Raw genomic sequence first — 138,242 nt, 5'->3', positions numbered from 1 at the left:
AATTTATAATTTATAATAAGATCTAGCTAATAACGAAAAGTGTGTTTAAATAATCTATTGCCAACCTTTCTCGTATTTAAATTATTGTCATAGATTAGGAAGAATAACAGCACGAAACAAACCAACACAACGACATTGACGAAATTGAATAGCGATTAAGAATTGTTTCATGACGTAATAGATGTTTAACTTTGGTCTTATCCAAAGCTTAAGAAATAAAATTAAAAAAAACGTGTCTCATACTGCCATACCCAACTAACACGCTTACGATCATGGCTTTATTGCTGGCCATTATATTTTACATTAATAAATATTTGCAGAAGATTTTCTTTTGTTTAATTAAGCACCACTACTCATGTGAGCAGGACATATGGGTTAAGGAACTCGATCGTACGATAAGCCACTGTAACAATTAACAGCAGTTATGAAATGATATTTTGTTGGTGGGATCGTCTTGCTTTTGTTTGTAAGAGTAAACTAATCATTTGATTTGATTACAGTGACGTTACTTGTATTGAGTTTGAGCATCACTTATACTCATACTTCATTAACAAATGACTTGTTATTTTAATTTTTCTTTCTTTTTTTGTGTCCCTATTAACATTTGAAGCTCAAAAAAACGAATTCCATCTTCATACACGCAGTTAAATGAGTGGTTATATTTCAATTGGTAGAGTATGATTATGATTAAAAACTTCCATTTACGTAATTTAAACCCTAGACCTAGTCAAATCGTAGTCTCTCAAACCTTAGTTAACAAAAAAAAATTCCATTTATCTTAGATAAGAATAAAATAAACGCAAAACTTGTTTTTACTTTAAGCGGAAGGACAAAGCATGCATTAAATTTTTTAGTTACGGATTGAAAACAACTTGTGTATATTTTGAGCATAAACAAGGCCACCATTAACTTTTTGTAAACTATCAACTTGTGGCTGTGAAGGGTTGGCCTTACAACCATGAACTTCCACTCCACCCAGCTTTCATCACAATGCTTCACGCAATGAAAAGGATATACCGTTGACAAACGATGTTATGTGAAATAGAAAAATTTAATGGTAATGTTCTATTCTAACTTCCATGAGGCATTGATTAAGGCCGAAAGGCGTATTGGAGATCAATTAATGACATTGCTTTGTTGATGCAGTGAGCGAAGGAGGTGGTCAATTAAAGAAATTCCAACACCCAAGTCAATAGATTAGCAGATTAACGACTAGTTATAATTTATAAAGTAGAGAACGTATCTGGAGAAGAAAAAATATATAAGTATAGCTATCATCAAGAGGGTTTTTACATTACATACGATTTCACATTGAATATTTCTTAATTTCATTCAATGTTCATGCATGTTGTCAGGGACACTAGATAGTGTTTTACAATGCCAAGAGCCACGAACATGCATGACCAAGTTCAAGGCAATACGATCAGGCATGAGCCACATCTAAAATAATAGCCATACTAATATTACATTAGCTCATTGAAAAATTTACATTATTTATACACTTTATTTACTTAGGAAAAATAAAATAAAGAATAATGTATTGAAACATATAATTTTCTTATTATCATGGTATAAAGAATAATGTATTTTTTTTTAGTACAAACATCATTATTCGAATAATAGCTGTAAACAAAAAAAAAATTCAAATAAATAGCATGACCAAAACTACATTTTTCTATATTTTGATGGATGCTCCCAGCGGTCCTTTGAGAAAAATCTTTTGCATATTATGTGTTGTTTGCTTTGAACATTAAAAAACGATTTATTTTAACAGCAAAAGAATAGATATATTTCAATTTGAATATTACATTATTTAGTAAGTTTAGATTTTACATAAAATACGATTAAATTTACCAAATAACGTATCAATTAAAATAAAGTAATAGTAATATGAAGAGTTTTCTGATAATGTATGAAAATCCAACTCCCTCAAATATCTTGTTGATTAAGCTGGTCAAGTCCACTTTGAAGGGCAGCTTGTGGTTCCACCTTCTTAGTTTTCTTGGTCTCTCCGGGCCGAAACAGAACACACCAAAGAAGAATGATGCGTTTCGGGAACCCATTACTATTCATGAAAATCAAATGACATTGAACGAGTCAGTGGAAGATCATATGAGAATGTTCCTGCTAATTAGGAAAAGTATTCAAGTAATTTTAGATAATTATAATTTTTTATTTTTTTAGATAAATTTAAATTTTTATTTTTTTCAAAGATAAATATTTAATTGATAATCAAAATAAATAATATAAACAATAAATATGACAAACAAACTCGTATTGATGGGTATCATTCCTTCCCCATTTCAACTTTGACAAATAATATCTATTTTAATCGAATATATATGGATAATATCCAATAATACCAGCTTTTTAAGAAGGGGATGAGAACAAGTATGGGAATGTACCTATACTTCTGATATCCTCATTCAAATTTTTAAACTTTGTTCATTTTTTTCAAAAATTAATTTTAGTTTTGTTCAATTTTTTAAAATTGTACTCCTTAAATAAATAATATATTTAATTTTATTTAATTTAAAAAAAAATACTTTTATACGTATTGTTTTTTTCAAAATACATACTTTTTAAAAAAAATTATAGAACGGGTGTATACCGGATATCCAACAAGATAGGAAATTTTTTTTATACCCATCATAAATGAAAACGGATACATGAATAATTTGAAGAACTAAAGATGAGACTGGAAAATCACATTCTCATTCCTGTCTGATTGTCATGTGTAATAATTAAGATAATAATAAAAACAAATAATATGACACTAACCCTAGTGAAAAACAACGTATATCAGAATTTTCAAATTTGACTAAATCCCATGCTTTGATAAGAAAATAAAGTACTTTTTTTATATATATATCACATACATTTTCTAAGACAATCTTATGCAAATTGAAAATGATTATATATGAAAAAGTTTTTTTATAAAAATTTAATACAATTATATTCCTAATGCTTAAAGTACTTAAGACTATTAATTATGTTAAAACAAGCTCATATTAGTACCCATGATTTACGCATAATGTGACGAAAAAAATAAGTATTTTATTAACATATATCTGTCTGTTTTTTTTAAAAAATAGTATACATTTAAATTTATTTGAAAAATTTAAAATCCCAACTTTTTAATTTTTTTGTTTTATAAAACAAATGAGTGTATATTAATAAATATTAATTATAATTAATATTCTCATCTATTTTGTTTCTTGTTGCACGTAAGAAATATAAGTAAATGTAATATGTCCTAAAATATCTAGATTTGTGTTTTCGGCTTGATATTCATTGAAAAGGGATCTATGAAGGAAGTTTTCCAATGAAATGAAATTGTGAGTGGGGGAAAATAGTTACATACTATGTCTTGGAATTCCTTGAGCTTAGTCCTACGAATTCAATGCCACGGTGAATTCCCACGTGGGTCCCACCGAGCTTTGACTTGAAACTTGAAAGTCGCTTCCGATGGTCCCACCACGCGAAGATTGATTTGTTTTCAAACGTGGCTCTCAAGAATAAAAAGTCTTTGGTCCCCACACTTTTTCTTTCTTTGTGGAGTCCAGTTATACAACACTTTTCTACTTTTCTTATTCCAGTACTCAACTTGTACACTAATACGTCTCTCAAACGTATATACATATAAAATGATAAATGATTACCAACATCATGTTTTTTAATTGGAAAATATTAATTATTAATTATTTTATTAGTGAAATATTTAAATCTACTACTTCTTCTCCCTTCTCTTATCATCAGGTTCATTCTTTGAATAAAATTGAATTATTCTTTTAAATTGCATTTGAGTTTTGTAAATAAAAAATATATACTTAAAAGAAAAAAATTCATTAAAAAGTGATCAGTTAATTAAATTATATGATGAAAATCAGTAATAAACGAAATTAGTAAATATTACGTAAAAATGTCATGATGAAAAAAAAGTATAAAGAATTTATATTTTATAATCAAATAAAGGTTATATTACTGGTATATGATTCTTATAAGTTCACAGTTTGTTTTATTTTTATAATAAAACGTAAGGTTAGTAGTTTTCTGAGAGTTTTTTTAAAAAAAATTAGGAAAAATTATTTTTTAAATTGAAATAGTTCTCATAATTTAAAATTATTTTCAACAGTTAATATAAATTTCAAGTTGTGAAAAATTGAGTAAATTAAGTTTATTTGTTATTTAGAGTGAATTTTTTATGGTTTAACCAGGATTCATTCATTTATTTATTTTAAACAATAGATCCAAAACTATAAATTATACAGTCGACCCGTTCTGCAAAAAAGTCACGCTAATTATATTCTTCAAAAATATTTAAATAAATTTGCAAAACTTTAGACCTTTTTAAGTAGACTCGCATACATGGATATATACAAGCATGTACAAGTAATCTTGTGGATTTTTTTTTTTTTGGTGGCATAAGTAAACTTTTATAGTATAATGTTTCTTTTTTTTTTTCTGGTCGCATAAGTAACTTTGTGTATAATGTTATTTTAATAATCAAGGTTAAATTTAAGTAACTAACTTCCTATTGGGTTTGATTGATGACCCGATCGGGTAACTATTTCAAACGAGTTAATAGGTTGGTTTTACATTTGACTGATACCAACTGGATTGAACTATAAACTAATTGAACTTTGTTTGAATCGATGCGTAAACAGAGGAATTCTGCTAAATATTCAGTGTAAATTTCATGGGCAATTTTGAACTTGTGACTTTAATTTATTATTAATTATTTTTTTTGTTAAAATATCAATAATAATATTTAAATCAATATTTCTTCCTTCTTTTTTTTCTTTAATTCTTAAATCTTAATTTTCAGTCACCAAGTTAATCTTGTTCTTACTACTACTTGTGACTTTAATTAAAGTAACATAAAAAATTACAAATTATATTATAATTATATATTTTTTTATTATTATTATAAAATATTTATCAACTTTTATTGATGATTAATCTTTCTAAAAAAATTTAAATAATTATCTTTAATGAAAATTTTTCTTTTCAACAGTTTTTTTTTCTTCAACAAGACTTGCATGACTTGAAGCTTGAGACATTATATAAGAAAACTAGACTCAATATCACTGAGACACGCCATAATTCTATATTAATTGCCATATTTATGTTACTATATATTTTACCTTTTTAAATTTATATATGAATTTAATCAGTTGTAATAATAAGCCAATGTCGATTAATAGTTAATTTATGTAATATATGTTTAATTTTATTTAATTAAGATGTCAGAAATACTTTTTTGCAAATGAAAAAACACTATACTGAAAATTTAATCCAAGAATACTGTAAATATTATGAACTCAAACAGAATTGTTTTATATATAAAAAAAAAACTGTGATTTTAATAGTACTTAATCCATCATATGATTCATATATCTATGAAACTACATGAATATCTGCACGTATCTATAAACTCTAATTAAACTAAACTCGAATAAGAAATACTGGTATGCCTATGAATATGGAACATATTTTTATAGGTGAAAGGGGCTAAGATGAATTCAGTTGTTTTAAGGTGAATAAGTATCCATTCACAAGTGAGAAATAGAAAAAGTGGTAGTCTGAGTTCTGTCGTAGATTTTTTTTTCATGGATAAATATTATTTATTAATTTTTGTTAACAAGACATTAAATTTGTGATATTTTTTTTATTTCCTTTCTTAACCATGTCTCTTCGTCATGGATATATTATGATTTACAGGTCATAGATGACTTAACTTATATGTCTAGCGTAGTTGTTTGAACTTCAAGAGTTGCGGCTGTGAGTGCTTTGGTTACAAGAATATTTTTATAGAAAAGGATTTTAATTGAAAAAGAAGAACACGTGGGAACTTGTAAACACGCACACCACTGTGCTGTGCTGTGCCGTGTGCGCGTGTGTGAAGGATCACTTCCTTATAGGCACGCGCCCTACATAGATTCCGCGCCGCCATCGCCATATATACTCCCCTCTTTCCCTTTTCTTCTTTCTAAAATCAAACTATTCCTTCACGTTGTTTTTTAATACTTCCTTTCTTTTATATTATTAAAAATTAAAAATCACTTAATTATGAAGGAGTGTATATTTTCTTGTGAAATGAAGGAAAGGAAAATATATTTTATGGTAAATAGTATCTTTCAACATTTGTTTTTTAATGATTCAAATAGTGTCATGTGAATTGCCCTCTCAGTTTTTTTTAGGCAGCCAACCTCACTCAATGCATAGGTTTTTTTTTTATATATTTTGTATTTTTTTTATTCAACAAGTCCAAAAGAAATTACACTATTATACATTTTCAATGTATATTATGTAAGTAAATAAATAAGAAACTTCTTATTCAAAGCTCATCACGATTTTGCTGATAAAGATTTTTTATTTATTTTAATATTAGTTAAAAAATGCCTATCTTAATAAGAAACTTCCTATTCAAAGCTCATCACGATTTCTGAGTTTTTCTTTTTTTTCTTTTCTTCCTTGGCACGTGGAGTGGAGGCCCCCCATTCAGCAAATATACAACACAACTATTTATTACATTAGAATAAAGTTTTGTGGTGAAACTATGATGTTACCGATGAAACACTCTTGATTATGGATTGGACTGAAAGTAAATGAGATTGGAGGCGAGTAAAAAAAATATATTGTCCGGATGAAACCCAACAAAGCGTGAGACTATTTTGGGTTCTTGGAGTCGTACTTAGGTGGCATATTTTAGAACTTTAGAAAAAATTTGTCCCTAATGGCCAACTTGAACATTGGAGCTAGCCCACCAATAATACAGTACCACGTCTAAAAAATTAGCCAATACTTGTTACCTTTTCTTTAAAAATCTAGAAACTTTCGAAGATATAGGGCCCTGGTTCAGGTCCCGTGGACAAGGTTTCAAGAGTGGGATTACTCATAATGTAATATAATAACAGTTGTAGGGAAGAAAATGAAAAAAGGCGTGTGTGTGGAGCCAAGTGTGCTTATCTTTAAATTATTATTATTTAATTGTGTACGATTCTGCATCTATAATGCACTCACTAGGTAGCTAGCTACTAATCAAAATCACCAAATAAGAAAGGGAATGAAAATGAGAATCGAATCAAAATAAACAAAGATAAAACAGAACATAGTTAATAATTTCAAAGAATGAAATCATCTATCAAAAAAGGATAAGTTACAATTCTTTTCACCACCTCCATTATAATAAATTAAAAAAAGCATTAATTAAATTTTTAATACCTCAAAATTTTCAGATTCTAATTTTTAACCGTTTAATTTTTTTTGATAATTTTTAGTCATTTATTAATTTTCTGTTGGTATTTTTTGTCCCTCTAAATCTTTTTATTCATTTTTAGTCTATTATTTATTTTTATTACTCAAAATTACTTAATGTTTTGTCTATTTTCCGTCCCTCATTTATTTTACGTTTAGAAATAATTTTAAACAATAAAAATAAATAAAGAATTAAAAATGAGCAAATTTTTTTAGAGAGATCGATTAAAAGTAATGACAAAAAATTAATAAAAACTTAATCATTAAAAAAACTACAAGCTGGAAAAAAAAAATCCTTCTCTTTATCCTTATAATAATCCACCGTTTCAGATATTTGTTGATCATAGATCCTAAATATCTAGGTGTGTGCTACACATGAATGATTTATTAATGTTGCTACTTTCTATACTTTCACCTGTATATTTCACAAACAACCCCTTCTGTCAATCTAATTCATAATTCATAAAAGAATAAAACTTAAATACAACTCTTGTTTTCAGTATTATTATTCAATTAAAATTAAAGTTTCACTTCAATAACTTGTGTTAACTTTAACTTTAATTAAAACACAATACTAAGAAGAACCGTATCTAAGTCTTATTTTCCTATTCCCAATGTTTTCACATGTTGTCATTCATGAGTTGCTGCTCTAAGAACAACATGCTTTCAACGTTCCAAAAACTGTCAGAGGAGTCCCCACTTTGCATGTTCCACGGGGTGTTTGGATCCATGGATTGAAAATCTAGCCCTTGAGGGAACAACCCAGATGGGCTTGTGATGCAACTATCCGAGTAACTAATTTGAGAGGGTTGATAATAATCCGCAGAATTAGTATTGTTATTGTTACCACTAACAGTGACAGTGTAATATTCAGTCAAATCAGAAATTGCTGAGACTTGAGTCCCAAACGAGTCTGATGATGACGCACCGGTGCTACTATTCTCAGGGGTGTAACTTTGCGTGACATGTGAACCCACTAAGTCATTGTTCATAACTGAAGGATCGGTTAACCCCATTTTGCCCTTGTGATCGTGAACCTCGAATTTGTTGTTATTAAGGTTGCTTCCGTAGGTGTATGCATTGTTGGTCGCGGTGGTAGCGGTAACGGTTGTGGTGGCGGAGGCGGCAGCGGTGGCTTGAATGCGTTCCACGAGCCTTGGCATCCAAATGTAACGCATGGTGTCCTTGAATTGCTTGCTATTCACGTCGCATTTGAGTTGCTTGGCATGCTTTTGGACACGGGTTCTCCAATAGTTCTTTATCTCATTGTCGGTTCTACCAGGCAAATATTGAGCAATTTTCGACCATCTGATCCAATCCATGAACGAATTCTAATTTAGTTAAAATATAATCCAAAATTAACAAAAGTCATACTAGGTATGGTTCTTAATATTACCACAATTTCTAATTAATAGACGGTATGATAAAAAGAAAAACACTTTGTGTATAAATATATTGTTTAATTTCTATTTTGGTAGCAATCTTTTTATCCCATATGAAGGGGTTAAATAAAAATTAAATATTTACTATATCAAAATTATAAAATGATTTATTATAATGAGATTCTTGATTTGAAAATTTAATAATTTATGCAATTGATGCATATATATAATAAGAAAATAATAAGAAGAATAAAGGAATGGGTATTTTAGAATGCATGCATATTTGGGTGAAGTAATTACCGGTTTCCCCAGCGAGAATGGAGCTCCAGAATCAAAAGTTGTTCTTCAAGCGTGATGTTTCCACGTCGAACATCAGGACGCAGATAATTCAGCCACCTCAATCTGCAACTCTTCCCCGTTCGTTTCAGCCCTATATAATTAACATAAGAAAGGTTATTAGTTATTTACCCAGATTGGTAAAGCACTGGGTATATCATAACACTGAAAACGAGGGAAAACGAAAGAGCATTTTTCCCACTCCTTTATATGGCACTTTCTTTTTCTGAAACATTAATGATTTGAGAGAGAGGAGGTATCAATTCATTTCCTGGCCTTTTCCCTTTTTTCACAAGTGGGTGCGGCCAAGCAATTGTCACCAACCAATATTCATGAATTTTATGCCATATGATATATCTTAAAATTTATCCATACAACACAAGTATGAACCTAGACTTATAAGTCACTAGAGTCAACAAAAAATTGGCTTTCCAAAAATTCATTGGATGCAATTAAAAGTGGGGGCTTCATACCACAATCACATAAGATAGAAAGCAGAAATTTGGAAAATAAAGTAGTAGTACTGTTTTTGTGGTGAATAAAATATTCTATAATAATAAAAACTTAGGAAAAGTAATAGTAACAAGTTACCAGCAGAGAGGGCGAGGGTATTCCAGCGACCTTCGCCATGAGTGGCAACGTAATTGATAAGAGTGAGGTCTTCATCGACGGTCCAAGGGCCTCTTCGAAGGTCCATCTCGTCCTCACTACTTAAAAGGGTGTTGCTACTTCTTGCTCCTTTTCCATCCATTGATTCTCTCAGAACAAAAGGGAGAACGTTTGTTTGTTGGATTGAAGAGGTTTTCAAATTGGTCTTGGTTGGAGAGGTATGAAAGAGAGAGAAAGAAAAGAGTGTTGGATTGTTACAAGGGAGATAAAGAAGGGAGGGGCTTCTTATAAATATGCAAGGACGGGGTTTTGAAAATGTGCAAGTAAAAGAAAGCGATAGTTGGGACTTGGGAAGAGAGAGACAAGTAAAGAAGAATTAAGGACTTCAAATTAATTAACTAACCCTTCTTAGTTCCTACCCCTTAAATGTGTATTATTTGGAAGCATAATTAAATTGTAGTAATATGACAGTTTGACTTTCTCGCCCCCCTTTGTTGTGTGCGCGTGCGTCCCAATGCCAATGCCAAGAGCCCAAGAGAGTTTCAATTTTAACTTAATCGCCTGTTGTCGCTGACATTTTTCTTGTGTACAGATTGTTAACACAAGTTTAAGGGATTCTAGGTTAGGCTATCAAAATTTAAGATATATATTTTGCTTATATTAATTTATTTTTTATTTTTAAGCACTTTAAAGATAGATTGTTTATATAAATTACTCAGATCAAAATTTAAAAAACTCATAATGTCAACTAGACTTGTTCCCATCATAAAAGAAAATAAGAAATTATTTTTTACCTCGATAAACTCATCATGTATCTTTCATTGAATACGGTCTTTCGAATGTTTGTAAGATTTACATGGTTTAACCTATTACTATTTTTATTTTTCTATTTTTTTTATCTGTGAAAATAAAAAAATATTAGGACTTGCAATAATTCACACATTTTTATTTAACCTATTACATTTTTATTTTTATATATAATACCCTTTCAATTACTCCAATTTTGAAAAAAAAATAGTTAATTTAGTTAATTAATCACATTAAATTTATTTATAATTTATATTTTCTTTCAAAATTATACTTCATTTTCCCTCCATTTAATTGTTTCTCACCAAAGAATAATTAATGTTTGAAGAGAGAATACTGTCATTAATTAAGGATATTATAGAAAAATAAAATAATGCTCTAGATCTTTATAAAAAGAAACAAGCAAAAAAGTAAAAAACAGTCTTATGTATTAGGACAAAGATAATATTAATTAGTACTCTCTCAATTCCAAAATATATGAAGTTTATTCTTCCTATGCACTACTCCCACTAAGTATTTAGTAAGGATATCCTTAAAAAAGGTATTTAATGTAGTATTGGTTTTATAAAATGACATATTTTAGAATAAATTTTTTCTCTAAAACATCTTATATTATGGAATGGAGGGAATATGATATGGTATAATAAGGTATATGGACTGTCTCACTCATTAAGTCCCATAAGGGACAAGTTTCACAATGAACAACTAAACATTTACACCAATAGACTTGATGTTTTGGTGGGTTATGTACCATCCAACTAGGCATGACAATTCTTTCCGCAACTTGGGGATCCCTGCTGGGACTACCACATACGGGACCCTACGGTCGGGAAAAAAATTTCCCGTGGGGACAGAGATGGGAATGAAAAATCCCCCACAGCTAATTCAGGGACGGGGACGGGGACGGGAGATGGGGATTATGCTTCTCACCTCGTAGGGTCCCCATATCCTCACGTATATAAAATTTTATTTATACACTCTCTATGTATAACATAAATATAAGGGTTAATATAGTATTTTACTAGTAAAAAAAATACAAAATAAAATTATCATATATATAAGTAATATCTCACAAGTCAGAACGACACAAACATTACCCAAACCCTAAAACGCCGCATCAAACATTCAGACTTCGTTTATTGACTTCCTTCTTCACCTTTGTTCCTTATTCACTGCTTCACCTTCGTTCCTTCTTCACTTCTTCACCGTTCGTTTCACCATTTCACACTATTTTCACCCTCTTCACTTCTTCACCATTCGTTTCACCGTTCCTTCTTCACTATTCGTTTCAGCCGTGAACTAGTGGAAGTCTTCGTTGCACCTTTTTTTTCTTTGAGTCGCACTTGACATTTCTGGGTTTCACAACAAATTGTTCTTTGTGTGTTGTATGTTCTTCCTTTGTTTTATTTATTTATTTCTGTTGTATTTTTTTTATAATTTTTGGCATTTTATAATGTAAAACGGGGTCCCCGCAGGTTTCCGCGGGGAGCCGGAAAACGGAAACCGGACAAAAAATATTCTCACCACAGGGAGCAGGGACAGGGAACAGGGTAAGGTTAGGGGATGAGGAGCGGGGAAGTACTCCCTGCCCCCGTCCCGCGCGGGTGCCATGCCCACATCCAACTGATTATGCGTGATAAGGGATGTCTTCTATAAGAAAAATAATCCATCTTACTTCATTTATCTCTAAAACATCGGCCACATGCATACACTAGCTCTTAAGAATATAAAGGTTTCACACGAATATAATACAATAAAGTGTCCTTTGAAATCGTTAGAATGTGAAGACAACACTATATAAGCAATACACCATGTCTCCAATATGTTAAAACGCACAACAACAAATTTATACTTGGTATCGAGCCAACAAAATCGTAGTATGCACACATATGCATAGCTCACATGGACCAATGCAGGTAACACATATAAAGACTTATGAAGATGCATCTTATATAAATAGAGGTGAGTTGAAGGTTCATGGTTAGATAAAAATTGAGGAAGCATCGGCAAAGGCATTGAACTTTGGGTGCTTCGTTCTCAATTTTTGATTTCCTTTGACAAGAAAAATATGATTCTCAAATATTTGTCTCGGGATGAATAAAAATCCATACATTTAAATGAATTTTTGTGTACACATCTGTAAATAGGACGGAGCAAATATCATTCTTCATGTAGCTTCGGGTATTTGCTATTCACTAACGTACATTTATTTAAATATTCTTTCATTGATATAAATACGTCTATAGATAATTTATATTTTGTAGTATAATTTCATTTGTATTTATGTTTTAGAAAGAGTAGTTTTTCGATAAATTGAATGATTTTATTTTTCTAAAAATATGACAAATCTTGTATGCTTATATTGTTACAATAGGTAAAAGTTTCCATATTTATGTATATATTTTTGTTTACTTTCCTTATATTGGGCTAGTTTATTTAAATTTAATTTTTTTAAAAAAATTATTTTTAATAAGCAAGGGGTTTTCTTATTATTAAAAGCAAAAAATTATTCTTTTAGAAAAAAATATTTTAGATAAACATATAAAAATAAAAAATTACTTATTTTTATCAAACAAACATTTTTTTAAAAATAAATTTAAACAAACAGATTAACTATCTACTCTATTGTTGTGTCTATTACACCCTTCTAGGGCTGATTAATTTTATATTTCTTTTAAGTTAAGACAATGGATTGTTAGATACATGAAGCAACATTGAGATACCTTGAGGTGTTGATGCTTCCTTATATGTCAAAGCATGTGACAGATAAAAATTGAGAGTAACATATAGAAATTTTGGTTAAGATTATCAGGTAACTCCTATTTTAGATGAACCATTCATAGTTTTATAATGCATAAAAAAATATAAGTTTTTATCAAATACATAATTTTAATCTTTTATCACGTTCACGTATAAAATAATGATCTATTTAATAAAAGAATTCATATTTAAATTTTTTGTGTGTAAAATTTTCGTGTTTAATTTTATTATGTAAGTGAGATTAAATAATTTACAACTAGTTTGAGTGTATATGTGATTCAAGTTATTTTTAAGAAATAATCACTTACTATTCATAGTGTCCGGAGAAAATTATTTTGAAAAATAAACAATTGTTATTCTTTTTCCTTTTTTTATAAAGTGAATTGCTATTTTGTCCTAGATTTAAGTTATACTGAACACACATTAACACTTATAATATATTGCATTTTGCTTATGCAATCAGTACATGTGTTACTATATATGTGTTACTTCAAATAAAAATATAATTTAAAATGGATGAAGCATTAAAAAAATATTTTTATACGATGAATATTTTTAGTTTTAACGTATCTTATATATTTGAGGGCATACTATAGAAAAATCCTAAATTTAAAAGGATAACAACTTGATTAATAATATATACATGATGACAAATTTAAAATGGCCATCATAAAAAAATACTGAAAAAAACACTTACTTATAAAAACTAATACAATTTTTTTAAATATATTTTTAAAAATTTAGTTATTATAATATATTTATTGCTTTCACATCATGAATTTATGGACATTAAATAAAAACCCCAAAATAAATAATGGAGTTATATATGTGTAGTATTTTCATGTGCACATACTAATTAGTGCGAAAATATTAAATATACTTTAAATACTTTTAGTCACTCAACAAAAAATATTAAATACTTTTATATCTTTTTCTGAGGCATATTTTTTATATCATAAATACTTCTTTTTCAATACTCAATAAAAAAAAATATTGTAACCCAAAAAAACTGGCCTTAGAAAGTAGTTAAATAGAATCTCACATTAAAAGATGTTACTTATTTGATAGAATGAACGTTCGTGCAAATTTCACGAATTAGCATTTCTCTTAAACAAACGATTTCTGGTTCACACCCAGTACTCATCTTTCTAGGTGAGTAAATACGTGATCTTTTAGCTTAAAGAGTTCCTTTGGTACTTCATCCTCTCCTCTTAAAAATTATTTTTCCACAAAAAAATATTTGCATTAATTAATTTAGTTTTATTTATATATATAAGAGGAGTATTTTATTAATTTACAACTTAACTCACCATATAATCATCAATAATACTATAAAAACACACTGAACAATCTTTATATAAAAATTAGTTGAAAGAGTCACTCGTGCCTCTATCTGTATTTTTATAAAAAGTAAAAAAGGAAATGTAGTTGAATAGTGACAGTAATTCTATTTTAAAGGTTAATAGAAGAAAGAGAAATAGTTATATATATTGAAAGATAATTTAGAAATAGAAAATATATATATCAAAAGAGATAATTACATTATTTGTTAGTGTATGTTTACTTTTTAGTTGCAAAAGAAGTTTGTAAGAACATTTAAACTCTTTTTTTACATATAAATTTGAATTTGTGGATCATTAGATTTATTTTAAAATTTGTGAATGGCATTTTAAACTGAAATCCAACCATTGTAATAGAAATATAGCAGTCGTTTTCGAATTGGCGTTTGATTACGTACGCACAAATCCTTTATGAATTGAAGGATGGATTGGCATAATAAATCTAAAATTAAAGCTGATATTACCGTGTTGCTAAGGCACTAATCTCAAGCATTGCATGTGCAGCACAACGCGGTCTGGATCTCCGCGTTTTGTAGCGAAAGTGGACTATAATTTGTAATTAAGCAATTCTGTAATGATGCTAATTAAGGCCAAGGTTTTTACCATGTGCCTCATCTAGGACGGCTGCAATAAAATTTTCATTTACCACACTTTGAATTTTGATGGAGTTTTGTGGACACCATTTTCCAAATTCCATTTTAATATAGGAGCTTTTAGTTTTATAGCAGAGTTCCTTAACTTTTCCTTGCAATATAGACTAGAGATAGATCAGCTATTGATTCACGATTTGACCCTTACATTGTTAAGTGGGGGAAATTAAATTCCAATATTAACATATAGTCTCAAAAGTAAACAGGATTTGATAACCCAGTTTTGACAAATATAATTGCATTAAAATAAATTTAGCAGAAATCATGATAAAAAAAAACAAGTATTTAGTTCTCACATTCCTATACATAAAAAGAAGTCCTATTATTAGATTTTGTAAAATCACATCATCAGGGATTAGTCCCATGTCTACGGCCTGTGGGCGCATAGCGTAGATGTATCCTAGATCTAAAAAAAGGAAGTATTAAACTTTGTAAAATCACGTTTTAATAACTTCATAATTTTTTTATTAACCTAGCTTTTAAATTTAAAAAATTCATAAAATACTCAAGATTATAAAAATTCTCACTCGTGCGTTTATATATATATATATATATATATATATATATATATATATATATATATATATATATAATGCTTACTTGACATTTAACTAATTCTCCTTTCATTAAATCAACTTATTTTTGTATAAAGTAATATCTTGAGTTACGACTTCATGCTTAAGTTGAAAATTAAACCTTACATCTTTATTAAAAATTTAAATGTCAAATCATTTAATTGGGCCAACAATTTTTTATATGATGCTAACATTGTATAGAACCTATATATATATATATATATATATATATATATATATATATAACAATCTCTCCCATAAGTGAATATAATGTAATGTTTTTTTAAAAATAATTAAGAGTGAATAGTATAATATATATAGGGTGTATGTGGAGTGCTTTTTTTTATTTATTAATGAAGATAGGAGTAAAAAAAAGGAGTATCCCAAAAAATTTAACAAAATCTCAGATGTTAGTATAATTTATTTTCAAAACTCAACTAATATTTTGTCTTATCATTTTAATGTAATATATATGTAAGTGATTATGGTATAAGTTACTTTTATAGTTGAAGAGGAAATGGGGTTAATTAAATTATTTCATATATGTAAGATGTTTTTATAAATTATTCTAAAAAATTTGTTGAAATAAGTTGAAAAAAATTTATATATTTATAAACTATTTTCATAAGTTCTTTTACATACTTGTATAAATGTTTATGCCATAAAATAAGTTCAAGTAATTTAATTTTTCTACAACCTAAACTAATGGTGATCACACAATATTGATATCGGGAGTGAGGCTTGAGATAAGGTCTTAACTAAAAACTCGGCCTCTAAACAAAAAGATAAGTTCAAATAATTAAATTATAAATTTATTTTTTCAAATGCTCCTATCATATGTTCTCATCATCATAATAGCATTATATAACTTAATATTTATCATATTTATAATTGTTTAAGTTGTGAAAAAAATATAAATTTAATCTACATAACTTTCAATGCAACAATTAAATTGATAACTTTTCATATTTGTCACGTAAAACATTTGTAAAAGAAGGTTCATGGAATATATATACACACGATCAAACACTATTAAGTAATGCCTTTAAAAAAAACTATTAAAACAAGTGACATGCATGATTAATTGATATTAGATGTCAAACTTAGTTTTTTTACATAATATCTTTTTTTCAAACATGGTGTAGACTATATATATATATATATATATATATATATCTTATGAAATAAATCACATTTATTAGATTTCATATAAATTAGAAACCAATTACTAATTATTTTGATAAATGTTGTATTTTTATAAGCTAAAAGAATTTATTAATAAGAAAAGATTGTGAAAGCGCAATATAGCAAAAGTCGGTATGCAAAATAAATGAATTGGAAAATAAGATGTTATTTAACATATAATTCTAAATGTCCATCATTAAATAACATACTAACAAATATTCAATTTGTATGAAAATTGGACATACAAAATTAGAAAGATAGGATCAATTGATTTAAACAGATTGATTAATTAATTTTGTATTATACGAAAATTTATTCAATAATACAAATATAAAATTTTAACACTTAACATGCATGATGCTATCACTTAAAACAAATATATCAAATATAACATGAGTTAGCCTTTCTCTTCATCTTCATATAATCGAAAAATAAATGGGGTGAGAGAGAAGTCGGGTTCCGTCGATCCAATGGCGACAAGGATTACACATTAGGAGAGTATGACACATCTCTTTAAATATTACCTCAGAATTTGTTTAGTGGGCTGCCTAATGATTTTTCTAATGGATCTTTAAAAATGTGTTTCGGAAAAGGAATGATATTTAACACCACGATTCGTCCATTATTTTTTTTAAGGAAAAAGGAAAGCAATTCCTTTGGATAAGATTGAAAATTAAACCAAGGTATGATTAACGAGTGGAATCTAAAACTTGGATCAACATGCTTATTCTTTTACATTATTAATTATTATGACGCTTATTATAATATATGCGATTATGATGTGTGCACAAGAAAGATGAAACATTGTTTTTTTTTTTTTGTTTCACATGAGAATCACGTGGCATGTAAAACTAAAACTTCTGTGCTTGATAGTGTCGACAGGGAAGTTGGCTTCTTTGTGACTTTTAGTATGAAAACATGTTTTTCCTTATCAAATTATTTCTGTTCGAGTCCCAGGTATTCTGGTCGGGAAGCTTTATAATTAATTAACATGAAGCTATAATTAGCTAGGACGGTGCAAAATGTTATACATTTGAAAGAGTATTAAATAAATGGCCCAAAATACAGGTTGCATCCTACAAAGCAGCATGGCCTGAACCTCCAAAAGAAAGGGCGAAATACCCTAAATGTGTGAGCATCTACAAAAGTACAAAAAATTGAGAGCACCACACAGCTTGGAGATCTGCCATGCTATTATATATATATATTCATATAGTGATCTGTATGTAGTTTGGAGGAATAACTAATATATATGGACTAATGACCTGTCGTTTAAATGTTTAAATTTGGAAACTGAAATCACTTTAAGGTATGTTTGGGGTGGTTGTCAATTTTACATTTTAAATTTTTTAAAAAACAAACCAGTTTTTTAAATTACTGTAGTAATTATTTTTTAATGTATTTTTAGCTTATCAAATTTTAATATTCTATTTTAATTTAAATCACATAGCATACTCATTTTCCTATTTGTAGCAGTATTATAAGTTAATAATAATGCATACAGCAAGTATGACAATGAAACGAATTGAAAACATACTATATTCTCATCGTTTCATTCTTCATTCTCGTAGAAGATGACACAAGTTTGAGTTTAAATTTAAAAGAGACAAATTTAAGATTTTGAAATCTATCTTTATTTCCGTTCAGTTTTGTTAGGTTTGAGGAAATTTATAGAAAAGTCGATACAAATTTTTAAAATTTTAATTTACTTGTACAAGTTTAAATAAATTATATATTAAATTATTCATTATATTTTGATTCATATAATATATAAAATTTAACAAAAAAATAACGAACTTAAAAATAAGAATTAAATTATAGTTTAAGTTAAATGATTAATTTTAATTTTTATGTTTTTTATTTCATTATTAGAATATTTGATGTACATTGTTATTAATTACAGAAAATTTTATATATATAAGTGTTGGCCTGATTTTTAACATGAAAGCCCTCAGTTAATATTAAAGGTAATTAAAAACTACAATATGTAGTTTGAAAAAATCTCTACTATAAAAGTAATTAGAATGTCAAATAAATTAATAAAAGAAAATCAAATAATAATTAATAAGAATATTTGCACGTGCTACTTGTGAGTGTGTATATATCATAATCTGGAAATTTTACTCAAAAAAAAAGATAAACAAAGCAAACATATAATCTGGCTATAATCAAGCAAGTAAGTCATATTTTAGTTTTGATATTTAGAAGATTAAAGCTACATTCAAGTTTCGTTGATTAAGGCTTTATTCATTTTCAAGAGCATGACATTAAGCCTATGGATCAGATAGGACGCGCTAGTTTAGTTAGGTATAAGGCTTTGTTTACGTTCTGTTGGTTGGTCTCAAAAGAGAAATGACATTGCATTAAGTTGATGGAACGCTTCTTAAGTTCTTATTCTGCTACAGCTATTCCTGTTCTTCAAGAATGTCTGTTTTGGAAATTTGCTATTCAATTTCTCTACATTTCCATCCACGTCAACAGATCTTATTTAATTTATTGATCCAGGAACCTTTTAGGGGAGTTTTCGGCATCATATAATACAACAGTTTGATGTGTTAAATTTTCACAATTTATATTTTATATATAACAGAATATTATATTACACATATTATTGGAAGGAAAGATGATTTTAAATGGCTTCCAGGGCCACTCCATTATTGATTTTGATGGAGAAAAATATTGTACGAACCCCTCATAACCTATGAAACTATCCCAATTATTGATCTAAACAGTTTAGAATTTGTCTTATAGTAACTGCAGATTAACTTTATCAACTGCATATTGATTGCTATATCACAAACAAAAAACGAGGGTAATGCAATGCTTTTGCATTCATCTCAAATTTCCATTTTTACTGATAATTTATATATATATATATATATATATATGTATATATATATATATAAATTACTTTGTCACTATTTTAAAGTTTTTTAGAGTTAAATAAGTTAGTTAATATTTTTTTATATAAATACTCTAGGAATCAAGAGCAATGAAAAGGAAGATTAACATGTATATTGGAATATATTCACACTATTATATAATAATTCCATATTATAAATTTATTTTATTATAGTGTTGGCACTAGTGTTGGATACAGTGTGAAATGGGGTTTCGGCGGCTAAAGAGACAAGCTTTGTAGTTGTAGGTATTCTGGAAGGATCACCCCACAAGGAAACTAGAATCAGAAGTTAAGTTGGATGACGGATTCCCATGGATCTATGTCACGTGCCAATATTAATTAGCCTCCATCATATATATCTATGCAACACTTTTTGAGGATACCATGTTGTCAACCCCCACCAACTCAACTATAGTAGTAATTTTATTTGTGTTTCGGTTTTCCTTATGATTGCTATCTTCTGGTTGGTTTTTATTTATGTTCGATAATAATAATAAACAGAAAAAAGAGTATGGAATTTAGGTCACTGGTTTTTCATTTTCATGGAAGTTCAGCAAACTGCTGAAGGGACATAAGGGACGGGAAGGAAGAACAGAGGAGTGCGAAAGATTGGCAGGGTGGAGAGGGGGAGAAACTATAATATGGTTTAAAATTATTATTGTATCAATCAATCTTCATATGATGTCTAATTGAGTTTTAATGTTAGTAGCTTAGGACATGTAATAATTTTAGGTAGAGTTGAGTTAGCATGACAAATATAAATTAAATTAATTAAATCTTATACAATTAGTTATTGTGTTTGGTTTAAAACTAAATATCTTTATTTTAACTATAAAACAATATTTTGTTTTTTCTTTCACTTTTTTATATAAGTATTAAAAATAAAAAAATCATAATTATCTACAAAAGGCGTCTTCTCTAATACTTTTATACAAGAATATATAGTTTTTGGCCTTTTGAGTTTTTAATATAAATTTTCTTTATACTTTTTCTTCAAAAGTATGAACTGTTTTAATATGTGTTTACTATAATTAGTGGTATACTTTTTTTTTTTTGTTGGTGCTGATATGATTTTAAGTAATATTGTCACTTGAAGATTATAATCTTTTGAAATATCGCTTGGCATTTATAAGCGAGTGTACCTCCTTCTAATTAGATTTTCTCCATAGACATGAGTTAATATTTAAATTCCTAATCACTTACTTAAAGGATCTGAGCCAATTAATGGCATACTTCAAAAATATAAACAATGATTGTTGTACTCAATTACCAAATTTAAGCACTAGTTGCAAGTGCAAACCTATAGTTCTTTGTTAGGCATAAATAGCATCGGTGCAAAGATATTTTTACAAGAAATAAGAACTTGTCAAACCAAGTGATAAAATTTCCTCATATAACATAGTGACCAGTGATTTTACCTTAAAAGGGCACCTAAGCCTACCCCAACTCTTTAAAATGATAAAATAATAGTTAAACTAATAATTAGTCAGTGAAAATTGTATTTAACAATAAGTCACTTTGTTGGGAACCATGCCACTATGAATATTTTGGGTTCAATGAGAGTGACACTGACAACATCCATAGTTTCCTGTTATTTGGTCAAAAGACTTGCCGGGTTTTCAGGATTTATGGCGTTGACATTTCTGTTATGGACGGCGTTCTCCATCAAAATGCAAACACTATCCTCTATGCCTTTGTGTAATATTTTGAAATTAAAAGGGACTATCTTTGTAGTTCATGTAGAATTCATTATCTTAATTTGGCCTCTGCATTATCGTCTGAAACGTCTTTGACCCAAATTGCCTACATGTGTTTGTTGATTGTTACTCCCTAATATTTGACCTCTTTCAATATTTGAGGCAAATCGTGTATTTCTCCCCTCCTAAGAAGTATACTTATGTTAGGTATAAAAGGTGTAGAACAGTAGAAAGAGTGCATGGAAACTCAAATCAAAGAAAAAAAAGACAGAAAAGAAAAGAAAATTGAACAATCCATTGTATTGACATAGCTTGCCATTTACTTGATGGATATAACAATTATTTGAAAAGGATGTCTTATGCGACGTCTTGTCTTAAACAATTAATAGATATTAATCTAATGGCAATGCACACTATATCGACTAGTTTCAAATGCAATCTAGGCTTAGATGAAGGAATTCATTATTATTGTTCACCAACTACATTTCGGCCAACTTTGTCTTTAACTAGTAATAAGTCACTAATACATAGGGCCATTAATTAAAGCACCCCAAGTTCCTGTCAGTTAATATAAATTTCAATGTAAAGTTACTATTGATAAAACTTTTATACCATATAACTGAAACATATTATATATGGTTGTCATATTATCAATATGTGGTTATTTGGAGTATAATTGAGTTTGGATATTAAGTTTCAATTTATGAATGAAAATATAGTTGAAAAGAGGTTAATGCCATAAAAAAAAAATAACCAACTGGATTCTATAGAGATTAGTTGTTGAAAGATCCTATGGATACTTCCCATTGATAATAGTGTGACAAAAAATATAGTTATCATACTATTGAGTGTAGAATCAAATTATATGAAATTATTTCATTTTAATTAATAGTTTCAAATTCGAGATTTAAATATATAATTATATTAAATATTTTAATAAAAAAAATTATCATCTATAATAATATTATCTAATTAGAGCAAAATTATATGAAATTAAGTGAAGTGAACTAAACTACATATTTCAACCCAAGAGAAGATGACAGTGTAATATATACTCATATCTTTGAGAGGAGAAAATTGCAACTTCCTCAGATTAAATTATGATGTGATAAAAATTGTTTAAATGAAATGCATACGTCCAAGTACCACGCCTCCTTAGCCATTATATTCAGTGTGAAACATGTTCTTTCTATATATTCTATCGAAAACGAGAACGCTCCCTCCTTCTATTGTGCGTCTTTTATTCCATTTATGTTATATTATTTCGTGAACTATCTTTAATTAAAGGCTAATTTATCTAAGTGCCCCTCAAAGTTCATTTGCAATTTTGTTGCTTCTCGTATAGTCGATTTTAATTAAAGCGTGAGTGCTCTTTTGGTTGAGAACACAGGCATGTACATTTCATGAAAAGTATGCTATAAACTTATACAAATCCAAACGTGCCTTAATAAAACGTGGTAAAAGAAGCCGCCAAAGCAAGACACAAAAGAAAAGGACGAGCACCATTGTCGTGTCCTTTCGACACACACTAGGGCTTCGGAACTAAATTATTAAGGTTGCAAAGCAATATTATAATCCCAAGCGTGAATCTGTGTTCCCTAGTCTTTGCCAGTTTTGTAATGACATACGTAACTATGTTGGTTTCAAACTCTACATTCGCAGCAATTATACAAAAAAATTAATAAGGAGTGCTTCGTTCACGATTCACAAGCAGCCCCTCTCGTGAGGTCTGCCAGAGCGTGTTGTATGGTTCATTGCACTCACTATACAAATTGAAAATGCCCACCACCATAGTCCATAATCATAATCATATATAGTAATAACTTATAAGCTTTGTCTTGATTAATTTAATATGATCATCAACTTGCATGTATATCTATATCCTCTTTCCAAACCCAACGTATTTGATTGTGCAAACGCCTCAAAATTAGAGGGGTTGCCATTATCTAGTTACCTTTACAAGTTAGAGTTCACACCATGGGTTATGGTTGTGGTCGTGGAGGAAATTAAAATCAGATTCGGGGCACGACGAGACACGCCACGTGCTCAGTAACAATGCCAATGCACGACACATGTCTATAGCTTAACTAGGGTCTATGTGGGGGACCATTCAACATGTGTTAGATCATTTTAGTTTAGTTAGTAAAACCCACTTTTGGGTTAGGTGGTGACCTTTTTTTTTTAGATCAAAGATATGTGTAATTATATTGATTTGATATGGGTTTTTTTCATAAAAGATTTGCAAGACGATCTTTGGGTGAAACTATTCGTATCTCGTGCATGGGTGATGTCGAGTTGTGATTGGTGTCACAAGGCTTGTGTTATAATAGGGTGTACATGTGTATTGTTTTGGAGAGATTCGAAGGTTAGGATCAAAGATTGAGAATATCATAATGAAGATTATTTAGATAACCGTCCGTGGTTGCGTTCTCAGGTGGAAAGTTGACCAGAATCAGTAGTAACTATCATATGCCATTTTAATTACTTGGATCCATACATAGCTTAGTCATCAAAGCGTACATTCCCACTCACGATAATAGATGCTAAAATGCCATTAAGAGATGATCCTATAAGAACGGTTCCGTTCTTCTTTTTTGTTTGTTCTAACGTTTCTATATATGGATAAAAAATAAATTAAAAATGCATCGTTCTTTTCTTTTCTTATTAGAGCAAATACATTAATAAAAAAATTGTCAACTTCCATCTCATATTCGGTGGATTTGATGGGTAAGAAGAGATTATTAGGCTGAAAATAATATATGTAACAAGCAATGTGATAGAAAAGACAAAAATGAGATAAAAAAGAGAAAGAAAAGAATAAATATTAGTAATTTATCATAACTCTAAATTAATATTAGGGAACTTCTATGTTTATTGGTTCAAATCTGTATTCTTCTTCTTCTTTTTTCCCTTTATTTTATGCTACCTAGTGTTTTTGTTTTCGGAAAATTATGAGTTACCTAGTATATTTTTACATTAAATTAAAGTAAGAACCTCATTTTTTAAAAATATCTGTATATGTATGTATGTTGTCCTCCTCATCCATTATGATCACTGCTGATTAGTAAGCCATAATGTTCCTTCATTATTTAAGCAATGTTATCGTGTGTGTGGGGGGGGTTTCTTTTTGTTTGAGGGGGACAATACGAAAAATGGAAAGGATGAAGATAGCCGATAAAGATAAAGAGGGAAAAGACGAAGATTATGACGAGCTGGCTATGGAGCAACACCAGTTGTGGCAAGAGAAAGCATGAGAAAGGGACGTATGAGTAGTTTTCAGATTTGTGGAGAAAATATGAATAAGATTTGAGAGGAAAGATAGCTAGTCCAGATTCAATGGCACTTATCGACTTAATTCCACGTTGTAAAAACGACATGTCTTTTGGAACACAATATTTTCTACTTCTACATTTATTCAATTATCTGGTTTACTTTCTTATAATGCTAATCTTTTCACCCATGTCACATATGATTGGTCTCCTTTTTAGTTTTTCTCTTTCCGTGGCTAACTCTAGGCTCAAACTTATTCTTCCCTGTTGCACGTACAATTCGTTTTTCCCACATTTAAGTTTAAATTTTTGGCAGCATCTTATTTTGTCATTTTGCATGATGTTACTCTTCTCATTGGTAGTTCTTCTTAATTGGTCCATCTGTTGTTATTGCTTGCTAATTTGAGAAATACTTAAGTGCATGCATTTTCAATGATCTTTTAAATTTGTAAGTCAATTGAATATTAGTAGGTGACCAAACACCATCATGATTCATTATATTTAGTGGTACATACTGTGCGGTAAATCAAAGGATTATCGGGCTTAATTCCACACATTTCTTTAATATTTTTGTTGAGCAGAAAAACTTATATATTTCACTTATCTAGAATGAGAGGTTCACTTCAAATAAAAAATAGATCAACAAAACATAGTTATTGTTAGAGTTTTTTTTAGCCATGTTAATATTTTTTTATTCAATAAATAAAGATTATATTATGATATGAACAAGCATAACATACCAAAAAGATCGCAAAAGAGAAGTTATAACTTATTTATAAAAAAATATTCAAAGATATGAAATATTTATTAATTTTATTAATAACTAATCTTTATTAAAAAACTTGATTGATCATATGAGAATATCTTCTCTCAAATTAAATTAAGATTTTATTTAAAAGATTGAATCCAGTAACATATTAATAATTATTGTTAGAGGTTAAGTGTAAATAATAAATTCTATATTAGCCAATTGAATATTATATATATATATATATATATATATATATAATTATGACTTGTGAGACCTATAAATTTAAATCATATAATTATATAATCAAACTTGTTTAGGGTCATCGCTCCCCTGTTAGACATTAGTCATAGCGAAAATTTCATGCATGCAACTAATAAATATTTCTTTAAAGAATTACGCTTCCGAATTTATATTAGTTAATGAAAAACCTTTAGAATTCAAGGCATATCGTAGAATTATTGTGATATATATGAAGTTTTTTTTTAATTATTTGTGTTTTGGATACAAGTAATGTCCATATGAAGTTTCAACGTCTTATAAGAACCTTATTTTTTATTTATTTTTTACTTAAAACATTGACAAGTGATATTGTTCGTGTTCGGTGTTGTTAATTTTATTTTAACACCAAGACGGCAAATATATTATTAATGAAGCCGTATTAGAGTTTCTACATTGTAGGTATGCAAAGACCATCAAGCCAAAGCACACCATTCGCGCGCTTGATTAGTGCCAGCAGTGGAAGGTTCTCAGATTAAAATATAATGTCCCAAATGATGATTTCAGTCAAATTAGGAATACATATGTTTTGTTGTGATGATATTATAAATTAAAATGTTAATAATGGAGGTATTTTTTTAGATGGAACTTTCATTTTTTTATTATTATGATATCGATGTAAAATATTCACTAATTTTATTTATTATTAATATTTATTGAAAAAACTGATCAATTATTTTTAATCATATCTTTTTTTTAATTATATTTTTTTCATTCATAAAATTTAAATTACTTAAACCAATGACTTATTGTTCGATAAAACTTTCATTTAATTTGGATCATTGTGGGAGAGTTATATGCAGTGATTTCATTTATTAATGACCAGATATTGCAATTAGGTATCTTAATTAAACCTGCCATATTTTCACATTCAACTTTGCCATTGCTGGCTAATCGATCTTTTCTAAACAACACAAATAAGGTTTAAAATAAGTCAAAAGCAGAAGTTTGCCTAGCCGAAAAGGGAGGGGGACATGGTCAAAACAAAAATGGTCAACTAAGAAAAGACGTTTTTACATGTTTAGTGAGTCAGCTGGATAAGCATTGTAGCTATAAATTATAATTTTCCGGTTAATGTTGTGTTGCTAATTGAATTAGAATGAAGCACCCATACTTAATTAATTTTCCTCTGTTATTTTGCAGTAACACCTAATACCCTTTTACATGAAATAGTTGACCTAGCAAATTTAATTTATTCAATGACATTGCTTTTCTGTCAACTTCTAGGGGGTCTGATAAGTTTGTTGGTCAACCTATCCATTTGTATAGGCGCAAATCACATGTTTGAGGATAAGAAGGATCTATTTTTGGGTTTTGCTCTTTTGGGTTAACATTCAACAGGTACACAATGAGAATGAATTGTAAAATCTACTATTTCGTTGAATTAAGTTTTTCAAGAGTTTCCTTTTTGTACCGGGCTAATTTGATGTGTATGCAATCCACATGAGTTTTTTTCCCACAAGAGAAATATGATCATCATGCCATTTCTAATACATTCTTTATTATTAATTAAAATTTAATAGAAATTACTAAATATATGAGTCTTATTCTTTATTTAGTAAATCACATTAATAAATTTATTATTTTCAACCACTTTTTACTAATTGAACCCAACATTAATATAATTTCAATCGAATTGGGCTTCGGGGCCCATTTAACTCTTATTAGTGTTTTTTTTGGCCCGTGTTCTTATCCGCAAACTAATCAATGCCATAAAATTTAGGGTGATGCTAGGTGCACCCAGCGTTATTACCGGTACACCCAGCATTTTAAGTGAATGAACGAAAATACCCTTCACTCAAGTTGATCCGTATGAGTTATACGAATCTAACTGATTTGTATGTTTAAATTATACTTAGGAATCAAGTTCATCCGTACAAATCATACGGATCAATCACGAATTCGCATACCTTCGATGTAGGGTAATTTTGAAATTAACGAAAAATACTGGGTACACAAGCAATAGAACTGGTGCACCTAACATCACCCTAAAATTTCCTGTATCATGTAAAGAAAGTCCACGAATTACTATTAAACACTAAAAGATTCAAACAAGTTTTTGTGCTCGTTAGATGTTGGAAATGGTTATTTGCATTCTTTCTTTTTTATTTATGCATATCTCTTTAATTTTTTTTCTTCACAAATTGGTACCCAGAAACTAATTTATGAACATGTTTAAATTTTCAAACGTACTAAAATTTTAAGGTGAAACATATAATTTAATCTTTATGTTGCATAATGAAGACTCTTGATTTGTGATTTGGTCCATATATGTAAAAAATTATTAAATTAGTCCTATGACAAATGCTATAGTTTAGTTCTTATTAATGATAATTTGATATATGTCATTGTGATACTTATCTCTAAGGGTACTGTATTGAACAATAACCATTAACCTTCTCATTCATTCTTGATTTGATTTCGTTATAGATAGGATGATCAAATTAAGAATGCATTACATACATAAATATCAAATTAAAGATGTGTAAGGTGTTAATGATTGTTAGTGATTGTGTCATTGTGATACAACCAAAACAATAATGCTTGCCCACGGAGAGTATAGAAACTTAATAAGTTTTTACATGTGAGTATGACAATGAGAATCCCTAACATGTTTTTCTTTTGATTGGCAATTTTTTTTAATATTAGGTACAAGGAATACCTTAGCCCACACCCAAAATACATGAGATCTATCTATCAAAGCTTGCTTGTATAGCCTTTTTCTTTCTATGCCATACCGTTCCCCATTTTTACAGTATAATTTCTATGATTGTGTTAGCCACTAAACTATCAACCCACATGGAATATTCCCCAACCCAACAGTTTCAGTGTTCCCTATACACAAACCCGTCACTCTGTATTGGTGACTCTTCCCACAGGACATCACCAAAGCCAACCTCATTGCTTCGTGCACTGTATACCGAATACTTCTGATGCAACAACCCTCCTATTTGCTCACTGCCCACCCTGTTTTCCTATACCAGAAATTTTCAATAACACATCCACCACATGTGATTCCTATTTGATGTATGAAAGCAACTTTGTATCAGAGAATCCGCAACATTTTGGGACTACCCCTATACAGAGACAATGCCAAGAAGACCTCCTTAGCTCATAATACAGACAATAACAAAACTACAAATGCTATACTAAAAATAATACTAAAAGTCTTAGCTCTAGCGCACTTTACTCCTTTCAAAATCCTACAATCATGTCTGTGAAAGTGCTCATAACACTTGAGACATACCCAACTTCAAACATTCCCCAAAAATATCAGACATAACTACATGAACAACTAGTAGCAACTGGACAATATAGGAATAAATGGTGACTAGTCTAAGAAACATTTGGAGGGAAACTTTTGTGTGGCGTGCAAAAGCTCCAAAAGTCACTTGTGTTGGTTCTAAAATATAATGGCAGTAACATAGTTCAACTTGAAGATTTAACATTGAATAGGCCTGGAAATCATTAGAGGGCATGCAAACGTTTTATCACATTTTTTCTTTTTTCTGCTTTGCAATATGATCCACCAAATGCACCAATTGTGCTTCCGGCTTCTCTATTGATGGTTATTTTCCTTTTCCTTTATTTTTTTGTAGTCTTATATATCAATACACAGTATAACTTGTGATTATATTGCTTCCAGGAATATATCCATAGGCTTGGTAGAACAGCTTGTGGGGAAGGCGGAAAAGGAAATGCTATACATTTCCTGATTCCTGAAGAGTTGCAATTTATTCACTATTTGAACCTTTGTTTCTCTATATTGCTGAAGGTAATAATAATTGTGGCTTCTAATTTATGTGCCCTTGCTTTATCTTCGAAAGTTTCAATATAGATTACTTAATGAAACCTTGAGCTTGTCACTCATGCCTTGTGCATAAGAGGAAGACAATTTTTCTTTGCTTGGATGTATTTTGCTACCTTGTTAGCTTTTTGTTATTTTGTAGATAATCTTTAGATGAGAATGTTTCAACACCATGTGCCTATATATGTAACTTCTGTGAATCACTTTAAAGACGAAAACAATTTTGTTCTTTACTTCCTTGTTACTTATATTAGTTTGTAAATTAGATTAACATAAGCAGACAGACAACAACAGGAAATGCTGGTTCTGACAAGCATGATGGCTTCTATGATGTTCGTACAAACTACAATTACACAGAGCCAACTCTTCCTGGAATTGTTGGTTTAGTTGCAGCATTGGTGGCATTGTCTTGCAACAAAAGCACATCCATTGACAAAAATACCATTTCCTCTGCTGCTCCCCTTATGTTTCCTAAACCGTCTGCCACCACCTCCAGCACCATGGAAACCATAAGGGCATGATGCCATTGCCTATTTCTTTCTAGCAAGTATCCTAGGTGATTTTTTTTGTTTAGATCATAGATATCCTTCACTGGAAGTAATCTTATTCTAGTTGGGTAAGACCATTATGGACAGCAAAGATTTTTTTCAAGTATTTAACATAGTTGCATATCCAGGATTAAATCCGAGACCTCTAATTAAGCTGGAACAATCTCACACCAGTTGGTCCACATGATTGGTGGTAAGTACCCCAGGCGATTTGAGTGCACAAGTAACTTTTGTTATTTTCATATTTTGTATCAATTGGAAAATCAAGGTAATATTGCAGGAAAAAGCTTGGAGAGCTGGAAGCAACAGAGATTGGCCTAACGAAATGATTGACTCAAAATTAGCATTAAGAATTGATAAAGTGGTACTTGAGAATGTGTCTCTTTAATTTTTTGTGATACACGTCACATAGTATATATATGTATTGTATTCATTAAACATGAAAACTGAATAGCTTGTAATTGTTTGACATCTGATGCCTTCACAAGTTTCTCTCCCTTGACTTTCCCCAATTTCATGTGAACTCTAGCATCTGTACTCTCTTGTCTGTTGTTTCTATTCAAAATAAGGGTAACATTGAGTTCTTACATAATATTTGGGGTAAATCATTCAACATTTAAGAGTTAAAGTTATCTAAGGCCCTAGTGTGTTTTGTAAGGGAAGCAAATAAAAGGTATTCGGTGAAATTTGAGGAAAATTTAAGCAGTATGATTGTAGTTTACTCTTTAAAATAAAATAAATTACTCTCTCAATTCAATCTTTCAACTTATTCACATTTCTTAAGAAAAATAATTAGTTTAATTAACCACATTAAATTTATCAATTATTTATACTATTATTTCAAAATTATCTTTTTTTTTATTTTTTTATTCACTTAATTGCTTTTCATAAATATATGGAGAGAGAATAATTAATTAAGACTATAGAAGGAAAAAAAATAATTAATGCATCTAGAAATTATAATTTTTTTTATAAAAACAAACAAACAAAATTCTAAAAAAGATTTTATAATTGGAAAAAAATGGACGGAGCATGTGAGAGTTATTTAATGAAGAAATACTCAAATTGAAAAGTTAGTATTTTTTTAAATAACATTTTAGGATGTGTTGATAGTTAAAGGGGAGAGTTGATAAATAAGCTCTTATAAGTAATAAAAAAGTTATCCGACCAACTTAATTAAAAAGTCAATATTTTTTCCAAGTTTTATTCTATGAAAAAAGATTACAAGTTTTTTTAAAAAAATATAAAAATTGTTTGGTTTAACTCCTCCTTTTAAGAGGAAGATAAACTTAAAAAAAAAAGCTGAACCAAACAGACTAATTTTAATTGAAAATAAAGGAATCTACCACAAAATTTATCCATTTTTTAATCTAACAGCATTATAAATTTTTAAAGCACACACATTCAATTTTAAAGGAGTTAGATCCAAGAATATAATTTGTCTTCTGCCAATTACAGAAAGTTGACGGAAGAGCATATCCTTCTCCTAAAAATATAGTAGCATCATCTGCGATGGTAAATAAAAGTTTAAATTTTATATATTATCAGCATAAAAGTTTTCATTCAATTAATTATAAATATAAATTTTAAGATAATTAAAATGAAAATAATTAATCTCATTCATATTAATAATGTAACCCATTGGATATAACTCAATTTTGACGGCACACTTAAGTTTATTGGCAGAGACTAGGGCGCGTAACCGAAACTCCTCACGCACCCCATGCAAGTTTCGGTGAATGTATTGCGTCCGTCCAATTTTAAAATTAGAAAATCAAACAGTGAAGATCAGTTATACTACGATAGAATTGTTTACACCAGATAAAATAAAAAATATGAATTTTTTTTTCTTTTTGCTCTCTCCTTCGAGCTTCTCCCTTTGATCTTCGCGAAGTTCATCTAGCATGACCCCTCCCACTCCTTTTCAAAATCTGAGGTTCGGTTCTTCGAGCTGAGATTCCACAAAAAGCATAGGGACATGGTCCTCTTGGAGTACCTCCCGCGCGTGATGGAGGAAGCCGAGGTGGTGCGTGAGCGGAGGAAGACGCTGAAGCTCTTCACGCCGGCGGACATGAGGATGGTGGGAATGAGAGGGTGCGAGATGTGGTAGGACGTGAATCTGGACCATCCTGCCAAGTTCGAGACGCTGGCGATGGATTTGGAGATGATAATGGAGGAAGTTTTTGTATAAGAATGTTGGAGAAGCTCGGAGGAAAGAGATGGTGTCGAAGAAAGAGGAGTGGTTGGAGACCAAAGGGAAAAGCTCGGAGGAGAGAGATGGTGTCAAAGAAGGAGGGGTGGTTGGAGACCAAAGGGAGAAGCTCGAATGAGAAAGAAGTTAGTAGGAGAGAGGGGTGGTCAGAGACGAAAGGCAGAAGTTCGAAAGAGAGAGAAGCTCAGAGGAGAGAGGGGTGATCAGAGATGAAAGGCAGAAGCTCGGAGGCAGAAGCTCAGAGGAGTGAGAAAAAAGAAAAAAAAATCTCATATTTTTTTATTTTATCTGGTGTAAATAATTCCGTCGTAGCATAATCAATCTTCACCGTTTGATTTTTTAATTTTAAAATCAGACAGATGCAATATATTCACCGAAATTTGTGTTGGATGCATAAGAAATTTCACTTACGCACCCTAGTCTCCACCAACTTTATTTATTAAACCTAGAACCTAAGATTATTTTATAGTTGACTGAAACTATCGAAGTTTGTGAGACACCAAAGAAGAAAAATTCTAATTAGGATGGCTAATTATTATTATTATTTTTGACCACACCATACATAGTAAAACCAGTATGTTTTATTTTGGACTGCTTTCTTTCTTAAAAACTTATTCCCAACACAGCGCTCCCGGGAAAGTGAGGGAAGCACGAGAAAGCTTGCGAAAATTTCACGTTCTTCTTCTATTTGCAAACACTGATTTTCCATTCCATTACTGCTATTGTTATCATTCTTATTTTGCTGTGATCAAATTGGTTTTTCGTATTAAGAATTCTCATTATTATTACTGTTGAGACTTTCCTATCGCCTTGCACCAAAGAACTCGGTTCCCACTTTTCTCTAATTCTAGGGCAACTTTTTCGGCCAAATCCTTTTCTTCCCATCGAAGCGAGCTCTCATTGCAAATTAAACGCGCTTTGCGTGGTGCGATCTTCGTTGTGATGGAAACTAGGGCATGAATTGGCCGTACAGAAGAAAAAAGCGATAAAAAATGTTCTTCAGCGGCGATCCTTCGACGCGGAAGCGTGTCGATTTGGGAGGTCGCAGTTCAAAGGAAAGGGACCGGAAGAACCTTCTAGAACAGACGCGAGTTGAACGCAACCGGCGCTTATGGTTGCGCCAGCAGAACTCTGCTGTACTCAAAATTCAGGTTTAAGTGCATCTGCTTGATTTTAGTTTTTAATCTTGCAATTTCGTTGTGCATCACTGTTTCTGTAATGCATTTGACAAGTTTTGTAGCAAGTGAAATTAGCTGAATTATTCTCATCGTAATGCTTGATGGTGTGATATTGTTGTTGTGTTTAGCTGCCTCCGGCAATTTACGTTGTTTTTGTCAAGTATTGCTCCACTGTTTCAAATTCCATCATGTTGGAAAATAGAAGTTTAGAAACCCAAATGTGTATAGATGCCCATATGTGTATATATTAATTAAATTCTTAGGTGATTTAAAGATTTTTTTTATGATAATTAATAGTTTTTAATTAAATTCTTATTAAATTAAATACTTTATTAGTCAAAATTATAATTAAAACACCCAATATTATAGTGTCACGTCTGCGATTTAGCAGTCTACTTATTAATGGTCAACCCCTGAAATTGACAGTTGAACCAAAATCCTTGATTTTGAAAAATAGGAAGACCAAATGTCTCTATTTTTTTTTATAGGATCCAAAATTGCTGTTTGAGTAAAATAAGAGGACCAAAATTGTATTTTAGCCAGGAAAGAAAGATTTTGCTTCACTAGTTTCTCTGTCACTCAAGTTTTTGAGGAAGACAAAGTTCGCATGAAAAATCAACACGCCAAACACAATATAAAAACATTTTTATGGGGAAATTATGCACAGAATTAGAGCTCTAGAGGATAGGAGAAACCTCTTAGCAGATGTTCTTATATCCTGATTCCCACTTTCACTCTGTACCTATCCTTATGCCTCCCTCTCCCCAAAACCCCAAAGAAAAGCCCGCTTCCAACTATTTCCCTCTGCCTCCTCACCACCAAGATGTTATGGTGAATTATTTGATGTTGTTTCATGGTTACAATTTAATGAGTAATATAAAACTGGCTGAATCCACTAACTATATACTGTTTGTTTGAGATTTCAATATTAAAAGGTTTTGATTCCAGTAATTTATCAACATACTACTTTCAATTGTTTCCCATCTGTAAATGAAATTTTAGTATTAAATTTTTTGTTGTATTATGCCATGCGTCATGGTAGTGTTTTAAATCTTAATGAAAGTTGCATTGCTTGTTTTGATTTTGGCCATGGTTGATGCTCCTCAATTTGCTTGGTTTCGTGATATTTTTGTTTTAAAATTGTAAGTATTTTGAATATTCACTGCTACATGATAAGTGAAAATAAGATTGCAGTGTCATTCAGTTCCTAAAGTTTAGCTGCCTAGATTGTAGTTTGATGCGTTGTGTATACTGTGTGGTGGGCACATTATGTTGATGGGAGTGAACATCATTCATGTGTCATGCAAATTGTTGACTGATTCTAGCTACAGAAATGCTTCAGAGGGAGAAAAGCTGTCAGAACTGAACAATCTAAGGTGCGAGAGCAGTTCTATAAAATCTATGGGAAGCATTGCCAGAACGTGGACAGGTGAAATTTGATAATCACAAATTATAATTGTTGAATACTGTTCATTTTCTTTTATTATAAGCTTTTGTATTAATTAATGATGCATCTTATTTTGGTATGATCTTACTTGAAAACTGCACCCTTACTAATCAAATTAATGTCATCTTGTGTGCATTCAGGAATTCTTTTGGTCCAGATTCTAATTTCCTCTACCAGTTCCTCTATTTCTTTAAGGCAGAAAATATTGATGATTTCTTAGTTCTTGTGCAAATATGCCGGTTGCTTTGGTGGTCTGTTCAGGATAATGGTAATTCTTAATCAACCTTCCATTTCCTATGGATTTTACAGTTCTTTATCTACTGTACTTGTATTTTAAGGCATTTGGGAAAAAAATTGCAAACTGGAACCTATATTTATTTTACATTTAATCTTTTCACCCACCAGAAAAGAGATTTCTAGTGCAATCAATTGACTTTATGGTGCTTGTTTCGCCTCTAGTTAGTTTGTATATTTTCTTTCAAAGTGACAATGTGGATGATCATTGAGTTATCATTTTCCTCCTTAATGTATTCATTTTATCATAATCATAAAAGAAAAAAAATGAAGGCTGTGTATTTCACAGAATTTAAATCCTATCTCATACTGCATTTGTTATTGGTCCCATGAATTGTACTTTCTGCCATTGAAAACTCTGACTCAGTCACAAGATTTTAAATATTTCTATAATCAATGACTTCTGCTGAAGATGTTAAGAATTTAGTTTTCTCTGTAACTTTTCTATTTATTATTTGTAATCTTCCTTCTCTTAATTCTTTTATACGGAAATCAGCTGTTTTATTTGAAACAATATGGTGAGCAGACTATGATTGAAGTTTTGGTCCCCTAGACTTCTTAAATTTAATTTTTTAATTTTTAAGTGACATTTGCAATCCTCTTTTTTTAATTTTATAAGTGTCTTTTGCAATCCTTATGGTTGTGTTATGTGACAAAGGTCGTATTCTAGTTTCTAGATACCTCTTTATAATCTCTTAAAGACATAGGTATTGAAGTGTTTGACAAAACCATGCTAAGGTTGTTACGTCTGGTGCTTGATAGAAGAAAAGCAATTTGAAATATTGTAGATTCTTGCTTTCCTGTATTTTCCCCCCAAAGTGTTTGTCACAAAACTTGTAAAGCTAAAATATTTGCAACAGGGGATGTTGTGAAACTTTTTGCAGGGGTGGATTATTCATCCACACGTGCTTTGGTGAACTTTAGAGTGAAGCGATTTGTACAAGCTTGTATTTGTGCTCTGCATCAGAATAGGTTGGTTTCATGAACATATTTTAATTCCTTTTCTGAGCTGACTCTTTAAAATCTCTAGCCTGTTTTTACCGGTCCTTTTTATGTTGGACACTAAAACTGACGCCCTTTTAAAATATTGGTTATGCTGTTAAGGGTTTTGTCCTGTTCATGTTGCATTGGTTCTATTGTATTTTGTTTTATGTCTTTTTTATATACTAAATCACATGCTATTTGTCTTTTTTTTATATACTAAATTGGTGTGAATTGACCAAGACTGATAAGGAGTGTTTGGCCATGTTCCTAGCCATTGTGGGGCATCTTAGCATTCTATTTCTATTTGTCGGTAATGATGAGAAATACAAGTGACCAAAAATGTCATATATGAAGGTCACTAGATAAATAGTGCTTCATCCCTCCTGTGCATATGTTGGCCATTGGATTGGATGACTTGCAAGTATTTCACAAGTTAACCGAGAAACTTGTAATCTTCATGGTATCATGCCTTTGGTCTTGATGTTTGTACTCTTTTTTTAATTATCCAAAAATGCCCTTGTATTTTTTCTGCTTTGTATTTTTGGGGTTTCTTTGCTAGCTTGCTTATTTAATTTTTAACTTGACAGAAATCAGTTAAAGGATCAGCTTTTATTGACTCCTGAGGAATTGAATGTGTCAGCTATTCCTTTATTGGAGGTTTTAGTATTGTTAATTGATCCCAAATTGCCATGGAGCTGTAAGATAGTTGAATATCTCATTCAAAACAATGCAGTTGGCCTACTCAGAGAGATAATTCTTACAGGAAAGGTAATATTTTTCAGAAACAAGTTATCTCATTATTTGATAGATTACATGTGTTTGAGAAATATGGGAGTGAGCAAGGGAAAATAATGATTTTAGTTTAACTCTTGCTAGTTGCTTCCTCCTTTTTTTTTTGTGGGTGAAAAAAATCCTTATTTTCTAAATGCGTGATGTGACAAAAATACATTTATCTTGAGATAAATTTCTTCAGAATGTCTGCTTCTCTGAGTTTTATTGCATTTACAGTAATGTGTTTTATTGAAGAAAGCATTATTAGAAAGCAAATAAAGCTGGGGGAGTCTGGGATATTCTAATGAAACAAAAGCAAGGAAAACACCCAGCCAAATGGCTAAAATATGAAGCAAAGCTGTCCTTTTTTTTGTGCATATATCACTATCAGTTACAATTTTTCTGTTCTTATTCCATTCTTGAGTTTGAAGAAAGTCTCATTCAAACTATACCAAAAGTCAGTGATTAACTTTTGAATCTATATTATTCTCTTATGTGTAATAATCAATTTAGTAAAGAAATACTAGCTCAATGGCTTTGTAGCCAAGTGGCACTTCCTGTTGTCACCAAGGAGCTGTAGTGTTTGAGGTGGGGGGTTGATGCACCCCCAATCAATTTCTGTCTTCCCTTACTAGATCTTAACAGGATGTCCTACCTAACCAGAAAAAGAAACTAGGCCAATGGATTAAATATGCACTATAAGTTGTTTACTCCATTCTTTCCTATTGTTTATATTATACTTTCTAGTTTTGTTATTTCAGATCATGTTCCTTTTATTTATTATATCATTCACCAGCCAAAGCTTAAACTACCCTGGTGATCCCCTGTAGGATAATGCAGAAAATTATTTTTCCATTGGCAAGGGATCATCATTGGAGCGTGTGCTTATTGCTGTAATATGTCATGTTGGTCAGAAGCCATGTATCTGTTCACAAATTAATCCAAGATATAGCTTTGCATCACAGATCATCACTATTCCTTTCTTGTGGCATCTTTTCCCAAATTTACAACAGGTATGTTTTCCACTTATTCTATTTTGGGGTTCCTTTTCTTTGTTATAAGTGGAAGCTTAAGAGATGTATTAGTCATCAAGGATGCCAATCTTTTTCATAAATGTTAAAGGAAAACTAAAAGTGGGAAAGGTCTCCGTCTCTATACATTTCTGAAATTTGAACGTTAACATAGGAACTTGGATTATAAAATACATGACAAACTATTGAAAGAATGTCTTTATGTACTGCATCTGCAATCTACTTTGTGAGCTTTAAGCTTGTTTGAAATTCTGTGTGCCTCTGTTGAGATAGACAAATTGAATATTCTGATGCTTAAATCAATTTTCTAATCTGTTTGCAATTGCATAGCATTTCTATGGTCATCAACTGTTATCACCTAGACCCAGTAAATTCCAACTGAATGAAAACAAAAAACCAACATGCAAAGCTTTACCCATAAGCAACTGGACTATGTGTACTTGATTATTTACTCCATCATTCGATGTGTTAAGGGCCCTGTTCTGGACTTAATAACTTTACTTACCGTTTAATTGGAATTTACATGGGGGAGGGGCTTGAGCTGATTAAGAGTGATTGATTATTTTTATTCCTTTTATTGGTTTTTGTAACAGTAATTTCTGACATCTTCAGTCTTAATGCTGGAGGATCCTTTGTATGTTTGCCAGCAATCCAGATCTTATATATATATATGAATTTTGGCAAGTTTTGTAGAATTTTGAACATATTTGCTTTGGTACTCAGATTTTTGCCGCAGACGACCTGAACCAATGCTACATTCATCAAATGGCAATGTTTGGGCAAAATCTGATCAATTTGCTACCTAAGGATATATCAACTGAATTTCCGAGCCATGCGTGTATGCTTGGAAATGTATTAGAAACTGCTGGAATTGCTTTGTCCCATCCTAACTGTTCATTTGACATGGTACGGAGCTTATTCACTGCAGTATGTCATCTGCTATAACTTGCCTCATTCATCTCACTTTATGACATAGATACTGAAGAGATTGATCTCATGATGGATATACATTTGATGCAGTAGGAATCTTGATTTTTACAGTTTGCTTTCAGTTCTTTTTTTACATAAAAGTGGTTTTATTATGGGGGAGAAGAGAGTTACCAGGGGTGGATTACATATCTTTTGTTTTTTTAGGTTCATATTACAATAATTACATACCTTCTATTAAAAAGTAGCCAAGAAAGAGTTGAATTGCTTTACTTTTTATTAGATAATGGAGGTATCCCTTCACTTGTCTCATGCAATAATGGGCCATTAACCTTCAGCTCTATGATTTTGGTTGGGTAAAATGAACAAAGTTTTTACAATTTATTGACGGTCAGTCACTGTTTATACCCTGTGGAGCCCACATCTTGTATTGCCTCATGCACAACTTCCAGATTCATAATTATTGCAAAAGCTGTCTTTTCATATCCCTGATAACATGATTTTCTTTTCTGGCATTTATACATATGGCCAACTGTCCATATATATAGGATAGAATACTTGTTCTTTTCGTTGCCATTTATAAATCTTCTTATGAATTTTGAGTCCTTGACTAGTATTCTGACACCTTCATCTCTAAATCATTTTACAAAAATCCTTTTCTTTAGATTTGACATTGAAAGTGAATCTTTTGTTTGCTGGGGATTGGGGTGGCCATTTAAATTATTTGATGCAGTCATGCAATTGAGTTTGAAACTTGTGCTTAACAACTCAACTCAATTTTACAGTTGATTAATGTTTGTTCCCTTTCAGGCCATAGACCTTGCAGCTGTCACTACATTTTTGCTGGAGGCACTCCCATCTGTGAAAACTTCCAATAGTAGAGAAAGTATGCTTTCCTATCATATGCTCAATTTTTTGAATTGAAGACTTCACTTCTTTCATTGAAGATTACTATCGTATTTTTCATTTTTGATAAAATAATATATTATTAAAAAGAAACACAGGGAAATACATATGGGGGAGGATGCGTAATCCTACTAACAACATTTTCAAAGAAACAGCAAGCATATGTTGCCCAGAAATGCAACAAAGAGTCCAGTCTCTCTTCATATCAGATATAAAAGCCCCATTGAGATTTGAGACAACCATGGGTAGAACATCAAATAGAAACCAAAAGCCCAATTCCAACAAAATACATTAGAGAACTGCTAAAATTGTGTCGTGCCATAATAATCTCCTTATTCTTGATAAAATTCTTAGTTGTATGATGAGAATCTGCTCCAATGGTCAATGTGGAAGAGATACCCATTGTTCACTAAGAACCTTAAAGACTTTAATTGTAGAAGTATTCACCTTTGAAAACTAGGCGAGCTATTGTTTCTGAATATACCTGCTCATAACACAGTAGCCTGCTTAGTTACTTCATCAGATCAAATTATGAAATATATTTCATTGGTTTCAAAATTCATCTTTCTTTATTTTTCAAGTAAGAGTGGTCACATTAGCTAGGTATGTGGTCAAAGTATTCCTTATAAGGACTTGGACAATCCTCTCCCTTGAGCTAGCTTTTGTGGTTATGTCAATTTTGTTCTCAATTCTAGTATTTTAGTAGACCCTATCCCAACTTCTTGTTGGGCTACTTGTAGATATTAAGTTTGACAAACTTGGTGCTCCAAATGTCTAGTCATAGGTGAGGGTTGTGTGTTAGGATCCCACATCAGCTTGGTATGTGGGCTAAGTACAGCTTATAATGAATTTGTAATCCTCCCCTCTTGAGTTAACTTTTAGGGAAGAGATAGGTCCAATCCATTCTCAATTCTAACAAGTTCTTGATTGGTAATGTCAGGTCCTATGATTGCTGAGGATGATATGACTGGAGACAATGAAGTCATGGAAATAGCTTTAGATAGGAAATTGGAGCAGCAAATTTATAATGCCATAAATCCTCGCTTCCTTCTGCAACTGGTATGCCATTTTTCAAATGACATTTGTATCTAGAATTTCATTTGATTGGAAATTTTCATTGACATTTATTTTGAAATTTGATCAAGATTTTTACTTTTTGGCATGTGCAGACAAATATACTATTTAAAGAGATTTCATCTGTCAATGGTTCAGATTATGGACCCAACGATAGAGATGTTACAGCTGTTGATGGGGTTTGTGGGTTTTTGAATGTTACCTTCAACAAACTGCCACTTGAACGGATTATGACAGTGCTAGCTTACAGAACTGAACTTGTTCCAACACTTTGGAATTTTATGAAGCGGTGTCATGAGAACCAAAAATGGTCATCACACTTCTCAAATGATGCACCTGGTTGGCTGTTACCTCTGGCTGTATTCTGTCCTGTCTACAAGTAAGACTTTTTGTACCATTTTCATTTTTAATATATGCGTGTATGGAGGCATGTAATGTTTTCTGTCTGCTCACCGTAGCTGGAGTTTTTTTTTAAAATTAATTTTTAATTCTGAATATCTTTCTTGGGAATGGGTTTTATGACTGGCATTTAAAGTCTGGGAGGTTATGTGATTGTTCAGATTCTTAAGTTTTGTATTTATTGCTCTTTATTGTACGTATATGTATGTATGAACTCTTAAATCAATATAAACTTATGGCCTGCTAGGTGCTTTTTCACTCTAGCAATTTACCAAATATTGTTATTCAACTATATTCTATGTGATCTTAGATCATTTAAGTATACCATAACCTATTTTTCTCTTATCAGGCACATGCTTATGATTGTCGATAATGAAGAATTTTATGAGCAGGAGAAACCGCTATCACTGAAGGACATTAGAAGCCTCATCATTATATTGAGACAGGTAAATGTTTTTTTATGAGTTTTTTTAGGAAAAATTCTTTACAATTTGTGGTTGAGTAGGACAAAATATTTCATTAATGGAACTAAAGCTACAAGATGGAAGTGTTGGTGGGCTGCTTTAACATGGACCATATGGCAGCACAGAAATGGAATAATTTTTGAAAACCAAACTTTCAACGGAAGTAAACTGCTGGATGATGCAGTACTCTTAATCTGGTCCTGGCTTAAAGTTATGGAAAAAGATTTTGACCTGCAATTTAACCATTGGTCCACTTATTTGAGAGATGCTTTTGGGTAATTAGGAAAGGATGGCAGCTGCAGGGATTTATATAATAGGTGCAGGACTTTTGTAATCCTTGTACTGGGTTAAGCTGGTCCCTATTATACACTGTTAGGCTAGTTCTTGGAACCAGCCATGTACCTAACTTCATTATGTATTTTCAGTACCTCTGGTACTCTCTCTATTTATATATACCTATTTTTGCTGAGCAAAAAAAAAAAAAGTAGTTGAGTGAAACCTAAATTATATCATGTTGAATCTTTGCAAGGTTGTATGCCCAAGTCCATAGAACTAGAGTATGATACATTTTTCATTAAATTGGTGTCATTGACCTAGAATATATTGCAAACATGGTTTCTGCAGAAGCTCTGAATACAAATGTGACCTTTACAATTACAATTAATTCTGGATAGTTCTGTTTCCACAGGTTCTGTGGCAGCTACTGTGGGGGAATCATATCACATCTGCTAATTCGGTAAAATCTGTTCCAGTTAGTTCAGCTAGTAAGGGGCAGTCTGTTCAGACCATTCAACAGAGGGTTAGCATTGTAGTGTCTGAGCTTCTCTCCCAGGTAGAAACAGTTTTTATATGTTGTATATCTTATTTCATGTTCCCTGTTATATTTCGCTTGGAAACAAAAAAATGATATTCTAAATTTTTTTATATCCCTCAGGGCGTCTCTTAGGGCATTGGTTTATATTGGGAAAAACCCCAAAAGCTAGCTTAAGGGGTGAGGGTTGTCCCTCACTTATATACTCTATCTTGGCTTTATCTTTAGTCGGGTATGCTCTGATACCATCTTAGAATCTGAGTTTAGACCTAACTCAACCCCAAAAGTTAGCTCATGGGATGAGGGTTGCCCCTCACTTATATACTCTATCTTGGCTTTATTTTTAGCTGATGTGGGACTTGGGTTTTTCCCAATAGTTTAGGATAGGTTTGTATTATGGCTTTTCTGTGCTATGCTCATGAGTGTTTGGGGGGATTTTTTTTGTCTAATTTGAAAACAGAGAGACTTGTCATTTTTATTTCATCCTTTTTTCTTTTTTGTTTCTTATTCTGTTTTGGGGGATATTTTATCATCTCTGTAGTTCTACTTTTACACATTTCTCACTAATAACATTTTTTTTCTCTCTATCAAATATTGAAAAAAATAGAGGTTTTCCAGTTTTCTTCAGGGTCTGTTGGTTTGAAAAAATATTTTGTTTTCATTTCTTGTTTTCACATACAGTTTAATATTTGAAAATAGGAAAACAAAATGAAAACAAGGTGACATTTTATGAAAATAAGAAATGGAAATGCAAAATGTTTTCTCAAACCAAATAAGCCTTTACTGTTCAACTCTCTGTATTAAAGATCCTTCTTATCTGTTCTTTTAAGAGGCATGCATATGATTTGCCACCAATAATCATATCATATGAATTATGTTTATTATATTTCTAATTCTGAAGTCTTCCCATAGCTGCAAGATTGGAACAATAGGCAGCAGTTTACATCCCCCAGTAACTTCCAGGCTGATGGGGTGAATGACTTATTTAGCTCTCAGGTATTCTCTCTTTCATTGATTTTTAAGGTTATAGGATGGAAACTTGAATTGTTATTTGTATAACCCTTATAATCCGTTTTCCACAGGCTGTAATAGAAAATACACGAGCAAATGAAATTTTGAAACAGGCCCCTTTCTTGATACCATTTACGAGCAGGGTTAAAATATTCTCTGTAAGAATCTCTTTTTTGACTTTGATTTTGTTTCTGGTTACCTTTGTATTATCTATTTACGATAGATAACTGCAACTGCAAGCAAGGTTCTGGAGTTTCTGCATATCATAACATGTCACTGGTCCATTAATATATTAGTTTACACTTCATAGTGACTATAATCTATTTATTGTTTCATCAGTCTCAACTAGCTGCTGTTAGGCAAAGGCATGGACCTCAAGCTGTATTTTCTAGAAATCGGTTCAGAATAAAACGAGATCGTATTTTGGAAGATGCTTATAATCAAATGAGCCAGTTGACAGAAGATAGTCTTCGAGGATCGGTAAAATCCTTTTCTTAGGCATATTTTCATATTTATTATTCATTCCCTATTTTCTAGTCTTTAAGGGAAGTGTAAGTCCTCCTTTTATTTGAGAGTGATTACCTTTTGCTGCTTTGCAGATTCGTGTGACTTTTGTCAATGAATTTGGAGTTGAAGAGGCTGGAATTGATGGTGGTGGAATATTCAAAGATTTCATGGAGAACATCACACGTGCTGCCTTTGATGTTCAATATGGATTATTTAAGGTCATAGTAATATTGTGCTATTGTTTATATTTTACATTTTTTTTTAATCAGCAAAAGTAAGTTTATATTTACATGAAGGTTATTTTCTACACTCTATATAGTTTCACCACATTAAAGAATCCAGGTTATAGAAATATTAGTGTGTGTGAATATGAACGCAATTGGATAGGTGGCGTGATCGAAAGTGACTTCATTTTATAATCCTGCCCTTGGTATCCTTATATTTGTTGCTTGAGATTTACTAATTCTCGGTATACTGAATGTTAATGCATTTAGGAAACAGCGGATCACCTGCTTTATGCTAATCCTGGATCTGGAATGATACATGAACAACATTTCCAATTTTTCCACTTCCTTGGTACTCTTCTTGCAAAGGTATCCCCTCTCCTCCGCCTTTCCCTTTCTAATCTCTTTTCTAATAAAGTGGGCCTTTGCATTGAATGACTGAATCTACTTCAAAATGCTATTCTATCTTTTTTGTCACGTGGTTTGAGTTAGTCTGCATCCTATTCCTCTACTGCTTGCACTTAATTGGAATTTTGCTTCACAGTTACTACTTACTTGCATGTGCAGGCTATGTTTGAAGGGATTCTGGTTGATATACCATTTGCTACATTCTTCTTGAGCAAATTGAAACAAAAGTAAGACTCAAGGAGTCTCTTGCTCTGCTTTAGGTAGTTGGTCCATATAAATTGAATTAGTTTAATGCTCAAATCTTGGATTTTCATGCATTATTTTTCTTGCTTACTACTGCTTTTTGCTAATGAGATTCACAAATGTGACTTCATAACATTTAGAGCTTGAGGTGGATAAATTGTATTTCTAGAATTCAATTAACCTTGTGCACTTCCGGCTAATAGAGGTGTATCACTGTATCTTATGTCTCAAAAATCGAAACCAACTTGCAAAAAGTTCAACTTTAATTTTTCACAGATTATAGCATATTAAATTATTTGTACGATATAGACTCTAGTAAGCAAGTTATTGTTCTTTTTCCCCTTTTATTGAAATATTTCTCTTGGATTAAATAGATATTTTAGGTCAAAGTATATATAAATTTTTTTGCCAAGGTGGTGTTAGTAGCAAATGAGTTGCCTCTGAATTTGCTTCTAATTATTTTACACATTTCTTATGAAATTAAAGAGAATAAATGACAGCGAAATAAGATTGATAAAGGGTATAATAGGAAATCAAATAAAAGTTTTAATATAAATGAGAACATTAATTATACTTCTTAATTCATGTTCCACAACCTTAAAAGACACTTAAAAAGGAGGAACAAATGTAGTATGTATTAAGTAGGGACTGGAATGCTATAATAGGATTCTGTATTTCTCGCTTTCTTAAACCTTTAGTTTCTCTTATACCAGGCACAACTATTTGAATGACTTGCCTTCCTTAGACCCAGAATTATATCGTCATCTCATTTTTCTTAAGGTAATGTCACTTCTATCTCTGGCTTTCATATACTTGTATCCGCCTTAGTCTTAAGGCAACTCTTATTGTTTTCAATATATACATCCGTGTAAGAACAACAAAATATACAACTTAAATGTCTCCTTAAACATTCTGACTTTATTTACTCATAACATTCCTTCTCTGAATATTGATTTCTTGTTTCTGTAATTTAGGCTCGTCAAAATCTAATATGAACTTGTTAGTTTATTTATTTATTTTTCATTTGTTTATTTCCTAGTTAGCATTTTTTGTTTGTACAACATATAAATGCTTTGGTAGTCATTTGAAATACGTACTGTGCTAGTTAAATAGTATTCTTGTATGGACTTTGGGTTTGGGCTGGAGGTGATATGTAGTTTGTAAAGATGATATATTTCAGTGGGATTCTGCTGTTTTCTTATTGACTCAATTTTTGGCCCACCAATCTGTTTTGACTAACAGCATTATAAGGGTGACATTTCGGAGTTGGAACTATACTTTGTTATAGTAAATAATGAATATGGAGAACAAACAGAGGAGGAACTGCTTCCTGGAGGAAGGAACCTGCGTGTCACCAATGAAAATGTCATTACTTTTATTCATCTTGTAGCCAATCACCGCTTGAATTTTCAGGTAAAGTTACTTTTTAAATAGAAATAAAATAAAATTGAATTGCATCTTGTACTTCCAATTCTTAGAATGTGGGTTTGGGCCTAACTCGTTCCAAAAGCTAGCTCATAGAGTGACATTTGTCCTCACTTATATATATTCTATCTTGGCACTATCTTAAGCCAATGTGGGACCTGGATTTTTTCCTATACACTCCCTTTCATCCAACATTTTTAAGGCTTGGTGCATGGATAATATGGTGGGTGTCCCTTTAATGAATATAAGATAGACTTTGATACCATTTTAAAATGTGAGTTTGGGTCTAACTCAATCCCAAAAGTTAGCTCATAGGGTGAGGGTTTTCCCCCACTTATATACTCTATCTCTATCTGATGTGACACTTGGGTTTTTCCAAATGCAAATCAACTCATGTTTCAATTACAATAATAATAATAATAATTATGTTTTCAGATACGCCAACAAAGTTCACATTTCTTGAGGGGATTTCAGCAACTTATTCAGAAGGATTGGATTGACATGTTTAATGAACATGAACTTCAGGTTTTTTTCCAATAATCTTATCCGCTTTTCAGTCTCGAAACCTATGTTCTCTTTTTTTTCAATTGTATTGTTGGTTTTGATATTTGCTCGTGTGGTGGTCTCAAGAACATATTGGACAACCAGACAAAATGTAATAATCTTTGCAAAACCTAGAAAGGCACATTACTGAATTTTATCTTTAGTTGTAAATTTCATTCCTAATGATCCTTAGTTATTAGAACATTAACCAAGTCCTATCTTATACTTTTGCATATATTTTTTTCAATTTTTTTTGGGTGTTATCTTCAAGTAGTTTTCTCCTAAAAAAATGTTAACACCTGCAATTATGTCTTTATGTGATATGTGATTCTGTATCCAACTTGCTTGACATTGTTTTCCACAGCTTCTGATATCAGGTTCACTTGACAGCTTGGATATTGATGATCTGCGGCTGCATACCAACTATGCAGGAGGCTATCATGGTGTAAGACCTTTGGCATTTATGTGCATTTAGTTAGTAAGGAACAACTGGATGTGTTTGTTGCCTCATTTTAAACTGCAACAAGATCCTCATGAGGATTTGTGGATCATGTAGCATACATTTTTTACCTTTTGCCATTCAGTTTAAATACTGTTACCTCTCAAATCTCAATCATTAATTTTCTGATGACAGGGCCACACCCCATTGGGCTTAAAAAAGCTTTATTCTTGTCCACACTATTGAATTCTAACTTAGTGATTTCTTCTGATAGGAGCATTATGTTATGGAGATGTTTTGGGAAGTTCTCAAAGGCTTTTCACTGGAAAACAGGAAGAAATTTCTGAAGTAAGAAATACGTAGATACAGGAATCAGTAGGCCTTTTATATGACAGATCTCGATATGGATAATAAATTTATCGTGTCTACAGGTTTGTGACAGGTTGCTCTCGTGGGCCATTGCTTGGTTTCCGATATCTTGAACCTATGTTTTGCATACAAAGGTGAATGCTGCTACAGAAATTATGTTCTGATATTTATTTAATGCTAGCATTAATTTTACACACTATTACTCAAGTGGTTTTCTTTTTCTTCTATGATTATGTATATCTGGAAGACAAGAATAACAGATTGGAATTGTCTGATGTTTCTTCTCATAGGGCTTCCGGTAATGCCGCTGAGGAATCACTTGACCGATTACCAACATCGGCTACTTGTATGAATCTACTAAAGCTTCCGCCTTATACAAGGTTTGTCCTAGGCTAGGTTAACCTTTGCAATAGTATTTGTTGTAGTAGTTTTTGCTCATTCTTTTAAACTATTTTCCCTGACAAATATGTTGCAGCAAGGAGCAATTGGAAACCAAATTACTGTATGCCATAAATGCCGATGCTGGCTTTGATTTAAGTTAAAAGGAGGCAGCGGAGTTTACGATATCTTTAGGTTTGAAGCCGGTAGAAAATGACTCACAGATGACCATTAATTGGAAACGACAAATAATATGGTGGATAGAATTGAATAAATTTATCCTGTGTGAGAGTTTATGTATATATATTCTTATTTTTATTCAATCTTCATTGTCAATTGGTATCTCTTTTCTAAATGTACATATCTAAATTATGAATTATTTTGTAAATTTCACTTTGGCAGGGATTTTCCTGATTATTTCTATGATCATTATAAAAAAACTTCACAGGGAGGTTGTATTTTGAATTCAGGGTGAGTTTGGAAATTGGGTTTTGAAGGGAAAGGGAAAGGACAAATTTCCCATTTTGATATTCTTTTGATAATTTTATAAAAATAAAGAAATAAAAATGATAAATTAACATACTGTTCTAATTTTTTGTTTGTCTTTATAAAAATTAGAAAAATCTCTTAATTTAAAATTTAAAAAATTCATTTTCTTTCTCTTTAAAACCTTAGTCCTAAATCCTAAGTTATGCCAATCCGACGTGACACAGTAAAAAAATTAGGATTTGATTTATGTGTTTAATCAGATTGAATTTGTATTTATTTGATTGATTTCAGTTGGACATTAAGTTCAACTACTCCAAACTTGATAATCTTAAAAAAAAAACTTGATGTAATTTCAAATAGGAAAAATAAAAGTGATTTAGTGGATGTGTTGATATGATGGGAAAAGAAAGAAAAATGAAAAAAAAAAATGACGTGCTTAAAAAGGAGAAAGCAAAAAAAAATAGAAGAAAAGATGGCTAGATGAGTCTGTTTATTTTTATTGGATTCAAAATAACCTAAAGTTTTTTCCCATTAAACTTTTCGGGGGCAAGGGACGGGATGTGAGTCCCCTTTGCATCAGGCTTACATCCACATGTTTCAACTTACAGTACGGGAACTATATTAACATGTTATGATGACGTAGGGGTGTTTGGGTAGTTTGCTCCTATAGATGCATAACTCTTTTAAATTGCTTGAACGATGAATATATTCCAGCGAAATAATCATTTAGAATGTAATGATAATATTAATTAGTTCTATTTATTTAACTCACAATAATACATGGCATCGTTGGGCAACAATATTTGATAGTTAGTTACAAACAATATTATAAAGATGTAAGCAAAAAAAAAAAGGGCACGATATTCTGAATCATGATTCTTCAGCTGGTGGTACCTCACTCAGATCCAGTCCCTCTTCAGGCAAGTCTGAAGTAAATGGTCCCAGGATCCCATCACCGCTGATAGTCAATCCACTCTGCAAAAAGAATAAGGTTGACAAATTAGGTCCATCAAATGAGTAAATAAATATCAAAACTGTTATAGGTGTTCAAATTATGGATGATATAGGTCCAAAATAAATTGCTAATCGCTGGAAGCAGAAATGTATTCTTATCTCAAAATGAGTCAGATATATAAAATACCAGTCTTTTTTTTGCAAATGCACTATGAAATTCCTTGTCTAATAAGGACCATTTAAATAATTGTATTCTTGTCATTTCAGAAGCTCCAATAATCTTCAGCAGCAGCAGAAATCTGACTTTGTTATATTCATTTTATCTCCTATAGTCTTACTTAATCCTTGCTGTTTCTTAATTTTTATTGGATTCAGAATTTAGGACAAATAATAAACCAATAAATACCTCAGACTGGAACCTAAGCATGTCTGCACGAGCCATAGCTTCTGCTTGGGCTATTCTCTGTCTGAATGTCTGAGCCATCTCCTCCGCCTATAACAAAAAAAGTTCAGAATTATGTGAGTGAATTCTCCTTCAAAAATGCCAAAGATAACGAAATAAGAAACTTGAGATTTTTATGTCCAAGAGTCTAGGCGTGAAGGAGGCCATTAATTCCACCAATGTCGATGAAGGCACCATATGGCTTCAGGCTTTGAACAGAGCCAGTGACCACTGATCCAATTCCTAGCTGCGCCTGGTTGCCAGCTACGGCCTTGCGGTTGCTCAGGACAAGTCTAGATTGTTCCTCATCCACCTCCACAAACTTAAGAGGAAGCTCCTTATCAAGAAGCTCTTCTACATTTGAGTTCTGAAAAGAAAATAACCAAAACGAGAAGAATTTGAGCTGTTTTGCTACAGGTATAAAAGAACTTAAACCCTGTGTCTTTGGAAGCTAGATGAAAGACAGAAATGATCTTGAGAATTCTTTTTTTTCCAGCAAAATGATCCAATGCATATAACTTGTAGAAGCATACAAGTTCTGTTAAGAAAATTGCATGAATCAATTTTAACTTCAATGAGAATATAAGAAGATATTTTTGAACTGTTACATGGTATGTTGGTAAATGTCACACCAATAATTTGCAGCTATTGATTGGTAAAACACAGAATTAGCTCCCCACCCCATAATATGAAACTCTTGACATACAGAAAGTTAAAAGTTTAAACCTGATGCAGAGTCCATAAATGTCAATACTGCTCAAGTCAAGAGCTAACCGTTGATATTTGTGACAATGGAACAAATCCTCTAAGCCCTTCCAACTCAGCCACCACTCCGCCTTTGTTCACCCCCACAATCTGTTAACACAATAAATAAATCAATAATCTTAAGATCAAATTAACCTTATTGCTGATTGGTAATAGGAGTAACTGAATCCAGCACAGCTTCATAGTAGGACGAAACCCACCTTACCCTTGACAGTAACATCTTCTGCTTGAAGCTGTCTACATCGTTCCCATGCAAGGTCAAACTGAAGAGCCCTTAAACTCAAGACCAAGCTATCATCCACTGAGTTCTCACCAACGATCAAAAACTCCTCTTTGAACCCAGACTAAGCCCGCTTCTTCTACATGCTTAACCCTGTGAATGCACGCCTCTTGCAGTGGCAAATATGCCGAAGACTTGGCAGTGATATCAACAACTGCTCCATTGGCATCTGTGTAGTGCCTTTAATCTGAGTGAAAAATGCACCCATCATTAATTAGGCCCTGTTTAGATATACACCAATAAGACAAGAGGATAAGGTCCTGATTGAATAAACTTTTCCATAAGTAAAGCAGAAGAAAATAAGAAGATAGTATAATATAATGAATTGAACTTTTATAAACTAAAATCAATTATGCACCTTAACTTTTACACGAGAGAACTTCTATAAAAGTCTTTTATATGCATGAGTTGATTTCAGATCATAGAAGTTAAATTTATTTTACCTTCTTATTTAGGTTATGAAGAAGTTTATCCAAGTAGATCTTTAGAAGATAAAATGAATTGAGCCTTTGGCAAATTAAAAAATCAATTTATAGTTTTAGGATCGGTTTGGATAAACTTGAAAGAAAAAAATAAAATAAATTTTTTCATAAGTTAAAATTAACTTATGCACAAGCTAATTTGTAAAAACTCACTTGTATAAATTATTTAAAAACTGATTTTTAACTTATACGTAGGCATTAACGAATGGAAAAACTCATTTTTTTTTTTAATTTACTTTTCCAAAAAGGTAAAATGTGAGGGACCCATACTAGAGAAGCTTAATTCTATTGATATTTTTTTATTTTGTTCTGTTATAAGTGTTTAAAGAGAAGTGTATCTTAGTTGAATGAAGAATTGATTGCAAAAGAAGGAAGAATGACCTTGCCGCCAACTTCAGAATCGAAGTCGTACTTGGCAAGAGCTGCAGTGAAGCATCGAGGGTGAAGGAAACACCTTCCATGGGAGCAGTGCGGCATCTCTCGTAGGCTTCTTGGAAGAGTTTCTTAAGCCTCGTTCTCTCTTTGTTCTGTGCATTGGCTATTGCTATTGAGTTCACTATGGTAATTGAAACGCGCTTTTGGGATTGTTGGGTCCAAAAGGAAGGTTTGGAGAAAAGAGAAGAAGATGAGAGTGGGGAGCATTTGAGCCCGCTAAATTGCAGAGGCAGAGATGCCATGGCAATGGCAATGATCCCACTCACCCCTTTCACTTTGCAAAAAGGATAACTGTTTTTTTTAAAACCATGCTATTCTTTAAAAATTATTAGCGTCAGGCTAAAAAAGTACTACTAATTATTATCAAAAAAATAATGTACTAATATAGTAATATTATTAGAAATTTCAATATCTTTATAAAACAATTTATGAGAGGTGTTTTTAATTTTGATGATTGATATAGTGATATAAGAATTTATTACGATCACTTATGATATAAAAAATTATATATTTAACCACAATTATGTATCACACAAGAAAAAAAAGTGTTATTAAGTCATGTATATTTTTTATCAACAGTTGATTTAGTTTTTGTACTCTCAAATTATGCATCAGGCAAGAAAAAGAAAAAAAAATGTTATTAGTTCATGTATATATATATATATATATATATATATATATATATATATATATATATATATATATATTGTCAATAGTTGATTTAGTTTTTGTATTTTCAAATTGATGTTTTCACCCTTGTATTTATTTTCTAAAAAAAATGATCACATTTAGTCTTAGACACAATCGTGATTTTATGACTATTTAAATACAATTTATTTTAAAAGTGTAATATTGTCATAAAATAAAAAATAAGATACAAATATTAAAAAATAACTTATATATTATAATAATGTAAAATAATTTTATATTATTTAATCATTGATTCATCAAATATAATAAGTTATTTATTCTATAATATTTATTTTAAAAATTATATCAATTTATGATCGAATGAAATGTGAAATTATTTTAATATGTTAATACATAATCATTAAATTGTAAAAATGTAATAATAATAGTATTATACAAAATATATTCACATAAAATATATTAAATAAATAAAAAACTTGAAAAGAAGTAAAAATCAATTATTCAATATGAGAGGTACTGAGTTCAATTTCTTAAAACAAAATTGATATATATTTTCTTAAAGATCAACAATCAAATTTTTTGAGATAAAAATCAGTGATAAGATACTTTGGCACCATTGTCATGCTGGAAAAAAAAAAAGTAAGAATAATTTTTTTTATAAGAATTAAAAAGACGAAAAGGATAGAGGAATTGAGAGGGCGATTCTGGAAAATAAGATGGAAGGATTACAAAGAGTATAGAGGGAAGGGAGGGCAAAGCCAAAGGGGATTTCGTTGTGTTGTGTTCCTCCGCCAGCGTTAGAGATGAGTTCCGCCGGTAAAATCTTTTGTTTTCTTTTAGATTCCTTTCATTCTTTATTCTCTTTTTCACCTTTCAATCTCAATGCCCAGCTATAATTCGATTTGCCTCAAATCTCATTTACGCACTTCATTATGCATGTCTTAAAAAATTATATTCTTGTTTCCACACACTCTCACTCTTTTACTAGATTTTTATGCTCGTGGTTACTGTGCAAACCCTAATTCACTATATTTTCCCCTTTCTTGATTTATTTTAACGTTTGATATCCTGGTAGTTGCTCTTTTTTTTTTCTTCTTTCTGTGTTTTTTCTTCTTCTTCTTTTTAGTTTTTTGCATTGCCTATTGTTGGAGACTCCCCTTTCATTTTGTATAAGGTAATCTGGATTTAGGTCCAAGCTAGTTTGCATGCTACACTTACACATGGAGGAAAGGTAATGGTAAATAAAGCTTCATTTTTTCGTCATGGGTCTTCATGGTTGAGTACACTTTATTTTATTTTTTAATCCTAGATATGGAGTCCAGCAAATATTGCCAGTGGTCATATGTTTTTGAAGTGGTTTTTTTTATCATTATATACTGTCCAATTCTTTCTTTTGTGGATATAAAATGGAGTTGCTGCTTTGAATCACAATTCAGGTTTTATGTTTCAGATACCGTCAATGCGAGTTCTGCTGAGTCTGTCAAAGAACCTGTCATAGGGTCAAGTCTGGAAGCAAAACAGGATGATACTGGTGAGGTTTTGGCTTCAATATGCATGTTGAAACTTTTGTTTGTCGTTGGTAATGATTGTGTCTGTTGTAGAGATTAATTTTTTTTGTTGGGAATAAACTTGCTCACATCACATGATCCATGTCTTGCTAGAAATAAAATCTCAAGTTGATGCCATGTGGGAACAAATGAATAAAGGAGTATCTAATAAGACCCTCAACAGATTTACAAGCAAGCCTAATTCTGCTCCAAAAAAAACTGCAAAGAAGACATCATCTGTAAGATCTTGCTGTTGCTCTCTTCTTCAAGCCATTTTGTAAAAAAAAGTAAAATAAAAACTCTTTTAACTGTTATGGAGTTTAATTTCTGTCAACCTGATAACTATGAACATAGAACTGGATGTCTTATTTGGCCTTGGCACCGAAGGCAACTGAATCCCTTGGGCAAGGTGCTTCCAAGAATGGACCTGGCATTCTGCAGAGCAGTACAAGTGATGAAGCCAAGAAGCTTGCTGCTGCTGCTCTTGCAGCAGTGAAAGATGATGCTGCCATGGCTGCCTCAAGCAGGGGGAAACTTGTGGTAAGCATATTGCTATCCATTGCACCTGTTTTTGGGTTGTGTGCTAATCTGGCTTAAATGGGAAAATTTTGAGCTATTAGCCAAATGAAAGAGGAAAAAATTATATATATATATAAAGAATTTGTGCTATGAATTTTTATTTTATTTATTATTTTCAAATTCAATATGTAGACACCCAGACTAGCTCTAGCTTGTATCTCGCTGTTTCAAAATTTAATGTACTAGGGGGGCCTATTGTTAAGCCAAACACAATTTGAGTATAACATACACAAAATTTTCCACTTGAAAATTTAAATTGCTTTGCATTTTAACTTGGTTGATAACCAATCATTCCTTTATCAGATTACTGAGGTTCGGGACTTTGCTGGTCAAGAAATTGAAGTTAAAAAGCTTGTAGATTCTGACTCAAAGGAGGCAATGGAAAGAGCCAAAGCTCCTCCACCTTCTGCAGTGGATACTGTCCTTGAACAAATCAAGAAGAAACAGAAGCTCAGTGTACTGGATAAGACCAAAAAGGACTGGGGTGAATTTAAGGAAGAAAAGAGACTGGAAGAAGAGCTTGATGCTTATAAGAAGAGTTCTAACCAGTATTTGGACAAGGTTTCTTTCTTACAGCGAGCAGATTACCGTGAGTTTGAGCGTGAGAGAGATGCGCGACTGGCTTTGCAATCCAGGAAGCGACCAGATAATATGCAAGAGGATGACTGAAGGTAGTTGAAGACTGGAGTTACTACCTTTGGAGAATTATGTATGGTTTTGTAGTGAGTTATAGTTCCTGGGAAGGTCTTGGTCTCTCAAAAGAGGTAAAAGACCTTTGATCACATTAAATGGGGTATTGATGGATTTTGAGGTTTGAGATTTGAAATGCTTTTCAATGACATGGTACTATATGTGGGGGGTAAAAATAGGGTGCTAGAGAGAAACAAGTATAAATTTTAGACTGACATTAGTTCATTCCCGTTCCTTGAGAGCCTCAGAAGACATTCACTACTCGCTGAAGGTAGTTGCAAAGAACTCATTTTGTGTCTGTCCATTATTTGGCTGATTGAATTCTCCTCTAAAGTAAATATCGGGACACGATTATCTTGCAAAGCAATTCGAACTTAGTTTCAAGACATAACAAATCGTGTGCATATGCGAAACCTAATATAGTATGGTGTTATTATTAATATCTAAGTTTTATGTGATGTTTTTAGTCTCGGTCGCTAAATAGTTATTTTATTTTATTGTCTTCGATGATGGTATTTTCAAAGGTCTGATTGTGAACATAATTCTTTAGAAATTGTCATGTTTTAAAATTTTCTGCAGAGCTTAAACTTCGATCTTTTGTATATTTGTGCGGCTTGTTTAATAGGTTTTGTAATCATAATAAAAATATAAGATATTTTTTTAATTCTGTACCTTGACAATCACCGATGTAGAAAAGTTTTGTATCTTCTGCAATATGCTTAAAAATGTTTATATATATATATATATATATATATATATATATATATATATATATATTTGGTTTATTTGAGATTTAAGCTTCAAGGAAAAACACATATTAGTACTTATAACTATCGCGCCTAAAGCTTCATTGCTCAGCAGCTACTAACCACTTTGCTCTGAAACAACAGGTAACTGCAGCATGATATAATTAATTCCACTTAATATTTTTTTGTTTAAGAAATTACAATGGTCTACCTACCTATGTCTAAGGACACTACTAAACTACAAATATTATTCAGTCGAACGATGCCACCTACTAACTTAACCTTTTCGGCATTGGGCAGTCATCAGCCCCCACGCATGGAGAATTTCTTTATCCAACAGAAATTTTCCTACACCCAACATACATGAAAAAATTTTGTGTTTATTTCTTCTTCTTTGATTCGTTTTGTTTTTTTTTCTTCATACATCATTCTCCATTTTGGATGATCTCCTCATTCGTTGTGACGGTGATAGTGAGGTGACTGACAATAGAAAATATGGGTGTTCTTTTAAGTTGCGAGCGAAATCAGTGTTGAAAAGTGAAGGGTGGATGATGAAGTTAATATATGAGAGTCATAATAATGCATTGACTAAGTCATTTGTTGGACATCTATATATTGGTCGGCTGACTAAGGATGGGAAAATTATTATTGCTGATATGAAAAAGTTAATGGTCAAACCAAAGAATATTCTTCTCACTTTGAAGGAGCACAATGCAACACTTGTACAACAATAAAGTAAGTATACAATACAATATATGCATATTGTTCTTCTACAAGAGACACTAATAGTGAAATGCAACAACTAATGAAACTTCTTGAACGCGATCATTATATTTATTGGCATAGATTGAAAGATGAAGATGTTGTATGTGATATATTTTGGAGTCATCCAGATGCAGTGAAATTAACCCATGCTTGTAATTTGGTATTTCTCATAGATAGTACTTACAAAACAATTTGTTATGATAAATGTCTCCTAACCAGGCTAGGCGAACATATGTCATTTTGCATTGCTCAGTCTCATCTTTTGCTTCTTGTGTACTGGCTTCAAGCAACTCAACTAACAAGTCAACAACTTCCTCTACATCAATAGCATCAAAGGTAGGGAAGACACCTGTAATCGACAGATGTAATAAGGATGCTATATCATCGAGGGTTATAGTCAGCTCTCCTATCGGTAAAGGGAAACTACTAATTTTCTTGTGCCACCTCTTCGCAAAAGCAGATAAAAGTCTTTTGTCACCTGTCTCCAACGAACATGTAATGAGAGAACTTAATCCTGTAACAACCATTATGCCTTCAATCTCAAGTGTAGGTCTTCTAAATTTCTCTACTTTCTTTCCATGAAAAGCCAACTTCGACTCAGTATGTTCCTGCAAATAATTAAAATTAATTAGGTAAATTAAAATGATAAATAGTTATTCAAATATGATATAATTAAACAAATAACTATCTCTCCTGTCCAAACTTTGACTACCACATGATAAGCAAAATCCGTCAACACTAATGTATCTTAGGACCCGCCTGAAAAACCCTTTATATCAATACCTACATGATCCGTAACTGAATCGTGAATCTCGTCAGCAGTATCATCCACATTCTCAACATCCTCTGCAACAGCTACAAGTGTCCATTCTCTACGTGTTGATGTTGTCGACCTTCGACGTTGAGGGACTTCTTCCTCATTACCACTAACCTGTTTACCTAAGACTTTTTCTAAAACTCTGTCTAAAGCCCAACACAATCCTTTGGTTCTAATCATAATCTACAAATTTAAACAATAATAACAATTAATGTCATCATTCAAATAATAGTTGAATTTCATATTTCATAACAATTTTTTTTTCATTCTATTACTCAAAAACTAACTAACAAATTCACTGAAAAATCTTCTAAAATCCTACTGTATATAGTATATTTTAACAAAGGTAATAAAAACATTAAACTAACATTAAATGATTAATCTAGCAAACTAAAATATATCATCAAAATCAAACTACAATTTAGTTTAAAATATTTTATAAATTACTATTTAATAATTCATAAATAAATATTTAATTATTTTATGAAAAAATATTTTAATATTTTTTTATATAAAATAAACAAAAATACAAATTGAGAATCTGTATAATCCGTATGGATTACCAATCTGGATGGATCACACAGATTGACAATTTACATGGGTTTAACGCAGTAAAAATTAAATAAACACGGTTGGGAAATAAGAATACTCACAACGACGGCAACAATGAGAGACAACACTACCAAAAGATGATCTATAGAATGATAAAGATGAATGGAGGGATGAATGGGGGAGAGAGACTTGCAGGAGCACAACAGGGAGAACGAATGCTGAAACACAAGGAAGGGAAGGGATGGATTTATTTTAATTTTAAGTAAAGGACCATAATTTGACCAATTCACTTTAATTGTTAGGTGTTGAAGAAATTTCTCAAGTTTAATGCATTCAAATTTTTGTACTCGTGTCCTTATTTTAAAATTTAACGGGCATTTAAGTTGGGCTCTGGACGAGGTTTGTAGCGCATCTACACGGAATTTTATTTTTCCTCTTTAAGTTATACCGGAGCATAATTTTGATCTAGTTTCAACCACAAGATATCGTAATAACATACCAATCCTCTACTAATGCTATTGCAGATTATTTAAAGCAATTCAATCACTCTATTTATCTTATCCAATGATGATGGCTTTCGTTGCATTGAAATTTACTCCGGTGAAACATTTCAATTTCCGTGTATTACTTGGAGACGAGTAAAATACTTCATGCATAAAACTAATCATGAACTCAAGATAACATGCTTCATCACCTTTTTATTACTTAGTGATTAAATTACTCCAAAAGTAACTAGAAGAATAACTCTTTATCCTCATCATTTACTTTTTTAAAATCTAATGATCCAAGAATAACTCTTTATCCTCATCATTTATTTTTTTAAAATCTATTGATCGAAATGGTAACTCTTTACAACCATTAAATTTTGAAAAAACGAATGATGAAAATGAACTCTTTTAAAGTTACTCCAAGAGTCCTCGATCTTGTTTGTGCCAGTAAATGTCCTGCTCATGCAAGAATTCCTGCTCATGAGAAGAAATTAATTGATAAATAATTTATAAATACCCAACAATGTGTTTAATCAAAACCGTCCCACACTTCCATTAAGTTGTCTTCACCCTGTCAGAATTACAATATTGTCCCAGAGAGAAGGGGAGATATATATATTATTCAACAAGGATAAGAACAACACAACCATTCCTCTTATTATGCAAACAAGTAAACAAGGGGCTAATTTGCATTTAAAAATCTGAATCTAAATTTAACAGAGGTGGTATCATCTCCAAGTCATTGTAAAATTCTTGGACAAAAATGATAACAAGAAGAAAGTAGCAACCGTCTCTTTAGATGTGAATGGGCTTGTCATAAGTGGCCATTGCGGCTTCTTTCACAGCCTCGCTCATTGTTGGATGTGCATGGCACACACGTGCAATGTCCTCACTTGATGCATCATACTGTAGTGCTATTGCAGCTTCATGAATAAGCTCTCCTGCATTGGGCGCCATAATGTGCACTCCCAATATCTTGTCTGTCTCCTTTTCAGCCAATATCTTCACCAGTCCTTCAGCATTGTCAATTGCCTTAGCTCTGCTATTAGCCAGGAATGGGAACTTGCCAACACGGTATTCAACTCCAAGTTCCTTCACCTGCTCCTCTGTCTTCCCAACAGATGCAACCTCGGGCATTGTATAGACAACGCCAGGGACTTTGTCATAATCCACATGACCAACCTTACCAGCTATGTACTCAACACAAGCAACACCATCTTCTTCCGCCTTGTGTGCCAACATTGGGCCTGGAATTACATCTCCAATTGCATAAACACCAGAGACATTTGTGGCAAATCTTTCATTTACCAAAATCCGTCCAATCTTGTCAGTTTCAACTCCTATCTTGTCCAACCCAAGTTCGGCAGTGAATGGGGTCCTACCAGCAGATACCAGGACAACATCTGCTTCAAGTGTAGTCTGATCACCACCAGCTGCTGGTTCAAGAGTTAGCTTCACACCATCCCCAGAAGTATCAACTCCAACCACCTTAGTCTTCAGCTTGAATTTCATGCCTTGCTTCTCAAGAGAACGCTGAAACTGCTTCCGGACCTCCGCATCCATGGTTGGAACAATCTCCGATGCAAACTCAACAACTGTTATCTCGGAGCCAAGTCGGCCCCATACTGAGCCCATTTCCAGCCCAATGTAGCCTGCCCCAATGACTATGAGTCTCTTGGGGATTTCAGTCAAAGCAAGAGCTCCCGTTGATGAAACAACTTTCTTTTCATCAATAGTGATCCCAGGCAGAGATTTCACATCCGAGCCAGTGGCAATTATAATATGCTTGCCTTTCACAACAGTATTTCCACCTTCAGTGGTGTCCACAGAGACCTCAGATGGTGAAACTAATTTGCCATAACCTTTGACATAGTTTACCTTGTTTTTCTTGAATAGACCTTCAATACCCTTGGTAAGATTAGAAACTGCTTTATCTTTTTGGGCCATCATGGCTGGCAAATCAACCTCGACAGATGAAAACTTGACCCCATGGTTGGCAAATGCATGTTTAGCCTCATGATACATGTGGGAAGAATGCAAAAGTGCCTGTACCAAAATATGAAGGTACCGTAAATGAGTGCATGGGTCTCTAGAATATTATATCCATTATTCTTTTTTAAATTATATATGGAATTACAACATCAACAAAACCATAACCTTTTCCCACTACGTGAGATCCACGCCATATAGATCAAATGCCATTGAATTAAGTCAAACATAAACTATTCGAAGAGAACATTTACTTTACGTATGAGAGCATATTTGTTTTAAAATACAAAATGAAGGAGATCATGGCAGTTAATGCAGAAAATTTTAAGACAAGAAATTGGAATAAAATTTGCAGCAAGACATGAATAGACTTAGTAGGGAAAATTAAATAAACAAAATGAACGAAATGCAATTGATGCCCTGTTTGGATAAACTTCTCCATAAGCACTTATAGGAAAAGAAAATTAAATAAGCTTCCCGATAAGCTAGAAATAAGCTTTTGGAGAAGCTAATATGAAAAAGCTTCAACAAATTACTTATGCAAACAGACTCAAATGAATTGAGTTATTCTATAAGTTAAAATCAACTTATTCATCCCAGCTTTTGGAGAAGTTAGATGTGAGAGCTTCTGTAAAAATTTAGTGTATTTTAACTTAAGGAAAAACTTAATTCATTTTACCGTTTTATTTTCTTTTCCTATAAGTACCCGCCGAGAATTTAATCCAAACAGTGCCTTAGTGTACAAAATATTAACAGGCAGAGGCAAGCTAAACAATAATGTCGCTCTTCCGGCCAATAATATTCCATTTGAGACCTTATTTTTGATGTTGTTAATTCACACCAAAAAAATAGTGCAGGAGAAACATAAAATCAGCCAATACTTGCACTCAATTCCTACATACAAGAGTGCTGATAAAACACAATATCCAAATGATAAGCCATGCTCATACTTCACCAACTTAACTATATCTCAATCACTTTCTCCTACCACCGCCTTATCATAACAAAACAACTCCAAAAAAATAAAACAACACAAGATTTAAACGAACTAGAAAATGAATTTCGAATCCCAGACACGCAGAAACAAAAAAAGGGGAAAAGGAAAAGCGGTTTGAAGAAAATGAACCTTGGAAGGGATGCATCCGACGTTGAGGCAGGTACCGCCGAGAGTGCCACGTTTTTCGATGCAAGTGGTTTTCAGACCCAGCTGCGCCGCTTTAATGGCCGCCACGTAGCCGCCGGGACCGCCGCCGATGACCACGACGTCGTTTTCGTCAGATCCGGACGCGAACCCCCTCCACCTTGTCAGACAAAGCGACGACCTCGACGACAAAACGACGGCGTAACCCTTCCGTCGAGCCAAGTTTGCCATCGCCATGATCTTTCTTTTTTCGATTCGTTCTTCTCACCACCTAACACACAGCATGCTCTTTTTTTTTTATTATATAACCATCAGTCATATCATCATGGTAATAATTAATAATTAGTGTTTTCTCTTATTATATCTCCATTCCATCTCAGCCCTTAGATCATTGCTGATGCAATTCTAGCCCTCCATTTTTATTTTTTTGGGGGGCAAATTATTCTTTAGTTTTTGGTTTCTCACATGCAAATTCAACCTTTACTTTGGACCGTTGATCTTGATTGTGATAACCTTGAATTTTTTTTCAATAGATCCAAGATGTATTAGAGAGTTTACAATAATTCACACACATATTTAACCTATTGAGTTAGATGTCATTGACATAATAATTTTACTTTTTGGATGAACAAGTTGGACTCAAATTAGGCATGGAGATTTTTTAATGTTACGAGAAAAGCAAGTGAGGTATTATTATTCTATTAATTTGTATTTCTTTACTTTAATTAATACTCTTTTGTTTTTTTAAATTAAAAAATTATTTAAAACTTTGTATAGTAATTATTTATAATTTTTTAATATTTTTATCATAATATAAAAAAAATACTTTAAAAAATTATATTTTAAAATTATTGGACAAGACTAATTTTCAAAATTGTAAATGATGTATGTTCACCTCTCCTTTTCCAATTAAAATTCAAATTACGGAAAATTCAGACAAAAAAATATCATGGTAAGTTGGATTTGGAGATTGACCAATTAAACCTATTATCTTACTAAATACCAATCACTTGAGTTTACCATTTAAACAAATAGTACATTGGAATGAGTGGAAAAGACTTTATTTTCCTCGGACAAAATCTTCTCTATACATAAATCAAGAATCAAACTGTAAACGTGTTTAAGGAGTTGTTTGTAGTTGTATCTTTAGGTTTTGTTGACGAACTCATTGGAGGACCATATACTTAATCAAATAGATATAGTAAGAGTAATACCATTATTGGCGGAGCATTGCTTCAGTCTATATTCATTAATCAGTTATAAGTTACATGACTCTTTCTTTAATTATAAGTAAAATTCAATATCAATAGAAATGTAAATATTCTACCGCGTTAAACTCAAGGCTTACCAAGTTTTATTTTATTTAGTGAACTCAAGAAATACTAACAGTCTGTTTTGTAATTGATGTTTAATGGTTACAGTCAGCGAGGGGGAAAAATGCTTAGCAACAGTGGAAATCTACATATTGTTACAAATTTCTGCCATATATTTAGGATCTGAAAGACAAGGCATTTGATCCATGGAGTTGTAGATTGGAAGCTTCTTACTTCTGGGATCATGGATGCCACAATAGCAAATTTCCCTATTCATACGTTTGAAAGATTTAGATAACGAAATAACGGCCTTACACACCTTACCAAAGTCTGAGCATTTGGTTGCCCAAGGGCAACTGACAAAACAACTGACACTAACCAAAAATAATATTTCTAATCACACTCCTTTTTATCAAAGGGGAAAAATTCATCACATAAGATACGCGATTTAGCTTGTATGATGCCAAAGGATGATGTTGTCCCATGACATGGGCCCTACCAGTGATAAGATGGGCCAAGCATATCTATCCATAAAACATGGAGGATCCGAGAACAACAAACAAGAAACTCAACCATGCATTCGGCCATCGTATGCCTCAGACAACCCCCTCATTGAAGTAAACATAGGAAATGACAATTAAATTTTGGTGGCATGCACCCCGGAGAATGGGTGAGGAAGCCCAAACTTATTTACAGAGGCATCAACAATGTAAAATGGGAACGGCCGTGGTGGGGACCGAATCTAATCCGCCAAAATTAGCTAACAATTGTCTCTACATATACCAACGTAAGTACGTAACCCAGAAAATACCTCCCAATTAAATAGGTCTAAAGACCCTCTACCCCCTCACCAAATATCCCTTTTCTATCACTACAAAACTGCTGGCTGCTTTTTAGCTCTCTGAAACAGCCAAAAAACAGATTAATTTTTTTATGAAAGGAACATTTATCAAACACAAGAATTGCATTTACAATCAATTTCCCTCAATTAAGCTCTTCAACCTATTACGGGCTTCTTCAGACAGACTGCAAGTTTTGAATCTTCGCCTTTGGGGTGGACATGATTCAACAATGCTTTCAATGGGCGACAAGTATACGACAATCACAGTGAGATTATCTGATGTATTTAGGCGCAATGCTTCCTTGACTAGCTCTCTGGCACATTGCTGTGGGTCATCATGCCTTCTTAATCCTCGACGAACAAGACTAACTGCAACTTGGCTAGACATTACATCCCAAATCCCATCACATCCAATGATCAAGAACTCGTCATCCTCAGTCAATGTAACCAGCCGTACATCCGGCTCCGCAGTAAGAGGGGATGCAGCACCAAGTGGAAATTTCAAGTCCCAATCCCCAAGGGCTCGAGTTACTGAAAGATAGCCATTGAGATATCCATCATCAATGAACCCACCTAACTCTTCCACCCTCCTCTGCTCAGGTAGATAACTTGGCCTGTGATCGTTAGACATCTCAACAGCCACACCTCTCCGGCAAAGAACTGCTCGACAGTCACCAGCATTAGCAACAAGCAAATGTCTTCCAAGCACAAGGGCAGTCAATGCAGTAGTCCCACAAGAACTACTAACAGTTTGTTCATCAGCCAAGGCAAGATCTGCCCGTAGAAAAGCTCTCCGATGGGAATCCTCCAACTTCTGTAGAAAAAACGCATCAGCATCATATGACTGCAGCATGTCTGCATCTTCAAAAAACAATCGCATAGCATTCCTCTTAACAAAAGCAGCTGCATCAGGCCCTCCATGACCATCAAAAACTGCATAAAATGCACTCGGTATCGGGCACTTGAACACAAATCCAAGTTGAGCACCTAGGTCATCAATACAGATGTGTTCGTCATCCATAGAAACCCGCGGTCCCATCTCAGCATAGCTACCAGAACGCACATTTGGGACAAGATTCATCGCAGGGGCCTCCAAAATGGAATCTTTAATGATCTCGGAGCAACTCACTGCCTAACACACATGAAACACAAAAGTCAGCACATCAAAAATAAATTGATCAACTCAAAAGTGTTAAAGAAAAAACAAACAGAAAAAACATGAACCTGATCATCATCAAACTCATAAGGCCTACCAGCACGAAATTACTAAAGATCATAGCAAGCTATTTTAACTAATTTCATCTAGCGAATAAATTTCATCAAAATTCCACCCTCCTCTTTGTACAGGAGAGGTGATAATATACAATACATGAGCAACCTAGGTTAAAGGCAATAAATAAATAAACACTCAATTCCAAATTGTACTTCCGAAATTCAGATTCATAAACTCAGCAAACACTAGAGGAGTATTGGATCTTCCTCACATTTATCAATCGAAGAAACAAAACCAAATTTACAGACCCGATTCAGATTTGACAATAAACTAACCTAAAAGGATTAAAAACTAATTCCTTCAACCAAATCAAACCACTAATAACCCCAATTGAAAGCAAACCCAAAAGGAAAAAAAGAACAAAAACACATGGAATCAAAGCGAGACGTTACAGTAAAGATTAGTTAAGAGGAAAAACATACTTGGCCAAAGATCGGAACAGAAGGTGAAGATGATTTGGGAGAAACCTCAACCTTCACGTTGTGTTCTTGCGCCACGCAAATATGATACTTCACGTCCAACATCGGAATGTTCTGCTGACAGATAATTTCCGCTTCCGCTACCACCTTCTGGCTCACGATCATCTTCAATCGCCGTTTCGCAACGAGATTAGTCACTAGGGTTTCCTGAATTGAATTTGAAGCGTTCAAATTTGGGGTTTTCTTTGAAGAAGAATAACAGTAACAAAATTAGGGTTTCTCTTTTATTTCTCTCTCTGTGTTAATTCTGTGCACATACTTAAAGGGTGCTAAATCCCGACGCTCTTATAAGCACGTTGGTGCGCGTGGGTTGAAAACCCAACAATGCCCCTTAAAGGCTGTGTCATATCGTGTTTATTTTCTCTCTTTCGACACTTCGAATGAAAGGGTATATTTGTGACGCGAGAAAAAGAGCGTCACGCCTCTTCCACGTAGTTCCGGTTCGTGATTTTTGATTAATTGATGCAATTTGTTAAGTTTTAACTTTGCGGCTATGCTTGTGCCAGTCCATGTACTGTTCAAGGTTGAGGTTGCGTATAAGTAATTGTTCCTTTGCGTTGACTGATAAGTGAGTAGGGAATAACTAACAACCACCTCAAGAGAACAAAAACCAAAAGTAGTGGCTATTATGGATGCATGTAAAATATTCCAATGATTATTAACACGAAAGAAGTTGTGATTATAATCTTTGTAACGTGTTCTTATTATTGTATGATACTAAAATTTATGTGATGTGCTTTAAATAGAACATAAGAGCCATTGAATAAGATGCATGATGTATATTTACATCATTTCATTATTCAATATGAGCTTCATCTAATAATAACAAATGTATTAAGTATTTAAAATATATACTAACACTTATTATATTTACATATAATGCTTTTCTTTGTCAAATTCATTCAATTTTTATGCCATTATTAGTTATTTCCTGATTACTTATTAATTAAATTAAAATTCATGCCAGAACAAGTGAAAGGAAAATTATTAATGCATCGTCACTTAATAAAACAATCTCTTGTACATTATACTTGAATGGTTCTTATGATTTCTTAGAAGAATAAATAATATATGTGTTAATATTATTCAATCACAAATTATCATATATAACTAATTGATTTATTTTTATAATAAATATCTTAAAAATTATATCATAATAATTTTTAATTAATTACTAATGTAAAAACTTTTATATTAACAATACATGCCTAAATAAACTAACTATAGAATTCGAAGTGACGTAATAATGGTTGAGCATTGTTGGAATTCCAACTTGCATGTGTACTAATGTTTGATATATACCATAATTTTATCATTTAGTGAAGACTAAAGTAATATAAAAATAGTGATGAGTGACTTGTATAGATGCATTCGAAATAAAAGAAGGAACCAAGTTTCATGCTTTGATAATCTTTGGAGGAAAATACATTTATATTTTAGAGGTGTTAAGGGGGTACGTTAAACATTTCTGTATAAAAGTTTATTGAATCAAACTTGCATCGCAGCTGGTGTTAGATCTTCGACACATCTTTCATCATATCTTTATCATCGTATCCCCTATCCAAATGTCAATTCTATTTATGATCCTTAAAATTTAAAGCCGAACTGTATACGTCAAATTTGACAGTTTTGTGCAATTAACGCAAAGAAAGGCTCATCACATGTACACACAAATATTTATAGCTTATCATTGAGTTGCTGGATCTTGTCAAACCTTTCAATAGTAAATTCAAGTTTTATAATTTGAATAAATAATGATACATACACTTTATATCCAATTATAAATCAATATTTTTAATAAATTTGTTAGTTTATATAATAATTATTTTTAAAGTTATATTAAAAATAATTTCTAATTAATTGACAATGTAAATTTTTTAATAGCCATTATAGTTTTCTCATTTGTGAAGGTAAATTCAATTATTAGCCATGAGTACTCATTGAGTAATACCACAAATTAATGGTGGGGGGAAAGGGCAAATATGTTGGACTTATCAATCATAGCTTGTCTTCCAAATATACGAAATAAGGTATTAACGTATTGGCTACCAAGAACAAGGAATTGCTCCCCGTTTTCCCACACTATGTTCAAATTCAATGCATGGTTGCTCAAAAACTAAGTCTTCTTTTGACTTTTATTGCTATTATCTATGTATAGCTTCAATTTCAATCCTAGTCGAATATTATTCATAAAATATCTTTCCGTTAGTGGTACGCTTAGTCATAATCTGGTTGCGTACGAGTAGTTCCATTTTGCTACTGACTGTACCCACTAGTTACCAACTGTTAAAAGCCAAAACCTGTCCCAACTTTTCATTTTTATAATCATTTACACTTTCTTTAATAAGAGGCAACAGTTAATGTGGAGTTACTTTCTAAGCATCCTCTTGTGTTCTTTTGAGATCCCTATTTTTCTTATATATAAAAAAAAATACAAATTATTTAAGGTGAAGGAAAAGATAATCAGGTCCAGAGTGAAAACAAGAACCTCAGTGAATACTTAATACCTACACTTTTTAAATGCTTGATACACGTAAAACGTACAACAACAATAATTGAACTTCCACCTTGCGTATAAAGTCTAGTCTGCTTACACAGCTCAACTTGCTAACTAAGCCTCACTTGTAAAATTCAATCTGATACAATGTAAAGGGTGGCGTATTCTAGTATACTTACACTAAATATTACAGCCTCAAGGTTTTGGTGCATAATATAGTAGTATTTATACATGCCACAGTAGTATATATTATAACTTACAAGTACAATTGTGTATACTAACCAAATAACTAACCGAAAAAAAATCCTCATAGATGGCAGAAGCATAAATATATGTGTAGTTGTGAATAACTGGGATGGCACATCAAATACTAATAGATTATCTCGTAGGAATTGAGAAACTCCAGCTCAGCATTTGGCTATTGTTTAAGTATACAAATGAACAGTTTGTTGCTGCTGGTATTCTGACTAGGATAGATTGGTGCTTTGGGCTATAAAAGTTAGGCTAAATCATGTTTTTGGTTCCTTAAAATATTATGATTTTCTTATTTGGTCCTCCATTTTTAGAAATTATTTAATCCTTTTTTTTTGTTTCCAAAGTAGTCCCTATAGTGTTAGGCCAGGCTTCCATTTGTTTTGTACGTTAAGTACTTATGCAGCTCTAAAAAAATACGGTACCAATTGACAAACTTGTGTCATTTAGAAGGACTTAATGGCAAATGGAAAAGTAGTGGTAGAGGGACCATAAAGTAAACAAAAACAACACTTGTGGGACAAAACTAACAGACAAAGGGACTGCATGGGAAATGAAAAAAAAAATACAAAAACTAAATTACAGCTTTTTAAAAATGGGAGACTAAATGAAACATTCGTAATAATTTGAGATAAAAGCATCAATTAGCCTAATAGTTAGTACAACACAATGTTTTCATCTTACTGTTGTTCAGCACTAGAATGCCACTAGTTAGCGGAAAATATATTTCAGGTATTTTCATGCAACAAAATTTCAAGCGTTTAGCTAATTCTTTCTACTGAAATGATTATATTAACGAATGAATAAATCAATGAACAATAGGATACAAAATACGTGTAAGATGATTAGTAGTAACTAACATATAACCTAAACATTTAAAAATGCTCAAACCTCAGAATCAACAGTTACAACTCAAAAACATAAATGTCTTACTCACAACATACTGGCTGGTGTTCTTTCTGCAATTTCTCCCAAAGGCATAGCACCATCCTCGGACTTTGATAATGGGCAAGTACATAATTTGATCCACATCGAGCATTGTAAAACCTCTCATCATTTTCATAATGCACATCTTTACCACCATTCTTGAACTGTTCGATCCATATGCCCATTGCAACATCTTCTAATTTAAAGAGCTAAGAATAATATTAAAAAATAAATCAAATAAAGGTGATCTTACATTAAAAGAGATCGAAAAAAAAATAATAAAACAATTCTTTTTTTTATTCAATAGGGACATATATAACAGGCTAAACATATGATAGAAATAATGCAATGATAGAAATTAAGTTCTTTTACAAATACACCTGAATCTAGTTTAAGATAATACTTGTTTATTATGCCTATTTAAGTTCCACTTGACATAAGTCTGGGGTGAGTTTTTATTTTAATTACATGATGTTATTGTGTTATTAATTTGTTAAAAAGTTGTTGTGATTATTGTGTTATTTTAATTACAAAGGCATCATCATCTGTTTTCATGATGTATTTAGAAGGGATGATTTTTGTCTGCAATTTTGATAAATAAGAGCTTATTAAGTAACTCATAGAAAGTAAAGACAAAAAGGAGAGAACCCAGTGCCACCACAATTTTTAAATGATATATTTGAATAGATAATAAAAATTGTTGTATCATTATGGCCTTGAAAATAGTTACAGCCAACTTCGTGATTTGATCAACAGATAAAAATGACACTATCACAGAAAAAAAAGGTTGTTAGAATACTAGAGAATAGCTCAGAATATCGTTATTGGGTCTTTATAAATTAGAATACATTGAGTATGTTACAGGAATTAGTGTTTTGTTTTTTTGGTGTCACATCCTTCACAACAATTTGAATATAAGTTTATTATTTTGAGTATTCCTATTCCTCCTTTATACTTAAACCCTATAATTTTAACATGGTATAAAAGAGAAATACCACAGTACCATTCTCCATTACTAGTATGCTACCAAGTTCCCTAAAATTTAGAGCTCCACATTATTTCCATGCTTATTTTCATTAATGTTCTCCTTCCGACACTCCCTTTATCTTCACCCACCGCATCTATTAGTGCATCTTCTCCCTTGTATATTATTTCCACGTTCTACTACATTTTCTTTATTTCTTTGTACTGATATATTATAAAATATTGGTTACTGAAAAAGACTAATAGAACTTTATAATACCATTCCATCTAAAGGCAGTAAGCAGTTAACTCAATAATATATTCTTTGCATAACATCTTAATCAACTTACCCCCATAATGCAAATTGCAGTTGTCTTCAAAGAAATCAAACTATAATAATCTACAAAAGGCATTAATTGAATATCTCCATATGCTTGAGCTTTAGTCCCTAACTCAAAATTAACCTTATTGTTCTTGTGCTGCAATCGAATAAAATAAGATGTCACCCAACAATTTTTCTATAAGAGAAGAAAATATTAAAAAATAAAAAATGCTATAATGCAGAATGCTTGGTGGAGTCCACAATAAAAAATTTGATGGATTGGGGTGTCAGAGCTCAGCAGCTTTGATTTCAGTCTTCACCAATCAGACTTTAATAATGAATCTGACTTCAGCATTAAAAAATTTCCGGTTAATATCCCAACTACTTCATATTGTCATTTCACATAATTTAACTTCTTGAGTATATTTCTTAATTAATATGGCACTAGCACTTCACTCTAGTCCACAAGGGATATCAAGAGTGAGTTAGAATGAATACGTCTAAAAATTCTTTGAGAATTAAATTGTGATTTATTTTGGGTTATTTATTGTATTGAAATTATTTTTATATGATTATGTGAAATTATTTAAGGGGTTTGAGTGCTTATTTAAGTCTATATTGATCATATATGATTCACCTTATGATTTATTTAGTGAGAGTGACCTGACATACATATTGTATGGTATGTCTTGTTATGTACTCCTAAGCGTTCCAGTGTGATTTTTCACTAACATGGTATCACATTGCATATAGGTTTGAGCCTTAGTATAATTGTTACATAATGTCTGTAAATTGTTTATTATGAAATTGATAAGTATTATTATGTCTTGACCCGAGTGTGTGATTCATGTGTAATGTGATTGGTGATTGAAAAATAAATTTTAAATGATAAAGTGGTGAAATGACATAGATTGTATTAAGTTATAAATTCTTTTATAATTTATTTTGATCATGTCTTTGTTTATTTGTACTTTTTTTAAAAATGTGATAACTCACTCCCTGTGTTATTTGTGTTTGAATATTGTGATGATCTCAAACCTTATGTTCATGAGAGTAGATGACTAGGTGAATGACTTTAAAGAACCTCGTGCTAGAGGACGCTGAGCCACGATACTCATTATTAATTTGTTAAAAAATGAAATAATCATTACATTATAAACAAGTATTATCTTAAACTAGATTCAGGTGTGAAATAAAAACTCACCCCAATTAAAAGTTGTTGTGTTATTAATTTGTTAAAAAATGAAATAATCATTTGTTAGAAATGAAAACCAAAATTGTACTTACATTTTGGTCATTAATTTAAATTTACTTCATTATTGTTGTGAAGTTTATATATTTGAAAAAAAAATTCCATATACATTTAGAATTTATAAAAGTAATAAAAAAGTAATTCTAAAAATATATTTTTTAATTTAAGGATTACAAAATAGTAATTGATTGTAATATTGCTTGAATGATGACTTTAGTTGTTATGATTGTTTAAATGTGCAGGTTATGGTTAGAACTAGATGTTTGAGTTGGACTTTAGACAGAGTTATTGGAAGAGCCCTGAAGAGAGAAGTAAATTGTGATTCGGATGAAACTTCTCAACGGCAAAGACCCACACCATTTGCACGTGGGCAACGGAAAGCTGCTCCTATTGCTAGTGATGTTCAGCACGTGGATCATGCAACTGACGAGGTCCATGAACAACCTGAAGAAGTAACTGTTGATGATGTAGTTCCTGATGTCGAGGATTTTTCAGGCAGGTCCCACGACACATTAGTTCTGATTTACTATGTTCATCATCTTGCAATGACTGTTTGGAAGAAGAAGTATTTGTTATTATCGTTGAAATGATTTAATTTTTTTTTCCAAGAACATCTTGAGTTGAAGTTATCCTCCCATGGAAGGAAGGTTGAGAAATTTGACAGACTTGCTCCAGAGATTGAAGACTTAGTCATTGCCACATGATTAAGTCCTCTGATTGCATGTTCCTTGGACATTAGCGATCAAAGACTTATATCAGCTTTTGCGGAGAGGTGATATAAGGAAACTAATAATTTCCATCATCCTATAGGGGAGGTGACTATCACCCTCGATGATGTGGCATCGTTGCTTCATTTGCCCATCACAAGAGCTTTCCATAGCTTCAAGACTTTTCCGTGCTGTTAGTTGAATTGCTTGCAGTTAGTGTAGATGAAGAAAGAGTTGAGACAATACAATGTCAAAGGGCATATGTTCGACTATCGTGGCTGCGAGACATTTATCGTAGCAAATGTGATGTCGTGTAGTGGACTATAGCAGATCTTCGTCCATCTTAACAAAACATTAAAAAATTTCAATGACAAACAAATGACCCCTAACACACAATTTTTTTATTTTTTATTGCATTTAATAATATAAAACATTAAAATTGATAATCACATATATTAAAAAACCAATAAAATCAAATTTTTCTTCTTAAAATTCATAACTATATAATACATAAAAATTGATAACCTAACCATTTATACTAAAATAAATAATATTATTGAACTTAATTATAATTAATCAAATTAAAAGTACTAAAAATAACCAATTTTAAGGCACAACGACTCAAATAACTTATAAGTCTAAATTATTTTAGAATTAATACCAATTCCAAAATATAAAAATAAATACTTACAAATTAATCATCAAACTATACTTATTTAATAATATTTAAAATAATAATACTAATTACATTTAAAATAAACATTAAAACAATTCTTTAAAAAACAAAAAATTATCTTACGAATTGACAATCCATAAGTAACTTATGAATTATTAATCCGTATGTTACCTACAAATTGTTAATCCGTAAGTTATATAAAACTTACGAATTATCAATCTGTAAATATTATATAACTTACGAATTCATAATCCTTAAGTTTTAAACACACAAAAAACTATCAAAGACAAGTCAACTTACCTACGCCGTTAACAATCACATCAACCACTACCACAACCACCACTTGCCGACGTACCTCCGTAAGACTTTCACCTCAATCAAGGAGGACACAACAAACCTCTCCCCTCACGAGAATGAAAGAATGCGACGAACCAACAAAGAAGAACACATGGGAATATTTTTAGAATATCATAATATTGCTGGGTGCACAAGCAATATACTTGGTGCACAAAGCAACAACCACCTTTGCATCCTTGTAAGTTCTAAAGAGAGTATTCTCACATTGTTAATGTAATACTAACCTGTATAATGAGAATACTACCTACATATACTTGAATTTTTTTAATTAAATTCATGAATTATTTATCTTTTTTGAATAGTATCCTAATTTTTTTTGTTCAATTGAGCCTTGAACTTGAATTTGTTTTTCAGTCACAATACAAAGCATATTTAATCATTTCTAAAGTGATTGCATGACATAGTTTCACAAATCAAAATAAATCAGGAAACACTCTATTCCTCTTATAATATTTAAATCATGATCTTAAATTAAAGTTGATGATTGTATTTATAATTTTTTTTATCTTTTAACCTATCTATTTTTATTTTGCACATAACTTATTTATCTACTAATTTATATATATTCATTTTTTTTACATGAAATTGTGACGAGCTCTTTTTTATGAAAAATTAATACTTTGGTCCTACAATTACGTTTATTTTTTATTTTTTACTTTTTCCCTTTATTTTTATTTAGACGTTTAACCTTTTTTTGGTACAGTATTTAGTCGTTTAACTTTGTACCATCGAATATTTATATGCTTTATATCAACTCTTTAAATATTTTGTATGAAAATAAGAATTATTTTTATAAAGTTTTGAAATTATTTTGGGTCTAGATATGGGTGTTACACGAATATTTGTTAAAAAGTTCAAAAATAAAAAATTCTATATGTGAAAGGGGCAAGATGAGAGCAAGTAGGATCCTATATGAGCTGTGTGATTCTGTATATGTACAAAGAAAACTATTTCACTCAATATTATACAAGTATTGGATTTATATGATATTCTAACAAAAAATTGGAGATATGGGCCTTCTCCGAGACTCATAGCAATAGATAGATTTCGAACCAATTCCCTCCAACTAACTGTAACCGTTATCTTCGGGTAGGTATATGGTTCCATTCCTGAAACCAGCATTACAATCTCAGTCCTGATATGAGTGGGCTCATGTGACTGTCTGCATGGGTTGAACGGAAGTCATCAGGTGGACTAATCGGTAGAATTTCAATAGAGCACAGGGCTGTTTAGATAGGGACTTGACTATGATGTGATGACAATGTATAGTCCTAGTCACGGGCACTGCTTCCAAAAGTTGAGGAGAGAGGGACTGATCCAGGCATCTGTTGGGGGGATAGGTCAACACTACGGGCATCAACATGGGGTGAATATGGCTTTGCCACTTTATTTTTCAGAACTCCCTGAAATAACAACGCAAAATAGTTTCACTCAGAAGTAAGAACTCTGTAAACATTGGGAACAAATATATATGCATAAGCATGTTTGTTTGGAGTCGCGAAAGTTTTTCAGTGTCAGTTTTCTTTTTAATCCATAGGAATCGGATACAGGTCCCAGGGGATTTACAACAATTCACGCACTCTGCTCAACCAAATAAGTTAAAGCCCCTAGGTACCTTTCAATTGCAGGAGGAACTAAAAATATACAAATGAGTGTTTAAGGAAACACATGAAATAAAAACAAACCTTTGATACTCCTGGACCATAAGTGTTCAATGCATGCTGAATTGAAGAGTAAATTTGAAGAGCTTGATGGGTTTCACGGATGCATTTTATAATGCGATGATTTTCTTTCATATCCATTGACCTAGATTGCAAATATAAAATGAGCTGTGATGGGGGAGCTTTTGGCTTGTCTTTTTTGCCATGAGTCAGTTCCATAGTACCAAGATCATCCCACAGAATATCCCACATTATTGAACATGGATCCCTTGCAGGGCTGAACTTTCTCTGAGCAATAATATTGGATGGTTGCTGACAATGACAAAGATTGATGAGTAAGTTGACTCAAGAAAATGGGTTTTATTCATTGTTTTCAATCATGAATACATACTTGCAATAGTATGACTCTTGTATGTGTGACCACGAGGATTTTCCCTTTTGGAAGCATGAAGTGATCTTCATAAGCATCTGATAAGGCAAACTTTCCGCGAACCTTGAACAGATCAACCTGACCAAAAAATGAACCTGATTCTGCCAACTGCAGTATGACCTTCATGACAGAAGTATTACAATTGTTTAGCAATTGAGCACCCAAAAGAAAGTAGGTTAGAACACATGCAATAACCAAGAGTAAGAAAAAGAAATTAGGAAAGTTTCGTTGATAGGACATTTTGGTAATGCAGTATGTCCAATGAATTACAAAGCAAAATATTTTCATAACAATGGCCATCCACATAATTGAAGTTCACTCTCACTATCCGCTGATTGCTGGATATCTTCAGGAAATACAGCACTAACAATTCAAGGGTAACAGCTAATGAAGCTCAAAATTGGTAATATTAACAACTGTGTTGTTACTAAGTTTATAGTGAATAAATAAAATTTAGTTGAATGAGGAGTGAACATTATGTTAGTTAACTGAAGGTGATAGTTAAACAAGAAATACAAGGGTATAGAGCACATAAGTATGACATTATTATAGTTATCCTCTAATGTCAGAAATGGTCAGTAAATAAATTAAAGACGAATTGAACCCTAAAACTATTTAATAAACAAAAGTAGTATTCCAAAGCAGTATCCTCAATCTATAAACACAATATCTGTCAAAAAGTTGTGCATTTTAAAATTAAATTGTTTACAGTTCAAACATTTGTTTCTGCAAAGTGAACAGAAGGCAATATCTCTTCTTTAATCTTCCCAAACATGGGTCTAAATTAACAACTCTCCCTAGAATTTCAATAACAACTAGCTTTCTTTGATTCAAACATATCATTTGCGATATTTTATAATTTAAAGCTTAAATGTAAAAATAACAAATGAACTTTAGATCTGCAATAGCAAGTTGAACCCATGGTACCTGTCCTTGAGCTTTGTACTCATCGTATAGTTTTAGCAGATTATCACCACCTATAACACGAGGCAGTCTCCTCCTGAGAAGTTGTTCATCAGATGTTATAGCAGATGCAATTTTCATTCTCATAGCATTAGCACCTTCGGTTGTTTTTGACAGAAGATCCAAAACTCCACTCACTGGTTGTGCAGCGGCACCAATAATTCCCTTCCCAACACCCTGAACAAAACCCTCCACACCAGAAGATTTTGCTCCTTCAAGAGGCTTTGTTAAAATGCCAGTCACCCCTCTGAATAAACCTTTAGCTAATGCTCCACCTCCCTCTCTTATAACATCACCCAAATCCTCCACACCTTTGTTTTCCTGTCACACAAAGTTACATTAAATACAGGTTTATTAGCATCCTATCAAACCACTGCACATTATCTGAGTTTTTTAAAACTGAAAAACTAAAAATGACAAAAAAACAAAGAGAGAAAGCACATGTTAAGAGAAGCAACACCATATTCCCGGGCTGTTGCTTAATAGCATAAACTTTTAGGTTCAGTGGTTGGAGCTCATTCTTAATATATATCTGGGACTTATCTAGTGAGAACAAATCTCATTTTAAGATAAATGTGGGTCATGCAATCATAACTTGTGCACTTATCTTTTAATCTTAAGCATTCAAATATAATTGAATGGTTTATACTTATTGTTCTTATTTGTGTGTGTGTGTGTGTGTATGAGTGATAGTGGTGGTGGCCATGGTAGATGGATTTAGCTTTTATGATTTTTTTTTTTTTTTTAATTTTGGACAGATTCAATGAGCATTCATTACTGTTAACTGTTATTTTCTACAAGAAGCTATTGGATGTTGCAATTGTTTCAAATCTCATGTTATCAATGAATTCTAAACCTTCATAAAACTCTTGCAGTCAGTTATTCTGTTTTTCAAGGGGTTTCATGATATTGGATCATAGTAATTAAAACATAAATGCTATGCATGGATAATTGAGTATATTTTAGTATCAGGTAAAGAATCATGTGATAGCACCATCTATGAAAAGTGCATGTTCATAGAGTTTCTAGTCTAGGAAAATAGAGAGAGAGAGAGAGAAAGGAGTAATGAAGAAGTAGAATAATTATTCATTAACCCAAGTGATTCAGATTTACAAAGAGTATATATAGACAATTCTGTTAGAGAGCCTAACAGAAACTGTCTAACTAACTTCTAACTACTAACAACTAACTAGCTTCTACTAGAAGCTAGAGGAGTCTGCAGTTGAATAGCTGCATCTCCTTATATTATTACTTTAATACATGTTTTTTTTTGCTCAGCAAACATAGATATGATATATTAATAATGAGTACCAGTGGTACTGAAGTTACAATATTATAGGGGCCAGCTGGTTCCTATGATTAATAGTAGGAACAAAGCCAGCACCATAGCACCCTGCTACCTAACCCATGCTACAAAAGTCCATCCCCCAAACTTCCTATGATTAATACATGTTAAAATACTAGCCAGATAGCAGTTAACATGCTTATATTTAAAGATTAATATTCTAGGGGCAGGTCTATCAAATTTAAAGCATGAGAATCAAGGAAAATATTGCACAAAAGAACATCCAATACAAACCTGTCTCTGTCGACTTTGAATAAATTTTTTATCCATAGACAATGCAGCTACACCTTTACTCATGTGTCCAAGTGCGCTACTTGCATTGCCCAATATATCGACTCCTGAGAGAAGCTGAAGTGGTTGGCCTAGTAGATCCTTTCGGACATTTGAGATAGCCATGGTAATCATAGAACTCTTCCTCATGCATACATTCTCATTAAACCTCTGGTTTATCCTGACCTGGTTAATGAGTACACGTTCATTGTTAAGATTATTATTTCACCATATTCCCCAAGTCCTACAAATGAGTAACGTTATTCTCTTGGCGAAATTTAATCACTTTGTAAAACCTACATGTACTCCTAGTTTGAAACAAATGAGATATAAGGTTGATTACTTGAATTCAGCAAGATACTACAAGGGATTTTAAAAGTGGTTCATCAGGTAAGGTAACTTACAGAAAGAAATTAAAATACTTACAGGCATATTTTCTGTGTTACCCAATGCAGTCATTAAGGATGCCCAGAACCCAAGCACACCCCTGGGTCTTTGACTTGGTGACATAGCCATAGACACTCTGAATCGAACTTCCGAAATATTAAGGACACTGTAATTCAATGTAATGTCATAAGCAGTTTCAAGCAAACCCTACAAAGATAATCACACATTTCCAAGAGTCTTACATACCCAATTTGAATTATTGGATCAACTGATGCAGCAGTTGTTTTAGAATCATACAGCCTACTGAGCTTCACCTGCTGGATCATTTCATGAAGGCGCCAAATAATAGGTTCGTGAATGTTTATCAGAAAGGCAGAAGAACTTTCTGGCCCCTGCTTGCCAGAAACCAATCATATAATAAATTAGTCTCTCAATTTATAAAACAAGTTAAACATCGACATTTTTTTCATGAATAGTAATTATAACATGGTGATGCTCACATGTAGACCAATATATGGATAGACACAAAGATCCAATGATCCATTTGATTGCATTGTAATGGAGCATTTCAGGATATAGTCAGTTTCTGATACAGCTCTCTGTGGCCTAAAGAGAACTGGCATTGGAGTTAGTGGCAGTTGGTTGTCCACTTGTAGCCCACACATTCTGATTTTGAATCTGGAATAAGATTGAAATTTTAGTTTCAAAATCAAATAATGGTACATAACGGAATGACTAAACAGAAATAAATCTTGTATAGTTACTTTAAATCTTTAAGGCAAGTGATCAAGTTGTATTGGTTGACTAGATACTGAGATCTGAACTGTATTTTTACCAAGAAACTTAAGAAATAACTTATGGAAGATAGATAATCATCAGTTGAATATGCCAAAACAAGTTCTAGCCACATTCAAAGATAGATCTCTTGCAAATCTTACCGACTAATTCCAGAGCCCAAACCAGTTGAATATGCCAAAACAAGATTCTGAACAGAGAGATACAAAATTTCCTCAGGTGTATGATCAATAATAGATATCCCAAGCTCAGCAAGATCAAAGTTGATGTGGAATTCACAATCTGTAATTGATGTCAGTTGTTGCTTTTGAGAATCATTCGTTGATGATAAATGTCTTCTTGGAACTCCAGTAGGTTCATTTTCAGGCATCCAATCACTGATCTTAACAACATTGGTTTTTTCTTCCTTTACAATAGTAACACGCAAGGCTCTGGTTGGTCCATCATTTACATGGATGGATTGGTGATCAAAAATTTCATCAATATCAAACTTGAGTGATTTCATTGGGTCAGTTCCATCTACCAAGAGTTCCAATAAGCGTCTTCTACCAAGATCTTCCCACAGAAATGAAGCAGCAGAATTTGGAACAAGTAGCTGCCAGGAATCAGGGATACCATCAACTTGACGAAAGTGAATGGGCAAGAACATGGAGCGATTTTCAATCCTGTAAACATAAATATAATTAAAACACTTGCAATAATATGGGACTTTCCAACATAATACATTACACCTGCATAAATTGACTCAAGCCAGGGAAAATAATTGCTATAATATTTCATATAACATAGAGGGATACAGGTGAATTCCTATATTTCCCTTCCTCAATGTAGAAAAACAAATGGCTCACAGGGGAGAAACTAAGAGAACAAAACCTGTAAGGACTTGATAGTGAATCTGGACGGAAAACAACTTCAAAGCGTGATTTCTTGGCACCACTTCTTACTGCTACCCTTATTTGCATAGGTTCATCTCCAACATCTTTTTTCAAGCTAATGCGCATTACACCTTCATAGCTTACACTAAATGGTGTACTCCATTTGTAGCCATCAATGCGCAACTGAATGAATATAGATCCTTTATGAGTTACAGAAAACAATCCAAACATGTAAGTTGGACAAGAAAATTAATAAAACGCACCTTCAGAAGTTCAACTTTGGCTGATAACTGCCAAGCAAAAGGCTTTGGAGAATCCGTGGGATGAATCCATACAGCTGACTGAGTATCACATTGCTGCAGGCAGAGACTACATCCAAATCTATTAATGAACAATGTGTGCGGCTGGAAATGAACCACCTGGACATTAAATACCTCAATAGTTAATTATATTGGGATGATATGGAGTTGGTCTTGAACCACATGATAGACAATTGCCATTAATAATAGGTATCGCCAGAAGAACAAAAGAAGATAAGTGAATTATTTGGTTTATAATTTACTGAAGGCAAGTAACACTAAAGACTATAGACACAACCTTTGTTCTGTCTGAAGTCATGTTCAACAATGCCGAAAGCTTGTAGTAAGATCCATCAGAATTGAAAGCCTTGACATCAATACGTTCCTGCAAGAATTTCAATGAACATTATATACCATGGTGGAACAAAACTAGGGAAATGCTAATGCATTGCGACAAAGATAGAGTAGGGTTTGTCATTTTATCAAAAAACACCTTTTTTTCCAGTTCAAGCAGAGAAATCCCAGAGCTGTAAACTTCAGAAGACTGCATAGAAACAGAAATGCCCAGCCTAGTATCTTTAGGAGATTGAAACATTGAAACTCCACTACGACCAGCATAATCTTGTGGAGAAAGCATGCTCGGAAATGGACTGTTGTCTTCAATTACTTCAAGTACTTGCAGGCTTCTCCTTGAATTAGAATGCCTTCTATCCAATGAGCCTATGGGGTTTTTCAAGGCAGTTTTGGCAGACTTAACTGCCCTAGAGAGTAGGACAGAATCCATCTCTACATTTTCCAAAGGTTCCACTTCCACCACACGGTATGCCAAAGATAAAGAAGAATCGTCGACAATCCAGTAAGGGACAAAGAGTCTTAATGTTTTTGGGGCAGCACTTGTCCCGCCCATATCATGTTCAATGCTCACACGTAATTTCCTGCAAGATGATAATGAAGATTATCAATGCTACAATAAAGATTATGCTAATTAAATGAAAGGAAGATTATGTTAAAAAGAATAGCTATAGTTCTGCACCATTACATAACCCAATGGGAAATAATTTGCATGAAGAAATAGTGGATAATTAGACTTAAAATTAGCATAAGTACAAAAATACCTTTCCCACATTCGTCTTTTTGCCTAACGAACAAGTACATAATATAAACTAGAACATTCATTTCATAGAGACATTACATTTAAAGCTTCTTAACCAAGCTCTTTGATCACCAACCTCCAAAAACTAGTTCTAATAGAAAAATATGAATACATAAGAAAAAATGATAAAAAATACATAGACATTGACATGCTGGAGGACAAACAAACAATCCTCAAACAGACAAAATACTTCACCTCCAAGAACAATATTAGAAAAATATTATGCAACAGAATTTAGAACATCACAAATGCAACAAGTCACTTAAAAGAAAGAGAGAGATTTTTCAAAAAGAGAGATTACAAACCTTTTACTTTGCCGGTGAATCATCCAGAAAGATGAGACATGGTTCGAGAAAGAAGGATCCAGTACAATAGTTGGGTCCTGTGCAGATGAATCAAGTAAAGAAGATGATTGTGCATCAACTAGATTGCAAAACAAACAATTTAAGACAATTTCTCAACTACAAAATAAAATTTGCAGAGCTACATTAGTTATCACCTTTTCCATAACCCAGCCACCCTGCACAAACAAAGTAAGATACAAGGGTTTCTGAATATCAGCTGAATAGATATGTACACTCTGACGAGAAGATACGACACCATGATGCCGCTCAATGCAATTTCCTTCCTTTGTTTTCTCTGAGATTGAAAATTCAGCAGGACAAGGAAGTCGGTTCTCCAATTTCAAAGGAGAGTTAATAGATATTCTCCAATCATATACAGGTACGTTTAGTTCAGTATTGAGAACTGAGGCATCTGTACACACACTAAACCACAACTGTTTACTTCCACTACTAGGATTGCAGCACACAAGTATATCTTTTTTCTCAAGCTCATTAAGCTTCAATGAGCAAGTGGGTGTTACAGAAGTCAGTCTAGTAGAACCTGGATCTAATAGTTGGTCTTTGCTATATATATAACTTGAACCAACAGCAATAGCACAACCCCATGAGTATGAGGGCTGAGAATTATCAAATTTAGGTCGAACTTGCAAACATTGGTCAGAATTCTTTGATGAGCTTCTCCATGATAAAACAGCAGAAGCTCCAGGTTGCACAGTACTTGCTCCACCCTGCAAGCTTTCTGTACCTTGCTCAGACAAAGATTGTCTTGTACGAATCCATCGCCTTCGACGCACAACATCAGAGGCTGATTTGGTTGAAAAATGTGAAGAAATAGGAGGCCATCTTAGGCTTTTAATGTCAGGTCCATATGCCCAGCCTTCCTTGTCAACATATTGAGACTTATCTATGGACCAACCCGAAGCCCATTTCCACCCAGGAGGAAGTGGAGGCTCAAAGAAATCCTTTAAAATGGTACAAGTGAATGAGGAAAACAATCATAATGATGGAATCTTAAGAGAGTTAACAAGTGATAAAACAGAAAATTTATAAATATACCAACCTTAGATGAGTATGAGAAGTCCCTTGTGCTCCAATGTCCAGGATTATCATTGTGCACAGCTGGCCAATTGTTACCCCAACCAGATGATGGCTGATAATACTGATTTTGAAAGACTTCTGCTGTTACAGTGTTAGAACTGTTTACTCCAAGCAAGGAATCACAACCATGAGATGCATGACAAGTCAAAATATTCAAAATAACATCTGAATCATTCACTACTGTAACAAGACCCCTGAAAATTACATGCTTCTTTCCATTTTTCATCACAACTTCCATACCGATATACTCATTCTGTAATGATATTGGAGCCACTGATAGTGGAAGCAACGATCGAATACTCTCCCACTCACTCTCTGGGCCAAGCCCCACCCAAAAACCCATGTCTCTATCACCAACGTTCTCACTTTCTATATCATTCTGAAGGTTAGCAATTTTGTTTCTTTCAAAATAAGAGGTTGAAGCAAAGAGGCATCCATCATGCATGGCTTCAACATTTTGCTGAACCTGTGTAAAAGTGAAAGAGGTAAAACGTAAAAAAATTCTAGACATTAAATAATTCATTAAACAGACAAATCCCATTAAAATGATTATAATATACCAACTGACCAATCTATTAAGTGGATATGATCTAATATTTGGAACATCATTTGGTTGATGAAACATTCTCACGGAAGCAACCTTCTTTAGAATGTTTGCACCATGTCCGACAGAAAAAGAAAGTGCAGCCACAACTTCCCCTGCAGGATGAATACATAAGTTTTAAGGAAAAAGCAGCTGACAACATCAAAACCTTATACCACTAGGTGATATGGAAAAAATACTACTGAAACTTATCTAATATATAATATTATTTTTTGCGGATAAAAAAAAAAACAAAACCTTATCCCACTAGGTGAGGTCGACTACATAGATCACAAGACGTCATTCGGCATGGTTAAAAACCAAAGTTTCAAAAATATTATTAAGCAGCTGCGTTGGAAGAGAAAATATATAACTCCAATATGGAAACAACAAATGACAACTAATGGTAGGAAGAAAATATACTACATTGGAAAGTTTGATGTAACTGATTAAATTACTCTGATGGACTGAATCAATAGCATTAGATATTGTATAAACAAAGTCTCACTAAAGAGGACATCAAGTCATCAAAGAATGAATTACCTTTTCCAGCTTTTGCGGCGAGATTTGTAACCTCTATTTCCAACTTAGCAGGGGCCTGTAATGAATTTGAAGTGAACTTCTAAGTATTCAAAATTGATTGGAGGGGGGGAGAAACTTCTTATTAAACAAAAAATTCAAAAACACGAAAAAAAAGGGAAGGCTGTACCAGAGCTTGTGCTAATACTAAAGCAGGTCTAAATTATAGTATTAAATATACACACAATCTTACATGCAAGAGTAAATAAAAAGAGAAACCAGCTGGATGTAAAATGACCATGAACATATATGAAGTGATGCCTTAGAAAAATGACATTTCAGGTAATGTCATTATTTTCTGGAAGGCCAAAGTTTCAGCTCAAGATCTTCCTAAAAAAAATTCACTTAATGTGTGTATAGGAATACAAACTTATGCAAAAGTATAAAACTAATCAATTACCAATGCAATTACCTTTCGGGGAACTTCAAATATGAAAAGTTCATTCCACTTTACTGTGCCTTCAACCTGATCTTTGGTTCTTGATACAACAGGCTTCACACACTTTGTTCTTGCACTCTGGGGAAAAAGCTTTTGCTGTTCTGATGCTTGGCTATCAACAACAAGACGCAAAGCACAGAAGAAGTTATGGCTGTTACCATCATTAATAATAGGTAAGCCCTACAAAATATGAAATGAATTGTTTCAATATTTTGGGTAGGAAGGAAAATCAGTCGATCAGAATTATGTACATGCCATTTCAACATATTATAACCTTGGCTTCGAGTATCTGCACAGCAACATAATAACGTGCTTCCCTGGATTCATTTGCAACATTTAACCTATTTGAAAACCTTGGAGGTGGAATCCAGACAGAAACACAATCGCCATTCTGTAGCTTGTCAACTGTATCTACATCATGCTCTACTCTTTTGACAAAAATATCACAGCCAAGTTTATTTTCAACTACCACAGTCTGCAAGTCATCCTCATCTAGTGCAGAAAAAGTTGTATTTTCTCCTTTGCCTTGTTGACCACCAGCCTCCTGCAAACCCAAACAGTAAGGCTTTTAAAATTTGTTGGGCTTAAAGGATAAATGAATAAAAGATTCAGAATTTGACCGCATTTAGCTTCAATGCTTTCTGTTCAAGATCTAACTGTTGTCTCCACGAAAGAATGCTTCCCACAAAGGATTCAAGATTTGCTGCACTGACATTTACATTCAAGATACTGGTAGCAGAAATTCGAACTCTCTTCCCAAGTCCTGATGGTGCGTTGGTGTCAAAAGTTTCGAACCTAAACAAGTTAGAAAGTAAAGATCTAGTTAATGGCATATTCTCAACAGGACAGCTCACAGATATGCAATGTCCTTTCTGCAGAATTACAGAGGAGGGCGCATCCAATTTGTTTTTCCATTGCTGTAAAATACAACCCATCTGGTGGGACACTATGTCATGGCTGCAGATTAAAGGTGCTTTCCCGTTTAGTCCAAAGCAGCACTTTCTCCATCATTTTGGTGTTCAACTTGATGGAGTAAGGACAAAAAGATGGCAATATTGGTGGTTAGCCTTAACTTGGTCTATTTGGAAGCTTAGAAACAATATAGCGTTCTCTAATGCAACTTTCAACGCGAATTCACTATTTGAAGACGCAACGTTTCTACTTTGGTCTTGGCTTAGGAGTTTCGAGAAAGACTTTACAGTCCATTTTAATCAATGGGCAAGCAGCTTTACACAAAGTTTTATGCAGCAGCAGAGGATTACATAGTTAGGAATTTATTCATGTAAATTTTATATGAAATCAGTATCCATAGAGTGGTTCCCTTTCAGAATATGAATGTCTGGCTGTGGAACCACTTGTATGGCCCTTTTGTACTATCAGTACCTCTGGTACTCTATTCAATATATATATTATCTTTGCTGAGCAAAAAAAAAACAAGATACAGAACCATCAGTATCAGTTTGTAATTAAAATATTGTACCAAAAAAGTAAATAACAATTGATTACTTGAATATTCCATCGAATGGTTCCACAAGTGGTTCCCATGCTTCTAAATGTGCATTGAAGGTTGATGCAACAATTGAAGCAATCAGTACTGCATTCATCCCATCTAGTCCCCCATGGGTTGCAAGCTTCACATTTGTAATTGTAGTGTCAAACAGGGGTCTCATCTGAAAGGGTAGTTGAATTCAGCATTGAAATTAAACAATGAGTACTCCTTTTTTTTTTAAAAAAGTATTGCTAAAAAATTTAGAGAAGAATGGCAACTATTTTCATATTTCATAAGGAAAATACCATTCCACATAAGCTGTCCAAAATCGTCAGGGAAAAGTATCGCAGCTTTAGCTCAGCATTTATGTTTTCCCGAGTCTTGGGCTTCACCGAATCACCGATTATGTATGCCAATCGGCTTGATGGCTTTTTAAGGTCAGAACGAGCCAGAAATGTGCAAGCCTGCACACATATAGGATGATAAGTAACATTTTTTTTTCATGGGGGGGGGGGGGGGGGGGGGGGGAAGTAGTTGAAAAAATGTCAAAAGCTCAATATGACCATAAGCTCCTGTTCACTTTAACAATTTTTTTTTTTCACTTTTAAATTTCCAAAATGCCAGTTTCCATTTTGTTTTCTATTTTCAAAGATTTGTATAGAAAACAGAAAACATTTTCTTAAACCAAATAGGCCATTAGGCCCTAAGCTTTTTCCATAGCACATGGATCAAATTAACATGTACCTAGCTACAAGCATAACAAAGAAACCTCTGTATGTCACACATAACTAGAATCCATTAATAAAATTTATTATTTTATAGAGTGAGCCAAGTGAATGGGAAGTCATGTTTAACCTGGTTTTCTACTTTCCATAAGCTCCAACATTGAGGAGATTTTGAACTTGATGGTCTCGAAAGAGGCACTTCATGAATGTTTGCTTGGCTAACAAGATCCATCCTTGGACAGCAAAACAGATCCACACGTGGAGCTTCATCTGTTCTGGAGACAACACATCCTAGAGAAACATAACCAGGAGGAGCTATAGGATACCAGAAGAAAACTTCATCAAACCCTTTCCCTACAATATGGGAAACATTGGTAAATTGAACAGGTTTTGAAGAGATATCAGGACTGTCATTCTTGAAGATTATTCCTAGTGCGGGAGGTTCTAGGCTGAGGACAAGAGAAGAGAAAAAATATTAGTCCCAACAAAAACATTGAGGTAGTTAACTAAAAGATAATCACAGAAAGTTTGAAAAAACACCAACAAGTCAACAGGTCTAACCCTTCAGTGATGCAATCACCCAAGACAGCATAACCATGACGTGCGATTGGTCGCCAAATGGAGACTGGACGACGGAGGTCGCTGCCTTTGTCCCACCATATCCTTTCAAAATTCGGTGTAGACATATAGCAATTAGTTGCTTTGGAAATGGACTTGAGAATATCCCATCCAGATGTATTCACACTTTTGCTTGTCTGCTGATTGTTATTGTCATGATCAGAAGGATAATCCAATACTGGACCTAACAGGGGAGCTCGATTTGAATTCCAGACAAGCAGATGATTTAAGTCATAACATCTTTCTTTGAGAGGACAACCAGTGGAAGAATGTGCAAAAAATGAGCCGATAGCATTATCAAGGCGCCATATGCTAAAGCCAGAGGTAAAGTGATTATTTAATGGGATATTAAATAAGCAGTCTGTATACTTTGCTGATGTTACCAGATCAGAACGTAAGCAATGAACTACATGATTTGGGGGTGGCTGGTTCCCAACATGCGCAACACAGCCTAGCGCTGTGTACCCTGGGGGTGCAATGGGCATCCAAAGAGAACAATCATTTCCATCAATAGAATGGTCTTCACTTCCACTGTGCCCTTGAATATTGAGGAATGACCCAATAAGATGGAAATCAACTGGCTTCCTTACGCGGCCATATGTGTTACTTACTGCCATTACTGCCTGTGAAGGAGGAATTGGCCTGAAAAGACATGGAAATATAAAATGAACATAGTAAGGAATCTAGGTAACTTTGAATGCATCATATCAGAAAATACTCAAAATTTACAGCAAATTCACTGGCAAAATAAGTAATGTAGAATGCAGATGGAACAACTATATTATCTGTTGTGTTCCAAAATTGTTTTTGGTAAATTCAAATTAATCTAATTATGAGCTAACTTGCAACAGATACAGAAGTTCAGAATCTTTCTCCTCTCTCTTATTCTTTCTCTTATTCTTTCTCTCATTCTAAGTTTTCCTTCATGATTAAGGTAGCAATTTTAATTGGAGATTATCAACATTTAAACATCAGACAACTTAAATATATTTGGTATTTTTTAATACTAATACCGACAAGTTAGAGAAGTAATGGGATGATTTGACTGAAATTATACCATTGAAATCACGATACTCAATTACTAAAGAGCACTTTCTCAACTATGCAGACAATTTTTTTGAATTTGGTATAAAAGAAAGAGAGTATCTTGGATTCATAGAATGTGAATTTAGGCTTAACTCAACTCCAAAAGCTAACTCGAGGGGTGAAGGTTGTCCCTCACTTATATACTTTAACCTGACTTTATCTTTAACCAATGTGGGACTTGGATTTTTTCCAATACACCCCCTCACGTCCAACACATCTTGGGCTTGGTGTGTGGATAACATGGTGGGTGACCTTATGAATTAATCTTGGATATGCTCTGATACCATCCTAGATTCTTAGAATGTGAGTTTAGGCCTAACTCAACCCCAAAAGCTAGCTCGAGGGGAGAGGGTTGCCCCTCACCTATATACTTTAACTTGGTTTTATCTTTAGCTGATGTAAGACTTGGATTTTTCCCAATAGAGGACAACACTAAAAAAAGGGCATAACACCCCGAACGAATCACACCAGAATTGGAATGAGAGGGATTCAGAGGTTGTGCATGTATGGGACTATACAGTTAAGAATGACTTAAAGGAATTAATTGGTACTACATATACCACCAAGATGCATCTACTTTTCGATAGCCTATCACTTAAGAATTTCACAGTTAAGTGTGCTTAACTAGGAGTAATTATGGGATTGATGACCTTCTGGGAAATTTTCCAAAAAATGTGTGAGAACAAAGCATGCTGAAAAGACTCGTGTTGGTATGTGGGAACAGTCAATGATCTTGAGAACAATCAAGCAGTGTCAGAGCTGGTTATCGAGGTCTCAAAAAAGACTACCTAAGAAAGTTCTAACTGGTGGAATATTCTGACTAACAAGGAGGTTAGTGAAGCATCACCATGTGAAGTGTCATAGTGTGAGAGCGGCTGAAAAGTGGACAATTAGGGGCATTACAAATGGTATCAAAGTAGACCTCTCTCCCAGTACAGTATGGTTCAAGGACAAACCAGGCGAAAGCTGGTGGGGATGTAACACTACGAACGAATCACACTAGAACAAGAAGGATCCAGAGATTGTTCAAGTATGAGGCTGTACAGTTGAGGATGACTTAAAGAAATTAATTAGTACTCCCTATACAAACAAAATGCATCTATTTTTCTGTAACCTACCACTAAAGATTTTCACAGTTAAGTGTGCATAACTTGGAGTAGTTATGGTATGGGCAACCTTCTAGGAAATTTCTCAGAAAGTGTATGAATGATGACAAAACACGCTGAAAAGTCTTGTGTTAGTATGTGGGGACAGTCAATGATATTGAGAGCAGTCGAGCGGTGTTAGAGCTGGTTGTCGAGGTCTCAGAATGCACTATTTGACTGATGGAGGGATCTGGCCAACAAGAATATTTAGTGAAGGTCACCTCTGAAGTGTCGTAATGTGAGAGTCACCAAGAAGTCGACAATTAGGAGCATTACAAAAGGACTATTTTAAATGATATTTCATGGCATTTTTCAGCTTTGGTTTCGATGTTTGACCTAGTTGAATACTCTTAAAAGAAGATTTCATAGGGGAAGATCAAGTAAGTGAATTCCAGAATATTAGAATGCAAAAAGTAAGGTACATATGAAGAAAAAAAAGAATATACCTTGATGTTACACAATCTCCTAATATAACATAATTTGCAGGAGCTCGAGGTCTCCAAAAAGTAATGTTGTTGTTGTGACCAGTTTCTGCAAAAATAGTTCATTTTAAGAACCTGGTCTTTCAGTTACGTATGGTACACAATGTATACAAGTCAAGTTGATAAATTGATTCCATAAAAATAAAAGAAAAAATTGTAATCAGGCAATTCACAATTAGGAATAAACCTTTCTCAGACACCCAAATTCGGTCATAGTTGGTACATTGAACAAGAGGAATTGCATTTCCAAAACTTAATGCAGCAGAGGCCTGACTTTGCAGATTCAGCATAAGAGACAGAGCACTAAGTGAAAGATGTATACAGATGTCCGTTGATAGCAAAGATATATTTGTTTTGTCTTTCACAGAAGTATATCCCCCTGATATATCCACTGGATCTAGAATGATAAGACCAGAACCAGCCTCAACAGAAAAATCCTTCACCAAGGCTCTAATCCAAGTGTCTTTTTCCTTGGAGGCATACCTACTCAAATATATTGAAGAAAGTAATAGGTCAAACTCTAGTCAAAGAAAATCTTCCAAATTTTTGTTTTGAAAGAATGTATCATCAATGAAAAAGAGAGAAACTGAATTGTTTGAGACAATTGGGAGAATTATTATTTGAGAATTCTTGCAAAAAATAATTCCAATTGAAGGAACAGTTAACAAGTGCTTCATAATGTCAGAAGAGTGCTTATTAGTTAATGGTCTAACCCTGAAACGGCATAGTCACTTTGTTCCTAAACTGAAAATATTTATACCAAGAATTCTAAAATCATAATTCTCCAAAGAAAATTTAATGCTGTCTCCCATGATATATATGATATATCTTACATGAAACTTAGATCCAACTTTGCACGAACAAGCTTCTCGCCATAAAATGAATCATCAAGAAATGACTTAGTGCCATCATAGAAGGTGAATTCAGAAGAAACAACCTAACACCAAAACACAACAGCACCATCAGACAACATATAAGAAAATGAAAACATTAGTTCTTCAGGGGGTGTATAAGAGTATATGTTTAAACTCTTTGTTTAAAAGGTTCACTGTCTAACAGTAGACCTACAGTAGGCTAGTTTTTCTTCTATAACTGATTTGTGTCTCAAGTTAGTTATTGAGTCTAGTCAGTGCTGAGTAGCTTCTCTAGTACCCTGTGTAGCCTATAAATATCTGTATGATCCTCCCCACTTAAGAAATAAATACACTCAAAGTTAGTTTTAGTTTTCTGTTATTCTGTTAGATCTTAGATTCTTTTAGGGTGGGGTGTTTTTTCCATGAATTAAACTAGAAAAATACCTAATTCTTTTAGATTAAAGCAAGACAAATATCTAAACAATAGTATATATGTAGAAGAATGTTATCTACGCAGAATTGAAAAAACCATTTTTGGAGCTTATTATTGTGGGCTTGGATTTTAATGAAACTAAGCATGGATAATTACTGACTCAATTCAATGCAGGTTGAAGGGTTAGACATGATAAATAAAAAAATAAAAAACTGGTCAAATTTAATTAATATTGGTAGGAATTTCATATTTGTACTTTCCCCTGTTTCTGAAGGAAGGATCAGCATTTTTGTTTCGTGTTTTCCTTTTTAAATGTAATTAGTCAAGCAAGGGAAAGAACTAAGCAAAATTGCAGAAATAAAAGATGCTGTTGCTAAGGCTGTTTAGATTTTATTACAAATTACCATATGATCTGGGCTAGTATCAAACAATATATGCTTGGTATAAATACCAAACAATGCAGATAAAACTCGTTTGCAAGATGCAAAAGGCCATCTGTATGGCCTTATGCAGGCCCCACGGGCATGGTATGATAAGCTGACTAAAACACTACTCAGATGTGATCCCTCACGTCTTATTCTTTATATGTTGATCTATCTTGATGATATTATCACCATGGGCTCTTCCCCTACATTGGTGCAAAACCTGATAACCAAACTTAACACAGTTTTTTCTTTGATACCATGAAGAAAACAGAGAAACTAATTGAAAGAAAGAGTGTATTTGCTATTTTGATATTCTGAATCTCTAGACATAGAGATCAGGTATTCATGGTACAACAGGAATGAGAGGCAGTTTAGTAACTGCTTGTGAGCGAATTAATGTCAGAGCAAATTAATCTATTGCTTACAACAGAAGCTGAAATACAGTAAGCTAGCATAGAATCATATACTCTATTACCAAGAGGCAAGAATAAACGCAGAGATCAAATTAAGATAATGGTAATAATTAGAAGAAATGTAATGTCTTTTACATATGTGGCATTAAAAGCTTTGCACATATTATTCATGGAAACATTAAAGATCATCTACCTGGGTCTCAAAGGAAAAACTTTGAGTTGCATTTGAACCACTTTGAGAATCTATAGAAGTGCCTGATGTTTGATTCACATTGTCAACGCTTTTCTCATCACTAGATGGCAAATTGCCTGAAACCACCATATCAACACCATCTTCACTAGAGATTGAGTAGCTGCTATCATTACTAAGGTATGTATACTTCCTTAGAAGAGAACCATTCTGGTAAATAAACAACAAAGGTGTAAGCTTCTAATAAGCAAGTAAGAGGGGAGGGGGGGCAAATAAATTTTGGATTCCCAACAAGAATTTGCAGTGCAGTACTCGTAGTGTTCTTAAGGTATACATTTTACAAATTATATTGGTATTGGTATTAATAACATTGAGGAAGCTTTGGATTCCTAAAGGTGTATTCAGAAAAATTTTATAGCTCTCAAATATAAATAGGAAATTAGAAAAATAACCTACATACTGACAGGAAGTGTATTACCTCAATTTTTACATTAACAAATCGCAATTTTTTGCCATGTCCAATGACAATAATTGGTCTAAACCTTGTGCTTCGAACTTCCTTTGCATCTGTTTCAACAGATAAACAAATAACCTTTCCACAACCATCATACGTATATTCATCAATGCCTACCGAATCAGCAACTAGCTGTTTAGATGGGGAGAGGTGAACCACATCTTCTTCCTGCTTGTAAATTGATTCCATCAGCACTATGCTACTGTTTCTGCTGATAGGATCGTTCTTTGGATCCATTTTTTCTTCTCTTCCAGTTAGTGCTCCCAAAGAAGGCACAAAAAACTCAGCCACTGCAAGAAGAAAATCTGGCACAACAAGGACTCGAGGTTGCTGCACACGAATCACATATGATTGGGATGACACCCGCCACCTGTAGTCCATCAAGAACATTGTTGAAATGGGCATATCATCAATTTCAACTTCACTGGTTGTCCTTCTAAAACTACCCGGGTTAAATAAAAAGGGAACATTTCCAGTAACAGTTTGTTTGGAAGCATCGGCAGATGATCCAAGCATCAGACGCATTTCCGGTTTTGTATCAGGGCGGACATCTAGTACAGAGAATTTTGGAATAGTCACAAAAAGGTCTGTGTCTGATAAAGATGTCATACGATAAGAAACCCAAAGACCTTCCATCTGCAAAAATAAGCAATAACAAAAAGTAGAATGAAAGATGAGCATGTTCCATTTAGACATATCACGCTGAAATAAAAAAGTGAAATAATTTAGTTAAGATAAAATCAAAACACCAAGAAAATGTCGTGGAAACAAATTCAACAGTATATGTAGACATCTGACTCATCTACTTAAAGTATGAACACTCACAGCAATATGAGCCAATGGAGACTCCCCATCAGTGCCATTACAAAGCTCCAGCAAGGCATGGTTCACTGTAACAGCTATGATTGTAACTGTTCGGGACAACAAAAGTTGACTGTTCAAGTTAACCTTATCAACAAGAAGCCTAATAGTATCCCTTGAACCAGATTTTCCACCACGAAAGCTAGCAGGGAGCCTTGGTTCTTCAGATAAATTCATGTATGTACAATCCAAAATCACCTTATATTCTTTATCAGACATTACACCATGCAATAGATCCACCTGCTCACAAGCTCATAAAATTAACTGAAGAATTTGGTGTCTTTTGTGGACTGAAATACAAGAATTAAAGCACATGAAATAACAACTGCTTACAGTATGAAACTACTGTGGATATAAGAGATACACAAGATTTTCATTTATGTAGATACACAAGATTTTCATTTATAGGCCAGTCAAAACAAGGGGAAAGTGTTATAGACTGATAGCAGTGTACTCTATATATTGCTTTTAGGTGTAGCATGACTTTTAGGTTTATTAATTGATTGTCTTCAATCTTTTGTGGTTAGCAGGGTCATGTTATGTTTGTTTTCCCATTCTGCATTCATTAAATGGGTCAGTCAGACATAAGTGAAAAACTGTTGCTTCTCACAAAGTGTTGCTTTGCAATGTGTTCGTCTATTCAAACGGTAATTATGCAAAAAATAGAATGAGATGAGAGAGAGTGCGAGAGAGAGTGTGCGAGTGAGTGCGAGAGAGAGAAACAGTGTGAGAGAGAAAGTCAGTGACAGAGTGCGACACTTTGTGAGTGAGCGAACAGATGACAGAGTGCAACCAAAGGATAGTGAGTTTGAGTGGAAAACGGTGAGGTCTAGGAAGAGAAGGCACTTGTGCATACAAACACATGGTAGGAATGGGCATCAACAGCAAAACAATTACCACCGAAGGAACTGGAGGGATGGTTCTGACATTACATCCTTCTACTTCACCAGGTTCCCGGAGAAGGTAACCGAGGTGGAGTTATGGAATCACTTCAGTCGGTGGGGGGAGGTCAAGGAGATTTTCATACCCAACCGAAAAAACAAAGAAGGGAGCAGGTACGGTTTCGTTCGCCTCAAAGGAGTAGCCGACAAAAGGAGAGTCGAAAGAGACATGGATAACAGCTTCATACGGGGAGTCAAACTGCATGTTAACATCCCCAAATATGGGCGAGGCAAGGCAATGAAGAACCATATTCAACACAACCTTGCGTATAAGGAGCTGGGCATGGTGGATAACGTTCGTAACGGTGTAGTTTCTAGCAGAGGAGCACGAAGCAAGACAGCGACGAGGACATATGCAGAGGTAGTGGTCGCGCCGACAAACAGGACAACCCATACGACTAAGGCCGACAATCATTTCGCTGGAAAAGGGGGATCATGGTCTTCGCTCACACTGGACATCTCTGAGGAAGATAAACGGCGCTACAAGAATGTATGGGTGGGAAGATTGAAGAAGCTGGAGACCTTCGAAAGACTAGAAGATGAAGTGGCATGGCACTTAGGTCCAGGTGTCTCGCCCAAGTACTTTGGTGATGACATGACTCTTCTTCTCGGCCTCTCCGACACGAGAGCAGAAGCGATTATAAGCGAAGAGACAGAACAAGGCTCATCCCTGTTCTATTCGCTGGAGAAATGGACCCCTCAGCTACATACAGGAAATAGGCTGGTATGGCTTCGTTGCTGGGGTATTCCACTAGTTGCGTGGAAGATGGAGAACATTCGCAAGATAGTGGCGACGGTGGGTGACCTCGTGGATGTCAACGACGACATCGAACACATGCAGAGACTCGACAGGGCTAGGATCCTTGTCAGGACACCTTGGCCTCCGTTGATACAACACATAGCTGCTATTCACATCGAAGGCGAGACACATCGTGTCTACATCGTAGAAGAAAACAGTAGTGTAGAGCCAAACGGAGTCCGGCACGGGAGGAGCTCATGGGGATCTTCTGATGAGATTCTCTCCGACGAAGGTGACCCGGCACCTTACGGTCGTGGACGACCGATATGATTCCAATACCGGACGCTGGTGAACCTGCCGCTGAATGTCGCGACTCACAGACAACATCATTACCCACTGGTCACATGCTTGTTGTTGACCCAGTGGGTAAAGACCAACCCGACAATGTGCCCTGCCCAACCTCTACCTCGAATAGGACAAACAGCCATAAAAGGAATGAATTTGAATCTATCGGAGGTCAACATATAGCTGTCCCAGCAGATTTCGATGAAAAGGCATAAGATATGGGAAAGAAGAGTGACAACTTTGCGGAAAAGAGTAAGGAAGGGACTAGCTCATCAATTCGAGCCTCTGCAACCTTTTCTATTGAGCCCGAGTCTGACCCTATACCTGGTCAAAAGTTGGATAATACTTACGAACACAACGGTCCACAATCACCTCCCCCACAAGTCCACAGCATGAAGCATCTTGGGCCTAACACAAGTTTGGGCCTTTGCACACTTACCACTCCTGAGGCCCAACTAAAGGAACATGATATGTATAAAGAACAGCAACAGGAGCTATCTAATGTATTGCAGGTATATTCAAGAAAAAAGGGGTGCAAAAAGAAAGAAGCCCAACGGGATGGCTTGATATCTGTAGATAAAGTTTTATCAGAAAGAGAGAAGGAAGACAGTATCGAGATGCAGTGTGGGCTAATCAACCAAATGGACTTGACCCATGGGGGGGAGATTAAGCAGATCATGGGTCTTATGGCAGACATGGAGAAGAGAGATAATGAGTTGGCAGCTGAGAAGGGTGAAAATAATTGTAATCATGATAATACTGTCCTATAACTGCAGAGGCCTGGGCAGGGGGGTTAAGTGGGCTGCTATCAGAAAGCTCAACTTAAAGTATAAGGTGGATCTTGTATGCATACAGGAAACAAAGAGTTACCAAGCTTATCTGCCAAAACATATGGGGAGATTCTAATGTCTCTTGGGATAGTGTTCCCTCAATACATTCATCTGGTGGCTTACTTTGCATGTGGAACAATTCAGCTTTCGAGGTGGACAGGAGGGTGAAAGGCAGGAATTTTCTAATGCTTGTTGGGAGATGGATCAAGGACAATTTGAGGCTGTTCATTGTCAATGTATATGCTCCATGTGATCTTGCTGGGAAGAGAGACTTGTGGGAAGAGTTGAGGCAGTTAAGAGCTTCTAACCTTGAGGGTTTATGGTGCTTCCTTGGGGATTTCAATAGTATTAGAAGTCAGGAAGAAAGAATTGGCTTATCTCAAAGGACTGTGGGCACATATGACAGTTCTGGTTTCAATGAATGGATATCAGACATGGAGCTTCAGGAAATTAAAAGCTATGGTAGCAGATTTACTTGGGTTAGGCCAAATGGATCTGTGAGGAGTAGGCTTGATAGATGCTTGGTTTCAGAACAGTGGTTAGCTAATTGGCCTGATTCCTCACAACAAGTACTCCACAGGGATTATTCTGATCACTGTCCAATCATTTTGAAAATAGATATGGTGGATTGGGGCCCTAAGCCATTTAGGGTGATGGACTGGTGGCTCAAAAACAAAGAGTACCAGAGGCTGGTTAAAGAAGTGTGGTGTAGTGACCAGCAAATTGGATGGGGGAGTATTGTGCTTAAAAACAAGTTGAGGAACTTAAAATCCAGCTTAAAACGGTGGAGTAGAGAGAATGGGGATGTCAATGCTAGCAAAGTTCAGCAACTAAAACATAAGCTACATGAAATTGAATCAATTGCTCATGATAGAACTCTGTCGGAGGATGAAGTTAAGGCTATGAAGTCCATCCAGCATGACCTGTGGGAGGTCTCAATTGCATATGAATCATTACTGAGGCAGAAATCAAGGGCTAAATGGCTCAAGGAAGGTGACAGTAACACAGCATTTTTCCACAAAAACTATAAACTTCAGAAGACATTATAATGCAATTCAAGGAATTTTCATTGAAGGTGTATGGGTGCAGCAACCTAAATTGGTTAAGGATGAAGCTGTTAAATTTTTTACCAGTAGATTTTCTGAGGAGAAGCTATCCAGACCTACTTTGGATGGGGTTCAATTCAAAATGATTACTCATACATAAAGGGAGGAGATGATTGCCCCTTTTACAGATCTTGAACTCAAGGAAGCTGTGTGGAGTTGTGGAGGTGACAAATGTCCTAGGCCGGATGGATTCAAGTTTAATTTTATAAAGGAATTTTGGGGGGTCTTAAAACCAGAATTCAGGAGATTTGTGGATGAATTTCATGTTAATGGTAGCTTTCCTAAGGGCAGCAATGCATCCTTTCTGGCCCTAATCCCTAAAACAAATCATCCCCAGTCATTTAATGACTATAGACCTATCTCCCTCATTGGCTGCATGTATAAAATAATAGCCAAATTATTGGCTAATAGACTAAGGTTAGTGATGCCTGGCCTCATTGATGAAAGACAATCAGAGGATTGAGACAAGGGGACCCCCTTGCCCCTATGCTTTTTAATATTGTGGCAGAAGGTTTGACTGGTATGATGAGGGTAGCAACAACCAAAGGTCTGTACAGAAGCTACTTAGTAGGGAAGCAGAAAGAGCCTGTAAACATCCTGCAGTATGCAGATGATACAGTGTTTGTGGGTGAAGTCTCATGGGATAATATAATTGTGTTGAAGGCCATGCTTAGGGGTTTTGAAATGGCATCTGGTCTAAGGATTAACTTTGCAAAAAGCCATGTGGGGATGTTTGGAGATGACATTAATTGGGTTCATGCTGCAGCTCAATTTTTGAATTGCAGCCATATGGAGACCCCTTTCTACTATTTGGGGATTCCTATTGGGGCTAAGCCTTCTAGCTGCTTGGTGTGGGAGCCAATGATCAACAAATATGAAGCCAAATTGTCTAAATGGAATCAGAAAATTCTATCAATGGCTGGGAAGGTCACCTTGATCAACTCGGTCTTAACTGCTCTACCCATATATCTTCTATCTTTTTCTAAGATCCCACAAAGAGTAGCTATGAAACTGGTGTCCTTGCAAAGAAATTTCTTGTGAGGGGGTTCTCAAGAGCTTAAGAAAATTGCTTGGGTGAAGTGGGATGTCATTTGCCTTCCCAAGGAGGTTGGGGGACTTGGGATCAAAGATATTTCCAAATTTAATGCAGCCTTGATGGGTAGATGGATATGGGCTTTATCATCTAACCAGAATCAGTTATGGGCCAGAATCTTAACATCCAAATATGGTGGCTGGTCAGACCTCAGTAATGGCAGAGATAAAGCTTGGCACTCTCAATGGTGGAGGGATCTTCGAAAATTAACTCAGCAGCCTGAATTCAACTCTATTCATCAACACATGGTATGGAAGGTAGGGGGTGGGGACAAAGTAAAGTTCTGGAAAGATAAATGGTTGGGGGCTGATTCTACTCTCCAGCAGCAGTATCATCAGCTGTTCCTGATTAGTGGTCAGCAGAACAGCATCATTTCGCCTATGGGAAGCTTTTCTCAGGGACAATGGAGTTGGGATCTAAAACGGAGAAGGAATTTGTTTGATCATGAACAGGATATAGCTGTGGCTTTTATGGAAGCAATTAATACTACACAGCTTCAGCCTCATATGCAGGATACCATGATGTGGACAGCTGACTCTTCGGGTGTGTACTCTACCAAATCAGCTTATAGACTATTAACAGTTAATAACAGACAATTTCCAGAGACTAATATCTACAAGACACTGTGGAAGCTGAACATCCCCCCAAGGGCTGCGATTTTTTCTTGGAGACTTATTAAAGATAGATTACCCACTAGATGTAATCTCCTTAGAAGAAATGTAATCATTCAGGAATATGTATGTCCTCTGTGTGGAAACTATCAGGAGGAGGCTGGTCACTTGTTTTTCAATTGTGAATTGACCAGTGGATTATGGTGGGAATCAATGAGGTGGAATCGGATGGTGGGACCACTTGTAGCTTCTCCAGCATCTCATTTTGCTCAATTCTGTGATGGCTTTGGAGCAGGGAAGAATCATAATCGATGGTGTGGATGGTGGATTGCACTAACTAGCTCAATATGGCAGCATAGGAATTTACTGTTATTCCAAGGCAATCGATTTGATCCATCCAAAGTGATGGAAGATGCTTTATTCCTAACATGGTCATGGTTAAAGACCAGAGATAAAAAGTTTTGTACTTCTTTCAACCACTGGTCTTCCAACCTTGTGGAATATTTTGGTTAATATGGGTTATACATATCTAGCATATGTGGTGGGGTCAATGTTGGCTTTTCTAATCTTGTATTGGAGGGTAGTGTAATAGGTGTCTTGCACTTATGTATATGTCACCAGTAGTACCTCTGGTGCTGCTGTAGTTCTGATTAATAATATACTATATTTTCTGCCTTCCAAAAAAAAAATATTGCTTTTAGGTGTCATTGGCAGGAACAGAATGCAAAGATTATTGAGGGAAAATCTATATCCCTAGATTTGCTTCAATAGATTCTCTAGAAGCTCAAAAAGGGTATCCTAAACAACACACTCTCTTGATTGTAATGTTCCTGTTGAAAAGTCCATAATTATCTGTCCACTAACCAGGTGCCTAGACGATTATCACTATGCCTAAAGTTTGATACCAGGAAAAAAATTCAAAACAGGGAGATCAGTTTTTAGTTTATTCACCAACACACATTCTTGATTGTGTGATGCTGCCGTTGGAAACTGCATATTTAAGTTAAGATCTGTCCACTAATTGGTAGACTGTATATATTGCAACCTAGGAAATGTGATTAACATTGTAATAAGAAATACTAACTGTAAGAAAGGGAAGGAAAATAAGAGAAGAAAATTTACTGATATCTAAAGTTTAGACTGTCATTTATATTAATTCTTTAAGAGTTCTCAAATATGTACAAGTTATCTGTCAGATCAATTAGGTTAGGATGATGAACTGTTTCAGACAAGACCAACTAACAGTTACATTACAGTGCAGATGGCATTCCAGCTGGCAGTACATGAATACACAAGCACGTCTCTAATAAGCATCATTAACCCAATATTTTCCCAATTATTTCTTTCTTCATTGTTGTAAAAAGTTATGTATTTATTTTTTATAAATTTCATTCTGCTGAGTGCCCAAATCACTTGAGCAGTTTCTTTCAAACCCATGTATTCATTGTTTACTGGTGCTTTTTTCAGCCTCAGTCAACCCTGAAACACCATGCAATCCATGGTCATCCTCCGGTAAAGTTCACACATAAATGCCCGCCGAATTCCCAAGATCCATTGGCAGAAAAGTCCAAAGATGCTGGCATGCCTCAATTTCTGCTCCCTGTTCTGCATGTGAAAGGCACACGCCACCACCAGATACGAGTACGAGATACAGGATTTTTCAAAAAATTAGGGTATGGTTATGTTAATATAAGTTTTATACATACATGTATATGTATGTATGTATGTAGACAGCTTCTCCCATGGACCATGCTCATATATGGTTTATGGTGGTCCAGCCTTTATAATTATTATTATGATATTTTGACCAAAAAAATTTAGTATTTATATAAAAAATGACATTATGGCTCTTAAATAAAAAATTAATTAGACCTTGTCAATTACTTAGATCAGGGACTTGACAAAAAGGACCACCTTAGTGGCTTTCAACACGTGGAGGGGGAACAGACGATGACATCGGTGTAATCGGGGAAGAAGTTTCTCTTGGAATGTGGGTTTGGGGTCTAACACAACCCTACAAAACTGATTTGTAAGGTGAGGATTGTCCCCAACTTATAGACTCTATCTTGGTACTATCTCTAGTCAATGCTGGACATGAATTTTTTTCAATACATCCCGTCATGCCTAGCACTTTTAGGGCTTGGTTGTGGATATGGTGGGCGACCCTTTTTAATGGATCTAGGATAGATTCTGTTACCACAAAGTTGCTACCCACTTATATACTCTATTTTGGCAGTTTCCAACGAGGTTGGGTTGATGGTGTTTGTAGCCACTGTGGTTGGGATCCAGAGGAAGACCTACTTTGTGGCTTCTGACGGAACAAAGGGGAAACTAGTGGCAGCAACGACAATGTTGTTGGGAAAGAAGTTTCTGACGAGTTTGGGCTGATCCATCTTGTAGAAGAATCAGCGGTTTGCCTTTTCTGGTTGATTTTGTTGGTCAAGGCTTAGTGGTTTTCTGTTGATCTTTTTTTCTGTCTCTTTTATTTTCTGGGGAAGGATTTGTCTAGTGTGTTTAGCTGACACAACTTAAAAGTTTTTTCTTTATTATGTAATTTACGGTCATCTTTGTGAATTAACTTCTGGGGTGGTGAGGTGGAAGTACAGTTGGTGACTTTGAGATCTGGATGTGGTTAATATGCAGAAACAATGACAACGAGGACGACAAAGCAAACGGTAGTCTGCAATGAGGGGTTCTTGGGAAGAGGAAGAGGGAGAGGTCCTAAGATGCAAAGGGTGCACCACTGCCGGAAATCATCTCCAGCTGTGGCAGACGGTGGTGAAGAAGTTCCCAACGAGAAGGGGTTGATGGTTTATGGTACCAATTAACTTTAGTTACTACTATAAATCTTCTGTCATAATTAATTCAAATTATTAATCAGATCAGGGACAAATCAGTAAACAACAATATATTCTTAATTATAAATATAAATTACAGAATAAGAAATTTAAACTGTTCATTATTTTAATAATATATCTAATGGTCATAAGAAGCGATCCGCTATAAACCACACTCTACAATGTTCACCTTAGATTAGGTCATACACACACACACACACTCTCTTATATACAGACAAATCAAAATTTTAACATAAAAAATTAATAATACTTGCACATTAAACTTAGGCGGGTTAAACTGATAGTCCTTTAGTCCGCGGATAAAGCCTGCTAGGTCCACAGGCTTAACAGGACGGACTCAGAAACTCAATATAATTATACAAACTTTAAAAAAATAGGTCCGTTATCTATCCAATCCACAGGCTTCATGGATCGGTTCACAGACCTAGGTCAGTATACCCACCGCTGCAAATGATAAAATAAAATTAAAAACACAAAACAAGCATAATTTATAGCAATTTACTCTCATCACTTCCTTGTACTGAGTGAATAAAATCATCTCTAAATCTGGTTTCATCAAGAGAAAGAGTAGTAACAACCTTAAGAATGCCAGTCCCTTCAAATGACTAGCGAGACTGAGACAATAAATCATTAATGCCATAAGCACAAATGCTAATTGTATACAATCACAATCATTTACTTTTAACCACATGTGATGGGTGAAAGCTGGATGAAAAATCCTAGCGGTACACTTTTTATTACTCCTTTTTTTTTTTAATTTCAACATGCTCATTAGTGCATAGACTTCAAAAAGAAAGGTAAAGTTTCACACATTGGGAGGGAAATACAAGAAAACACCTAAACATTAGGGTTTGGAATTGGAGTTACCTTCACTTCAAGTGAAAAAGTTGGGACTTTCCGGAAAACATCCCTCAAACTTCGACGAACAAATATATCAAGTCCCTGACCCTCACGTATCATTGGTTTTCCAAGACGACCATCAATTCCAACAGACATGTTAATACCCAGAATCTGTAATTCATTTGTAGTCAGGAAGACGTCAAGAATTTTAATTGCAACAACCCTTGTGACAAGAAATGTGTACCTGAGCATGAAGAAGATCAATATGCACAGCTGAAGGATCTTCTTCTTGAGATCCATACCAACTGAATTCATTTTTAATCTGTAGCTTTCCCAGATCAAGTTGTATAAAACTGGAAGTCAATAAATTTTTCAGCTTGTAAGATACAAAAACTATTTGTTATCTGTCCCCAATAGCTTAAGCTTTTAGGAGAGAGAGCTTTGCCAATGTTATAGCAAAATTCTTAATAAACCCCTCTTATTAACAAATAAAAAGTAACTTCCACCAACGGATATTGATCTTCAGTTCTCCTAAAATTTTGATATGTTATTAAAGAAACTTCTCCCTACCCCACATATCCTCCCAGAATTTTATTTGTCATCCATCACCAAAATTAAAAGAAATCAGAAGAACAAAATATATATAAGTAATTTTCTAATAGCACTTACTACACCATAGTAACCATCTGAAACTCTCAGATTTATAGCAAAAGCAAACACCATGACACATAATCAAGCACACACTATCATGCTTTTTGTTATTCAACGTGACAACCAATTATGTCAATAATGCAATGCAATTTTCACCCTATTATATTTTGACTTTAACACAAAGCCCATAATACCGTCATAAAAAATAACCAAGCACATTAAATAAAAACTGCTATTAGACTCCACAAACAGATTTAAAGATCACTAACTCTTTGCTCATTGAATTCCTTGGAACAATGATAATTGGAGTGTCGAGTGCAAGATCCAGCTTGAGTGCAGTAGCTCCATCTATTTCATATTTCTGAATCAACCATTCAAATCCTCCAACTTTATCCACAAGTTTTATTGCTTCTTCAGTGTGCGGGGAGGCAAGTTCCATGAAGTACATCATTATCTGGAACCAACAACAAATATAGAAATATTTTTCCTTTTCAGATAGACAGAGAAATATGTCAAATGCTTGATGAACCCAGAGACCATGTGTATTAAAATTTTAAACAAAACAGGGCAAGAAACTGTATCTCAGAAGCTAAACAGCTTTAACATGAGAAACAAAAAAAGTACTAATTTTAATATCTGACTCCAAATTTACTGAGTTTTCGAGCATACCTCTTGCACAAATCTATAAAGGAAAACAATGCGAACAGCTGAAAGATGGCCTTGCAAGCTATAATCATATCCTTCATAGTCATCGTCTCCAGCACTATAAGAATTAAATTTGAACTGAAAACAAAAATCAATATGTATTTGTAAAGTTGCCATTCAATCATGAACGACAAAGCAAATTACTAATCATTATTAAAAATGATTTTGAAATAGATAAATGTCATTATAGATTATTAAATATTAACGGTAAAATATAAATACATAACATATATCCCACACACACAAATGCACACCACATTAAATTTAATTGATCATCAAACTTTTAAGATTTAAGTTTAAAAAGGAATGCTAGTAACACATTTCTTTTTTTATTTTTTTCATTTTTTTATTATTAAATGTAAGTTGTTAGTTGTTAGAAATTCATGTGAGACCCACAAATGATGTGGGACCCATTTCTTATTTTTTATTGTATTTAGTGGAACTTACAGTTACATGGATTCCACCCATTAAAATAGTATGTTGAAAAGAGTGTGTTACAGACCTTTCTCCAATCTAAAATTATTCCCATATGCATGGTTTTATGTCTAACAGTTTGAAATAATAAAATATAATAAAAACAGGCAGAGAGTACTAATATGTAAGTTCTTCATGTCGTAAAAAACACTAATAACAACATGAAAATAAATTTAAAATACAATTTTTTTTAATAATTACATACAAGTACAAAACCCAAATTAGAATTACACCACTAATAATACAACAAATAAGCAAAACAAAATGAGTTCATTTAATAATAATATTTTGAATGAGTTTTGTTAAAAGATTTAATAGTTTATATTGAATATAAACTTGTCCAAAATCAAAATATGCTAATTTAAACTGGCACAATATGTACTATGATTGTTAATCAAATAAAAAATTTAGAAGTGGCATGTGAAACCTTAAATTATCCGTGCAAGGGGTAAAATAACATGTTTGAATAGAGAAATATTTGGGGAAAAAAACTGAAATTAAAACACAAACACACACACAATGAGTCTCTAAAAGGATGGTTTATGGATAAAGAAAGCACACCTTTATAAGGGAATCAACACCAGGATTACGAATGTCACAAAGCCAATCCCAACACTGATCTGATCCAAGGGATGTATCACAAAGTCTAAAATTCCCTAATGTTCCATCAATGGAAAGAGAACTTGGGTGAACCTTGATAAGAAAAATATTATGTTTCAGAGTTTGTATACAAATGACAATAAATAATAGATAACACCAATTCTTTTACAACTAAAGCAAATGAAAAGGAATTGCTTAGAAATAGAATGGAAACCAATGGTATATAGAGATCCACAGAGAAACGAGAAAAGAAGGCTCTAACCAGCTAACAGAAATTACCTTAAGATCCAGTAAGAAGCTTTCTTGAACTAATGTAGCAAGCTGAGAACCATCCTCCTTGTTAAGAAAAATAGTTACACTGTCCACATTCATGTTCAAATAAAATACTACACGTTCTTTACCAAATCCCAACAATCCACTAACGGGCCCCTCTTCATCAGTTCTCTCCTTTACCACAAGTTTCTCTGAAGAAGTTGCCAAAGTGTCCGTGGGACTTGTCACTTTATTTCCAGAGCTTATATCCAAACCAAAACTTATCAAAGCAACAATAGTCGGTCGGTTGCAGAAAAATTCCAGTTTGGACATACGAACACACATCTGAAGATTAACAATCAGAAATGTAAATACCGCAATGTATAATAATATAAAAGAAAACACCAGAAACTCCAATTCATTGTCAACAATGCCCAACTAAGTACCTGTGTATCTATGCCATCATAATCAGGTGAACAAGAACTTCTTGTTGTAAAGGAGACAGATACAAAATTTGAAGTATCACTTCCCTGTGCCTCATAATATACCTCACGAGGAGTGCCCTTTTCATGCATTATGTTTTCTAGAGACTCGAAATCAGAAGCAATCCCCACCAATCCCTGATGATCCAAATCCATATTATGTAAACAATATCCTCCATCAGTTTGAGAAATGAATTCAGATAATGCATCCGTAAAGCTGTCATCATCATCATGAGACACTTCCTTCCCATGGGAATCATACATGTCAGAGGATGAAGTTTCACTCTGCAAGACAGAAACAGCAAGATAACGCGGAGCTACAGATAGACGACCCTGAAGTTCATCCTTAATTTTTAAAGAATGCAATTTCATCTTCACTGTCAAGTCGCCATCTGCAAGAAGGACATGGACCTGGGAAACAAAACAGCAACCACAGTAGCATTCATAATTGAATCAAAGTTACAAAATAAGAAAAATACCAAATTCACTTCCAAATTGGAAAATTTTAATGGCAAATAGAAATAGCTAAAATTACTCAATGGATTGTAAATATATTCACACAATATTTTTCATTTCTCCATTCTTTAGTTCAAAACTTAACTCCGCCTATGTTTTTTCATAACTAGTCTAAAGCCTGGGTTAAGGAGGAGGGTGGTGTTAAGCCCCCGCCAGCCAAAGTAAAACTTGCCGTAAAAACCAAACATGGATTCTTAGTTCAAAACTTCAAATCAGTTTATGGAACCCAACATGCCTTTGCTATTATGGAATGGGGGTATGTTCCTTTTTGAGTCAGATAATCCACTTTAACAGCTCTCATTTTTACTGCAGCAACCAATTCCTATTTTGTAAGCTTCACAGTATTCATAAGATTCTAAAATATAAGATTTGGAGCTTCAACCTCTCCGTGTTTATGCTCAAAAGACTATTTAACTTGCATCTCTCACCCATTACTGTAACAACAGTACAGCTAAATACTGTTGGGAAAAATCCAAGTCCCACATCAGCTAAAAATAAAGCCTAGTTAGAATATATAAGTGAGGGACAACCCTCATCTCTTGAGCTAGCTTTTGAGGTTGAGTTAGACCTAAGCTCATATTCTAAGATGGTATCAGAACCAGGTTCAAAATTAATCCAAAGGGTCACCCACCATTGTTATTCACGCACCAAAAAGCCCAAGAAGTGGTGGGTGTGAGGGGATGTATTAGGAAAAACCCAAGTCCCATATTGAAGATTAATCAAAAAAAGGGGTCACCCATCATTGTTGTTCATGCACCAAGCCCAAGAAGTGTTGGGCGTGAAGGGGGGTGTTGGTAAAAACCCAAGTCCCACATTGGCTAAAAATAAAGTCAAGTTAAAATATATAAGTGAGGGGCAACCCTCATCCCTTGAGCTAGCTTTTGGGGTTGAGTTAGGCCTAAACTCACATTCTTAATATTCTAAGAAATACCATAATGCCATAAATGTTTCAACTCAAAATTCACATGCTCAAATTCAGCAACAAGTACCTGATACCTGGGTATGGAAACATGAGCCTAATGAACTTTATTCGACAAGGAGTGCATATAAACTGCTGCAGGGTCATTTAGAGGGTGAAGATCAGGATGGAGCTCTTCAAGACCTATGGAAGCTAAAGATTCCTGCTAAGGCATCAATCTTTGCTTGGAGGCTAATTAGAGATCGACTACCGACTAAATCGAACCTGCATAGAAGACAAGTGGTGTTGGAAGATAGCCTCTGTCCATTTTGCAGAATTAGGGAGGAAGACGCATCTCACATATTTCTTGAATGTAATAAAATACGACCTCTATGGTGGGAATCTCAGACTTGGGTACGATCCTTGGGGGTGTCTCCAATTAACAAAAGACAACACTTTTTGCAGCATGTACATGGGACACCAGGATCGAAGAGGTATAACAGATGGAAGACTTGGTGGATAGCCCTAACTTGGTCTCTATGGAAGCATAGGAATCAGGTCATCTTCCAGAATGCACAGTTCAATGGAATAAAGTTGCTGGAGGATGCTGTGTTTTTGCACTGGACATGGATTAGAGCTATGGAGAAAGATTTTTCTATGCACTATAACCAGTGGTCTAGCAACCTAATAGATGGTTTTTGTAATTAGGAAACAAAAACCTGTGGGGCAAGGTGTTGTACTTGTTGTTGGGAATTCTGGATTGATCAGACTGATACACAGCCTGACTCCTTACATCCAGTAGCCTATTTATAACTATAATGTATCTTTAGTACCTCTGGTACTTTTATCTAATAAAAACTACTTTTGCTGTCCAAAAAAAAAAAACATAAATAAAAAAGGCAATGCATATACAGATGTACAGCTGTTTCAAGAAACAAAAGTCGTAACTAAAGGAAGATCTCCATGCTTCAACTATCCAAACAGAAGCTTTCAAACACTAGACTACAAAGATCCATACCGCCTCCTTCTTAGTGTAAAAAAAATCACCCAAACTCCCACTTGAGAAAAGAAATCTGTACAAAAACACACTATTTTCCCAGGGCTTTACCATTTGCTGACAACCTGGCACTAGATATTTTCTACAAACAAATCCATATAAAGGGGAATAAGGGAAGAAAGGCAACAGCATTCTCAACGGCTATATAATCAAGCACACTGCAATGGCAGGAACTGCAGTAGCAGGAAAGGGGAAACTAGTTATGGACAATTAGACTAGTTAATTAGTTATAGAAATTAATTAGATTTTAGAGGAAAGGATTCATTCTATTCAGTTATTATTAGTAGATTGAGCGTTTTTTTCTCTTTGTGAAATGTGAAATCCAAGGGTTTCCCCTTCACCAAGAAATTCTTCTTTCTTTCACAAAGAGCAAAAGCTCAATCTACAAATAATGACAAAAAAGATTAGGAATTAGGTAGTTAATACAGTTAGGATATCAATTCATTATGGGTTAGTGAGTATGTAAAGGGAAATAATTCATCCAGTCCTTGCATCATTTGAGAATTGAGCTTTGCTCTTTGTGAAAGGAAAATCCTTCATTAAGAGCAAAGCCTCGCAGGAGATCTCTCTCTCCTATTTTTCTGTTTCTTCCATCCAATTCAATAAAAAAATATTCTTTCTCAATTGTATTCTTGGTTCCTAACACATCTAGATAAAATTTTGATCAAATAACCATAACTATGAATTGTTATCTATATAGAACATGACTTGCTATGCTATATCCTGTGTTATTAAATATATTATGACTTACAATTAAAAAAATAATGTTAAATGAAGCCTGTTAACAAAAAGAATAAAAAAAATCTCTTAAGGTTTTGATATTCAACCAAAATGTTCAAGAAATATAACTTACTCTTAAACTATACCGGTCTTTTATCCCCACAATAATTTTTTTTTTTTTGATCAGCAAAGATAAATATTTATATATATATCAAAGAGTACCAGAGGTACTTAAATACAATTGATTGGCTGGCCGTGAATTGGTTCCAAAGCAGACTTAATAGAGTCTATAAAGGAACCAGAACACATGCTGCACCAAGATAGAACAGTATTACTAGTCTATGTAGGTATTGTTTCCTAGTACATAAACCCATCTCTAAGGTTACTGGACCACTGATTAAAATGCGTTGAGAAGTCTTTCTCTAAAGTAGATAGCCATGTCCACAGTAGGAATGCTGCTTCATCAATCAGTTTGTTGCTATCAAAGGAGTCATTGGAGAAAATCATCTTATTCCTCTGCTGCCAAATAGTCCAGGTTACAGCCAGCCACCAGCACTTCCACCTAGTGGTCCTTACCCCCTCAACCAATAGCAAACCATGTTGGAGAAAATGCTGCCTTGGATCTTTAGGGAAAGGTCCACTGATGTTGACCCATGATGATGTTTCCCACCAGATTGGGATAATTTTGCTGCAGTGGAAGAATAAATGCCCTGCTTCCTCTTCCATGTTGCTGCAAAACGGACAACTCCTATTTGTGACCTCTATTTGTCTCCTGTGTAAATTTGCTTTAGTAGGCAACCTATCTCTGAGAAGCCTCCAAGCAAATACTGCAAATTTGATTGGCACCTTTAGCTTCCACAACTCCTCAGAAGCCCTATCCTGTATCCCCTCAACTTCTACCTCCCTCATTAGATTGTAAGCGGTTTGTGCTGTATATTGTCCGCTTTGGTCTGCCTCCCACACCCACTCGTCCCTTGTATTCATGTGAATAGTCTTCCTCTCAATGTCTGATAGGAAATTAGTGGCCATTGGTATCTCATTATCAAACATTGACCTCCTCCATAATAAATTCCATTCCCACTCCTCCTCCTGATATCCACCCATTTGCTGGATTAATTGATTCTGTTGGCACGAAATTAGGTACAATCTTGGATACTTTGCTGCCAATGATACCCCTTCATCTAACCACTCATCCTCCCAGAATTTAATCCTGTCTCCACTCCCCACCCTCCAATGAATCCCTTTTTTGAGATCCTCGCCCTGTTGTGATGTTTGAAAAGCCGTCTTTAGGTCCCTCCACCATATTGACTCTTTGATACCCCTATGTGCCTCATCCAATCCCCTCCATCCACCGTATTTCGACTCCAGGACCCTTGCCCATAAGAGTCCATCCTGCTGAAATAGATTCCACCTCCACTTGCCAAGAAGGGCAAGATTGAAAGTAATTATATCCTTCAGGCCCAAACCCCCCTTCTCTCTTGCTAAGCAAACTGTCTCCCATCTAATCCACGCAATTTTATTTTTATCTGGCCCTCCGCCCCATAGAAATCTTCGTTGTAATCCGATTAACTTGTCAGCCACCTTCTTAGGTATCCTGAAAAAAGACAAATAGTAAATAGGAATAGAATTTAGGACCGACTGAATAAGAGTTACTCTCCCCCTAAAAGACAAGTGTCTCTGCTTCCACTGTGATAATGCTCTCTCACACTTTTTTATGATGGGATCCCACATCTGACCCCTCCTCGGATTTGCCCCAATAGGAATTCCTAGGTAGACAAAAGGAATGGACAAGAGACTACAATTCAAGCAATTGGCGGCTTCAGACTTCCAACTCTCCGTCATACCAAAGGCACCAAAACAGCTTTTTGCAAAATTAATCTTGAGGCCTGATACAATTTCAAATGTCCTCAAGATTGCTTTAATCGCCCTCACATTCTCCATGGATGCCTCTCCAAAGAATATTGTATCGTCCGCATATTGCAGGATGCTTATCTCAACACTGTTTGCTCCCACTGCGAATCCCCTGAATAAATTTTTGGTAACCACCTCTCTCACCAGTCCATTGAGTGCCTCCGCCACAATATTGAAGAGGAAAGGTGCTAAAGGGTCCCCTTGCCGAAGACCTCTCTGTGGTGAGAACTCAGCCGAAGGACTACCATTTACCAAAACTGAGATAGATGCGGATTTTAAACATCCCTCAATCCACTGGATCCATTTGGCGCAGAAGCCCATTCTTCCTAACATATAGACCAAGAACTTCCATGAGACCGAGTCGTATGCCTTCTCGAAATCCACTTTGAAAACTAGACATGACTTATGACTTCTTTTGGCCTCATCCACCACCTCATTCGCTATCAATGCGCTTTGTAGCAAATGCCGACCCTCTATAAATGCGGATTGTCTTTCATCTATTATGAAGGGCATAATCTTCTTCAATCTGTTGGCCAACAACTTGGCTACTATCTTGTACATGCATCCGATAAGTGATATCGGTCTATACTCCTCTAGGGCTTGCGGATTGGTCACCTTGGGGATAAGGACCAAGAAAGATGCGTTACTTCCCCTTGGAAAAATTCCATTAACGTAGAATTCATCCAAAAACCGCAGAACATCAGGTTTTAGAAGGTTCCAGAATCTCTTGATGAATTTAAAGTTTATGCCATCTGGGCCCGGGCTCTTCTCACTCCCACATCCCCAAACTGCATCTTTTATCTCCTCCTCTAGAAATCTCCTTGTTAGCATTTCATTGTGCTGATGGTCAATAGTCTGGAAGTGGATACCGTCTAGGTGGGGTCTGTTGAGATCCTCCTCTTGGAATCTTTGTACGAAAAAAAGTCGGGCTGCTTCTTTTACTCTCGCCGTTTCTTCAATCCATTCTCCATCAATCCATAATCCATGCAAAGAGTTACTTCTGCGGCTTGCATTGACCAACAAATGGAAATAGCAGGAATTGCAATCACCCTCTTTTACCCATCTGGCTCTCGCCTTCTGTCGTAGCAAAGATTCGTGAGACTGTGCAGCTGCCCACAAATCCTCTTGGAGCTGTTTCCTAGTTAGCACCTCCTGGGGAGAAAGCTGTCTATTTATTGTGCTCACTTCCAGCCGATTCAACTCTCCCTCAATCTTCTTGTATCTCTTGAAAGTGTCGCCGAACTGGTCTCTATTCCAAATCTTCAACCTTGCTTTCAGAATCTTTATTTTTTGTTTGAGCACATGACCACCCCAACCCCTTTGTTGGTGTGACCGCCAGCACTCCTGCACAATTGAGTTGAAAGATTTGTCCGAAAGCCAGCAGTCAAGGATCCGGAATGGTTTTGGACCCCAGTCTACAACCTTGGACCTAAGCAGAAGTGGACAGTGGTCAGAGAAGTTCCTATCTAATGGTTGTTGTATGCTTCCAGGCCATTTTATGAGCCAGTCCGAAGATACAAAGACTCGATCCAACTTGCTGTTTGCCGATCCATTGGGTCGAAACCACGTAAATTTTCTCCCAACCCATGATGCCTCTTCCACCTCCATCTCCTCAATCCATTCATTAAATTCATTTATATTACTCACTTCTATCCCCCTTTGACACGCTCCTACCCTTTCCGTGGGATCCCTAATGTTGTTGAAATCCCCCAGAATACACCACAAGCCCCCTTGGTTCGCTGATTTCAGTTGTTTGATGGTATCCCATAGATTTCTTTTATTCTGTATATCACATGGGGAGTATACATTCACAATATTTACCTGCACAGCCTCCTTAATCCACTGCCCACTCAACCATATGAACCCATTACCACTAGCCTTCCTTTGTAACTTGAAATTTTTATCACTCCACATGCATAGAAGTCCCCCAGCTGAGTTTATTGCCGGCTGCATCTCCCACGTCACTGCTGGCTCCCCCCATATTGCTTGACACATTGAGTTCTCAATTGACTCCTTCTTGGTTTCTTGGATGCAAATCATATCTACACTTTCTTTTTTAATTAATCTCCTTATTGCTGCCCATTTCACTCCCTTCCCTAACCCTCTCACATTGTATGTGATAATATTCATAAGGTATAATTCTGATTCCCCACTTTCTCTGCCTCCTTCCTATCTCTCTCCTCCATTTGCACAAATTTCTCCATCATCCTCTAGTCCTTAGAGCTTCAAACAGATTAAAACAATACATAAGTTCCTAAGAAATACTTTTGACCATTTACCATCCAATTTCATTATTGGAAAGCCACCTTAATTATGGTCCTCTCTAGCCCATCTTAGATGCAACCTCTTTAGGGGTTGCCTGAATTGCAACCTCAAAGGTGGTGGTTTAGTCCTACATTCACTAGTAATATGCCAAATTGAAGTATACAAGTGGGGGACAACCCTCACCTTACAAGCTGATTTTCTAGGTTGAGTAAGGCCCAAAACCCACATTCAAAGAGTCACTCAAACCCAAGAACATTTCTCTGCATTCCATTGCATACGACAAAAGTGTAGCATGTCTAAAAAAATTGAACAATCCAGGGCCATTCCAATTAAAAATGCATCTACCTAAACACAAATCTTAGAAGAAAAAATATATGCACAAACCTTTCCCCCATCCGCAACAACTTCAAGAATGAGAGACTCGTCAAGCTTTCCATTTATGGTATCCCCAACCTGCACAAATGTAAATAAATATATATATATATATATATATATATATATATATATATATATATATATATATATATTTGTCTCAATGGATTTTGCACAAACAAATATTAACCTTGAAAAGTGAACCCTAAACAAGTAAATGTGAGGAAGAACAGGTCAAAATATCCAAAAGTACCAGCAAAAATCATGGGTTCAACAATAAACTCTAAAACACAAGATAGTACAAAGGCAATGTTCGGGTATCGAGACAAAAACAAAAAATGACAACCAGAATGTGTATGAATACAAATGGATGTCTGTATGCATCACACGGTGGTCATTCCTCATGTTACTGCCAGTCAAAGCCTTAAAAAGAATGTAGCTCACCTTTCCATATATAAACAACTTCAATTCCACCAGTGCCCCATTTATAACAATGTCAGCTGTTTTTGTATTTGGGGTACTAAGAACATTGTAGGAAGTAGCATCGCCCTCTGAGTCACCTAGCACATCAACTGATGGAGGAGTCTACATGAAGCATGTATACTTGTATGAAATCGACAATAAATAAAACAGAAATAATAATTTATCAAAACAAAAAGCATGAGAAGAAAGCAGACTAAGGATGCCATACAGAAGCTTGATATGTGGCTTGTACAAGTCCTTTAAACCAGCTAGCCTTCTCCTCTTCTCGAAAAGCTAAGATCCATGTGCTAGAAGATTCCAGAGCCTATGAGGTAATTATTGATTTAAGAGATAAAAATTGAGGAAGTTACTAAAAAAAAGAGGCATTCCTAACATAATTTTGTTGTTTATGTCTCACTTATAATTCAGCATTCGAACATAGAAAGAAGCAATAAAAGCATAAATCATGTTCCTATGTCTCCCCTTATCCTCATAATGAAGTAAACAACTTTTTATATAGAAAAAATATTTTTAAGAGAAACAAATTACAAGAACAAGGGTGAGGATAAGATATCCTCCAAAATATGATTTATGTATATAGCTAAAAAAAATGATCGCATATCTACAACATAAAATTAACACATTTCAAATCTTTGGTGACAAAGTGTAAATATAAATCTGAGTGGACTTGCATGTTTAAGGTGCAGAAGAGACTGAGGCAGGTTAAAAGTTTCATTTGCTACCATGCTGTGGAATAACTTGCTTGAGGTATTCCATCTTTAGTTGGACAAGGACACACTAAGTCATGAAAAATACATGGACAATTGAAAACAAGAGTCCACGATGAACAGTAGCAGACTAGAATTGATTATTTCAGTAATGATACGTGTTTCAAGAGAACCCTAAACAAATATCAGCTGTTTAGGGTTGAACCCTAAACAAAGGCAATGGATTAAAGTAATTATTTAGCTCACCTTTTGAATGTCCATTCCCCTGGTGCTTACGGCAATACAAAATGCGGAACCACCAACATTTGTTGAGGGCACATCAAGAACTTGCCTACCAGCCATGCTGCAGAGTTGAAAGATAAAATTACATAAATACCAAAGATAGTTTTGTTTTTAAAATAATAAATTCTCTTCAAAAGATATAATCATGGCAAAAAAACTTTTTTTTTTTGCTCAGCAAATTATGGCAAAAAACTTATTTGCACTTTTGGTCCCTTTAGTTTAGATTTTAGACTATGTGCAGTTTTCGTCCCTCAAGTTTTTTTTAGCAAATTAAGTTTCTCTATTTTTAACATTAGGCAAGTTTGGTCCCCCTGTTGGTTTTCTTCTACCTAAAACCCTGAAATTCTCATTTTCTATCCAAATATTTAGGCTTTATGATGGAATTGGAAGATAGAATAGTTTTAAAAATTTGAAAGTAAAAAATTTAGTGAAAATCAATAGTTTGAAGCATCAAGGATTTTATATGATGCAAGATTAGGGTTTTAAGATGGAAAACTTTCAAGATTTTTTTTGGGTGAAATTTAATGTTTTGGTTGGTGAATTTTGAGCAAAAGATAGTTCGAACTTCGAAACACTAATTGAGTTGAAAGTAAGAATTTGGGGGTTTTAGGTAGAAGAAAATTGATTGAGGGACCAAATTTGCTTAATTTAAAAATAAAATAAAAAAACTCTTAAAGAGCTCAAAGGATTTGGGAGGAATTTTAATGGAGGGGAAAGAAGATAACCATTTTCTTGTTTGGTTCACAAGGGGAGGGGAGGGATTTTAAAAATAAATTTACTTTTGTATCCTTATAGTTATATTTTAAAACATAAGTAGAGATATTTTAGTCATTTCAATTGAAATGTTTTAAATCTCCTTCCCCTCCCCACTCCAAATTCCCCCGATATTGGAGGGGAGCAAAAATTAGATGAGAAGGGTTTCCCCTCTCTGTCCCTCCTAAAAATTGAACCAAACAACCTTAATTTAAAAAATCCCTCCCCTCCATTTCCTTCGAACCAAACACTATGTTAGAGACAACTACAACCTTAATTGCGTATTTTTAGCTCTCATAGGAAGCTAGAAAATAGAAAGCAATTGCTTCTCCAAAATAAGTTGAATTAAACACACTACATTATGTCACCAAGCAATTCAAAGTATGGTTAGGATTGAAATGCATAGGATGCTAACTCAGCAACTACCACACTTACCCGTAAAACTTCAATTTTCTGGTTTCTTTAGGTTGCGTAACGGCACTCGTAAAATTTTGGGAGGACATTTTGCAATGAGTATCAGTTTCTCTGAAGATTTTCCTCCCCATGATCAACTCTCTACTGTCCATTACTTTCTCAATAAGAATTTTTATTATATATTCAGGGTTCTAATTTACTTTTCAATTTTCAACACTGTAGAGCATAAATATTAGAGAAGTTTCAGTGACATGAATTCTAATGCTTCACTACCAATCCATACAAGAGAGATTGGACTCTGATTTTTCCCATGTGTTGTTGTAAATCCATGTTTCAGTTACCAACTCACTCCTAAGTCCATTAAATTCCTGCTAGACAAACCTATTAGTGAGTACAGAGCTCTTTCTAGGATTAACTTCTTTGCTCAGAAGGAATACTCAAAAGGATCAATATAACTCATTTCAAAGCCTTGTACTTCCCCTCCTCCCAGTAAATATTATATGCAGAACAAACTCAGAAACAGTTGGCTAGTCTCTTTTGCATAAAAGGCAGCTACTTTCCTAGGAAACAGTTGTGATCCATAAAGGGAATTGGATACACCTTTATGCTTATTGTTGATTATTTATTTTATACAAAGATTTTGACAAGAAATGACAATTTTGCAATAATGTGCAGTTTATTGGTGCATCTGCAAGGAGAAGAAAGCTAATAAGATTAAGGGAGCCTCCTTAATCCCAAAACTTCCTATATAGGATGATGTTTTGAACACTGTTTTAAAGGAGTTTCTATTTCTGGCAAGCAGACAAACTCAGCACTCAGCAGCCTTGCTTATGCTTTTTTAGGTTTACTTACTTTTTGTCCTCTAATTTAATTTTTTAGGTTTAATTTGGTCCTCTTTTTTTTTTTTGGACTGCAAAGATATAATATATATATTAATCAAATAATAGTACCAGTGGTACTACAAGATAAGTAGGAGATAAAGTCTCCAGGAACATGAGTCCAAAAATACATAATACAGATGCCCTACAAGAAACCCCCATATATTAATTTGGTCCTCTTATTATATAAAAGTTCAATTAGGTCCTGTAATTTTTAATGGTTAAGTGAAGTCCTTTACTTTTCAAAGGTTCAATTAGGTCCCTAATTTTTTAAATGGGTTCAATTTGGCCCCATTAAAAACCAAGTAAATGTTCTTTTCTTCTCTTCAATAATTTTTTTTCTTTCATAAAATAACAATGGAATTGATGTCCAAGAGGCAAAAGAGAAAAAGGTGCACAAAACCTTAGGTATCGCTGGTAATTCTGAGACTTTGCAGATTCAAACACATAAAGATATGATCCTGAGAGCACCAGGAAACAAGGATTCCATGTAGCAACAGAATTGCCAATTCCCTACAAAATGAAGTATTATTTTCAATTTTATTGAATGGAATAAATTATTACCTTTAGCGTAAATGGCCAGTGTGTAAATCTAACAATAATTGTGGAATTACCTTCCAAATTAGAATTCTACCATCAGTGGCAAGATCAACAGGACTCCAAGGAACAACTTTAGATTGGAAATTATCAGTTGTAGGCTGACTACAATTTTCCATAGTCTCGTACAATAAGCTCAGAAGTTCCATGATTCTAAAATATCTCTCTGATGAAAAGTGAATGCCAAGGTTTGGCACTTGAATGGAAATAAGAGTGGATGGATAACTTGGATGAGGCACTTTAATCTTGAATAACCAGAGACAAACATAATATGGACAAGTTATGGACATCAAAATGTCATCCAGAAAATTACTGTAGAACAGTTTGGATATTAGTATATAGGAAACAAACCTGATTAACAAGTACTGCCATTCCACACCTATCAATGAGATAATAGGCATTTTCATCTTTTTTGGCAATAGGTGAATTCATTACTTGACTGTCAACACTTGATTTCACCATACTACAACTCCCAAAATCAGAGCCACAGTCTGTAAAAAAGGCAGCAATATCTCGTCCAGATATGTAAAACCGAGAATAAAGATTCCTCTTCTCATCAGACTGGCTTTCCTGTGAAAACACTGAATTGGTAAAGAAAATGCCAACCCACATCATAAGCGCAACTCAAAATTATTTCAAGTAGCTTACTGCAGTGTGCAGAGTAAAATGACCAAAATCCAGAAGAAAATGACTATCACATAAGTCTGAACCACTGGTTCTGAGTGGAACTCTAACTTTAGGAGCATCAAGATCAATATCAAATGCAAATCTGAAAATCAGTCAGAAACAAGAATCTGTAAATGAGCATTATGTGCTTTTTCAATTTAACAAAAAACAAACTGAAAAAAAAAATACTAAAGTATCAATTTTCAAATTGGGCATGGCAACAATGTAATCCAAAAAAATGAAAAATAAATGAATAAGTGGAACAGATTTCCTTTGTTACACAATAAAAAGGCTAGTAACTTCTATGGCAATAATTTTCCCTCATATATTCCACGGGAAAAGCTTTGCTGGTCACATCTCTCACTAAAATACACAAGATTTGAGATGAACATTGCAAACAAAGTTTTCATAGGTATGAACATGAAAAACAGAGAAAATCAAAGCAACAACAAGCATTGAAGACGGAGAAATCAAACACATGGCCCAAAAGAAAAGGAGAATAACAATCGATGATAACCTGCTTTGTTTTTCTAAAACCATTTGAAATTGCTCCTGTGCTCTACGAGTCACTTTCTCAAACTTCGTCTGCCCTCGCAATTGTCAGTTAAAAAAATCAGCTCAGAAGGATATAATTTTACTTTTTTTCCTTTTAAATTTACGAATCATATTCACATGTTTTGCTTTTCACAATTTACTTTTAATTTCAAGATAATCATATTCATTGCCTTGAGGGCAGACAGTTCACTTACTAATGGACTTTTTTTTTCACACACAATTAGATTTTTAAACGAGAGGAGGAAATACATACATGGGAGAAAGAAAAAATAACTCCCAAACAAACAGCAAAGCAAAAATATAAATCAATAAAACAAAATATACTCATCACTCCAGACTCTATAGACTCTGGTCCCTCGGCATATCCCTAGAAAATCCACAAAAGATTTTGTAATTTATGTATTCAGACAGAGAGAAGCAACTCAATCCCAAAATGCACTTTTTGTCCAGGGACTAGATCTGCTCAATTTTCTTGCATAAATAATATTTTGATTCCATTTTCCCATACACCAAAAATTTGGCATCGGTTTGATCCTTAAATACACAAACCTTAGCATAAGAAATATTTTTTTAAGGTGAAGCCCATGCAACACATAGATTTAGAGTATATGTGTAGCCCGTGCATGTAACAATATAGTGTGTGTCGGATTTCACATTGGATTTTCCAGAATCACATTGAATTACCAGTTAACATTATTTTAGATAAATTCATACGCATGGTTTCACAATGAGGAATTAATTCTGTCTCCAAAATTGATTATGAATTGAAGCAACTTTTGATAGCTTGTATGGGATCAAAGTTTTGATACTGAATTTTACTACTAACTTACTTTTACAATAAAAACAACCAAACATAAATCACATCACTTCAAAATCAATTTTGTCATTGATCATCCAAACACACACATAGAATACAAAAGCTTTAGCTTCAGATAACTAACTGAAGTTATAGTTGTTCTGTGTCACCATAATTTTTAAAATTCAATAAATATTTATGTATAAACAACTGATTCCTATATTGCTCTACTTTCTCTTTCATCTATTACAAATGATTATTTTGGAAAGCTGTTTCTATCAGCTTTTTAAAAAAAAGCTAAAACAGATTTTTTTTTTACAGATTCTGATTCTTTTTTTAATCTTATCCAAACAATTCAAAAGATAATCTAAAAGAAACACATTCTTATATGAAGTGTAACTGAGCTAAAATAAACAAATTAAAACACACAAGAAAAAGGAAATTCAGGAACAAAAGTTGTGGCATTCTTATCAATCATATTTATTTAATTTGACAATATTTTAACCAAAGTCATACACCAGGATATAATCACCTGCAAGGCTGTAGCTGTCTCCAATGCAACAGTAGGACTGACAGCCTTACTTCGTTTTAAAAACTCCAAGACACGATCAATACTTTCCATCAAAACCTGTAAGTAAAGAGTAAGAAAGATTCCAAAGATAAAATGATGAAAAACAAGAACCTACTAAATTGAATAGTTTCGATTTCAAGCCATTAAGACGTACAAGTTTTTCTATTTTGCAACCACTCTTTTCAATTATTTAGTTCTTTCAAATTAAAATATTTGATGAATAACCATTCCATCAACTGTCTATTGAAAGATTTGTTTATTAAATTCCAAGGCTTTGAATAGATGCCCCTCAGAAGTATTTAGGTGTTGTGTTTAGGGATGTGATATATTTAGCAAGAGTGCAATGCCAAACCCTTCAGAGATATTACTTCCTTTGCAACTCTTATAGGAGCTGACATCAAGTCTTAGCTCAGCTATTTTAGGGGAATGAAAGAGACTCAGTATTGGGCCCAGAGAGAGATCTTTTCAAAGAAAAGAAGAAAATTATAAAACAAAAAAGTAAAAGGAAAATAAAAGGTTTCAGGGAAATGGGAAAATAATAAACTCCTTTTTTACTCTCCTAAAGACTGAGAAATTACCGTAACATGGCAGGGAGCAATTGTAGCTGACAATCTCCAGTCAATATTCTCCCCAATTGGTAAGTGCACAAAACTAGCCACTAATGCATTCACCTTCTGCTCACTATAGACACTCTGCACATCAAGTTCCCAACAAATATGAACTAACAAACAAAATCTAAAAAGAAAAATCACTAGACTTCAATTATATTAGCAATTGAGACAAACTATGGAATTTTAAGGAACCTTTAAAGGGACACGTAAAATAGTAGAACAGGAAAAAGAGGAACCCAAATGTAAGTAAAAACAAATAAAAACTTTGGATAATTTTAGCAAATTGAAAATTATGACATAATATATTTATGCATCATACATTGCATGGAAGCAAACCTGTGTAAGTGAACCTTCTGGAGCAGATAAACCATAAAATTTTAGTAACACATCACAGTAAACACTGTGATGCTTGAACTTGGTTGACACGTGAAGTTGCTCAAATCGACCACAGACAATTTCCTCCTGATTCACACTCATTATCCTGGCAGCTGCCTGACCAACAGATACAGTTACCAGAAACTGGACCATATTCTGCATATCTTTTGCAGATCGTAACATCAACTCCTCCTCAGGCTGGTAACTTAGTAACTTATTAATAGCCTGCCATTCTTCTCTAAGCTGTTGCTCTTCAGAAGCATCATCCAAGGAGGATTCTTCCATGTCACTATCACGCCTACATAAAAATGGAACTACAGTAAATGCTCATGCATACTGACAAAATCTTTAAAAAAAACAGATTCAGCAAGACCAAGAAATATTGCTGAATTTAATCCACAAAAGCACAAACTTCAACAACGCCAAATGATAATATGCAGAAGTAATGAAGTTGCTATGTACCATTTAAATGAAAACCAGCTCTTTTTCTTGATCTTCCTTTCTTCAGCTGCTACCTTTGATTTCACAGATTCAACCTTGGCATGAGCTAGTAGCCTATAGATACCAAACAAAATTGACAAACAGATATATCCTCTTTTCATTTATAAATGAACATATATGACAAGAAGAAGACAAATGGTAATCCCCCCCCCCCCCAAAAAAAAGGATGACATTTCCTAGTATTTTTTTTTTTTGGTCAGCAAAGATAATATATTATATATATAGAAAGAGCACCAGAGGTACTGAAATACAGAAGGGAGGTAACCATGGTAATGGTTCCATAATCAGACAAAATAGTCTGAGAAGGAACCACTCTATAGAAACCAAAGAAAACAAAACTAGTAGCTAATATTGAAACCTCTACTGGTACAGAAAAGTTTGTCTAATATTGCTGGACCAGTGATTAAAATGTTCTGTGAAGCCTTTCTCATAATTCCTAAGCCATGTCCAATTTGGTCTTATGGTAGATGAAGAAAAAGAAACAAAAATTTTTAGGAACACTCAAAATTTGGTCTTAGGGCCTAACTCAACCCCACAAAACCAGATTCTAAGGCAAGTATTGCCCAATTCTAGTCAATGTGGGACTAATCCACCACCCTTGAGCATACAATTAAAACAGCCTCCAAAAAGACCACAACTAAAGCAGGCTAGGGATGACCGCAATTATGGCAGCTTTGCAGCACAATCCAACAGATATGAATTTGTCTACTGACTTCTTCAAAGGGCTGTTAAGGACACATTTTTATTGGATACAGTGGTCTTTTTGGCTTCCCTCAATTAAGGTCATTTAGATAATTTTAATAGAAGAAAAGGGTACAAAGGAGATCAAACTAACAGATAAATACTGACAAATCACTAAATTCAGAACCCAAAATCTCTATTTTTTTCTCTCTTCATTTCATTTTCTTAACCATTTCTTAATCAAGAGCTATTCACTATCATTAAATTCTTATTTAAAAATTGTTAAAAAATAGATTACTACAAAACTAACGGTTACAAGCTTCTCCATTCCAGTAAATCATGCATGCACAAAAATAAAAGTGTTTATCTTATTATTGAAATGCCAAAACAATAGTCATAAAGCATGATATTTTAAGAAAAATACATCCACCTTCAACAAGCATCAGCACAATAGCAAAAAAAATTATACACACCTCCATAGAAGAATCACTTTTGAATCAAGATCTTTCTCTATTTCTCTGATTTCTGTTTGATTGACATGTGATGAATGTTGAAGAGAAGCCACATAGAACTGAATATATCGACGTCGACACTGACAAAGATGCCGAATTTGGTCCCATGACAAGCGGTAACTGATTGAATACAGAAGCACAAGTTAGCCTTGGATCCAGATTCCAGGAATGAATGGGAATACATATTTCATTAGAAGTGCAAGTGTTGTACAGAGAGTGGTCTTTTAACTGAATTTCTCAGCACTGAGTTAGTTACATATCTCATTACAAGTGCAAGTAGAGTGGTCTTTTAACTGACTCTCTCAGTACAGAGTACAGTCGTGTCTAGAGCCTATTTTTAAGATCTAAGCTAACTGTCAAGTGTTGAAGATGGTACGCTTTGATAACAGGTTCCAACTGCTGGCACCATAGAAGAAAGTTCTTATCATCAAGCTTCTCAGAGATTGTGCACACAAATGTGATGGGAGTGGAAGAGGAGGGACGAGAATCGACTTCGGCCATTAGAGATCATCTAAGCTCTGTATACCATCTTGAATTAAGAGAAAAGAAGATGGAAAATAAGTTTTATTAACCCACTCAATAATTGAGTACAACAGTGTATTTATAAGCACAGCTGTCATAGTGATAGCTGGCATAACAAACTTAACCGCCTGGCACTTACTAACTACCCATGAGGCAGTTGAGTGACTGCTCCTTTATACAATACTGTGTTATTGTTTATGAATTTGTGCTTTTATACGTCTTTGTTCTTTTTATCAGCATTTTATATGTCTTTGTTAATTGTATATGTTATGTTTTATTATCAATCACGAATCTTACAATTCACGATACAATTCAATTCAAGATTAGGCCTTCCAATTCACGATTTGAATCTCAATTCTACTATCATGACTGTGACAACCAGAGTACTGTTTCTCTAGCTCACAGCCCTGTTCTCCATGCAAGGACTAAGCACATGGAGATCTGTTCTTTGTTAGAGAAAAGGATCTCAGCAAACATCTCACTGTACTGCATGTTCCTGCCAGATATCAAAGGGGTGGCTTACATCAAGCCCCTCCCACCAGATTTCTGTTTCTAGGAGAAAAACTTAAGGTGTTCAGCTCCCTTTTCAATCTCACCAATCTTGAGTTTTTTCTTTTCTTTGTGGGAGAGGGGGAGAGTGTTGTACCAAGAGCATTTTTTAACTGACTCTCTCGGGTGGTTACTGAGTTGATTACACAGCAGTTATTGTGACAGCTGTGTCTAGAAGCTTCTGTTAAGATCTAAGCTAACTGTCAACAGCTCTATAAATAAATGATTGTATGTCTCTCTCATTATGTTTCAATTACACAGAATACATCAATAACAATAGTGTTCTCTATAATGTTTTCTCAAAATTCTCTCCGTACCATTTACAAAAAGGTAGATGACTTATTTAACAAAATAAAAAATTCAAGATACCACTTCTGCTGCTTCTGGAGTACAGCCTGTGCAGCATACTGCCACCACAAATAAGGAGCCTTGGAGATGGGAACTACAGGTCGTAAATGAGAAACTTCCATATATGTCTTGTATCTTGAAACAGCTTCCAAAAGTTTAATCCAATCATGATACTGAGCCTGTAATTCACAGAGGAACCAGTAAATAATATTTTCAAAGAAACACAGACAATGGGTGAGTTAGAGAAAGTGAAGTTAGAAAGTAAATTGTTAGAACATACCGAGTATTACTGGTCTGGCTTATACCAATCATACCACACTTACACTTAGCTAATTAAATTTTTTTTTTTATCAGCAAACATAATATTATACATTAATTGAGTACCAGAGGTACTGACAATACAAGTAGCAGTTCAGATTTGGTCCCAACACAGTTTGAACCAATCTGAAAGAACATATAGGTTATACAGAAATCTGCACTAATATTCTATCCTATTCTATTTAGGAACCCTGCTCTGATGTTGGAAGACCAGTAATTATAGTGTGTATTAAAATCCTTCTCCAAATTTGTGAGCCACGTCCATAGTAAGAAAATTGCATCATCTAGGATTCCGTTAGCATTGAATGAGCCATTTGAGAAGATAATAGTATTCCTGTGCTTCCAAATGGTCCATGTCAATGCCATCCACCACCATTTCCATCTACTAGACCTCATTCCCTCTGTCACTCCATAAATGTGTTGAAGAAAGTGGTGCCTTGGATGGTTTGGGAAAGCACCTGACAAGTTCACCCAAGATAAAGATTCCCACCATATTGGAATGATCTTTCTGCACAAGAAGAATAGGTGACCTGCACTCTCCTCCTCAACTCCGCAGAATGGACATCGTGAATCTCCAAGCTGAATCTGTTGCCTCCGCAAGTTTACTCTAGTTGGTAGTCTATCTCTTATTAGTCTCCATGCAAATATAACAATTTTAGACGGAAGCTTGATCTTCCACAGCTCCTCAAACGCTCCATCTTGTTGCTGTTCAACTATTTCCCCCCGAAACACATAGTAGGCAGATTTAGCCGTGTACTGCCCACCCGGGTCTGCCTTCCACACCCATTGATCAGTCTTGTGAGGCTGAATTGGGTGGCTTGTAACATCTGATAAGAATGACACCGCCAAATCTACTTCGCTATCAAACAGTGGTCTTCTCCACCTAAAGTCCCATTCCCAACCTGCATCTTTGATGGCCCCCATATGCTGTATACTTTGGTGTTGCTGAGTAGAAATGCTATACAACCTAGGGAATCTTGCAATTAACGGCTCCTCTCCCCCCATCCATGCATCCTCCCAAAATTTGAACTTATCCCCACAACCAACCCTCCATGCTGTTGTATTCTTCATTATAGCTAATTCATTAATAAATACATACACAACATATCTAACTAACGTAAGTTAGGGAGGCAGGGCATCCCTCACAGACGCTGTACTATTTGGTTTTCCTTGTTTTCAGTTTTCTTCTTTAATAATGGGTGCTCTACAGAACCAGATAGGAATGTGGGAGGACCTTCTATTGTACAGATATCCATTTGTTACAGATGCCATAACAAATCAGTAACAGGATTGACTGATTTTCAGTAGTAGATCAATAATATAGCATGTACTTTACCAGTTTCAAATCAAAGACATAATAGCATGCCCTCTTATGATGCACAGACACAGGTACAGGGATATGACAACTATAAATGGTGATACAGAATTTCTTAAAAATTAGGATATAGGTACACAGTGGGACACAACAAAACATCATGTATATTAAAAATTATATATAATATTATAAAATATCAATGCACATAAAACCAATAAAGCCATAAGTTGTAAGAATTTCAGTGTGTTTGAAAGCAAGAAAACAGAAGAAAGTGAAAGAAAATGTTCTGATAAAGTGAGAAATCTAAGAGAAGATAATGAATTACATTCAAGTGATTTACAAATCTGAACTTATAAATAATCAGTTGCTAGCATGCTATAAGGAAGCTAAGCTAAGTATTCATCTTATATGATATTCCAGTATATATTCAATACAAGCAAGTATCTAATACAAACAAGGAAGATGCTTTAAAGAATCCAGGCTTCTATTGTTATCTTAATTAGGTTCCTGTTTAGAACTAAAATAAGCATTGATTCTAGAGAAATATCAAATAATTAAAAATAAAATACCTCTGTAAGAGTTAGAGAGATATCTGTGAGGACAAGCGTAACTTTCTCAAATGGAATATCAGGATTAACTCTTTCTTGGTTTCCAAGACGATGATACTGTAGGACTGCATTGATAGGATAAACCAAGTACGTGCGATTCCTAGCCCACTTAGGTACCAACTTATGATCCCCAGTAGGCTCATTTATGCCATCTTCAAATATCTAGTACAAAACAAAAATGAAAGACATGTAAAACAAAATGCGAAGGTCACATACCATACCAATAAAGCAATTGGCAGTTATATATTAATATATATGTGGGTCATAGAATGAGAAGATGGAAGTTATCAAAGTAGAATAAACCTCAATCCATTCTTGTGGATTTATATCCGCCCATCTCTTATCAATCTCCCAAGGAAGCTGGTTAGAATCATGATAAAGAGCTAGTCTCTCAAGGTGCACTGACTGGAATGAGAACAAAATATTCATCAGACCAAAATATTAAGTTTACTCACTGTAAACATACAAAATCCCACTTGAACTGTAAGTTAAGCATTTAAATTAAAAATGGGGGTAACAAGGATCAAACTATATCAAAGAGACTCAAGGGAACCCAGCAATGGCTTGGCTAATATGTCTACCACAACTATACTTTGTTCCATGCATAGGCCACAGGAGGAAAAAGATCAAGTGACAAAAATTGGCCACGGAATTCATATCATGAACACCAGAATAAAACCAGCCAGAAATTGCCTACCAAACTCCCCAACTCAAACCATCTAGCTATTGGAAGATAGAGCAAAAGATTATCCATTTTTTTCTGGAATTATGAACACCACCTGCCTTGAATCATTACAGTGTAAAGAACTTAGAGAGACAAAAGAAACTGCACTGAAAATGTTTATTAATTGAAAAGGTATTCTGATTATAGAAAGAAAAAATGTTACAGACCTTTATATACAGATAGGCTAGGCTACAATATAGTAGAAGCTACTAACTGATACTTAACTGATTTGTACCTAACTCCAGCAGTCATAACTGAATGACAGCTGGTGCAACTATCTAGAAGCTAGAAGATGACTAAGAGCTGAGCCAGTTACTAGCACAAATACAGATAACATAACCATACTCTATCACCATGTGTGGGTGGTCCACTAAATTCTGAAATATTGCAAAACAATTCTGTGCAAACAACCAATAGAAGAGTAAAAACACAGGTACACAAAGTTACAAACTACAACATAAAAGACATATAAAAGATGGTGCTTTATTGCATCAAAAACAATCTTCGTATTTGGTTTGTAGAGTTAAATTAACATTCAAAGTCGTTCATAAAATTATCTTAGCAAGGGACTCCTCACCTTCCTCAGCCTATCCAAAGCACCACTTGTATCAAAAGTTTCATTCCCCTCCTCATCCATTGTAACAGCAGCAAGCTTAGCCAAAGTCACACCTGAAGAAAATGGATGGCCTGGATTACTGCAAACAACACTTCATTAGCATAAGCAAATGGAAATAAAGCTAAATGAAAAAAATATCATAAAAGGCTAAATATGTTTTAGGTTCCTAATAAATTAGAGAATTTTGTTTTACGTCCCTAATAAATAAAAAAATCAGTGTAGGTCCCTAATAAATAAAAAAATCAGTCTAGGTCCCTAATAAATAAAAAAGTCGGTGTAGGTCCCTAATAAATTAAAAATTTTGTTTTTGATCCCTACCGTTAGATTAGATCTGTTAAGTGCTGATGTGGCCATTAAATTTTTAAAATGCAGTTTCTGGCGGTTTAAAAACCGCCAATACTTGGCTGATTTATTAGGGACCTAAAAGGATAAAACATATATTAGCCTTAATAAAAAAATAAATTAAATCTAAATGTCAATTTTCATGCACACGTGTACACCATCCAAAGGAAATTAAAATGGTACTTAACCAACCTGACTGAATCTTCATATCTGATATGCACATTGCTGATAGATATCTTGAGGTTTCCAATAATTGTAGAAATTAGAGAACTTAGCCATGAATTTCCAGAAGATGGCTGTAAGAAAATAAGACAATACTACAATAGTCATGTTACTTCAATTGCGTATATGTTTATTTGTGATTGTGTGTGTGTAGAGAAAGACAGAGAAATATGCTAACTTTTTTTTTTTTTTTGGAAGGCTGAAAATATATATATTTTATTAATAAGTAAACCAGTACCAGTGGTACCAGAGATTAAAATTACAAGGCACCAAGGTGCTACCCTCCAAGAAATACATCAACATAAGCAGAGCAAAAAACAACCAGGCCCAATCCCAACTAAGCAACGAAATTGGATATATTAGAGGACCAATGGTTGAAACTAGTACTAAAATCTTTATCATTAGCCTTTAACCATGACCAAGCTAAAAAAATAGTATGTTCCATGACTTTATAGGGATCAAAAGGTTTTCCTTGGAAAATCAAATGATTCCTATGCTGCCATATAGAGCTAGTTAAGGCAATCCACCACCCACATCTTGTACTATGATTCACATTTGCCCCGAACCCATCACAGAATTGACAGAAGTGGTGAACAGGATTAATGGAAAGTGGACCTACTACCCGAACCCAGCTCATAGATTCCCACCACAGGCCATTTGTCAGCTTACAGTTGAAAAACAAATGACCCACATCCTCCTGCACACAACCACATAAGGAACAGGTGTCTTCCTGAGTAATGGCATTTCTTCTTAAGAGGTTGACCTTGGTAGGGAGTCTATTTTTAAGTAGTCTCCAACAGAAGATCACTGCCCGAGGTGGAATTTTCAGCTGCCATATTGTCTTAAAAATCTTGCCATCAGAATTTACTGAGGTGGTGTTCATGCATAAACTCCTCCACCTCATGTCCCACCTCCAGCTATTATGATTAAAGTGGCCCATTTGAGAGATGTGATCCTTTTGCTGTCTACTTATAAGGAATAGCTGATTGTACTTCTGCTGCAGAGTGTATTGTTCCCCTAGCCAATTATCAGTCCAAAATTTAATGCTTTCCCCACACCCAACCTTCCAAGACAGGTTGTCTTTAAAAATACTGCAGTCCGACTGATGATACAGATTTCTAATGTCTCTCCACCAGTGGGAATAGCCCCTTTTGTCTCTACCATTTTGGAATTCTGACCAACCCCCATATTTTGAAGTTAAAATTCTGACCCAGAGCTGCTGCTGATCAGATGCAAAAGCCCATATCCATCTTCCCATCAGAGCTAAATTGAAATTAGAGATATCCTTTATCCCCAAGGCCCCATCAGTCTTAGGCAAACAAATATCAGCCCATTTCACCGAAGAAATTTTTTTATGATCATTGTCTCCACCCCACAGAAAATTCCTTTGGAGGGATATCAGCTTTTTTACTACCTTTTGAGGTATTTTAAAGAAGGAGAGGAGATAAATTGGGAGGGCATTAAGGACAGAATTTATAAGGGTGATCTTCCCAGCCATGGATATATCTCTCTGAGCCCATTTGGCTAATTTAGACTTGAATTTAGTGATGAGAGGCTCCCACACCAGCTGGCTTGAAGGATTAGCCCCAATAGGTATGCCTAAATAGAGGAAAGGATACTCCAGCTGTCGGCAGTGCAGGATATTAGCTGCTTCCAAAGCCCAATTGACTCCACCACCTATTATCCCAAACTGACTTTTAGCAAAATTAATCTTTAAACCAGAAACTAATTCATATCCTCTTAATAAGGCCTTTATAACATGAATATTCTCCCACACAGCCTCTCCTACAAAAACAGTATCATCAGCATACTGCAAAATGTTGGTAGGTTCCTTTTTCTTTCCAACCAAGAAGCTTCTATAGAGGTTTTTGTGGACTGCTTGTCTCATCATACCAGTAATACCTTCACCTACAATATTGAAAAGCAAGGGAGCTAGGGGATCCCCTTGTCTCAAACCCCTTGTAGGGATAAATTCCTTAGAAGGGCTACCATTAATCAAAATAGATATTTTTATTTTTTTTTTTATCAGCAAAAATAATATATTTATAAAAGTACCAGAGGTACTGAAAAAATACAGAGAGAGTTCCATGCTCATGGTTCCAATCAAAATAGATATAGTTGCTGAGTGGAGGCAAGTTGATATCCATGATCTCCATTTTGGGCAGAAACCCAACCTAAACAGCATGTAATCCAAAAAAGACCAAGATACTGAATCATAGGCCTTTTCAAAATCCACCTTGAAGATCATCACTGGTTTCTTATTTCTCCTTGCTTCCTCAACCACCTCATTGAGGATCAAGATACCATGGAGAATATGCCTTCCTTTAATGAAGGCTGACTGCCTTTCATCAATTAACCCATCCATGACAGACCTCAATCTGTTAGACAGCAACTTAGCTATAACTTTATACATACAACCTATCAAGGATATAGGCCTAAAATCATTGAAGGACTGAGGATGATTCATTTTAGGAATTAATGCCACAAAGGAAGCATTGCTGCCTCTAGGAAAGCTGCCATGAGCATAGAACTCATCCACAAATCTTCTAAACTCTGGACTCATGATATCCCAAAATTTTTTGATAAAATTGAAATTAAGGCCATCTGGCCCAGGGCATTTATCACCTCCACAGCTCCACACAGCTTCTTTGATCTCTTGGTCAGAGAAGGGGACAGTCATCTGCTCTCTTTGCCCATGAGAAATAGATTTAAAAGGAACCCCATCCAAATAAGGCCTAGAATAATCCTGTTCAGTAAATCTGGTCTGGAAATAATTAACAGTTGCATTCTTCACTGAATTGGGTTGCTGGACCCAGACACCATCAATAGAAATGCCTGGAATAGCATTGTAAGCTCTCCTATAATTTATTATTCTGTGGAAATACCCAGAATTGCAATCCCCCTCCTTCAACCATGATACCCTAGATTTTTGTCTCAAAATATGCTAACTATCCGTATGACTTGATCATTTCTATTCTCAGATAAAACACCATATCAAAAATGGAACCTATTCACTCTTCTCTAATTTTTTCAATCCAACAAAATGCAATTATACATTGTACGTCTAAATTTTGACCCATTTCACTATCCGTATGACTTGATCATTTCCATTCTCAGATAAAACACCATCCACTAATGGTACCTCTTCACTCTTCTCTAATTTTTCTCAATCCAACCAAATGCAATTATACATTGTAATATTGTATGCCTTTGACCCATTTCACTATCAAAAACAACAAACATAATTGGATCTTTTATTATTTAATTATGCTAGCATTAACTAACTCCAAGTCTTTTTTCTCACAACTCACATCTAAACAAAAACTTGTTCACATAATTTCTTAGAATGTGGGTTTTGGGTTTAACTAAACCCCAAAAGTTAGCTCATAGGATGAGAGTTGCCCTTCACTTATATACTCTATCTTGGTCTTATCTCTCGGCGAAGTGGGACTTAGGTTTTTCCCAACACACCCCTTCACGCCCAGCACGTTTGGGCTTGATACGTGGATAATATGGTGTGTGGCCCATTTAATGGATTTAGGATAGGCTCTGATACTATCTTAGAATGTGGGTTTTAGGTCTAACTCAACCACAAAAGTCATCCCATAGGGTGAGGGTTGTCCCTCACTTATATACCCTATCTTGGTCTTATCTCTAGTCGATGTGGGACCTGGATTTTTTCCAATATAATTGCATCATAGAAGTGCAAATATAGGAACTTTCAAAACCCGCAAAGTAGAATAATTAATTATAAAGAAGAAACCAAAAAATGAATCACATTTTAGCAGTGCATCTGTTTGATGATCCTTCTAATTGTAATGGGAAGCATACTCTTCTATATATCCCCTTACAGATGACTAGATCAATAGCCTTTTCATCTCCAACATGATTGAAAATCAGATTCCAACTATAGTCTCACAAGAAAGCAAAGCATGAAACATAATCAAAATTTAACTTATGGATATAATGGACAATTGCCATTATATACAGACATATGGATAGATATGACCTTACACATGACAAGTGCACTCATTGCTTTAAACAACTTGGTAGCAAAATGAGTAATTAAAACATAGAACCCCCAATGAATTTAAAACAGATAACCAGATTACAATGTCATACACTTCCCAACTTTGACTTTGATATTGCATCAAGTGTGGCTGACTCTGCTTCCTGCATGAAGACGATTAAAAAAGGGAGTATAGGTCAAAAGGTCAAAAAGAATATTACAAAAGACAATTTAAGAAATAAAGGTAAATGAACAGACTCTGGAGCTGTTAAAAAGTTTCTGGAATACATATACAAATTGGCTTAGTTCAAATGAGAGCTGACTCAAACTTTTATTATTTAAAAAATAACACGATGAAATGAAGGATTAATTTAAGAGAAGAAAAGACAACATCAGAGACTCAAAAACATGGAGAAATGTTAAAAGAAGAAGAGAAACTGATTCTGCAGGATACCAGACAATCATTAATATCAAATGCTAGTCTAAAGCCAAGAAAAAAAAAGTAAAAAAACAAATCAAATATCCATAGTTCCTCATCCCCTGTGAATTACACTATGATTGGGTTTACAAAACATATGCAAATACCTCCCCTCACCTCCATTTCTTTGTTTAATAATAGAAAATTAGTATAAATCACACACCCATCCACCCTCTTGAGAGAGATGATGACACCTTCCTCCCCTGTATTTCAAAAGAATATACCCCCTCCCCCAAGAGACTTACATGTTACATTTTAGTTCATTTTAAACATCTGAGAAATAACAAACATCCATAGACCCTAGAATACATAAATAAGATATTTTACAAAAGCTACATAAATGTTACCTCAATCTGCTGGAGCTTGGCTTCGAAAAGTTTTTCCCTATCCTCATCCTGTGATAAAACAAGCTCAATTTAGCAAGACATAGATTTGTATTAAAGTGACATTTTGGTAAACAGTTTAATTAAGTGCTTATTGAACAAGTAATTGGATGAGTTTGATTAAGCTTATTGTTCAAAAAAGTTCTTATTTGAATAAAATAAGCAATTTTATTTTATGTTTTTCTGATGTGCTTGTCTAAACTGCTTTTACTTAAAATAAGCAGTTTTCTACTTATTTCAAGAAGCAAATCATATTTGCTTATTAAAAAGGTGTTTTTTTCAAAAGCGGTTATTTTAAAGTTGTTTTTTTTTTTAATTTAAACAAACTCACCCACTATCATATAAGGACTTATAAGTTGTTTTTATAATCAAAAAGGGAATAAGGTTACATTGTTTTCATAAGCTATCCCAGAGAGTTTTAATTGAAATAAAAAAAAAATTTATCAGCAAAAATATAGTAGTATTATATATAATATGAAGATCAGTACAAGTGGTACTGTTAATTGAAATAACTGAAAACAGCTTATGAACATATCATAAGCTATTTTTATACGCTTTTCCAAACACTTACACAAGTGCCCATGTCATAAGATAAGTCCAAATAGGTTGTAAATAACTTCTTCCAAATGCACCCTAATTAGACCAAATAAGAATAACGTTGTACCTTCATAGTTCGACTATCAGGAGCAGGATGAGCTAGAACAAACACACGATCAATCAAGACGATGACAGGTTCTTTCCCCAAACTTTTCCATGGTACCTATATCACATTAGCAACAGGAAGAAAAAAAATCAAATAAACAGCCCATTTGAAAGCACATGGCATTGACAAAAAAAAATATATCAAAATGCTTTGCAATTATGAAATCCTACATCCTCTGTATACCATATATTTACATTCTTATAGACACCTAAACATGCATGTACATATGTATCTATTCTATTCATGTAATTTTAGATATATAGAACAAATAATAATGCATGAATATATGTGTGTATGACTAACAAACCCAAGGCAATGGTAAATGGATGACGCAAAAGTTGGCAGCAGACAACCAGTGATGGTAAATGACTAAATGTACCTTCAATGTAATTGTACCAACAAAGCCAGCTTTGACTGTAACTGGTAGTTTTAGTGCATTTAGAGCCTCTGCCTTCAGTTTCAAATCTTTTAGGACAACATCGCCTGCAGAGATCAAGTCTTGGTTGGAATAACAATGAACATGACATCTCAATGGAATACACAAAACCATTTTGTAGCAATGTGAAATTTTACAAAGACATGTGACAAAATTGGTAAGTTAAGTAGTTGCCGGTTACTAGAAATCAAAATAGGAAAAGAAAAAAAGGAGGAGGAATCTCATCCGTACAGAGTATAGAACGTTTACATGCGAAGAAAACAGCATAAAGAATCAATACTAAACCTATTAAAATTATGCTTGAATTCAGCACACGCAGTTAAATAAAAATGAGTAAAATGTGAGAAAATGGCAGAATACAGACCCTTCCAGACGCTTATTCTCAACGCCTCCGTAGAGAGTCCATGAACATATTCACCCAAATAACTTCGAAGCAAATGAAGAACCTGTCATCAACAAAGCAATGTTACTATCTCCTCTGTCCACAGAATTTTTTCCATTTAGAAACACATGACGCAAAGCAAATTCAAATTGTTTAGCAGCCGAAAAGAGAGAGTGGCGAAGGAAGGAGATTAGATAGATTCTTACGTGAGCTTCGAACATGGTGAAGAATCGGAGTGCGATGAACTAATCGTGAAATTGAAGAGGATGCATGATGGCGATGAAAATCGGGAATAGAGAGAAAAGTGAAAGAACTAGGGCTTGATCTAGGCGTCCCTGATAAGCGGACGGTTATAAATTAGAATTAGAAGAGAGAAATGAGAAATGTGTTGTGTTGGTTTCGTTGTTATTAAGCTTAAGATATATAGCTCCCGGTCCGCTCGCTCGCAACTCGCAACTCGCAACTCGCAACTCGCAAGTTTATTAGTGGGGTCATGTAACGCTGCCAGAACCTGGTACTCACTGACACCCACCTTAGAGTAATTATTATTAATGGAAACTAATATTTTATTTTATTTTTAGTTTACTCCTTCCGAAAAATACCCACATAATTAGATATTGTAAAAACAAATTAGCCATTAAAATCTTTTTTTTTTAAATATATATATATATATATATATATATATATACCAGTATGTTTCATTACGTTTAGTGGTCACTGAGATACTTTAGGATTTTTCTTTTGGTCCTTAAAATATTTTACGAATTTTATTTTGCTCTTTAAATTTTTTTTATCATAACCGTTAGTATGTTTTTCATCAGACGACGATAATGTCTCAAATTAACATAGCCAATGTAATAACCGGATAAAATATAAAATAATTATTTTCTCAAGAACCAAAGGAAAAAAAGAAATAATTATGTTAATGTTTTGTTTATACTTTTCAACCCCTCCATTGATTGTTTTTGAATCTATCCTTACTTCAAACACTTAAATTAACTCATATCAATTATTGATTGTAAGATTACTTTTAAAAAAATTATTGAAGATAAGATTAATTATCGATGTTCTAATACATATAATTTATTATGCATATACACACAAAGATTATATCAAATTGATTTCTCCTAAATAGTTAAAATTATTTGTTTTGATCTTTAGAATAACCTAGTCCACCTTTTCACACCCACACATGTTATGAGAAATAATTAATTTATATTAGTATAAATAATATTTACTCTTGCATTATGGATAACTTTATATAAAATATAGTTTTCACTAATCTTAACCTTTAAAATATAATTAATGATATAATATGTAAATATCCTAAATTAATATTATATTAGATTAGATTATATTTATATTTGTATTTAATTTTGTATTTTAAAATATTCCTTGAATCCAGTTAATGAAAATTATTCTTGTATTTGTTAAAAAAAATAGATAAAAATTAAATAATTCTTATTTTTGTATTTCAAAAATATATATTATTTTTTTATAATCATGTTATTTGTGTGAAATGTTCATCAAATTTATCAATGACTAATTTTTGTAAGAAAATTCAGCTAATCATTATTATCAACTACATTTTTTTCCTAAGAATAAATATTTTATGAATAATTTAAGCATTGCACACTCAAAAGAGAGACACAGGGTAATCCAAATGGGTTACCACCAAAACAAGAAAAAGAAAAAAAATGTTGAATTTATTCCTCAATTAGCCCTTGAACACATTCAAAAGAGAATGGTTTTCAAAACAAGAAATAAGTGAAAAAATAATTTAATAAATTTAAAAGGTTCAAATTTGAGATCTTACCCAACATAATCAAGCATAATTTTTCTTTAATCAACGACTTAATGCTATATAACAATTTTTATATGCACGAATTATCAAATAATTTTGAAAATACAATCTACACAATAGGAACATTTATTTCAATAGTAAAATTTGAGATAAAATCATATAATACAAAGTTATTAAATAGTGTAAAAATATGTATGTGGCACGGTATAAATCGATTTATCTATATGCTATAATGTGGTTATATTTTCAAGTAAACATCAGACGGACACATGTACATTTTAATTGTCATTATTATTTGGTTATATATATGTTTTCATGAAAACATCGGTGTACATTTAATTGTCTCTTGACGTTAGTAAAGTAAGCATTAGCAATTTTATAATCTTCTTAGTTCTTACGTCTGTCCAAGCTAGACTGTTTGTTGAGACTTTGTCCATCGTCGCATCGCGCTAGCTGACAAAGGACAATCCAACAGCTACTACTATTTGTTATAGATGCCGGCCATTCC

General features: G+C 33.9%; 6 protein-coding genes and 1 pseudogene across 9 annotated transcripts; 2 read left to right on the top strand and 5 right to left on the bottom strand.

Annotated features, from left to right (window-relative positions):
* Window positions 1–7,540: 7,540 nt before the first annotated feature.
* On the bottom strand, window positions 7,541–9,943 carry LOC114419932 (transcription factor MYB108-like). Its single transcript, XM_028385753.1, has 3 exons — window positions 9,570–9,943; window positions 8,943–9,072; window positions 7,541–8,568 (listed from the first exon to the last, which is right to left on the bottom strand). The coding sequence occupies exons 1-3, from the start codon at window positions 9,727–9,729 to the stop codon at window positions 7,881–7,883; spliced, it is 978 nt and encodes a 325-aa protein (XP_028241554.1). The 5' UTR covers window positions 9,730–9,943; the 3' UTR covers window positions 7,541–7,880.
* A 23,006-nt stretch (window positions 9,944–32,949) lies between these two features.
* On the top strand, window positions 32,950–48,665 carry LOC114419930 (E3 ubiquitin-protein ligase UPL6-like). 3 transcript variants are annotated; one of them, XM_028385752.1, is made up of 26 exons: window positions 32,950–33,518; window positions 34,877–34,974; window positions 35,133–35,260; window positions 36,171–36,258; window positions 36,858–37,038; window positions 37,872–38,054; window positions 38,796–38,999; window positions 39,810–39,885; window positions 40,846–40,964; window positions 41,075–41,358; window positions 41,728–41,824; window positions 42,531–42,674; window positions 43,566–43,649; window positions 43,736–43,822; window positions 44,004–44,144; window positions 44,264–44,389; window positions 44,666–44,764; window positions 44,963–45,030; window positions 45,760–45,826; window positions 46,289–46,459; window positions 46,907–46,996; window positions 47,379–47,459; window positions 47,728–47,801; window positions 47,885–47,956; window positions 48,113–48,202; window positions 48,298–48,665. In XM_028385752.1, exons 1-26 carry the CDS (start codon window positions 33,360–33,362, stop codon window positions 48,362–48,364), a joined length of 3,078 nt encoding a protein of 1,025 aa, XP_028241553.1. In that variant the 5' UTR covers window positions 32,950–33,359; the 3' UTR covers window positions 48,365–48,665. The 3 variants fall into 3 exon arrangements, with proteins under 3 accessions (XP_028241553.1, XP_028241552.1, XP_028241551.1); XM_028385751.1 differs by having other exon boundaries at window positions 32,951–33,518; window positions 36,147–36,258; window positions 38,796–38,978; XM_028385750.1 differs by having other exon boundaries at window positions 32,951–33,518; window positions 36,147–36,258.
* A 746-nt stretch (window positions 48,666–49,411) lies between these two features.
* LOC114419931 lies at window positions 49,412–52,304 on the bottom strand (annotated as a pseudogene).
* Window positions 52,305–53,366: 1,062 nt separating this feature from the next.
* LOC114419929 (craniofacial development protein 1-like) lies at window positions 53,367–55,980 on the top strand. Its single transcript, XM_028385749.1, has 5 exons — window positions 53,367–53,514; window positions 54,149–54,229; window positions 54,360–54,484; window positions 54,600–54,785; window positions 55,128–55,980. Exons 1-5 carry the CDS (start codon window positions 53,502–53,504, stop codon window positions 55,491–55,493), a joined length of 771 nt encoding a protein of 256 aa, XP_028241550.1. The 5' UTR covers window positions 53,367–53,501; the 3' UTR covers window positions 55,494–55,980.
* Window positions 55,981–59,408: 3,428 nt separating this feature from the next.
* LOC114419928 (leghemoglobin reductase) lies at window positions 59,409–62,312 on the bottom strand. The gene is made up of 2 exons (XM_028385747.1): window positions 61,998–62,312; window positions 59,409–60,928 (listed from the first exon to the last, which is right to left on the bottom strand). Exons 1-2 carry the CDS (start codon window positions 62,247–62,249, stop codon window positions 59,678–59,680), a joined length of 1,503 nt encoding a protein of 500 aa, XP_028241548.1. The 5' UTR covers window positions 62,250–62,312; the 3' UTR covers window positions 59,409–59,677.
* Window positions 62,313–63,555: 1,243 nt separating this feature from the next.
* Window positions 63,556–66,190, bottom strand: LOC114419927 (probable protein phosphatase 2C 13). Its single transcript, XM_028385746.1, has 2 exons — window positions 65,862–66,190; window positions 63,556–65,298 (listed from the first exon to the last, which is right to left on the bottom strand). The coding sequence occupies exons 1-2, from the start codon at window positions 66,021–66,023 to the stop codon at window positions 64,300–64,302; spliced, it is 1,161 nt and encodes a 386-aa protein (XP_028241547.1). The 5' UTR covers window positions 66,024–66,190; the 3' UTR covers window positions 63,556–64,299.
* Window positions 66,191–74,655: 8,465 nt separating this feature from the next.
* Window positions 74,656–136,391, bottom strand: LOC114419925. 2 transcript variants are annotated; one of them, XM_028385745.1, is made up of 63 exons: window positions 136,137–136,391; window positions 135,913–135,994; window positions 135,492–135,595; window positions 135,074–135,169; window positions 134,374–134,421; window positions 133,652–133,712; window positions 129,510–129,613; window positions 128,937–129,054; window positions 127,939–128,040; window positions 127,597–127,797; window positions 125,416–125,573; window positions 123,937–124,095; window positions 122,744–122,836; window positions 122,243–122,579; window positions 121,874–121,987; window positions 121,257–121,352; window positions 119,891–119,958; window positions 119,356–119,476; window positions 119,059–119,277; window positions 118,725–118,952; window positions 118,514–118,623; window positions 116,030–116,126; window positions 115,285–115,380; window positions 115,038–115,178; window positions 114,606–114,674; window positions 106,819–107,265; window positions 106,400–106,717; window positions 106,082–106,213; window positions 105,011–105,124; window positions 104,611–104,795; window positions 103,935–104,043; window positions 103,718–103,861; window positions 94,292–94,567; window positions 93,431–94,102; window positions 92,956–93,162; window positions 91,471–91,574; window positions 90,825–91,120; window positions 90,602–90,686; window positions 87,868–88,566; window positions 87,437–87,755; window positions 86,887–87,045; window positions 86,599–86,762; window positions 85,713–85,887; window positions 85,367–85,636; window positions 85,066–85,272; window positions 84,618–84,672; window positions 84,060–84,190; window positions 83,454–83,957; window positions 82,549–83,355; window positions 82,355–82,431; window positions 81,390–81,831; window positions 81,195–81,281; window positions 80,861–81,016; window positions 80,596–80,780; window positions 79,866–80,387; window positions 79,428–79,605; window positions 79,174–79,319; window positions 78,967–79,093; window positions 78,505–78,726; window positions 76,890–77,246; window positions 75,924–76,082; window positions 75,557–75,844; window positions 74,656–75,274 (listed from the first exon to the last, which is right to left on the bottom strand). In XM_028385745.1, exons 5-63 carry the CDS (start codon window positions 134,418–134,420, stop codon window positions 75,143–75,145), a joined length of 12,396 nt encoding a protein of 4,131 aa, XP_028241546.1. In that variant the 5' UTR covers window position 134,421; window positions 135,074–135,169; window positions 135,492–135,595; window positions 135,913–135,994; window positions 136,137–136,391; the 3' UTR covers window positions 74,656–75,142. The 2 variants fall into 2 exon arrangements, with proteins under 2 accessions (XP_028241546.1, XP_028241545.1); XM_028385744.1 differs by having other exon boundaries at window positions 133,662–133,712.
* Between the last annotated feature and the right edge of the window lie 1,851 nt (window positions 136,392–138,242).

Source organism: Glycine soja, chromosome 7 (assembly GCF_004193775.1).
Source record: "Glycine soja cultivar W05 chromosome 7, ASM419377v2, whole genome shotgun sequence".
NCBI classification, from domain to species: domain Eukaryota; kingdom Viridiplantae; phylum Streptophyta; class Magnoliopsida; order Fabales; family Fabaceae; genus Glycine; species Glycine soja.
This window is presented reverse-complemented; position numbering and strand designations above follow the sequence as displayed.

What these genes read in the sequence shown, in the direction of transcription:
- LOC114419932 (XM_028385753.1), bottom strand. Translation starts at nt 9,729, where the DNA reads ATGGATGGAAAAGGAGCAAGAAGTAGCAACACCCTTTTAAGTAGTGAG. An exon ending in TACCCTCGCCCTCTCTGCTG is followed by an intron (nt 9,073 to 9,569) that starts GTAACTTGTTAC and finishes TTAATTATATAG; the next exon opens with GGCTGAAACGAACGGGGAAG. An exon ending in CATTCTCGCTGGGGAAACCG is followed by an intron (nt 8,569 to 8,942) that starts GTAATTACTTCA and finishes GGATTGGATCAG; the next exon opens with ATGGTCGAAAATTGCTCAAT.
- LOC114419930 (XM_028385750.1), top strand. Translation starts at nt 33,360, where the DNA reads ATGTTCTTCAGCGGCGATCCTTCGACGCGGAAGCGTGTCGATTTGGGA. An exon ending in GTATTCTGTCCTGTCTACAA is followed by an intron (nt 41,359 to 41,727) that starts GTAAGACTTTTT and finishes TTCTCTTATCAG; the next exon opens with GCACATGCTTATGATTGTCG. An exon ending in TCATCATTATATTGAGACAG is followed by an intron (nt 41,825 to 42,530) that starts GTAAATGTTTTT and finishes CTGTTTCCACAG; the next exon opens with GTTCTGTGGCAGCTACTGTG.
- LOC114419929 (XM_028385749.1), top strand. An exon ending in AGCAAAACAGGATGATACTG is followed by an intron (nt 54,230 to 54,359) that starts GTGAGGTTTTGG and finishes ATGTCTTGCTAG; the next exon opens with AAATAAAATCTCAAGTTGAT. An exon ending in CAAGCAGGGGGAAACTTGTG is followed by an intron (nt 54,786 to 55,127) that starts GTAAGCATATTG and finishes TTCCTTTATCAG; the next exon opens with ATTACTGAGGTTCGGGACTT.
- LOC114419928 (XM_028385747.1), bottom strand. Translation starts at nt 62,249, where the DNA reads ATGGCGATGGCAAACTTGGCTCGACGGAAGGGTTACGCCGTCGTTTTG. An exon ending in TCGGATGCATCCCTTCCAAG is followed by an intron (nt 60,929 to 61,997) that starts GTTCATTTTCTT and finishes ATTTTGGTACAG; the next exon opens with GCACTTTTGCATTCTTCCCA.
- LOC114419927 (XM_028385746.1), bottom strand. Translation starts at nt 66,023, where the DNA reads ATGATCGTGAGCCAGAAGGTGGTAGCGGAAGCGGAAATTATCTGTCAG. An exon ending in CTGTTCCGATCTTTGGCCAA is followed by an intron (nt 65,299 to 65,861) that starts GTATGTTTTTCC and finishes CATGTGTGTTAG; the next exon opens with GCAGTGAGTTGCTCCGAGAT.
- LOC114419925 (XM_028385744.1), bottom strand. An exon ending in ATGATGGCATAGATACACAG is followed by an intron (nt 106,718 to 106,818) that starts GTACTTAGTTGG and finishes GTTAATCTTCAG; the next exon opens with ATGTGTGTTCGTATGTCCAA. An exon ending in CTTTTTCACTTGAAGTGAAG is followed by an intron (nt 94,568 to 103,717) that starts GTAACTCCAATT and finishes GCTTGTGAGCAG; the next exon opens with GTGGATCTATTGCATGGTGT.